We start from the raw sequence: 142199 nt of genomic DNA, 5'->3' as shown, positions 1-142199 counted from the left end.
TTCATACACTGTCAGAAGTATATTCCGCTACCTATTTAGTAGTGTCATGTGGCCATAAGGTTTTGAAACTGTATCACTGGTTTCATGAGCTTCTCAAAATCTCTTTTACCTCATTGGCTTATCGAGAAGATGGAAGTTATGTCACTGCAGCCTAAGAGATTCAATTAAATACTTAATTGGATTTTTTTAAAGCCACTTACACTTAGAACATGTAATAATTACTTCGGGATTTTGTTTTCCATGCAGCTTGCTGGAGAAGATGTTAGAATGGTCAGTCACTGATAACAGAGATTCAAAAGCTCTCCCTACACATGCTGAAAATGCCTTCAAGCTCTTGCTAATTGTACAAGATTTCCTGCAGGCAGAAGGACTAGTTAATTCAAATTTATGGACAGAAAAGGTACAGTAACTGCATAATGGAGTACTCTATATAGGCTGAAATAGTAATGAACAAGTTATCAGCTTGGATACTGTCATCCCTTCTAGGCATATGTTTTTAAACTATAGATATTACAGAGTAAGGGTTCATAGTGGAATGGATTAGATTGCCCCTTGATGAGTAAAAAAGTGTGAATACTTGCTACAGGGAATATAGTTAATTTTGCAACTTAAATAGGCCTATAAGTGGTACTCTTTATTTAAAATCCAGGTCTCTTCAGACTGGAGAAATACTTAGAAAATGTAGGAGCTAATGTAACAATGTCAGTTGTAGCCTAAGCAGATTTTGCACCATTTATCAGCGTGTATGACTCATCATGTGTGTCCTGAATAAAAGACCAGCCACAAATCTGCTCTCCATTGCAAGTTGAGAAATGGCACTTCTGGGCTTTGACCCATACTGGAGTTGCAACATGATTTTGTGCATATATATGCAAATAGCTCTGTTTTATATATCAGAATCATGAGGTATGAGGAAGAAAATGACTAGCAAACACAATAAGTAGTAAGGTAAAGAGGCTTTCTGTCATCTGGCTGTTTCTCCTGCCTTGACATATAAGTTGTAGACACACTTTATTTGCCTCAACATTTATGTGATTTCTGGCAGTGGTCTTGCTTCCTTCACTGTCTGATTTGTCATTGAATTTCCATTTTTCAAGGCTAAAGGGGGGAGGTATTATATGGAAACCATCATTATATCACAACAAATCCTTAAAAAATCAAGTTTTTTAAGGCTACTTTTTTTGAAACAAAAAAAAGTGTAATGTTAAGAATTGTTAACACAACAATTCCTAAACTGTTCTCCAAAATGCCTGCTTATAAGTAAGCATAGTTTAATGTTAAAGCTTTTAATTGTTTGTTTTTAAAAAGTCTCATCTTGATAAAAGCTGTGCCTTTGTTGTGATTTAGCTTTGTGAAATCTAATTAGAAATGAGATCTGAACTTTGGAGCAATGAGAGTTGTGCTTATTGCCAGCTCTGAATTGGAAATAACAGTACTTTCATAAATTATCTTCTGCTGTGCCTGAGGAGAATTTAAAGCACCATAATATTCTAAGCAGGACAACTTTCAGTCTGCCACAGAAGCATTTGTGTGATTCTGGGGCTTAACAAAAGAATGATTTCACGTTTGAGTAATTTATTAGGGAATGTATCAAGGTATGTTAGTTTTAAGCAAACATGTCTGGATGGTGAAATGTGCCACTTGCCTTGTGAATACCTACCTTTCACAAGGTTTGTATCACTTGTAGTATCAAAATACTAACAGAAAGGATTTCTTTTTATTTATTTTTTAGAAGACATTAATAGTTGTTATGAAGTTTCAAGCGTTTCACTAAATCAGATATTCATGAAAAAAGCCTTGTTTTCCTTCTAAGGGCACTGTGCATATTGCTATTGCTGGTAAATTATACTAGCATTACACTCAAGTAATTTAAAATACAAAGCAAAAGAATGAAATAAAATCCTATGCATACTGAACCCAGAAATTGCAAGGTGGTATGGTATCTGTGCTATTAATAGTGTCTTTTCAATTGTAATAATCCTGATGATGGAGTCTCTAGCTTTTCTAAGGAAGTGGCATTTACTGGAGTTAAATTATAGGAAAAACATAAGCATATGTACTATATGCTGGTTTTGGCTTTATTCAGGGGAGATACTTCAGTTAACGTACTGGGCTAGACAGATTTTTGTAGTCAGGAATTGTTTCAAATTACTGGTTTAACTGCAGTGTGCAGGGATAATTTTCTGGGTTTAGGTAAGTTAGAAGTGTAAACACAGCCTCTTCTTCAGCTCTTTGAAATTATTGTGTCCCATCTGGAGTAGCTGTTGTTAATTTTATTTCATGCATTTCTTCTGTTTTTACAATAGCTCTTGGAAGAACTAGTAACTCTCATGGATAGCCTGTCAGTCTGGTACTCTGTTGGCCTAGAAGCAATCAGGCTTTCACAGGTGCAAGTCCAGTTGCTCCTTGGATTCATTGCACAAGATAACTTACAGGTTTGTTGCAAATTCCTGCAAGTGGTACTGTGTTTTAAGTGCATGTTTGATGTAACTGTTGTGGTTTATGGAGGAACTGCTCATACCGTGAGCAGACTGATGGCAATCCTGCATCCTTCTATAGGGAAGGTGTTTTATTGGTTTCTACCATTCGCAAATTTACGCTACAGTCCTGTCAATGTGCACCTCTTGAGCATGAGAAAGATGTAGAGGGCAAGCTGTTTGAAGATGGCACTATGTAGGCACTAGTGGCAGTAAGATAGTGATTCTGATCATGACTTTTTGTTTCTACCATAAAATACATTTGGTAGCAGTTTCAGATTTACATACATTAAGTGCACATGAACTTGGACTGTTCTACCAAATCAACATTTGGAACAAAGTTAGCAGAGCTGTGCCTGGAATACGAGCCCTTCAGTAAAGCCAGGATTGTTAGTTTAGGTATGTGATTGACTTAATGCAGCTGTGTGACTTTGGGGTTGCAGCTTACTCAGGTTTGGTCATCAAGGGATGATCAGTGCCCATATTTGATGCATGTGTGCCTTCAGGCTACCTGGGATGCAGCCATAATATGTACATATTCCTGTGCTAAAAAGGTAGGTGCAATTATTGTTTTGAGGATTGCATTCATTTTTTTGTTGTTTGTCTGCGTAGGTCTGTGCTATGGCAGCAGCCAAACTAAACACCCTCCTTCAGACCAAAGTAATTGAGAGCCAGTCTGAAGCATGCTACCTCTTGGGGAAGCTGGAAGGCATCTTGAGTAGATCGATTGAAGAGAAGACAGAAACGTACTCATTTTTGATTCCCCTTGTTCGGACATTAGTATCCAAGATTTACGAACTTCTTTTCATGAACCTGCATCTCCCTTCATTGCCTCCTACTAATGGCAGCCCATCTTTCTTTGAGGACTTTCAAGAATACTGCAGCTCTGATGAGTGGCAAGTTTATATTGACAAATATGTAAGTAATAGATTCTTTTTCTATCATTTTCCCCCTCTTTTTAGCCATGAAAGCAGAGGAACTCATTCAGAAATCACCTTGTGCTTTTTGTTTTGTTTTGATGCAACCAGATTATTCCAAATATGAAGCAGTATGAAGAGAATTCATTCAGACATGATCACGAGCAGATGGCACTTTATTGGAAAGATTGTTATGAAGCATTTATGGTGAACATGCACAAGCGAGACCGGGAGAGAGGAGAAAGTAAGCTTAAATTTCAGGTAAGGTTTTGAGTGAGTGCAAGTTTCTCTTAGAAGAACTATCTCAGGAGTTGCCTTCTAAAAGATGGAGCAACTGAATTCCAGGATGATCCCATTCAAGTGATTGCAGGCAGGTTACTTGTTTTAAGATTTTATGGGCAGTGTGACTATATACACTTGTAGGATATGTGTTTTAATTCTGTTCTATTTAAGAGTCTTATCTATAAGCAGAGTTATTTCAGGACAATAGGCCTTTCTCATAGTACAGCAACCTAGAATTATGGTCAGCTATAAGCTGCATCTTCTTTTACTCTGATTTGTTCTGAATTATTAAAACCTCTTCTCCATTATGAGATGAGTCAGTGTGGTTGTGGTTTTTTGAGGATTTTTTGGGGGTTTTTTTGTTTGTTTGTTTTGTTTTGTTTTTTTAAATTAACCTTACTTCAATACAATGAAAACATTTAAAACAGTGAACAGTTCCTATTTAATGTGTGGAAAAACTGTTTATGAACTGACCTTTCTGTATAAGGTCCAGACTCAGTTTAAGCATTAGAATTAACTGGTAATTACAGCAAATATTGTAACTTAGTTACATTTCTCTTGTTTTCCCGTTATCGTCTTAGTAAGGATCCTTGTAGTAAGTCTTTTTTATTCAAGTAGCTAAAGGAGGAATACAATATGAGTCACATCCTAGAATACCAGAATTTAAAGAAAAATCCTACCTATTATAGGAGGATTTCCAATACTGACCACTTTTCTGATGATGAAAAATTGTTTTCATATGGATTCAGCATTAATAACGCTTTGGTGCCATTTCTTCCAGTACTAAGCTTTTTAAAATTTCTCTTGTAAGCATTACCTTAAATTTTCAGAAGTTTTTACTGCTAAACTTTTTTTGTTCCTTCTTAATTTATGAGAATTCTTGCAAGCCACAAAACTGTGTTTTCAAAGGTCAGAGTTATTTCAGTGCTAGATTTACTTCTAATGCTCTTTCAGGGGCATTTTGTGGAACCATTCATCAGAAAGGCTCGACAGGAAAATCTGCGGTACAACAGTATGCTAAAGCAACTTAGTAGTCAACACACAGCCACTCTGAGACAGTGGAGAGCAGCCCAGCTTTACTTGTTCTCTGAACGCGGTCCTTGGTCTGAAATGTAAGAGTGAAGTTCTTAAATCAAACTGTATACGATGCTTAAAAGGAAATTGCTCACATGACTAACAAACTGTTTCACGTGGTTACAACCTTGTCACATTGACTCTGATAATCATTCTTGAGGTGTGATGTTAATATTGAATGCATCTTTTGTAATGTTTTCTGCATTTAATTACCAAAATGCAAAGTTTGAAGTGAAATGCTGAGCTGGTTACCTGGATACTAGATTTTCTTGCCAAGTGACAAATAAAAATTAGTTGTCAATGAAATGATTGCAAAAACTTGAGAGATCCTGTGGATCGGTCGTTCTGTTGGAAAAGAAAGAATAGACTTTTTAATAAAGACTTTGAGTTTTTGTGCATGAGGCTAATTTCAATTTAAAAGAATACATTTTGCCTGTCTTAGCTTTTGGGGAAGTTCTGGATAAAGTGTGTGGGGTTTTTTATTTTTTTTTAGTCTTTTAATTGTCATTAACTGAAAGTGTAAACAATTTGATATATTTCAGTAGAAAAGAAATACTGTTTACAAAGTGCTTTAGGATGATCAGAGCTGCAATATGAAATATAAAATTAAAATGCAGTTTATTGCTTTTATGTTTTACAGTGTACAAGTAGATGACCAGTATTTTTCTAAATATGTACTCTTTTGTAATCAATTCATTCCTATAGGTCTTTACCTCCTTTGAACTGTTTTTATGAATATTCTTGTTTTCCTAGGAAACAGCATCCTATTCACTGGAAACTTTCAAATGTGGAAAATTTTTCACGTATGAGACTAAAACTAGTACAGAATTACAACTTCAACTCTCATCAGGATGCCAGTGACCTGAGAGATAATTTAGGTAAAGTTCTATTGTATTTGCTATTTCACTTGTGATTTTTCAGTCTTTACTGAAGACAGATACACACTTTACTTTTTGTGTTTAAGAATCAGTGTATGGTAGATGTGTAAATCTTGATTTTTCTTTATTTCCTCTGTAGTAAAATGTGTAACATAAGAGTGGTGCTTTGACCTGAAACAGCATCTTCCTACTGAGTAGAATTCATTTTCCCTTGTTCATTGAAATGTGTATTTTTGTTGGGGGGAAAAAAAAAAAAAAGGAAACGATTAGATCAGAGTAAGCAGGCAGTATTTGTGTAAAACCTTTTAGACCTTATGATTAAAATGTGTAGATATGAAGCGCTTTGTTTCAGAAGTGTGCTAAAGAGCTGAGTGAGTGGTGTAAACTGTTAAGTTAGGTGTATTGGATATCAAGACTCAAACCAAAAAAATAACACTCCTGTAAACCCAACTACGCAAAAAAAAAATGCAGTGTATTTGCATGAAATCTGGCGGAACACTGCAAAATATTTTATTGGTAATGTCCACATCAGAATTCAGTTTAAAATTTTCTAATGTGTTTATGTTTTCCCTTTATACTGTTACAATTTGACATACGTTTAGTTCAGGGAGTATTTTTAGTGTTCTGCTTGCCCCCAAAAGTATTTAAGAAGTCTGGTTGCTTCGTAGCTAAAACCAACATTCAACGGTGGAAGATGCACTCAGTAGTTTAGCTTTGCAGAAGTGTTGTAGCAAAACATTTTCTGAGCTGAAATATCTGTTTATGATAGGTGTGCACCAGACACAGCCCTCTAGTGAGTCTCTGCTTCTGGAGGTGGTGAAGCAGGTGAAAGTGAGTGACTTGGAAGATGATGTTCTTGAACTACCAGAAGAAGACACAGCAGCCAGTTCCAATTTGTAAGTAAAGCAGAACAGAACAGTAGAAATTTGTTTCTGTGCTAGGGATAAGGAGTGAGAAGCAACTTTGGGAGTTGATAAGCATACAAAGCTTTCCTCTTCCTTTGTCTGGCCTTAACAATCCAATCCAGGGCTTTGTAGTAGTTTTGAACAGCGGACAAGTTGCTGTTGGATTTATTATTGTCAACAATGAGACATAAAGAGCCCCAGGGAAAAGAAGGCAGAGCAGATGTTTGTGAGGATCCATTAGCGATTCACTGCTCGTGGGCTGAAGATGAAGCTACAGAATTGTTGAGGCTTTTCTACTATGTACATTGGCTATAATTCTCTATATTCCCTGTAAGGGCATAGACCAGACTGGAACTGGCTCTTGCCCATAAATGCCAGGGCCATTCCCTGTACCATCAGCTGCATAGCATGGATGTTTGCTTGGTTGGCATTAATCTGCTAGAGTCTCCCCTGTGTTTAAGAGCATTCCAGAGAGGCGGCTTGCTGTGCTTCCTTCATGTCACTTGTGTGAATTTAAAAAAAAAAAAAAAAAAGGGTGGGGGTGGGGCAGGGGGAGATAGCAAATGCTTCACTCCAGTAACTGGGCATGTGATATTGTGCATGCATCTATGTGTGTCTGTGCTGTTGAAGTCCAGTAGAGATGTGGCACTTCTTTGAGTGATACTGATGCGTTTCTTTGTACCTTAAAGGTTATTAAATGCTTGCTTGTGATGTGTCATATCTATAGACTTCTGAGCAACCATTACTTCAAATACTTCTGAAGATAACTTTAGTCACATGAACCAGGACTCAGCTCTGCTCTGGGCCAGATAATTTAAGCACCTAGCAATTAAATAAGAAAGGGAAATGCAGCCTCATCTTTTCATGCTTCAAGGGAGGAAAAGTCCCTTGTGCCTGAGACTGAAATATCAAGCCTGAAGAGCGATGTTATGAAATGATGTATGGTAGTCTAGTCTGAAACATCCAAGACTGCTGATGGAAGTAGCTTCGTATAATCATTTATGTTGTACTTTTAATGCCATTCAAATTTGATTCTTTTCTGAACTGTACTCTTACCAAGTACCTAAGCAGCTGTATAATGTACCCAACCCTGTAACACTTAGTGACATTTTTGTAGGGATGAGAAGGACGAGCAAAGTCAGAAAGAAAAGCTGATATTGTCTGAAGACTGTGAACTCATTACGGTAATTGATGTGATACCTGGCAGGCTGGAGATCACTACCCAGCACATCTATTTCTTTGATGGTAGCACTGAAAAAGAGGAAGGTGAGCATGATCAATGTCTCTTTTCTTTTCAGTGCAGTTCAGCATTCTGTTTTTAGTAGGCTGAGTTTGATTTTTTTGAGAATGAGTGTCAAACTAATTGTGAAGAGACAAGTTGGGGATCTGTACTTAAAATTAATATTGTACTTGATCAGCGGCTGGCTAATCCCTTCAGAATCAAGAATCTGCAACTGTACTTGCTGAGCTGTTAAATTGATTCACTATTCTTAGTATTTCTTAAAAGTTAACTTATTAAAAAAATTAATCGTTTGGTGACTAAAAAAATTCATTACCTCTAATTTGCTGCTTGAATGGCACCTCCCTGTTCTCCCTGACAAATGATGTTTCACTCATACATTGATTAAAAAGTAGTAATAAATAATGATTAAAAAGTAGCAGTGTGTAAACATTAATCATCTGTATTAATTTAGTGAACTTTAATAGAATATCTACAGTCAAGTATGAAAACAGTAAACTGAAATGTTTGACTAGTAATGGTAAAATTTTCAAAAAGAGTATATCAAGAAGTTGGCCTTTTGGGAATTCTAAACATAAGAGCTTCTATTTGAGCCTGTTTAAGAAAGGGTTTGGTTCATATTTTTTTGTCAACAGAATACATTTTTAATGTGTCTTTGATCAGAAAGCAAAAACAAATTCTACACTCCATCAGATATTTCCTGCTGCCTCTTTCTTTCAGCAGAACAGTAGATGAAGTTGATTATATTTTCCTAGCAAAATGATTAATCAAGCCACATATAAAATTTGCCTTTTCTAGGAATAAGTCTGGGGTGGTTGGAAATGATACTGCATTATGTCTGTATGAAAAGTTTTTGATGTATTCCAAGTCAATAATCAAAGTGCTCTTCCTAGGGGTAGGTTTTGATTTCAAATGTCACCTTTCTCAAATTCGAGAGATACATTTGCGTCGGTACAACCTGAGGAGGTCAGCTTTGGAGATCTTCCTTACAGATCAAACCAATTACTTCCTCAACTTCAATAAGGAGGTATGGGTTTCCCAAATGTTCTTGATTTATATAATTAGCACAAGTGTCAAGTTTAAGTTCACTGATCGTGTCTAATTTGAGTCTGGTGTCTTTCATAATACTGTAACGCTAGTAGCAAAAGGTTTGCTAGATATAGCCATTATGGGAAACTAGACTGCAGTCTGTGAAAACCTCAGGCTGGCATCTAAAAACTGATTAATTGTGAAAAGATGGATAAAAGAAGATTCTTCTTTTTCCTGTCTTTCTCTCTCTGTTATGATAACGAACAATTATTCAACTAAAATTACATCAGTAGTAATCTAAATATCTTGAAGCCCACACATCTTTTTAAATATTCTGAGCAAATTAATTTCAAAGCAAAGGAGACTTTCTATTTTACTACGACATTGGAAATCATTAATATTTCTGTATTCCATGGTTTAGTGAGCTTTTTCACCTGGATAAGGTAAGTGATCCTTTGTATGTGGGACTAAGATAAATATCAGAACTTATGGTGAGTTACATAGTACTAGGTCAGTTTATGAATAGCTCCTATAAAATGTTGGGGTTTTTTTTAAGTAAATAGATCTTTGCAATGGTTTTGTAGGAAAAACATTGGTGTAATTTTATTTGAACAGCAGCAGTATTTCCTAGAAGACTTCTGTGGGAGCAGTGATTTTCTGTGTAGCATCTACATACACACACACAAAAAAAACCCCACTTCATAACATATGTTGCCTTTGTATCTTGTAACTGAAGGATGTCACATCCGTCCATGTCCAAATGTTTTATGCAGCAAGAGATAGAAGTGTTTAGAAGTATAACTGTGTTCCATTTATTTCACATTCTAATTAAGTTGTTTACTTGTCAGCTTCAATCTTGAGAATAATTTTTTTATTAATGCTGTTTTCTAACAGGTACGAAACAAAGTATATAGTCGACTATTGTCACTGCGTTCTCCAAATATTTCTGGGACCAGATCTCCGCAGGAACTTTTTAAAGCTTCAGGTTTGATGCAGGTATGAGATTTCAGCATAAATAGTCTAGAGCATTCCTCTGGTTCTTGAAGGAGTCCTGGAAGGTCCTGGACTACTGATTTTACTTATTTTTCCTCAGCGTTTAGATGTCAACTGCCAACTGCTGTACACTCAGTCTGGTCCCTGAACTTTCACATGCATATTTTTAGAATTGCTGTGTTTTGTGTTCACAGTCAGTGGATAGAGCCAGGATCTGTTGATGTGATTATGACATGTGTTCCAACAAGAATGGAAAACATGTCGCAGCCTTGCTTCTGTTTTTAGTCCATGATCTTGAGTGCACGTTTTGGAACTTCCTTCACTACGTGTGCAAATAACTTTCCCTGCTACCTTTCCACGATGGGGCTTTCAACAAAACCCCTGTGAAGATTAAGCAGGAAATATGGTATTAAGGGAGTGAGTAATCTTGGTATAAAAGGAAAATGTCAAAATGTCTGTATTACCCTAAACATGGATACATTTTTTAAATGCAGTAAATACATATTTATCTTCCATCTCTTTATGTCACAATTATTGTTTTCTCTCAGGGGAAGAAGCTTTACAAATGACCTTGAAAATATTGGAAATACTTTGTTTTTACTTTGTTTCCCTAATGATAAAAGCTATCATGTTGTATATTTAAGTAGAGAAAATATCGTCCACAATGAAATGTCTCCATCACCCTACAGACAGATATTGAGCCCTTCTGAATACAGCTCTGTCTGTTCTTTGGTTTAAAATATAATAATGGAGCAAAGGCGCAAGGACAATGTTAGTTTACAAATTCCTGTACCATTTATAAATTTATGTATTTATAAATGAACAATTTATAAATAAGTTTTGACCTTAGAACTCTAATGGATTTCAAAGTTTTCTTCCCCTTTCTCTCAGTACCTGTTTATCTGCCTTCTTTCTGTTTCTTTCATTTCTGTTTTTCTTTTTTATTCTGATGCTGCTAGTTTTCTGTTCCTCTGTATTTAAAACAGTACTGGCATTAATCAGGGGCATGATTTCAATTAAATATAGGTATCACAGTCACTGAATCAAAGGGAAAATAAACTTCATTAGGAGGAATTAAATTTGGACTTTCATACCATTTTTACAGTCTTGTGCCAGTACTATCCTCTGGCAGATAAATGCTGACAAGACATGTAATTTACAGTAGTGGTATCTTTGGTATAGTGACTTGCATTGTATCTTTTTTTGTCCTTCAGAAATGGGTGAACAGAGAAATAACCAACTTTGACTACCTTATTCAGCTGAACACAATGGCAGGAAGAACTTATAATGACCTTGCTCAATACCCTGTGGTAATTAAAATGATTTTTAAATTTTTGCCAAAGGTATGTATTTTTTTCCTATTTTGAATGATGGATTTTTAATTTCAATTTTATTTTTGACTCTTTTTTTAGTTCCCCTGGATTTTACAAGATTATACTTCAGAAGAACTGGATCTGAATAATCCTGCAGTCTTTAGGGATCTGTCCAAACCCGTAGGGGTGGTAAATGAAAAGAACGCTAAGGCTGTGAAAGAGAAGTATGTGTTTGAACACTGTTATATTTCTATGTCTTTTTTGGGCCTCCAGGCTAATACATTTTAAAAACAAAGTGGTGACAGTGAAATTTTTAAAAGCTAGTTTTATAACATCACAGATACACTTGCAAAGGTTGTTGATTTGTTGTTCCTGCTGCATTCAGATTAGTTAGTTTATATGGCACTGAATGACAGAACTTACTGTTGTAAATTTTCAGTTGCTTCTCAGATGTGGAGATGAAAAACTGAAAGGCTGTAGAAACAATTTAATGGCCCAGCAGCTTGAAGAGACATACTGTGTCTCATGTCTGCTTCAAGATAAGGAATGTGAAATCATACTGATGAGTTGAGCTGCTTGTGCTGAGAGGTAGCATTGATCCTAAATCTGTGCTTCCTGCTCTTTTTTTCAAGCATAGATTATTATCTTTGAAATAAAATATAACTTGGTGACTTCTAGCAACTCCTCTGTAGGTAGGAATGACAAGTACTTACACCCACACATCAGTGTAGCAATCCTTCCTTTTTTGCTAGTGTGGGGAGTGAGTGTGCTATCATGCCAGATTGCACTTGTCAGGCTTCTTCCAAAACCAGCTTTCTTCTGAAAACTCGGAGCATGGAGAATTTTCTTTGAATGATTAAGCTCTCTCCCTGACTGTAATGGAACTGGTTCTCTAGCAGTATGTTTAACTATAATTTCTCTTACGAGCCTTGTGACACTGAGGAATATATCAGCCAGATGGTGGTATAGTACCGTAGAGTGAGTTTGCCAGTAGAAAAGGAAATGGGCCTGAATATTAAATAAATCTCTTTCCTGCATCCTGACACAGTCTCACACACACTCTTCTTTTTTAATTTTTTTTTTTTTAATCTTGCAGGAAACTGTCACAAGTCCCTTCAATAATAAATATTCAGCTTAGTGATGTGGGGATTTTTATCTGTTGTATAAAGTCATGCTAAATCAGGCCTGTCTTGCCCTTCATCCGGTTTCTGACAGGTGATAGTAAATACCTAGGGTGGAGTATAAGAACAGGTATGCGAAGCTTCATGCAGTGTGCGTTTCTTTCAGCAGTCTTTTGCTTAGGGACCTTCTAATTCAAAATTGGAATCCTCCTGTTTAATAGAACTCAATGTATTTTTCTCTTATAGATTGCTGTGATCGTTTCTTTTGAATCCTTGCCTCCAATAAGTATAATCCACATGTAAATCAGTTGTAGTGCTCAGTTGTATTTATAGAGATTTATTTTTTTTAGATACGAGAATTTCGAGGATCCCCTTGGGATAATTGACAAATTTCACTATGGGACACATTACTCAAATGCTGCTGGTGTCATGCATTACCTCATTCGGGTAGAACCTTTCACAACACTTCATATCCAACTGCAAAGTGGCAGGTATGCTGTGAGCAAAGAAGCAGCACCTTTATTTTTCTTCCTTATCATTTTACGGAGGGAATGATCAAAGTCTAACCTGAGTTTTCTGACCCACAGATTCGACTGTGCTGACAGGCAGTTCCACTCTATTCCTGCTACCTGGCAGACACTCATGGACAACCCCAATGATGTCAAGGAACTTATCCCAGAGTTCTTCTACTTCCCAGAGTTCCTGGAGAATCAAAATGGTAAACTGACTGCTCAAAATGTTCTCATAGAAAACTGTTCTTATAGTCTTCCCAAAACTGTTCTTGTATTCTTCAGAAAAGAATTGTTACAACCATTTGTGAATGCTGTGGAACACTTCTTATTTAACCTTTATAGCATGCTTGTAGAAATGATTTTAATCATCATGCTTGCTTCAAACTGTTTAATGAAGACACCAGTTGTGTTAAGCAGCAGCCTAAACGTTTGTAAAATTCAGACTGGGGGCTTAAGGATGGCTAAAAATAGTGTTGTTTACCTAATGTAAAGTACCAGAGATGCTAACTTGGATGTTTTGAAAAAGTTAGCAATAGTTAATACTGATTAAATAGTTAGCAAAAGTTAATACAGATTAATTAGTATTCTTTTTACTGGGTTCATTGTGTGATAAGAGTCTGGACATCTTCGGACATGTGACGGCTTTTATTTGTTCTAGGTAAGCAGCATATTTTCTGCTTGTACTGTTATCTTCCAATGCAGTGCTGTCACCTGATTTTAGAGCCATGTAAGGTTTCAGTACCCATCAGAAGAAAGGGAAAAAAAAAAAAAAAAGCTTTTTACACTCATATATAATGCAGATTGAAAAGACAGCATCTTGCATTCTGATATGAGACTCCTATCTATTTTTTAACTCACGTTTATTACATAGGGAATTCTTTCTCTACCTATTAGACAGTTTAAAAATGGATTTGTATGTTTGTCCTGCTGCTAATTTAGTCTGCTAGCTACAATCTACTAGACTTCCAAGTTACAAAAATTGGAAACAGCCAAGTCATGCTTTCAAAAGTTATTTAGTATTTAGAGTTATTCTAATGAAAACTAGTGGGATTTAAGACATCTTGAAAGCCTTGATTCTACAATCACTTAAACCTATAAGTAACTTCATTCTTATAAATTATCTCATTGAAATGTTTTGGACTTTTAATCCTGGTAAACAAAGCAAATGCAGATATGTTTACAGATAGGTATGTAAATGATTAATGCTGCTTTCAAGGTTGGGGCTTCAGCTTCAAAGTCATTTAGGTGCTTTGGACAACTGTTATCCTCTATCATTCACCATTTTAAACATTCAGAGCAGAACTTAGCTTCCTATGTCAGTGATAGGGTTACTGGAGATTTACATTAAGGATTTTTCAATATCCTTCCCTTGCACTGAGAAAAGAACGCTTTTTAATCTTTATTGAAGAATTAAAATATTTGAAATATTGTAGTAACTCTTAAAATTCTCTAAATTATTCACTAGGTTTTAACTTAGGTCAGCTTCAGATATCCAAAGAGGTGGTAAATGATGTTGTTCTCCCCAAATGGGCCCACTCCCCAGAAGACTTCATTTATAAACACAGGAAGGCTCTGGTAAGATGATGTTTATATATGTGAAGTAATGATAAAGAAAGTATGCCTACACATTGTCACTGTGGCTTAAGTGTAAAATACTGGGACTGCATTCGAACTAGAGTTGTGGTTGCATTTGACTTACAAGTACCATTAGAACTTTCAGTTAAAAGCACTATGCATGTCAATAAAGTGCTCAAAAGAAAAAAGGAAAGAGCCTGAAGATACTAATCATTTGCAAGTTTGCTGCCCCAGGAGATAAAATGCAGAATTAGGTGGGTTTAGGTGATAAGGCTTCCCTTGCTTCTTAGAGATTATTCTGGATGGTACTAAGGAACTAGCAGCTTACCTTCCCTTGCATAGTTGCATTTCAATAGTCTAGATGTACTGCTTTGCTGAATTAATTTACCCTCTTGCCTGGCAGTTACTGCACTTAACACACATGGATATTCTTGTGCTTCTGCCCTATGCATTGGTATATACCTAGTTTGTGGATACTCTTAGTTTAGGAATTAAATCTCTTTCACAGAAAATAGTAAATTCTTCAAGAGGGGACCAGCACTTTTATTATTCTTACAAGAGCATTTTTTCCTTCTAGGAATCTGAGTATGTTTCTGCTCATCTTCATGAATGGATAGATTTGATTTTTGGCTACAAGCAGAGGGGACCAGCTGCAGTGGAGGCGCTCAATGTGTTCTATTATTGTACTTATGAAGGTACAAAGCAGTATGCTCTCTTGTCATTGTCATCAGACTTGTGGGGTTTCAGTATTAGAAAACATTTGATTTGTGAGCACACCATACAGTAGCATATGGTAAGGGAACAGAATTATAGACGAAATATGGCAGTGTAACTTGTAATTTATCATCAAATAACCAGAGTATTTGATGGTTTGATCAGAATTTGTGAACCTGAAATGTTAATAAAGTTTTTTTAAAGGGCGGGCTGTTCCAGTTGCTTGTATTTTGTTTCTAAAAGTGCTTGGGGGGTTTTGTTAGTTTCTCATTTGCTTGCTTAAAAGCATTTGTGGGAAGAGGTTTCTTGTGGCTTAGGAGTCAAGGCAAGTTGCTTAAAAACAACAAATATTGAAGACAAATGTTAGTCTGCTAATTCCAAAGGTGAATTTTGGGTGGCTTTTGTGTGCAACTTATTGCATGCATGAAGTATATTACATTCATTTGATAAGACAAAAGCCTGCAATTCTTGCACTTACAGATATACTTAAAATTCCACATGCAGTGTGGAGTTTTCAGATTGAGTTTTATATGGAGGCATTGTTTGGGGGCTTTTCTGTGGTAAAGTGTGATAATGCTGCAATTAATTTAAGTTTTGCAACACTTGTTGACCATATTGGTTCTCAATAAGTTGTTTGGATTATGTTCTTTTTCCTTTTTTCTACGCTTCATCGTTCTGGTTGTGATGCAGGGGCTGTGGATTTGGATGCTTTAACAGATGAGAAAGAAAGGAAGGCTTTAGAAGGGATGATAAACAATTTTGGGCAAACTCCCTGTCAGCTGTTAAAGGTAATGCTCTGTGTTCCCTCTCAATCAGACCTTTGTGGTTAAATCCAACTGAGTTACAAAGGACTTATGAAAAAATGAAAAGATAATGGTTTGTAATTTCAGGAATTTTCAGTCTTTGCCTTTTTACCATTTGTAAAGGTCACACTGATGGAAATTTAGCATACCATTTTCAAAAGAAATTAATTTACTTTAAGAAGGGAAATTAGATGCTTAAGAGGCTGTTTTCACATTGATTGCCAATAAGATTCTGAGTATGTTATGTGACTTGAAGAAATTGATAAATTTGTCTAATTTGATACTCCTTCAAATATTGTCTCCTAGGAGCCCCATCCGCAAAGGCTGTCAGCAGAAGAGGTAGTGCAAAGACTAACTAAAAGTGATACCTCTACTCTGAATCTCTTCCAACACCTCACTGAACTGAAGTCGTTCTTCATAGAGGTAGATGTGTTACTTGAACTGTTTAAAGTCTAATCTGGAACTTCTGATGTACTTGAAACAAAAGGTTACAACCTAGATGAAAATAAACTTGCTTCCTATTTAAAGAAAATATTTCTTTATAATATTTCTGTATAAAATGAGCTCTGTCTTTTTAGTTAGCTTCATAGAGGTTGAATCACATAAATTTGTATCTGCTGGCCACTTGCGTGGGTGTTGTTTGAGTATTAAGTTAGCCACCACACCAAGAAAGCTAAGAACATCACTGGTGGCATCTGAGGACTCACTGAACTTGATAGCTAAACTCACTGATTCAAGACAGAGACGGGGTTTCATATCTGGTGTTTGTGACAAAACATACCTGCGTGAACTGAATATGTGTGTACCAGTGCCTTAGAGTACTGTACAGATCTGACATTGATTCCAGAGGCCTTGGGTTTACTCTTTACAGGTTCTAGATTTGTCCGTTAGCTCTTGGATATAATCAGACCAAAACCATGTCCTTTCTCTTAGGGAATCAGTGATGGTGTGCCCATTGTCAAAGCTGTTGTCCCCAGGAATCAGTCACGTTCCTTTATTTCTCAGGGAAGCCCAGAGATCTTGGTGAGTTACATGTGTCAATACTGTTCTTAGACCACAAACAGTCAAATAAGTGTATTTTTTTCGTACAGCTTGTAGAGTAGCACTTCTTAACTGTTCTTGTTCAAATGTGTTCCTTCAACCTATAATGAATGTCAGCTATAAGTTAAATATTTGTCTTCTGAAGAGAAGTCAGGCTGATCTGTTGAATGGCATTTAAGAGCTGATGAGGCATGAGTGTAAGTTGTAGTGAGGTGTATTGTAAGTTGCCCACTTGATCCACTTCCATGGTAGCAATTTCCTAATGCAATGCCGCCCAGCTTAAAAATGACAGGATTGTTATTAATGGCATCATTATGTTTATCATTACTTTCCAGCCTATATATTAAACTATACTGTATGTGGTGTATGCACACTCCAAAGGCCTGCACTGTTCCTAAAATTAACTTTTGCACTGACTTATACAGGTGCTGGTACTATGGTAGATGGCCAAATGATGGAAAGAGGAGACTGTTTTTGTATTTACATGTGTATGTATGGTCTGCATACTGGCCCCTGTGCAATAAAACCTATGTTTTGCAAGAAAGAATATTCTTTTCCAATATTCCTATTTTGTAGGTCAAACTTATTGTCCTGGCTTAATGTGGTATGTGCATATGTCATTTGGAATTTGGACACATCTAAAATTCTCATTGTGTTTTTTCTAAATATCTGATGAAAAAAACCTCGAATATTTAGATTCCTTTCATACTTTCTCAGAAATAGAACTATTAATGATAACTATTTCAAAGAAGAGAAGAAGCAGCTTAAACTAAATGACTGAATTGTAATTAAATGTGAGAGGGGTTGGATGGCTGAGTTTTTTGGATTTTATCTCCTCCCCACCCTGGCCCCCCCATTCAACTTCTCTGACCTATCTAGAACTTACACTATTCTAACTTGGTAATATGTACCACATGTGGATTAATTCATCTGAACTCGATTTTTTTTTTTTTAAATTTGTGGGGGGAGGGGTGTGTGTGCTTTTTTTCTTTGTGGTCAATTCTCAAGAAGTCTATGCTGGATTTTATGCAAGTGCCATTACCATCAAAGGCAAGCAGAAAATATGCCTCTGGTTGTCACCGATTTTTGTATCAAACTTTTCTAGGTAACGGCAAGTCTGAACTGCATTATTGGAACTCATGGTTGGCTACCTTATGATAAAAATATCTCCAACTATTTTACATTCATCAGAGATACGACAGTGACAAATCCCAAGTAAGCAAATGATGAGGAGAGGTGCAGATGAATGCATCTACAATAATAAAATACAGTAATTGTTCAACAGTCAGTGGATTGTACTGTTTTTCATTGGCTGAGTTTTCACCTAACAATGCATCTTCTGATGTTCAATATTACCTCTAGTCTGTAATACTGTTCTGGTAAAGAGTTATGTAAGTGGCATTTCAAGCTTCTTCATTCTTAGAGCTACTTCTCATTTTTTTTTCCTAATTATCAATCATAAAAACTCATCTTGGAATCTGAGATGGGCAGTCTTCATGCTTTGTCTGGAGAGGCTGAGGGGTGACCTTGTTGCTCTCTACAACTACCTGAAAGGAGGTTGTAGCGAGGTAGGGGTCGGTCTCTTCTCCCTAGTAATGAGTGACAGAACGAGAAGAAACGGCCTCAAGCTGCGCCAGGGGAGGTTTAGGTTGGATATTAGGAAAAACTTCTTCACCGAGAGGGTGGTCAAGCATTGGAACAGGCTGCCCAGGGAAGTGGTTGAGTCTCCATCCCTGGAGGTATTTAAAGAACGGATAGATACGGTGCTTGAAGGCATGGTATAGATGGACTTGGCAGTGATAGGTTAATGGCTGGACTCGATGATCTTAAGGGTCTTTTCCAACCTTGACAATTCTATGATTCTATGATTCTTTCTTACACTATAGTGCAGGTATATGTGGTAGGTTTGTTTCTTTGGTTTTTAGAAGATTCCTTTTTTTTCTTTAATGTTACAATACTTAGCAGGGACATGAGTTACCCATACGGAATCAAATCAGATAAAAGACTGAAAAGATATAAGGTGAAATCTTGCTGATGGCAGTGAGAGTTTTGCCATGGATATCGGGAGGACAGTATTTCACTTTTTTTTTTTTTTTTTTTTTTTTTTTAGATATAGCCTCTTCTATAGATGGAATTTTTTATTAATTTTTAAGGATATAGGAAGTGCAAAGTACATTGATTTGAACTAAGGTTCCTCTTAACTGCTCATCATTTGCCTACAGAACACAACGCAACATGAGTGGTCCTTTTGCACCGGGACTGGAGATCACCTCTAAGTTGTTTGCAGTATCCCATGATGCAAAACTGCTCTTTAGTGGAGGACACTGGGACAATAGCATCAGAGTGACATCTCTTACAAAAGGCAAGCTGATTGGACAGCACATCAGGCACATGGGTTAGTAACTCTTTATATTGTGAAATGAAAGGTTTTATGCATTGTACCTTGATGTTTGGTCTTTTGGGAAAGAATTATAGCCAGTGCGCTTGGGCAGACAAGCATAGCAGTATTAAAGGAATAGCAGCGTAAGAACAGAAGAATACCTGAACCATGATTATACGTAAATGCTTGAGCATGGCTTTTTAGTCATTGTAGTGATGGTTTAATGTAGTTTCAAAATCAGGCTTGACTGCTGTTTTTAGGTAGCAAAGCTGATTAAGTCAGGTTGGTACACCTGGCTGTACAATTACTTCATTCTTTAATACAGTCTCATCAGCCCTCATAACAGTGGAACATTTCATGCTGACTGCAAATCAGGATACATTGTTGACATATTGCATGCACATTGTCACTCTGTTGGAAATTAGTCTTAAATATCTATGTGATAACTGCCTGTTTTCTTTCCTTTGTCTAGATATTGTGACCTGCTTGGCAATAGACTACTGTGGAATTCATTTAATTTCAGGCTCCAGAGATACTACCTGTATGATATGGCAAATAGCTCAGCAGGTAGGTTATTTAGGCATACTCTGAGAAGCAGTTTCTGAATGCTTTTTTGTGCTTCTTTGTTTTGCTATGATGGTTTATTGATTTCCTTTCCTTCAGGTTTGCAGGGAAGATAGTCCACTAAAATTGATCAGCTTAGTAACTTTGTTATTCCCGTTGTCTTCTGTGTTTGAAATACTCACTATACACATTAGTTACTATATGGCTGAAGTACAGTATTTTAGAGGCACTCTTAAAGATCTCATAGGTTGTTTTCAGGATGGACAAATATCCTGCATTGTACAGATGGAAGAATGGAAGAAGAGAGACATTGCTTGAGACTACTGGAATTAGTCAGAACAATGCTTGTAGTTGAGGATTTTTACATTTCTAGGCTGCTGTTCACTCCAATAGTTGCATTTTAGCATTGCATTTCCTCTGTGGGAAGTATTGATGACTACACTAGGAGTTAGCAAAGACAGCACTAGTCTGTTACCTGGATTTACGCTGGCGTTTTAGAATTCTTTAATATTGATCTTGTGCTTTCACACAACGAAAGTTGTTGTGTGATGCATGTGTGTACTTACACTCAAAATGTGAGGCCATTTCAGTTGTTATGCATTTTAAATGTTCATTTTTGATTGCTGCGTTACAGATATACAAGTAGGATTAACTGTGGGGGGGAGCTGTCATGTTATGGACAGTACATCTGGTCAGGTTACCTTGTTCTTGCCATTGAACTAAAGTCAGCACATTAAACCAGTACAGCGGTGCATAACTGCATGTGTGTTTGTGGAAGCTGTCTTTATGGTGGGAGCATTTATAATTCTTTCAAGCAGTACTTTGTACCAGTGGTGCGTGGTTAAAAATGTGAGACCTCACTGCTCACAACAGTATTTTTTTTTCTTAAGTGAGGATAAATGTTGGGAATTCTTTAGTTTATTTGTCTTTTCAGTGTGAGTTAAATAAGTCATCCTCTGGAGATTATCTTTGTTTCTTTTTCTTAAGATTTTGAATGTATTTTTTATTTAATGTATGTATAAATGATGTTATATGTATTGTAAATTCTTCTTGTGAGAGTTTTATCTTGGTCTTTACAAAGTGGCAGCAATGGACTGCATACTGTCACTTCTGCTCCACTTGTCTGCACTGCATTGTCACCTTCTTTCCCAGCTCTGTGTTTTGACACTTGTTCTGCATTCCTGCATGGTTCAGGCTTTCAGGGCTTGCCTGGCAGTCAAATTTCTATCACAGAAATGAGAATAGAGTGTCCTCTGCAGAACTATTTACTGTACCTTCTTTCTAAGCACAGGTCTTGCCTTAGAACTGGTTTGAGAATAAGTCTGTGTATGCTGACAGTACACTCACTGGAACAAAAGTCCTAAATAATTTCGATACCCTGCAGTCATGTGGGGAAAATTACTATTTTTAATGAGCATTATTGCAAGATTTCCTTTGGATATCATACTACTTGTAGTCACTGAGAAGGATTATTTCCTTACTTTTCCGTAGAAAATGGAACAGAGTTGCTGCAATGTTAAGCAAAATAGCTTTCAGTTTCTTTAAGCTCGGCTGTGAAGATAGTGCTTAATTCCAGGGTAAACTGTAAGAACTGAACAAGCCCAGATACACAGGTGAAAAAAGTGGGTGGGTGAAGAACTCCTGTTAGGACTGCTCACTGTGGGCCTTGCACACCTGGACATCTGAAGGGATAGAAACAAGTCAGCTAAGTAACTCTGTCTTTCACATCCACATAGCTACTGTATGTTCATTCATTCTTGTGATTTCAGTAAATAGGGCTGCTGACATAAAAGGCAATAAATTGAAATTGGAGTGGGTGAGTTATGCCTTTGGTTTTGGCCTATGTCAAATATACATCTCACACAACTGATACTGAAGATACCAGAAACTTATTTTTTGTTTGTCCTTCAGCTGCAAGAGAATGTGTCATTGCACTTTTTGTTACTCTCAGGGAGGAGTGCCTGTAGGCCTAGCACCTAAGCCATTACAGATCCTTTATGGGCATACTGATGAAGTTTCGAGTGTTGGCATCAGCACTGAACTGGATATGGCAGTGTCAGGATCCAGGGTAAGCATCCTCATACTTTTCCCTTCTTTGCCTCTTCTTTACTCAAACCATAGAGCATGTTTGAAGTTGATTAAGAATAATACAAAAAATGTGACTAGTGATTTTTTTTTTCTTAGCCTTACACATCAAGAAGATGTGCTGTCTCCTTTGCTGCCTGCTTAAATCAGGCTGTCTCAAATTGCTCTGCACAGCATAAGCCTCAGCTACTATGTCGTGTTATTCTGCACAGATGAGCTTTAATGTGTGTGGACTTATTTGGAGATCTTAAGCTTCTCACAGAAACGATTCTGTGACAGTTTCTTCTCTGCTTCCTCAACCTTGAAGGTCCTGTGCAGCTTAGTCATGCTCTACCTTACTGTACTACACAGGCAGGCTTCTGAACTTTGACTCTACTGCACATAATGCCTGCCCATAAATGTGACCTATGAAATGGCTGATTTGCTGCCTATCCTTCCCCTCTTGCCCTGTTTGCATTTGTTTTTTCATATGCCTATAGTACATGGCCTTGAGGGGAAGGCTGCTTTGTGTAGAGTTCCTAGTGCTCAGGAGTCTTGATCTCCAGTTAAGGATTTAAGTGCTTTCAAAATATTCCCTCTGTATTTAAATACTCTTTCTGTGTGTTGCGGTAACTTACCTGCTGAGTAACAACTTACCTAAATTTGGTTGCTGCAGGATGGGACTGTTATTGTCCGCACTATTCGGAAAGGTCAGTACGTAAGGACTTTGCGACCACCTTGTGAGAGTTCTCTCCTGCTGACTGTTCCCAATCTGGCTGTGTCCTGGGAAGGCCATATAGTTATCCACACCAGCATAGAAGGAAAGACTACTCTTAAGGTACTTAGGTTCATGGAATACCTCTGTTTCTTTTGCTGAAGACTTTAATCATAAATGTACTTAACTTTATCCTTATTTCCCAAAGTAATGAGGCTTTTTGAGCATGCTGTGTCTGTTCCCTTATTTTTTTTATTTTGCTAGCCAATGTGAGTGAATTTTGATTAAAACATAAATCACAGACATGTGCTCCTGTAAGTTTCATGAAAATCTCCAAACCCCTGCAAGGAAGATGCCCAAGCATGTGCTAATGAATCTTCTTGGGAGAGCTGCTTTGAAATGGAAAACTAGGGCAAAAAAGTTCCACTGTGCACAGAAACAGAGGCTTATAAGGGGAGCAGTAAGTTCTGGGTGCAAGATGCCCAGTGTCTATGCTGATGTTTCATATTTTTTGATTGGAGAGATATAGCTATAAGGTTCACAGTGTAGCTTATTCTGTCTATTGAGTAGCTGTGTAGTTGCTTTAATGAGGGTAGAGCTGTTATGATTTCTATGAGCATGAGAAATTTCTTGGAAGACAAAGTTATTGGATGTAGGCATGCTAGTTGCATTGGGAAAATGGGGAGAGAAGAGACCAAGGTATTGTCAGGCTGGAAGAACTTAAGATGGTTGTGTTAGCTACGTCTTTAATCCATCAAGAATTGTTTGCCTTGTCTAGAAAATGCTTTCTAGATCTAGCTCTGTGGAAATACACCTATTTGCTTCTGCTTTTCAGTTTGGGGTAGTGGGGAAGGAGGGTTGGCAGCAGGACTGAAGATAAGAGTGTTCTCTTCCTTTCTTCTTCCTTGACAAAAACCCTTATAAAATAGGGACCTGTCTGTTAGATCCATAGTCGTTTCCAGAAAATTTGAAATTGATTAGAAGGATAGGTAAGACATTACCATGTTACATCAAGAGGTAATGAGGAATAACTTCAAAAATTTCCATAGAGGACGTGGTATACATACACATTGCATATAGGCTCGCTAGTTTTGTATCATTCAACAAGGAAACTGTTGTCAGCTATACTATCTGTGGGTTATTGCCCAAGTTAGCTCCTGTTAATGAGCTAAAGATACAAATAATACACTCTTAATCCAGTCAGTTCTCTGTAACAGGTTTATTTTTGGTCTATTCAGGATAAGAATGCATTACATCTCTATTCTGTCAATGGAAAATATCTGGGTTCTGAGACTCTGAAGGAGGAAGTGTCAGATATGTGTGTGACTGGCGAGTATATCGTGATGGGCAGCTTACAGGGATTTCTTTCCATACGGGATCTCTACAGGTAATGTATCACTATCAGTAGTTTATTATTGAGGTGCAAATATAAAGGCTTATTGAGAAATGCCTGTGTAACATGGACTTTGCTTGGTGCTGTAGGTGGTAGCTGTTGCTTTTTTCTGTGTTGCTGAAAAAACTCTTTTGGGGGGAACTAAGATAGAGAGAAAAGAAAAATGAGAGGTTGTACCAGGCCCCTTTCTTCCCAGGCATTTATCCCAATTATACACCTAGAACTGACAGAATTTAGGAAGAGCTGTGTCTGGCATCTACAAGCTGTGATTGTCCCCATGTCTGATTAGTCAGTGGAAGCTCAACAACTGCAGGATCAAGCCTCATGTAGTTCTGCACTGAGTTTTAAATGCCACTTACTGCCACACTCCGTAGAGCTCCATTGCTCCTCAGAATGGGAGTGATCTTTGTCACTTAGGCAGTTGTGGGACTAATGTTACTGTTTTTCAGTGAAAATGTCTTAATTTGCTGACTTACCCATCCATGCCTTTTCTTGTTATTGGAGGTCTATTCTGGGGTATGATTAGATCGTTCCTTAGGAGTTTACAATAATTGAAATTGCAGACTGGATCCTTGAGAAACTGTGTTTGTGCATCCTGTGGACAGCAATTTCAACTGCAGTGTGATTCTTTGTAGTATGCGCAAACAAATACATGATGTGCTTTCTCTGTGTGGTTTTTGTTCATTTCAGCTTGAGTCTGAGCATCTCCCCCTTAGCCATGCGACTGCCAATTCATTGCATTTCTGTCACCAAAGAGTATAGCCACATCCTTGTTGGCTTGGAGGACGGCAAGTTGATTATCGTTGGTGTTGGCAAGCCAGCAGAGGTAAAACCCGCCATCAAGAACTTTTTCTACCGAACAGTGGGAAGTTCACTTATTTCTGCTTTCCAGTTGAGCAAGAGGTCTCCTCTATGGCAGGGTAAATTTAAGAGCAAGTTTCAGTTTTCAGTGGGAAAGAAATAACTTTTGAGACTGCTCTACTGAAATTTCTCATTAAGAATCAAAGGTATATAGGGATCGCAGATGGGAAGCTCAGCTGGACTAACTTCTAGACTTTATCACTCACATCTGAATAAGCAAACTCATAGTAGCTAACCTTTTCTGAACGTGATAGTGTTGTCAGCCACTTCTTGATGAAATAATTTTCCAGAAGAAAAATGGAAATGAAAGAGAGCAAGCTACTTTCTTTATTTTTTATGGTTTCTGTCAGATATCTTTTAATATGCATTGACTGACATTGGGGAAAAAAATATTACTCCTTTCTGTTAAGAGTCTCTAATGGCAATGCACAAAGAATCACTTGTGTAGGTTCCCAGTATGCTCTGTGCTCCATATGGTGAATATAAACTTGTTGGTACTGCATATGCAATATCAAATACAGAGCATCCATCTGTCAAATAGCTATGCCCAATTTTTCTTGTGCAAAACATAGGTTTTGCTTTAAGTACTTCTTGTCATGACTTTCAAAGTACTTGAGTTAGCTTAAACCTGCTTCTCTTGATAACCCGATCTCCATTGTGCTGCAGTGTATTTATTTGAAAATGTGATTATCACTTTTGCATGACCTTTAGTACGTGCCAGAAAAGTGTGTCTTAATTTAATTTTAATTGTGAAAACAGAGCGACTTTATTTGCCAGTATTTTAAAATGTTTTAGCTAGGAGATACATAGTTTAATACTTGAAACAGGCTTTGCACAATGGTAGTCTGATTTTGCTTGCAGCAGATGGGGAGAGGAGGTTTCCACTGACTTCCAGTTGGACAGCTTTTTCCTACTGTAGAATTGACAAAGAACTGCTTATGATGTGGTTAAACATATGTTTGTAACAGCAGTTTTAAAGTCACTGACATTTCTAAGCTTCCTATCCCATAGAAAAGATCTTTTGTAGGCTGAAATTTATGCATCTCATTAGACTTGAAGGCTTTTAGTTTTCTTTTTTCCCAGTTCTTAATCACATCTATTTTTCTAACTATGGAGAAAGTGTTGTTTCAAAGTCTGCATTCCTTTTATGAATGTAGAGGCTTTCCAATGACTTGTTTTTTCAGGATTTTCTGTTTATAATTCAGATTATCTGCAAGCTTATTATCCACGTGAATAGGTTTTTTTAAAAAACACTAACATATAAGGAACAACATTATGTCCCAGATTTTCTAGTTTTCTATGATGGTGTCAATCAATATATTTGAAAAGTGTGTGTATGTGGGGTATTTATTTGTTGGTTGATTTATTTGTGGTTTGGAAGGAATATATTAATTACTAGAATTTCATCCTTACACAGAAGACAGTGTTGTAGTTCTGGCTTTCAGTGGTGATACTGATCCTTAGGGTAAAAGGAGAGCCCGACCCTCTTTATTGTGCATAAAGTGAAATGCTGCTTGGTATTAAGATTGGCCTTTAGTGTTTCTGCATTGACAGTATCCAGTATGAAGTGAAGTATCATAAATGATTTTGTATTTTTAACAATTACTTAGCTGTTTGGGATGTTGCAGAAGTCTGAGGGATTATCACCTGTTAATGATAATCCCTGTCAGCACTGTGCCTTTTCTAGAACACTGCTGCTGTGATGATACAGTTCTTAAGCATGCTTAATTTGTAGTACTAACTGCTGGGAACTGCTCTCAAACTTGTGCTATTAAGACATGCATCCTGTTATTAAACTGTAAGGGATTTCATAAAGTAATCAGCTGCCAGGCTGATCACTACTGGCCAATCATAAGCCTTGTACTTAAGGAGTAAAACAGTTTCTTACAAATGGTTGTCAGATTGCAGACCTACCAGATGCTGGATCTAATATGGCCTCTGGTTGCTTGTTATCTGTCTTTACTTATGGAATATTCAATATGAATTATTTCTGGTTTAAATTTTACTCTGAGCACTTCACCCAGGATCTTTGGAAGACTGTATAAATTTGACACCAGGAGACAAGCTTTCTCTTTCCTTCATACTGCCATTGCTGCCCTGCATTTTGGTTATCTCTTCCTTTTCACTTCTAGCAATTTCTGTTTGAAATCTCTAAAATAAAATGTCCTTTCTTCTAATTTGGTTCATTTTTGCTTGACATTCACCTCTTTTTTTTTTTTTTCCTTCCTATCAAAATAGCAATCTAAACACTGTTTCTAAGCTGTTTGAAGTAGGTTAAGTATTAAGTGTGCATTACTTGGCAATATCCCTCTAACTGTGCAAAATCAGAGAAGGCTGTGATTAGTGTTTGTCTGTTGACTTTTGTCAGTCCCAAGAATCATCCCTAAGTGTAACTTTTGGTTTGTTTTCAAATAATTTTTGTTGGTGTAATTTTGTTTATGAGGTACATTGTAGTGTCTGCATTTCACCAGAATCAGTGTCTGAATTCCTTTTTAATTTATCCACCTTATCCCTTCCCCCTCCTTTTGTTTCTCTGAATTACTTTTAAACAGATGCGCTCAGGTCAGCTTTCCCGAAAGCTGTGGGGATCAAGCAAACGGCTCAGCCAGATTTCATCAGGAGAGACTGAATATAACACTCAAGATTCCAAGTGATTGCTGCTTCTACCTTCTCTCATGGATTCCAGAAACATGTTTAATCTTTTGGTCACTTTAAATGTATATCTCAACTTTCAGGGGCTTGATTCTTAAGTCTGTTGAAGATGAGCCTATAGTAGAGGTATAGTAATAAGCATATGTACTCATGCAAGTTAGCTTGCTTGCATATTTTTCCTTAACTGTGTTGACTTGGTCACAGCAGAATCCCTCTCTAAATAGCTGCTAAAACTGTGTTTCAGAAAAAAAGGAAAGGAGGAAAAAAAAAAAAAAACACCACCCAAAAACCCCCAAACCTCCAAACCCAAGCTTGCTAATTGAATTTAAAATAAGTAGCATTTGATTTAAAGCTTAATAGGGCCAGATGCTCCTTGATCACAAAGAAGATATTTGGCTTTGCTTTGACAGCAGTGTAATTCCCCAGCAGTAAATTAAAATTCTGGCAGTTGCAGTGGTTGGATTCAAAATTGGGATAGCTGACAGTTATGACCTTTTCAATATGTTTTTTAGCCCAATGAACGATTTATTGCAATTTGTTCCTGTAAATGGCTATTGCTATCTTCTTTTGTGTAGTTCCAGTTTTAGGCTGTTCTGCAAGGAACATCTGTGTTGCACTACTTGATTATCAGAAATTGTTTAAAGTACAGACATGAATAACTTCAAAGGAGTTGAAGGTGGTGAAGGAGCTGAAGGAGGTAGGAAATACTTGCTGCTGAACATTATTTATATTGTTAAGTAGACTAAGGCACACACCAAGAAACCCCATAACATACTTAATATCTTGAAGAAATACAGAGTATCAGTATCTATATTGGTCAAAGATCAATCTGCTTCATTAGTAAGACAACTCCTACAAACAAAAGATAAATTTCCACTGCAAAATCATTTAAACAACGTTGCAGCACAGCTTAATTAAATAGTACCTGTTTTGTTTCTTGGCTTGGTGTTTACCAAACCAGTTGTTAGCCGTATTTTGTTGTTGTTGTTGTTGTAAAAACAAGCAGGGCAACACATAATGTATCCATTTTCAAGATGCATTTAAGACCTGGGAAAAGAAAATATCAGATCCTTACATGCGCTATGTCCCACAAAATACTTATGGATTGTATGCTATATTTTGGAGAAGCCATTACTGAATTTTTTTGGTTTAGTGATACATGATGATGATAGAAGGGGGTGTGTTTTCCTATCATTCTGACATTTTTGTAATGTTAATGATTTAAATGATAAACCTCATACTGTTGGAAAAGCCTGGTACTGAGGGAAAAATATGAATTTTTGGATCAGTGTGCGAAGGTATGTGTGCATGTGTATATATGTATTTGTGTATATATGTGTATATACATGTATGTATGTCTATTAAAAGGAGAAAATACCACGGGGTAAGTGGAATATAGGTATAAGGCAGAGCTATAAGTGATTGTTAGCTAGTATGTTCCCTTTTGGCTACCCCTTTCTTCCCTCTACCATCACTTTTCTTGTTATTTTTATTTATTTATGGAAATGAATGTGTGTTGTATCTCCTGTAAATGTTATCAGATATTCCCTGTGGCTGGGGAGCTGTTGAACTACCTGAGGAACTCCATAATGTATAATCTCATTTCATTAACTTTTAGCACAATATTTATTGACTTTGTAGAAATAGTAATGCCTCCTTACCCCACAAAAGGATGATCTTTACAAGTTCTGTTAGTCTCATTAAAACTGTTTTCTCCTCCTCGATTTCTTTACTGGTAAAAAAAATCCTCTTAATGATTGATTAGTGTGTTGTGTAAAGAAAGTTGCATTGCTTTTTCTTAACTTCTGTAAATTAAATAAAAATCAGACTAGTGAACAAGTGGGTCTATGCATAGTTGCAATATTCTAACTAATCACTGTGACAGACTGGATCATCTGGAAAGCTGGTAGAAAATAGGAATTGTTTCCCTGAGTCACTTGCCAAGAGAGCATTGAATTTCCAAAAGTAGAGCGGTGTGGTTTTTTTCAGACTCCATGTATGTAAAAAACCCACATCCTATATTTTCAAATAAGCTATAGAGAAGTGAAAAACACTATTTTTAATCAATTATCTATTCAGTAAGAATACTAAGGGTACTCTGGATGTATTAACTGTGTATTTGAGAATGTGAAATATGTTTGTCCATTGTGATTTCATGAAGAACGGATTTCAGGGGAGCTCTTTCGAGAGTAGATTAGATTTTCAGCTTAGAATGTGAGATTTTTCTGCGTTACGGGAAGCTGAAAAAAGAACTTATTTGGGACATTGAGTTGATGTTTTTATAAGTATGCATATATGTTCTGTTTAAAGGCATATATGAGGTTAAGTGTTTACTTGCAGGGGAAGGGGGCAGGAAATTATGATGTTTCGGGCTAGCAGAATCAAGTGGAAAAACTGAGGAGATAAGTCTTTTGTAATGTTTGGTGAGAGCATAGTTTTCTTTTGGTCACTTGCACAGAGGGGTTTGCATAAGGGTTTGAAAATGTCCTACTGTGGGTTAGGTATGTTTATACAACAGTTGAATTAATGCTTTTAGTAGTTTAATATTAAGGAATACTGAATACACTGTGTCAGTTTAAGTAAAATATAATGTAGTTGCAATAACTGGGGATGAAAGAGTATATGGTGAAGAGCTTTGGCATTTGAATACCATCATTTCAGTGCATCACAAGCATTAAGTGATCTTTACAAATATCAGGGACAGGTTTAAATGTGGACAGTTCTTGGGCTCTCAAACTTGTGGCTAGTTTGTGCCCTGCACAAAGCAGCAGCAGAAGGAGGAGGGGGACGGGTGAGCTCTGAGTTGCTTCGTGCTCTATGCAGAATGGCAACATCCATTGCCGTTTGATCTTTCATCTGGTCCTTGATGATGGGAGGTATACACCATCACGTGCTTAGTGTTCTTGCCAGAGGCCCTCTGGAAAGACCCCCATATGTTTGAAGGTCTGCACTTTGCCTTTATCTAAAACCAGCTTTAAATAAAAGATACAGGTGGTAAGTGTGAGCATTAGCTGGTATGTTGTTTCTTTTGGTTTTAACTTATTTGTATAAGTCTTTTTAAAAGCAGAAAATAATTTTTCTGATCAGCTGTTTAGGTTGGTTGAATTGCAGTCTGTTATGCAGTGCACTGTGAATTAGTGAACAACTGACTTTCATAATTCTTTGATTTCTTCAAGTCAGTAAAGCTTAGGTTCACATTTTGGTTTTCACATAGTATTGGTGAAATAAGAGTCTCCTTTGTTTTTGAACTAAGATTTATTTAAGTGTAAAAAGTAAAGCTGTGAGATGAGAGAATTCTGATTAAGAATTCAGAATAAAGTCTTAAGCGACAGTTGTTTATAACACTACATTTATCAAGATCTTCTTGGTAGTATCTTCTTACATTTAATTTTTGGAACAACCCTAATGATATTTATTGAAGTTTAAGATATGCTTACTGTTAAAGCTGAGTAAGTAAGTAGGAGTATAAATCTCTCTCTCTCTCTCTCTCTCTCTCTCTCTCTCTCTCTCTCTCTCTGAAACTGAAAACTGACTCTCTTTTCATACCTGTATATAAATGAGATCAAGTAGTTAGCAGTATTGCGTAACTTCTCCCTAGCATGGTTTTGAACTTGCATACCAAAGGATATTTTGAAGACATCTCTCCTTTATTTCAAGTAAAATGTTTGAATTTCTCTTTATCAATTTACTTATAATTCTTGATAGTATTTTTAGTTGTCTTTTTATCTATAGTGAAGAATCTCATCTAGTCTGTGCAGTTTTTTGTACTGTATGAGCATTCAGAAAGCGAAATGTGTGCTGTTCAAGTTAGCATCTGACTTAGGTGAATTATTCTATATCAATATAATTGCTATCTAATACCCGCTCATAGGACATCTAGAAACCACATCTTCTATCATCCATATACTTTACCAACACCAGGGCAAAATAATAATCCCAATCTTAAACTAACTGCATTTTTCCTGATGGTTAATACACATTGTGGAAATTAGGTTTTAGGAAGCCTGTTTGATTTAAAAAGAAAAAAAAATCAAAAAACAACAAAACAATAACACCCACACACAGATTACAATTGTTTTGCTAATCTGCAACATTGATATAAACAAGCTTTTTACCCCCCGGTATACCTTAGATCATGAATATTATCACAAAACAGGTTTATCAAAGCCTTTACAGGCTTTAAATAGCCTAGACAATTGGCTGCTTTCTAAGGATCCTCTTTAAAGTGTATTTCTGTGTCCTTTAAATGAAGTGCAAAGAACTAAGTTTCTGCACTGTAAAAATTCTGTATGGGACTGGTAATAGTCCTACATCAGTCTGCTTTAAGATAGTCCTGCGGGAACGATAAATTTATTTTTATTTGTAATGCACAATAATTAGGTACGTCTTTTGACTCTTGCCTTAGTCAATGGGAGCTGTATACCTCACTTCCCTAGACCGCGTCTCCCTCTTCCCTGTTTCCTCTGCAAATCTTTCCCAATCTCAATTAACAAAATCATTAGAAAATACATGTACAGCAACCAAATGCTTCACAAAGCTTTTGCTGTGTATGTGTATTTAGTTGAAAATGTGTATCTATATATGGATTATGGTATGGTAGGGAGCTTTAGAGCCAGGGAGGGGAGTAGAGGAGGTGTCAGCCTCCTTCCGCTCCTACATTGAGAGTCGGTGTACACTTGCTTTGTGTTGTCACCTGAAGGCACTCCTCTCTTCCACTGTTAAACACACCTTGCTAGCTAGGTTAGATGCTGAGGCTAGGTGCTGTGAATATTTAATTTTTTTTCCTTTCAAAGAATTAAAAAAACAAAACCCACACATATAAATGCATATCCTAATGTGAACCTAAGGCCTGATCTAATAAATACTGTTAGATGGAAGCACTACATAAGGTTATATTTAATTGGGTGGAAATTCAAGCATGTGCTTCAGTGCTTTCTAGAATGGGCTTTTCGAGCTTTTGGTTTAAAAGCTATGCCGGTTTCAGCTGTAAACATGACACTTGTTAGTAGTCTCCTTTTGGGAAGAGTGATAGTTTTTGTGCAGTCATATGCATGTGGGTTCATTGTATGCCAATGTTAGACTCAATTGTTTGGAAGATGTCTTTCCTTCCATCCCAAGGAGCCAAATTCCCCTTATTATTCTTAATTGCCCTTGTTAGCACATACTTTTAAAGGAAGCAAGGGTTTTCTGAAAAGCTACTGCAGTTAAAAAGAAGAAATTGGTAAAATACTGTTGTCCCCTTCTTCACTATTATAGTCATCAGGTGCCTGAATGCAGAAATGCCTCTGAGTGGCAGCACAGCATGCTTTGCACAGTTTGTGTTGAGTGCTATTCATCTTACTGCAGTCTTGAACACCCCATACGTGAGGAACTGCTTGTAGTATTTAATCAAAGGTACCCTTGTGTTTGTTTTTAATTCACCTTTTTGCTGTGCATCTGTAGAAGAAAACTGGTATGTCTTTCTTTTAGTTACCATTTACTCAAATGGCCCAGATAAAATAAGTGTTTCGCTGCTTTTCTTCAGGAGAGAGTTCCTCCAGTTGTGTGTTCTTTCTATTTTCGTCTACTGGACTCAGGAAATTTGGCAAGTATTTCCAGAGCTTAGGTCTGGGATTATACTCAGCACAGACACAATTTCATAACACGTCTTCTGTCCCAGAAGCATGATTGTCAGTATAGATTATGGTTTAAAGCTGCTAAGGTGTTTTGAGATTGAAATATAAAACATCCAACCATATACATCATAGATCTAACTGAACTTAGAGGCCACTTGTTTATTTAGCTTCCTATCTAGTCCGTATTTTCCTCTTGAGGGAACCATATTTTTTGCCTTGAAGTAACTTTTTAAAATAAACTTAGGCTTGCACCTGACAGTCCTGCTTTAGTCATACGTAGCTGTGAGCTGTTGCTTAAAGAAAGCCATGAGGGGGAAAAAAAAAATTCAAGGAAAACTTGCGATACCTGTTCTCATTCAACCCTTCGCTATGCAGGAGCAGCTCAGTACGAGATTAGAGAAATGCTGCTTGTAAGACTTACCTCCATTTGGTCAGTGTTTTGATGGAAGCCGTCATGCTACTCAGTTTGCTTGATGAATTTTTACTAAAGCTAATGAGGGAGTGGAAACAAAGGCCTTACAGCAACAGTTAACCATGTCTTCTAATAATTCTTACAGATTGTGCAATTATGTGATTATAAATGGATTTTTTAAATGCCAAAAAATGCCTTTTTTTAAGAGTTAAATGTTAGGTCTGAAGAGTGTTGGAAATACCTACTTTCAAAAATGAGCCTTCAGGCACTGTAATGAACTTGCTGTCAGTCTTCTGTGCAATATCTTTTTCCCTTCTGGGTGCTTTAAGAGTATACTGTATGTCTTCTTTTGATCAGTACGTTTTAAGAGTGTGTATATTGGCTAATGATGGATTTTTTTCTGTACAGCTTGGTGGAAGATGTTTTAAAATTTTGCACTTTTCTAGGATTTGCAAGTTTGTAACCTGACAATTTTTAATGTGCACACTTTTGTACATAATTAGCATTGTATATATTTAACATGAGACTGAAGCAAATAAAAGTAATTGAATGCATAACTTCTCCTTTTTATTATTAGCGCAAAAATGAAATTAATAGTGTGGGAGTACACTAAATGAACAATTCTTTCATTTAGCAGGTAAAGCTAGGCAGCAGGAACAGCTGATTCAGTGTTCAGTCTTAATTGTGTTAAAGTAACTTTTTTTTTTTTTGGTGGGGAAGGAATCAGAGTGGACACATGAATGTGCAGACCCTTTCAGACTAAGAATAGCTATGATTACTCAAGTATTGCAATAAAAATTGTCTTTTTGCTGGGAAGGAGAGATGTCTGAGACATGAATTAGGGTGGGGAAAAGAGCCCACTAATGCATATTTATCTTTATTTATAAAGATAAGGTTCTCCACCCACCCTGGGTCTAGAAGCATCTCTTTCCTTCCTCCTCATTGTCTTCCCATATAGCGACTTTTGCTGCAGAATATGCAAGGCTACAGATTCTGGAGATTACTGTCAATCAGGAGGAAACTGAAATCTGTTCCAGGCTCATGTTCAGTTGGTTTCTTACCCCTGTAAACAAGACAAACCATGCTGTGAGCTTTCACAGGAGCTAGGACTACTGTGCTTCCATCTGTTACTAGGGATAGAACAAGGCATCCTTATTCATAACAAGCAGAGCTCCCTTCCTTGCCTGCATCATGGGACATAGACATTACATTTCTTAGTAATGTTCGTATGACTAAAGACATGAGTTCCCTTGTTCTAGAGTTCAACACATTAGGACCAAACTGGCATTCCCCTGGCCTTCAGTAACAGAGCTGACTACTAGGGCGCTTTCTGTGAACGGTAACTATAGTTCGGAAACATAAGCATCACTGGGTGTAATGCCATAGAACTTACCCAGTAAGTTAGACATCCTTTAGAGTGCTGTCATACTGTCCGCTCCTTTGGAGCATAAAGCGATACTCATGTTTTCCCCAAAGAGAAATGGAAGCAAGGGATTAAGTAACTTCTGATGTGGGGGACAGGCAGCATGTGCCAGGAGTCTAACAGAAGTCTCTCTTCCTTTCTATCTGAAGGAGGTTATCCATTCAAATTCAAATGAAGCATTTACCTCAAAAACAGACGCGCTCCTGTCACTCCTTGCAAGGTAGCCTTGTCTCCTTCCACTAGCAGCATCGCACCTTCCCGCAAGCCCTAATGTAGGTGGAAACATTTAACAGTATTTTCAAGCTATCTGAAAGGCTAGAATGCTTGTCGCAATCAGGCCAGTCTTAGTGCAGCTCGCCATGACTACAAATTACTTTCTCGCTCACCTATTTCTAACAAAGACGCCAAGACAAAATTAGGTGAGTTACCTTGTTTTAGAAGCTGGTTTTCTTGTTTATTTTATTTTTCCCGTATTATAAAGAAGGAGAAACCATTAAGGAGAAAAGGAAAATGTGTTTTTTCCACAATTACTTCCACTACCACTACTCTTAGACCCAGTTTGGGCCAAGCAACAGCCAGCTGGGTTTGTTAGAGCACAAACTTTATACTCTGAGCTCAAGCACAGGGACAGGAAACCCAGAGGCCCCATTTCCTCAGACATACTGTAATTACGAACATACTACTAAATGAGCAAATTCAGAAACTTACAGAGATTAAAACAAAATGTAAAGTTAAGAATATCTGCAAAAAGATTAAGGGGAGGTATCTTACCATCTGCATGCACACCACCCCCAACATACAACGTATGACTGGTGGTCAGTAACTGGAAAGATCAGAGCTGCCCAAAATACAGTGTTAGGCAACAGGACTCCAAGCATCTAATAGGCAGAATGCATTTCATTTGTTCTAACCCATTTTCTGCAAGTGAGCAAAATCCAAGGTTGAAGCTCTTAGCAAGAATATAACTAGCCTTCCGTGCCACAGTTCTGTAAGTCTTGTCAGGCAGAGGAACCCACGCTGAAAGCTAGCAAGAATGCATTTAAAATGTTTACCATGCTACAGCCATGAGCTTCCTGACTGGGAACTGCTACTCACCAGAACTGGAGGGGTGTTTGGTTCTTCGTGATATTGACGAATTCTTTCCTCTCTTGTCTCCTGCAATAATGAGTGTAGATTTAGGTGCCCAGGTAGTAAGGTAGGACTTGGAGTTATCCAAGTAGCAGGACACTGAGCAATTTCATAATATTAAACAAAGCGGGCACTTCCCCGCAAGCAGAATGCTTTCATTAGACTAATGTATTGAAGGAAGTGGCAGGATTGACTTTAATAGATACCTATTCTACCCTTCATCACTAGCAGCAATTGCTGTAGGTTGATCAAACAGAACTCACAATCCCAACCCTGAAAAGCCTTAAAACTTATTTCCACTCAATTCATCCAGTTGTTTTTTTTTCTTTTTTTTTTTTTTTTTTAATGCCATCTCTATGTGCTCGCCCTCAGAACAAGAGCACTGAGGAAGGTGATGGAAGCAAATGCCTGAGATGCTACCCTCATGAAAGGGGGTAGTGAACCATGGATTTCCACTGATTAAATATATGCTTGTTTGTTTGTCCTCAAGTAGGTATTCTATGGAAGAATTTCCTTTCTCTGCCATGTTTCCTGAGGGTTTGCTGCTGAACTGAGCAACAGTAGTTAAAGAAATCAAACCAGAAGGATTTGTTGGTAAGGAAATACAGGAACACAGCAGGGACTTGGTACAGCACAGAGCTTCCAGCCTCCTCTTGGAGAAATAGCAAAAGTTATTTATAGGGAAAAGACTGCCTGCTTATCTAGTGACAAGCTGATTAAATGAATACCTACAACTTCATCTAAATTCTAGAAGCACACCCTGATCTTCCATCTCTTCAGTGTCCCCTAATTCTTAATACTTCCTCTAACCATGAAGAAATGTTGATTACAAGGAGGAAAGTATTTGGGCTGTTAAAAGATGCACCACGGAAACTCTTCCCTGAGGAATTAGCTCCTCCATACAGTGGAGATGTTAGTCTTTGTGCTTGATGGTTAAAGTGTTTTTCTTTCAGCTATACTAGTACGTGCTTGTGCAGTACTGGACATGACAGGGTGTGCTTTCTGCAGGGACACTAGTGCCTATGTATTTTCTTACACAAGTTTGCACGCAATCTCAAGATCTCCCTGTTCTGATGGATCCTTCGGACCTTTAGATATTTTAGCCTCTTAATGTATGTTTAAGTTAGGTCTTCTCAAGCAGCAGGCAAGGCAGACTATGGCAGGACTTTTCAGAAACACAATGCATTGCATTGCATCTTAACATTTCAAGTTTATCTTCCCTCCTGCCCCACCAATTCCATGCCAGGTACGAAGCAACAGTATTTCAGACATTGCACAGCTTCTGTTTGTGAAAAACACTTTGTTCCACCTCAGTAATACTGTTGCCAGCTCCTCTTCCCACTCAAAGAAAAGCTTTAGGAGGGAGTAAAATGTTACTGCCGCACTGGCATTTCCAACTGCTCTAGGGAGCAGCTGTTAGACATTCTATAGCTTTGTAAGGCCTTGCAAATGCACGCTATCATTACACCTCTGCACCCCAGTTACTGTGTTAGCTCTGGCATGCTTTACTTACGCCCATGTGAGTGCTTTTAACATCTGGGTCCAGGTAGTGGGGGTTAATATTAAAAGGAACTAAACCTAGGGCCTGCAGGGAAGGTGGATAAACAATTGGCATGTCATTGGTAGTATTGATGCTGACGGTAGCAACGTTAGTTCCTGCGCTGGATCCCATGTAAGGAATCCCATCCTGAAAGACAAAAGCAATGATCAGTATGCAGTATCACAACTAGGAACTGCATTTTGTAGCATCTTCTATCAATCTCAGACACTCGGCAATCAGATCAGACTTAGTCCTTCTAGCTCATCTCACTGCTAACTTTACAGGTGAAAAGCAGAAGAACAAGAATTCAGGTTTTGAGGTGGGCAATAGTTTGTATATGTCATGGTTGTCAGAGCACTAGCTGTTGAATGTCCTGTACTCACAACTCTGTGACCCCATCACAAGAGAGAACTGGTAAGGTTGTCAGTGCATATATTGGACTTCACTATTAAGAGAAGAGAGACTTCTCTACGTTGCAGTTACAGAAGATATCTGAACTAGCTTTTAACTAGCTTCTGAAGAGAGCAGACCATCTGAAGCCGAGTACAGTGTTGCCACAGCATCAGCTTACCAGTACCGTGACCAGCCAGTTCAGCTCTAGTTTAGGTATTACTGCTATGTACATAGTACTATATACTATGCTGTATATGGAAGTATTCCACACAATCATGCAAGTATATGGATAATGCTGAACAATTTGTAAAAATAAGCTATCTTGAGAGAACTAGTGCTAATATAACCAAATAGCTAGCTAGACTTCACTGGGACTCGAACATTTTCTGGCTTTTCTGCCCACAACAGGCACTGAATTTCTATATATTATGACAGCCTAGCTAACCTTTCTTCTTGGCAGCTGGCCTTCTCAAACATGCTGTGCTTGCATAAATCTGCCTGAAGTCGTTTGCAGTTCCACTTTGCTAGGGGAACACCTTGCTTCTGTTCTCCATGGATGGCGTATCTTTGCTGTGCCTTAGGAGATTCACCAGCCAGAACAGGGCTGCTGATCAGAAGGGCTCAGTGGCACTCGCAGCTCTCAGTTCCAGGTCAAGGAGGTACCCAAGGTAATTACATCATTTTCAGCATCAACAGGACATTGTCTAAAAGGCATGTATGGATCCAACTCTATTGTTGGTTTATTAGCAGACAGCCTGCAACTTGAACACATCTATAGCTATTAACGAGGTACGAAGTGGACATCTCAAGCTGAAAAACAGGGTTTATGGACATAGATTAAATCCTGCACTGCTCTTCATTGGTATTTTCAGTTGAGGGGCTTACTTCTAAGGTACTACACAGCATTGTACATCCCAAGGTCTTGCAGTCCCACATCTGGGAAACTGCCCTAGAAAGACAGATTGCTGACCTTAGTCTTTTCAGGCTTCAGTGACTAATGACAGCCTTATTTGGCCACAGATTTCAGTTCACCAGGTTGCATGAGATGGCTCAATATTTGAAGTATATTAAAAGAAAAGATGTAGAATCAACTTGGATTTGTCTGAACAAAAGCTTATGCGTGAGCTCCTGCCATTCTGACTTGGCCTGAGTCCTGTAGTTTTTACCTCAAGAACTCTTTTCCTGATCTCCTGTATCAGACAGTTGTCGTAGAGAGCTTTCAGGAGTCGGAATGTGTTCCCACCTCCTGCAGAAAGAGAGTCCAGGTTTTTTAACATGCTTTCACCACCAGTTTTAATTGAAGCCTTCACAAACTTGGCAGGCTCAATGATTTCTATGCTCTATTCAGGGTAGTATCCTGCTTTGAGCAGCAGAAAACCAGAAGCTCCAGAAGAAAGGTCATTGGGCCGGCCACAGGCTCATGCCCCGAGTGCTTCTTGTAACGCTGACTGTTTCACAGCAGACACTGTTCTAATACCCAGGAGCATGGTATTAGGACTATGCTCAGTTTGAGCACAGTAGTCCTGAATCTTCTTAGACTTGATATAGTGATGATACAGCTGTGATGATCATGTTTTTAACGCTGAAGTACTGTTCAAATTAATAATTTGAAACTTACTCGAGATGAAGTTCCATTAATAAATCTCTCCTACTTTCCTCCCCACCACTAAATTTAGGGTCTTACTGTTCCCAATTAAAGTACTGTTTTCTGTAGTTTCTAATAATTGCTAGGCCCAACTTTTTCATTGTTGTCTCTACAGTGCCAGCTCTGAGCAGGGCTAATCCAGTGCCCTATATAAACCCTCATCAGGGAGCACAAAGTAAAACTTACCGATAAATATTGCTTCAGATTTCCTTACAGCTTCCACTGGATCACAAGATTCATGAATGCTGTCCAGCCCATAACCTAAAATGAAAAAGTATTTACCTTTGCCACTTCAGTTTGGCGGAAGAACGTGGCATGTTCAATCCCTCCCTGCCCCCCTGGCCTCAAGCCAAATGTCTTGCCAGACAACCAGGGAAATTTCAGAGAACTCTACACCATAAAACAGAGTATACGTCCTACATTAGTGCAGGGCTTCTGCATCCAGCTGTACCAAAGGAAATATTTGCTTTATGGATATACGTGCTCGGTGTCTAAGAGTAGAGCATTTCACTCAGCAGGTGCAGGCTGAGGCACAAAGTCCTGCTGAGCATTACAAGCTAAGTAGAAAATAAGGAAAAAGCCATCAGTGTTCAGCTTGGCTGTGAGTCTGAGCAGTATGTGCCATCATTGGTCTAGCATTACTAGTGCAAATATCTGATTGGAGTATTTTTTTTGTAATGGTTAAAATGTCTGGCTTTGACAGATCTGCCTCGCCTGGGTTCACTGAGTACAGGAGGTGCCCGGAGAGCCAGAAGAACACGGACATTTGATAGCAGCAATCTTCCTGCAAGACAAGGAGCAAAGTGTGCTGCCCAGGGAAGTGAGTACTGATTATTACTAGAGCAACAGGTCCAAAGTTACCCTGAACAGTGATAGATATTAGGTTACTCTAGGCTGCTCTGGAAAGATCTTTGCTTGAAGCAAAGCTCAGTTGCTGTTCATCATGGAAATATCTGGCTGGTTGAAGTGCATTATAGTAACGGTCTTCACTTAACGCCAGTAGTTGCATGGCTTGAGCAGAGGTTTAAGATGTATGGGAAGAAATGTTCCCCCATGGGATTAAGGAGCATAAAAAGATGCCACTTAGTATTCAGGAACAAAAACTTCCTCCCTGAAGTGGTTAGAAGCGTTTGCAACAAGATTTCTTCCGGAGGCCTCTAAAGCACCTACTTCTAGGTAGAAGTTAGCAAACGGCTCCCTGCTGCTCTCACTCCCGTTGCTGACCGTAGCTTCCCAGCGCGCAGCAGAGCCAGCCAAACCCCTCTCCACCGCTGTCTGCAGCACTACCCCCTCGGACCCCCGCACAACAGACTTGCGGAGCTGCTGGCCCAGAGGCGCTCCCCGGCTCGTCCCCTCTGACAGCAGCGGCTGGCGAGTGCTGGCGAGTGCCGGCCCGGCGCGGCCGGCCCCCGCGGGCGGCTGCCCCGCGGCGGGGGCGGCGTGTCGGCGGCAGCTGCCCGAGGGGCTCGGCGCCCGGGGCGGGCCAGCCTTACCCAAGCTTTCAAACTTCTCCCTCGCGGTCCGGGCGTAGGCATCGCGGTCGTGCAGGGCGTAGGGAACGAACAGCACCCGCTTCACTTTCCTGGGAGAAGAGAGGGGAAGGAGCGCTTAGAGCGGCGGAGGCGGGGGACGGCCCGGGTCAGGCTCCCGCAGCCCCTGCGCGGCGCTTACTCCCCGAGGAAGCTCTTGATGTGCTGCTGGCAGTGGCCCAGGTACCCCCCTCCGTGCAGGGTGGAGTTGGAGACCAGCAGCAGGCGCCGCGGGCCCCCCATGCCGCCCCGGGCCGTGCCGCCGAGCGCTGCGCGGAGCCCGGCCCGCCCTGGCCCGGCCCGCCCCTTCCTGCCCCCCCGCCGGCGGCCCGCGGGGTGGGGCCGAGCCGCCGCCGCCGCTCCCGCCGCCCCGGCCCGGCCCGGCCATGCTGGACTTCGCCATCTTTGCCGTCACTTTCCTGCTCATCCTGGTGGGCGCCGTGCTCTACCTCTACCCGGTAATGCCGCCGCCGGCGGGGGGAGGGCGCACGGCACGGCCGGGCCCGGCACGGCCCCCGGTGCAGGCGGGCAGGGAGCGGGCGGCCGCGGGGCCGAGCCGCCACCGCGCCCCGGGCGGCCCCGGCCCCTTCCCACGTCCCCTGGGCTCGGGCGGGGCTTCGGGCCCGCCCTGGCCGTGCCCCACGCGGGCGCCCCGCGGCCCGGGTCCTGCCGGGGACGTGGCTGGCGGCTGCGGGAGCGCTTGCCGTGCAGGGCGTCCCTGGCCGGCCGGCCCTCCCTTTGGCACGCCTCATCTTTTGCATGCCCCGCTGAATCCCTCTGAGAGAGGCTTAATCTACTCACCTCGCCGTTTTGCACGTGTTGAGATTTCCAGGGCAAAACCTGGGTGTAAGATCCACCTTGCAAACCTGGCCCCTTAAACCTTTATGCAGGGATCTTTCATTTAACCAGATGAATAATCCTGTTTTAGCCAGTGGGACCGGGCACGCACTTACAGTTGACTGGCTTCATAAGCCTTAGCAGGTTTGAGGCCTGAAGATGTGGCTTATCCAGCTTTTGTTTAATGTTTGTAAGTAGTGCAGCAGTACTGATGTGGAAAATCCAGCTCTCCTGCCGGAAAGCTGTGGGGCTTGTATAAAATCTGAGTTCAAGGAGGTTGATGCATTTCCTTTTACTCTCTAGGCATCTAGGCAAGCGTCAGGTATCCCTGGGCTGGCTCCAACTGATGAAAAGTAAGTGCTTTCCATCCTCATATCAATCAAGTTCAGCCTTGCCAGTGGATGCTGTTCATGACCAAATATCTTCATTGTGTTCCTCAGGGATGGCAACCTGCCAGATATCATTGCCAGCAGCAGTTTGCATGAGTTCCTGGTGAACCTTCATGAGAAATATGGCCCGCTGGTCTCTTTCTGGTTTGGAAGGCGTCTTGTTGTCAGCCTTGGCTCAATTGATCTCCTAAAACAACATATTAACCCCAACCGGTTGTGTAAGTGCCCTTTGCCTTGTCTTTGAGTCCATTTGTTCCTTCTGGCCTTGCTGGGCATCTTATGTCAAAGGGAGCTGGGGTTTCATTCTAAACAGAAAGAAAATGAGACTTCATTTGCAGCTGATGTGGTGGTTCAGGTATGTCTTTGGTCCTGCTTATTGGATTTGAATATCAGTGACCAAGAGTTGCTGCTGTCCAATGACCATCAAGAAATTAGTATGCTTGTATCTTTTACCATCTACCTATAGGCAAATGTTTATGGAAAGCATCACGCTTGTTAGTTGCTTGAAACAGCAAGGCAAAGATCCTGTAGGAACTTGACATACATTTTAAAAGCAGCTTGAAATACAATTTAAGAGGGGGAAATTTGCTAAATTAAGTCTGAAAAGAACTGTGCTAGTTTGTGATAGCTTCCTGGTGTGGTTCAGTGTGGAGGTTTTTAAAGTATTATTTGAAGAAGTTTTTTAACTTTTGTTTTTCTTTGGCATGTAGAATTTTGTGCTGAAAACCTCTAGCGATCTTCCAGACTTGGAAGCGGTCAGTGGTGCCGGTAGCTGAATTGACCCTCTTAGTCCTGGGAGGATATTTTAATTTATGGTGTAAGTCTTCTAGGTGGATGTTTTGCTTCCTAAGGTGGTCACAGACAATAAGTTAACTCAGTTGATGCTTGGATTTAACCTCTTGTTTTTCCAGTTTTCATCTTAGAAGGTTGAATGAGGTGCTGGTTGCACACCTCTGACCTGATACTGTAGGCTGTCTTTAGGCACAGGCAGATACCTCAGTGTCACTTTATGCTGGGGTGGTGATGGGTAAGCTTCTTGTACAGTTGCATGACAGACTCAAAAAAATTGGTGATGATCTGGGAAAGGAGTGGGAGTAATGAAGATCAGCAAGACACAGTCGATAGCAATGGCACTCCAGAAGGTGGAAACCCACCCTGAAAGGTCTGAATGCACTCAAGTGTGTTTGGGGGAAATTGAGCAGACAGTCACTTTCTCAAAGCTCAGAGAAGTGGTGACAGGCCCCTCAGCAGGCAAGTTCTCAGAAATGTACTAAATTTGGGAGTAGCCAAATACTGGAGAAAAACAAATAGCGTGCCTGGACTTCAATGCAGGAAACATGACCCAGGTAGTTACAGACTAGTCTGGTGTCCTGCTGTGCCAAGGGCCAAACAATTTTTTAAGGGTGGCGATAAATAGGAAATGCACACCATACTTCTTTGATAATTAGACTTCTAGACAAGGAAAGTGATAGGAATGTGTTTCTGTCAGGGTTTCAGTTCAGCATTTGCTTGGACACTGCTTGGGTCATCACTGAAGCTGGAGATAATGGGATATGAGAGGTAAAAGAGGGAGCAAGGCTGGATTGTGTTGAGAAAGAGAAATGCTGGGCTGGGGAAGTGAAATACTCCCACTTACGTTAGCAGCCTGCCCGGGTGGCGTCACGTTGGGACCCCTTGTCAACACAGTGAGGGAAAGTGTTGGAGCAAGGAGATGGGTACCCCTGAGGGCTGGGGTAGCAGAAACAGAGAGAGGAGGAGCAAGAGCAGGCTCTATTAATTGCCTGCAGGATGACATGGCCATGGAAAAAAAGAAAAGGGTGCATTGAGTCATGTATTTTCTGTAGAGAGAGGAAAGCATCTAGGCTATTGCACAAGATGAACATGAGCCAGGCCTGGAATCCTGTGTACGGCTCTGACCTCTGTACTCAGGCATGATTTTGAATAAAGCAAGTGCAAAGAAAGGCTGCCAGTGCTTTCAGAGGAGTGGGGAGCCTGTCGTGCAGGAGGAGCCAGGGAAAGTGTGTTCAGCCCAGCAGAAGGAAGAGCTTATGAGGGGATCCTCGTAAAGGCAGCAGCAGCAGGCTTAAGAAGAAGGGTTCTCATGATCTGTACTGAACTCAGACCTGAAAATGCAGCGACGTTAGTTCTATCAGTGCTTTCCTTTTAGCACTGATGCTTGTCAGAACTGCTCAAACTTTATTAGAGGTGAGGAGTCTTACTGATTGTTTTTCCTGGAGCTTTGATGTATAGACAACACATAGTAGCTGAGTGGCTGTAGCAAAACAGTTCCTGTACCGTTTCCCGGTGAGTGGGAATAGGTGTTGTAGTAGCTCTCAGCCACCAACTGGCTCTGGGCAGCTTGCAGCTTTGTTGGAGACTTGGCCTTGCCTGGATCTCTTCTGTGCACACAGTGCTGTGGGGCAGGAGGCAGCCCACTGTGGCCTTGGTTATATCCAACTCCTGACTCTCCAGCCCCACCTGAAAACTCTTGCTATGTGACTCCTCCTCAGTCTGCTGGGGTACCTGAGACCAGAGCTGCTCTTCACAGGTGCCTGCTTGTTGGTTTCCAAGTTTGAGGTGTAGGGTTTGGCTCCAGGTAGCGTAGAAACGTTCCTCTTGTCTCATGTGTGTGTCACAGGTATGGCCAAACTTCTTGGAGAGATCAAAAGAGAGAGAGGAGTTGATAGTGGATCTCTCATGAGATCCTTGAAGTTGGACTAATTGCATTCATAGTTATTAACAGGTTCCCAATGCCAGGAGACTGTTTTTCCTCATGCTTAAAGCAGTGTTTGAAGTTGGTATGTTTTCATGGCCTCTTAAAGCTTGGTCAAGGTTAATTTGCAAGGAGAATTCAAAGGAAATAAAACTTCGCTGCTGGTACTGGTGATTCCCATGAGAGGCTCTGGGGAAGCAGTCCAATCCTGCAAAGGGTGTGGATGAGAAGAGGGTGGACTAGTTCAGGATTGCCAGGAGCAATGGGTTTAGAGACCCACTTGGAAAATTCCCATTAGTCAATGTTGCCTTTTGGGTTGGGACAATGCACCTGAAGCACATTGAATGCTGGAGATGGGGCCATGGGTCCTGGCCTGTTTGAGCAGGACCGCTTCATTGCTGTTCTGTGTGCATTGGTACTGTGCAGCTTCAGAGGTCCTTTCCATCTCTGATATTCAGTTCTACTTGGCATCTGTCTTGACTATCCAGAGTTAGATCTTTTCTCCGTATTTACTTACAATGGTGTCCAGGACAGCACTCTGAGGTTCTTGGGATGAGGGAGAAGATTTCCCTGTAAGTGGAAGGAACAGTTGAAGTTTTGATATGCTTCACTAAGAGGACTGAAAATGTAACCCGAGAGATGTTTTCAAGAGAAGGACAAAGGAAGAAGTCTGTGGAAGTTCTGGCAGGACAGAGCTCCATCTCCAAGGGGTGGTTTGTGCCTTGTGGAGTCACTAGTCTCCCATAGCTGTGGAGAAATAGCCATTTCCCAAATACAGTGAAGCAGGACCAGCCCTCAGCAAAGGGCAGCCTGGGCTCTGCAGTCCTGAGTTCACAACAGTGAATGTATCAGTGGCATGAGACTGCCAGTTTGCATTAGGGACAGGGGAGAAAAAAATGGAGCCTGTGGCTGATCCAGCAGTTTTCTTTTGTATGCACCAGGAGGGCTTTGCAGTTTCTGCAGGTGATGGTGCTAAGCATCCTCTGGCCTCTCCAAATGCCTCTGCTTGCCAGATTTGCTGTGTGGGCTTTACCACCAGCCATGTGTCTTTCTGGCTACCCCAGTACTGTGCCTGGCTCTGCCAGGGACAGTCAGCAGGGAATCGTGGCATGAATAGCAGCAGCTACTCCATGGCAAAGTACCTTGGAGGAGGAATTGTCAGCAGCAGCTAGAGCCACATAACAGCCTGCTCCACATGGAGAGCCGCAGGTACCATCTGCTGTGCCAAAAGACACATGCACATACTCCTTGTCATTCGAAGTGGGAAAGAGGGTGAGATGCAGAGCTTAAAAACATTGGAAGGGAAACGATGTGAGAGAAGAGCATTTAGGAAAGTTTACCATATTCATGCCTCTGGCCTCATTAGCTGCTTTTGTGTCATTAGGTAGTAAGTCCTCCGCAGGTGGGAATTGTCTATTCTTGTATGTTTGTCCAGTAGCATAATGAGGCCCTGATCTCTGCTGGGAATCCTAGATACATCCCCAGCTGGTAGAGTCATATGTGTCTAGCCCAGCCTTGATGTTTTCTGATGCCTCGGAGGTTTCACTCTCCATCTGGGAGAAATAACAGACTGTGATAAACAGTGAAAATATCCCTCTTGAAAACCCCCTGATTGCTGCTTCCAATTAGTTCCTTAAAGATTCTGCCAGTTCTGCAAGACCCACAGAAAAGTTTACAAAAAGGGAAAAGCATATGCTGTGCTTTATTGCACACTTTTGCATTGACACCTAATACACTTCAGCAAATTTATTAAGTAGAGGCCCCTGGTGGTGAAATTCAGAGTTAAAAATCTAACTGAAGTGAGTCACAGATATGGAAGATGGAGGATATGTGTTTTTGTCTAGTTTGTACACTGTTGCAAGCATCTGTGCAGAAGGAAGGTGGAAAGTAAGGTGATTAGAAGTAGAAAGCATTCTGTATCTTAGTGGGGTACTGTTTTCTGTAAGAGTTTCTCTGCTGGAGGCAGCCCTGACTGAGAGAGGTAGGTGTTAATTTGGGAAGAGCTCATCAGCAGGGAACTCGGTGCATGCAAGAGAAATAATGCAGGAGCACTAGGGTGTCAAATGAGGTTTGCTGGGGCTGTGAAGCAAGGTGAGGAGTGCAGAGAGCAATCTCTGTCTAAGTCTCTCATGCGAGCTGGTATGTCTTGGGTGCATAGCCATGGTCGGGGCAGGAGGGCACACCAGATGTCAAGGGGGACTGTGCTAGAGGGGCTGCAGATCAGGCTGGAGGAGAAGGGGAAGGAGCATGCCACGCTTACTGCTGTCACCAAGTCAGTGGCACAACCAGCTGGGAACTGGCAGGCTGGGAACAATCTTCCAAGGCGTTATTACTAGAGAGTCACTTGATAGAGCCAGCAGGCAGCCTCTGCAGGGGGAGCTGATCACAGGATGGTACCCTGCCATAGAGAAGAGACCTTACGAGGTCCCAGCCAACACTGAGCAAGAGAAGCTTGACACCCCAAAGAGACTGTTCCTGGGGGAAGGAGCCATGCCTTGCTCACTGCCCAGAAGTAGCAGCGCTCGATTAAAGAGATTGCTGTTTTCATCATCCCTGTGTGGTGTGACTGCCTGACTTTCAAATGGTGTTTCCTTTATTTGCTTTCAGTGGATCCCTTTGAGACAATGCTGAAGTCCCTCTTGAGGTATCAGTCCAGCCTGAATGGGGATACAGGAGAGAGCCACATGAGGAGGAAGCTGTATGAAAATGGTGTGACCAAGTCCTTGCAAAGTAACTTTGCTCTCATCCAGAAGGTGCGTAACTGCCTTTGTACAGCAGAGTAGCCCTGTGTGGCTCACAGGGGAAAGTTTAGTGAGAATGATCACTCAGATAAAGGAGCTACATTCAAATTAGTGCTGGAACTATAAGCATCTGAGACAGCAAACAGCCTCTGCCTGTTCAAGCACGGTGTGAATGTTTGGTTTCTCTTAGCTCCAGTGGGTTAGGGGGAAGGGCTGAGCTTGGTGCATTTTTATGCCAAGATACCAGATGCAGTTAAAGATACTGGAGCATCTGAATTCTAGATTTATTTCCCAGGACAGGAGGGAGGAGAAAGGAACCAACTATTGGGACCACAAACAGTTGAAGAACTGTTCTCTTGATTCAGTCTAGCAGCCAGAATATTATCTGTTTTCCCAGCTTGGAGCTACTAGTATTGAAGGTTTTAAGGTTTCTTTTGAGAGGAAGGGGAAGGAAGAGAGGAGGACAGGGCTGCCTTGTTGGGGGAAAACCTTGGGAAGAGGCAGAAGATTTGAGGCTAAAATGTTACTGTTCAAGTTAACAATGGAAATAAACCGTGGAAAGAGTGTAGCTTCATGCCATAGCCATGAAAGTGTGGTCTGCCTTAGGAACTGGGTGGGAATGTCTCCAGGGTATGTTTGGTAAATAGGCTGCTGATATTACTGCCAACTAATGGTTCCTTCCCTCTCAAGCTGTCAGAAGAGTTGCTAGCCAAATGGCTCTCCCTCCCTGAGGCACAACACGTGCCACTCTGCCAGCACATGCTGGGCTTTGCCATGAAGTCTGTCACGCAGACAGCTATGGGCAGCAGCTTTGAAGATGACCGGGAAGTCATCCGATTCCGCAGGCACCATGATGCAGTAAGTGTCACAAAGAGCCAGGAAATCACCTATTATATCTTTCCACACCAAGAGCACACAGCTTGTGTCTGTGTACAGTTTAGTACAAGCTACTGCTGAGACTTTAACATTAAGCTAACATTAAGCTTAAGAGCTTGAGGGCTCTGTCTCAATTGTCCCACGCTGAAACTATCAGAAAGATCCAACTGCTGATCCTGTTGTCATTAGTCTAAGGTGTTTCTAAAGGATCTGTGGGGATCGGGAACTCAGATCCAATGGCAGTGGAGAGGTTTTTGGTACCTAAGTCAGTTAAATTCTACTAGGAATGCCAGTGGAACTTCTCCTTTTCAAAGATCTTCTGAAGGCTCTGTCACATTGTGGAGAAAGGAAAATCTGAGGAGGTCCCAAGCTGTGTCCACACATGAGGACGTTAGATCTGCTGGTGATAGGGTGGGAAAGAAACAGTTCCATCTCCCATTCAAGATTCCCATGTCTTTTCCCCTACAGTTGTAATTATAGTTGTTTCACTTCAACTCAATTTCAGCTATCATAGATATAATATCTGGAATGGGACATGGTGTCCTAAAGAGGAGACCAGTTCCATATTCACAGGAAGTCTTGATTTTATTTGGTGTTTTTATTTTCCTGAACAGGGAAGAATAGAAGAGTCCCGGCAGTCTCAGCCTGTGGTGAGTGATGATGCTCTTCTCTCTGTCGTTCTTTCAGATCTGGTCGGAGATTGGGAAAGGTTTCTTGGATGGGTCCCTTGACAAAAACATGACTAGGAAGAAGCTCTACGAAGACGGTAGGTTCCTCCTAAAATCACAGTCTTCCTCCCGCTCTGATTAATACTTGGAGTTAGCTAGTGTATGGAAGCACTTAATTTTTCCAGCTGTCTTGGCTTTTCTGCAGAGTTAATCATCGTTCCATAAGCTACCAGATGTGTCCTCCTTACTCTTGCATAAGATCATTGTTTTGGAGTTGAGTGACAAGCCTGCTATTGTGCAAGAAGTTTGTAGGACTAGAACTCTAGTTTCAGGTCTAGTTCTAGGGTCTGTCCAGTGTGGAGGCTGATAGAAGATCCTGGGAAGTATCTTGTGCTTGCTCCCTTCCTGTTCTGTTCCCCAGTGTCCACTTTTGACCTCTCTTGGAGGCAGACAACTGTGCTAGGTGGAGACAGATGGAGCCACTTGGTTTGGCTTGTATGGTCATTCTTATGAGCACCATTTGGTGAATGTGCTGCCAGACAGTCACTCACAGGCTAGAAGACACAAGTACAGAGGTGCTGCTTTGATGGATACCTTCCATGTGATAGCCTCTGATGTGCTATTATAAGGCAACATTTTCAGGTCTGTTATGGCAGTGCTTTTATTTCTCATATATTTCACAGTAAGTTACTTTATTTTTCAGTTGTCCTGTCTTTTTTGTTGTTAGTAGTTAAAGCCTTTCGCTATTGATTGATAAGATGTTAAACAAAAGTAGCTTGCATCTAAAACTTAAGGATTTGCTTGTAAATCCTCCAAACCCAGTGTTTCCTTCTTTGTGTTGGCGGTTCTGTGGGTTTCAGAACCTGAGGACAACTGCTGCCCCATTAAAATGGGCTTGTCCCCTGGGCACTTGTTCAGGACTGTTCCTGAGTTGTAGTAGGGTGATGCATTAGGACACAATTTCACAAACTCCAGAGAGTGAGGCTTGGTGTTTAAGTGTTGCTGGCCTTCCTATGCGGAGAGGAGGGAGGAAGGGTAGTTCTAAGATGAAGGGGCTGAACTGGGCCTTGGTAAACCGAGTTTCAGATCCAACTGCTGCTCCGTGTTTCCTGGATAGTCTTGAGTAGGCCATTTAAATCAGACAGCCAATGGCATCTAGGTCCCTAACTCCCCCCGGTTCCCACAACAGCCACCAGGCACCCAGATATCTTCAGATGTGTGGACAATTTGTGCCAAAATCCTCCCACGTTTTCCCCACCTTCTTCTCTGTTTGTGCAGACTCTTTAGCACAGAGCCATCCTCTTGCACCATGCTTGTAGAACCCCTAGCAAAAGGGAGACCATCAGTGGCTGGAGGTGCTGTAACACTTTAGTAATTATAACTCTACAGGCCATGAAGCTAACGTTATCTGGCTCAAACGTTTTTTATGGGGGCTGATTAAACACGTTCTCTGATGGTTCAACACTAACTGTTATTTGACTTCCCCTTACGTGATTTCAGCTCACAGAGTACATGTCTCAGTTACACCTGTAAGGGTGGCTTTTTATAGGCAACCCGTCTTATTTGGTTCCTACATTTTCAACTAAATTGGAGATACCGCCTTCCAAATTGACAGTAACATGTAACAGAGGCTGCTTCTGTAAGTGAGCCCAGCAGGGACAGCTGGTCTGAAAATCTGCTTGGAGGAGATGGATTTGCTTCTCTGCAGCACTCAGGATGACCAGGTTTTAAAATAAACATTTATTTTTCCTTCCAAAGCTCTGATGGAGATGGAATCAACCTTAAGGAAAGTTACAAAGGAGCGCCGAGGCAAATCATTCAACAGGCATGTCTTTATAGACACCTTGCTGCAGGGGAACCTGAGTGACCAGCAGGTCTGTGCAGCTGTTTTGTCATTGTACAGTAATGGACTTTTGCTATTACAAGCTCATTACACTGTAGCCTTTGATTAATTTAAGTTTTTGCATCTTAGGTCAGATTCCTTACTAAAGCAGGGTTTCTCCATTCCTACAATGTTTAATTGCATTAGACTTTGGTAGCTTTCCTTGCCACTGCTTTGTTGCTATTTTTATAAACCTGAAGTATGCTAGTATTAAGCACGTCTCACGTGCCATTCCAGTGGAAGTTCTGTAGAGTTCAGTCTGTGTCTTCTAGATGTATTGCCTGCTCTCTGCACTAAAGGGATTTCATGCACTTGAATGGAGAATGTGCACTTCTTATCTTTACAGTCTTATGAACTTCATTCTCTGAAGTAGATTTTATTTCCTAGATTCTGGAAGATACAATGATTTTCTCCTTGGCAGGATGCATAATCACTGCTAACTGTAAGTACAGATTGTAGGTGACTTTCCATCCTTACACTCAGCTGTCTAAAACTGTGTGTGATGACATGAGACTTATTCTAGGCTAATAAAAAATTATATTCATCATTCTATTTCTCCTGAGCTACAGATGCATAAAGAAGCTAATTTTACAGCAGACTCTCGACACAGCCTCACAGCTAGTGAGTTGAAACTAAGCTGTGTTTGACAATCTTCCCAGTCTTTTGGTGAACCTTAGAATTTCTTCCCATTGCTTTTCACTTGCACTCTAACCCCAGCCAACTGATGCTAAATTTGATGAAAAAGCACCAAAAGATGTAAGCCACAAAGATCATGTTGTAAAATAGGTTCTAGCATGTGGGAAGAAAATTAGAGCAGAGTGCTGGAATCTCACTGGCTGCTTTGAATTTCTGGAGGATAGGTGTGTTCCATGTATGGAAGACTTTCAAAGGAGCTACTTTGGGATTGGTGCAAAACTTATGGAAAAAAACCCCAAACAAACAAAACAAAAACCAACAAATAAAAATACATACTGGAACTGTGTAAAATCTCTTATGATAGGGGGATGATTATCAGGCCCTGTGTCTCAGCCAGTGGGGCCAGGACTCCAGAGAAAACCTCCCAGGTGCAGCTGGGTGTTAAAGAACATGGAAAGTAAATTTGGCAACTATGATAATACTCTCCCCAGAGAATATCCTCTCCAAGTACTGAGGAAGACTGTAATTTTAAGGGGCTTGACTCCTCAGGGATTCCAGATAGTTCTCATGAATAGACAATTTGGAGTGGTAGAAACATTTCCTTGTAGCTTTAGGGAAACTGCATCCTACACACTTATTTCTTACACAAGGTTTCTTTTTCACTCTGCTATTGAAGATATCTCTTGAGTACCTCACAAAATAGATGTAGGGGAGACAAGTGCTGGCCATCCTGCTGCAGAGAGCTATACTGCTCTCTTCGCTCCCTGTCAGGAGCCCCAGACATTGGCTGTCTGGAACACTCACCTGAGATGTGCTGGGGAAGCCCCCTAAATAAGGGAATTTTCTGATGCTTTGGACAAACCAGCCTTTCATTTGCATGGTTGGTCTAATAACCCTGGTTCCCCAGGGTTTGCTGGGCTGTGTGATCCCTTCCCCAGAGCTGTGAGGCTGAATGGCTTAGCCTCCTGCACAGCTCCCTAAGCTCCTCATAGCATTGGAAAGAGAATTTTAGCTTGCAGGGCATGTTGTTACATAGGAGTTCAGCCTTTACTCCTGCCACTGAATACAGAATCAGTACAGCCTGCTGTGAACAGAGGTCACCCTTTTCTGGGTCAAAAAGTAATGTTGCAAGTACAGGAAGTAAGAAAACTGAATGCAGTTTGTAAAGGATTGAATTTTCTTGGTCCATTCTTGTCTTGATTTCTTCCCCAGTGTGTACCTGGGTAGTCTACTTCCTGACAACCTCAGAAGATGTTCAGCAGAACCTCTACAAGGAGATGGACCGCGTTCTGGGGAAGGGACCAATTACACATGAGAAAATTGAGCAGCTCAGGTGGGTCCCATGGAAGGAACTGCAGAGGAAGGTTATCTCATGTGGTGGCGACAGGGATTTCATGTGCTGGAGGCTGATGCCCAGCCTATACTGGGTCAGGAGAAGGCATCCAAAAGCTACTCCCTTCTTTTTTCTGGAAGTGATCAAACCACAGGATGACTTGCACCACAGAGAGAATCTGCTGTAGGGTTCCAGACATGGGGACCAAGCTGCTGTCTTCATGTTGTCTATAGGAAACCCTTTAGGTTCGTCAGCAGAGGAGAGCACAGAATCAGTGCCCTGGCTGCCAGGCCAAATTTGTTTGCTTACTGTCTTGTTTGGTTTCTGTCCTAGTTTTCCAAAAGTAGAGGTAATCAGTGATTTTCATGGTTGGATGAATGTTAGACATATTTAGAGAGAAAGCATGGAATAATCTTTTCAAAGGGCCACAGAAGTAGGATGATGACTGGTCAACAGCGTGCCTTTATTTTTCATGCATCTGGGTGTATTTTGTATTTGGACTGGTGTTAGAGGTTCAGTAAGGGAGTAGTGAGTATGTGGGTTTCTTGCTGCTTCTTGTATAGGTGAGAGGTCCAGGAAAAGGGCTGGTGTGTTTATGCTTTTTAGCAGAGTTAGTTTGGTTTAAAATCTGAAAAAAGTGTGGTGAGGAGAGATTTCGATAACCTTCCCTAAAAGCTGATAATGAGATTTCATGCTTCTTGCAAAGATGCTGAAACTCCTTGCCAGAAAAAGAAGTGCCTCAGTGTGGCTTGAGACGGCTCCGGGAGCAGAGTGTGACCCTAAATGCAGGAGGTGACTCAGCTCTCCTTGCTGCCACAAGGAGGTGGACAAGCTTCTCTCTGGGAGGGTTAAACTAACCAAGTCTTACTGGTTGCAGATACTGTCGGCAAGTCCTGTGTGAGACAGTGCGAACAGCAAAGCTTACTCCCATTGCTGCACAGCTGCAGGAGCTGGAGGGCAGAGTTGACCAACATACTATCCCCAAAGAGGTAGGGCAGTACTGGGAGCACCAGCCCACTCTCCTTTCCTGGAGGGGAATTTGCTGTTTCCTCTTCTTCCCGCGGAGGGGTGAGGCAGGAAGACCATTTCTTCTGACACTGTTGAACCTGAGCAGCTGCGCTGTCCTCTGAAAGTACAATTTAGCTCAAAGTTTGCCCTGCCGTTCCTCTGTGGGAGAGGCTCTGGGAATTCGTGTTCTCTTGCTGAGCAGATTTGCTTCCGGTTCTGGGTCCACCAGGGATGAATCATTTTTAAAGGGGCTTATGGGCTCAGTTCTGCATAAAAAAGCATGATTTCAGGCCTGATCATATCACCCATATTTCCCACACAAAATAGTACCTTCCATTGCAGAGAATAGAGTAGTCCATGCATACATGCCAGCAAGAGTAGAGGAACGGGATCAGACCCTCTCTAACCACCAACGGTTGCAGCATGGGCCTTAGAAGTTAAAATCCTAACATCTGGGCATGGATTATGGAAATCTGTAGATGAATATATAATATTATCTTTTTAATCCACCTAATAAATACGAGTAGTCTACAGAATAATCATCATCCAGCAGGACTGTCCAGAGGTGTCTTTAATTGTGCATTTCTTTCTGCTCTGACATACATCTCTTAATTTTCTTTGCAGACACTTGTGCTTTATGCGCTTGGTGTGATGCTGCAGGATAGTTCGTCATGGCCATCATCATACAAGTATGTAGAATCAAGACTTTTATTGCAACTAACTCCTTTCCTTTTTTTAGTTAATATCCTTTAGATCTTACAGCATAGCCTGTTTGGCTGCAGGGCGTGCCTTAAGCAGATTTTGGAGATGAAAGGGAGTCTGTAAGAAAATCAATTTATGAAGGTCTTGGTTTGTTTGTCTCCATGGGTGGGATTTTGGGGCAATTCAAATCATGATCCTCCCATGCTCCAGTCTGCATGTGTATATGTGTTTAATAATTTTTTTTTTTGCGCGCACACACACACACGCACATACATACACACAGCTTCCCTGGCAAATGCTGGTAAATTCTTTTTAAGGTTTTCTGTGAGAGAGAAACAGGGATTTGAATGGCTTTTGGGATCACTGCTTGTCATCATGAAACAATGATGCAAGGGAGGAAATGTCAGTCTAAAGTTTTGTTTTTTCAGGGGGAAGGACAATGCTACCTCATTACTTCTATCTGTGAAAACAAAATTGGATCCAGGCCAGTATTTTGGAGGTTAGAGAAAAAAATTGCTGTAGCTTCCTGTGGCCTCCAGGTGGCAAATATTAACACGTATCTGACTTACTTCACTTGGGCTGGGAAAAAAATGTAGGTCAGCTATTCTAGACAGAGAGAACCGACAGCTGAGATTTAGGAGAAAAGAACAGAGCCTTTAGAACAGCGCTTGTCCTCTCCTGCAAGTGTAGTTCTTACAAAAGGTTCAGGCATTGATGCACCGACCTACAAGCATCTTGGCAGGGGCTGCCCGCTAGGATAGGACACGCACTGTGTTTAGGAAGGGTTTGCTGAGGCCTCGTGGGAGGGACAGTGAGGACTCCTATGAACACTGTGTTTATTCCAAGGAGAAGGAGGTTGATGTTGAGGTTTAGTCTGAGGTAGATGTGTATTTCTCTGATGGAGATAGATCAGCTGTTTGTGATCCTTTCACCTACCTACTGTACAAAAACACTGTGCGTGGCTATAAACGCTGTACCCTCCCTATTTTTTTTTGCTAGGCAGCTGCATTTTCTTTCCTATTATAACATCTGCAATTTGCCTCTTCAGGGGGAATGTAAGTTTGATGCTGCTTTTGCTGAGGGTCAGCACCCACGTGCCTTTTCACCTTGGTAGAAGCAGAGCTTGGATGTTTAGGCAGGGAGCCAAAGGCTTGAAGTATCAGCAGAAATATTTAGCAGAAAGTGAAAGAGAACTGCCTTCCATCCATCAAAATTCCTGTTTGTTTGTTTTTTTATTTTTAAATTGAATGATATTTTATTAGTTTCCCTGTGGTTAGTTGATTATGGGAATCTTGTTTTAACTCATGCCAGCCCTGGATAATAGGGCTCACAGCCTCCACCATCCTAATGCTGGAAACCACTTTTCTCACTTGAATGAGTCACCAGCTTCCCTCCCCCAGCAGATACACATACATATACACACACCAGCTGCTTGAAGAGAAGGGTGAGGGGCAAGGAGAAAAGGGAAATATTTTTGGAAGTGAGAGAGGAAGGGACACGAGGAGAGAGAGAGAGGGAGATAAATCAGATTGTGTGTACCCTGGAGGGGAATAGAGGGCAGGTAGCAGCATCAGCTCAGCTGTGTACTCAAGCTAAATACCCACTGCTGAGAGGTCATGCATATTAGTTCCAGCCCCGTGTCACACTAACTCAGTTTATCAGCATTTTGACCAAGCTGGGACACAGCTGACCAGCTGGGGACATAGATGGAGTGGATGCACAATTGCCTTCTTATATCTGTGTGGAATTACCCAGCATGATTTAGAGAGAGCAAATTAGTGAGATTCTGTATTTTGTTGCCAGTTTCTCACCTGTGTGTGTGTGCACGTGTGTCCGGGGAAAGGATCACGTGCCTGCACAGAAAGCCTCAGCGTATTTTGTCTTTGGTAGGTTTGACCCAGAGAGATTCAGTGAGGAATCGGCCATGAAAAACCTCTCTTTGTTGGGTTTTTCAGGAAGCCAGGAGTGCCCGGAGTTGAGGTGAGCATAGGGAAGGAGGTCTTTGTGTGTCTCTGTGGCAGACAGGAGAGAAGGTGCTTTCAGCCTCTTCCTGATACTGCTGAGACAATCTGTCCAAGCTGGCAGTTGTCCTTTGGCAGATTTACATCATAGCAAGGTTTTTATTCTTTTTTCCTGCCTCTTCCCTCAGGTTTGCCTATATGGTGGCTACAGTTCTGCTGAGCGTCCTGGTAAGGAAACTGTATCTCCACCCAGTGAAAGGACAAGTCATGGAGACCAAATATGAGCTGGTAACCTCACCAAAGGAGGAAGCCTGGATAACGGTGTCTAAGAGAAGCTAAGAGCAAGCAAAACAAGGGGCTAAAAGTGCCAGCAGTGGAGTTCTGAGCAAGGGTCTTAGGGGAAATCATGCTGGCGCCGCATTGACTCAGCCAAGGAATTTTACATCCAGATTTTGTTACCTTCCACATTCTTAACCACATACCTCTCTTGGGTACTTTTTCTAACTCAACTAGTAGTCATATTAAAGTAGATTTAATCTGTATGCCTTTTTTACATTTGCTTTTGGATCTCTGGCCAAACCATTGTAAAGGAAGCAACAAAACCTTGCAGTGGTGTATGTATGAACTGTTGGGTGCCAGCTAGTAAAAGACCAGACCTCTGGTTAATCCAGCCCCTTTCCAACAGCAGCCAGAGCTGATAAGACTGCCTCTCTTATCCAGTGGAATGCTTCTTCATGGATCCTAGCTAGATAAGACCTTGGAGGCACAAGGACAAAGCCTTTCTCTCTATATAGGTATTTTTATTCAAAGTGTCTTTCCTTCCCTTGAGCTGTAGCTATAACTGTCAAGAAGAGCAGATATATCTTGTGAGAAGTATGTGTGAGTGTGTGTGAGAGAGAGAGAAAGAGAGAAATAAAAGTGGGGCGGGAATTGCGCCACAGGATCTCTTGCTGTGTAATCTTGCCATGCTGTGGGGTTGCAAGAGAAGGGATGACTGAGAAATGCTAGTAAACCAAGAGGAATAAAATTGGTTTGGCCCCTGAGAAAACAGAAGCATCAGTAATAATATAATGAAATGAAATAAAACCAGAGAACAAAGCCCTGAGAAAGGGATTCTGTATCCTGACAGGTCTGAGGGCAGTGTCTAATCTAATCAGCATCAGAAACTGACAGATGCTTGCAATTTGTTCAGCACTGGGTCAGCATGAGACTGGTCATGCAGATACTGGAAAGGGAGAGTGCTGATTTTATAGGGCTCTGGATTAATGTTGTACTTAATAACTTAAAAGCCTTTCAAAGAATCCTTTTCCTCCTCCAAAACAGGTGCCAGCCAAAGCACCATCACATGCCACGTGTTCACATGCTTTTCCATGCTTCTTTCTTTCTCTTTTGGCCATCACAGGCCAGCTCCTGAAAGATTTTTCAGAGCCCCACTGAATGGCTTGCAAGGCAGGAACCTCTTACCCATCGTCTCATTGGAGTAATTGCCATCTGACTTCCTTTTCAGGTTGTGTTTCTCCCTTACCCCCCTGCCTCCCTTACATAGGATGACCCTTTACCTGATCTTTATGAGTCTTTTCCCCCTAAACCTGACTTCTCTGTTCCTAGCACCCTTCCCACCCAAAAGCTGTGTGGTGGTAGGTGAGGTGTTGCTCAGGCTGCAGCTGCCCGAGCTGCTTTTGTACACAGCTACTGATGCACCACAGAGCAGGCCAGGAGTGTGGCTCCCGTTAGAGCTACTTTCTACCGCCTCTGGAGACAGGGCACACTTTACGTAGGGGCACATACCTGGTAGCTGCAATTCCCATTTCTACAGACGTTCCTTTCATTGGCACCTTCCAGGTCAGGAAATGTGCTGCTCTTATAAAAATGTTTTGGCTCTTGTATTGCCGCTGAGTGCCAGCCTGAATGCAGTCCTGTCAGCTCTTACGGGGTTAACATCTCATGCCAGCCTCTGTGGGCACCAGACAAAGAAAATTCTGCTCTTGGGTTTAATGTGTCAGCTCTGCTTTTGGTGGAGCTGTAGAGATTCAGATCCCCCTCAGTGCAGTTCGTGTTGGGGGAGAGGTGAGACAGAGATGCTGTTCTACTGTTTTTTGTCTGCTGGGCAGAAAAAGGAGGGTTGTGCAGTTCAGCTTGCTGCCTCTCTTGCATTGATTTTTATAATGAACTGCATGAAAGCTCTTGCTAATCTGACCTCCATTTAACTGAAGGTTGGTCATGTCCCCAGATGGCAATTCTTGTTAGGCTTTGCTTCACTGCTTATGCAGAAAGGCCTGTTTTTTTTGAAGGTTGCAGATGTTTCCTAAACCTTCTGGAGAAATCAGTGTAGCAAAGGATTTTACCTTAAAGCATCCCTGGTGTGCAGAGGAGGCAAAATGGAGGCTGTTATTGCCTTCTTGGGAAAAAATGGTAGGATAGCACTGTCCGTGCTAGGAACTGGACAAGGAATAGCTGGCTGTCATATAAATGAGTGGAGAAGATCTGCTTTCTTGCAGCCATGTTGTAGGAGTGAAGCTTTCAGACACCGGAAAAGCTTCCAAAGTGTAATTGTCTGGACTTCTGTTACAGCATTTCTCTGCCTTGCTGGAGCTGTACAGGCCAACTGCCTTGCAACAGCCCTTCCCCAGTTACAGGAATCAAAAATGGGAGTAATTCCATATAATTTGTTACAAATTTTCCATCAGCCTGCACAGGTATTGCATCCCGTAAGACTATGCTCTCAGTCCGGGCCAGTAACCAAGCCTGCTACAGGAGTCCGTGACTGATATGAGAAAAGAATGTGGCCCAAAGTGCTGGAGGAAGCCAATGATTAGTTTGTGTTTGCTCAAAACTGCTGTCAAAAAACCACCCTGATTCATCAGTTAAGGAAATGTGTTGAGCGTGGAGGGAAAGGAGGGGGGTAAGGCGCTCTCAAGCATTTGTTATGCACTGCTCGGAGTGACGCTGAGGTCACAGCCACATTGTTTGCTGAAGTCTGTAAGATTCCATTCGTCACTCTATGTGTGCTGGTCATTTCAAACAGCCTAAATATCAAGATTTAGTGCAGCCCTCATCAGCCTAGCTGTGGATCCTTTTCTTGCGCAGCAAACCCCCTTTTTTGTATGGGAATGTTCGTGGATCAGAGCTTTCTTGTGAAGTTTTAATCTATTTTGTTTGGAAGCTTGAAATACCAGTTTTGTCCCATTTCTCCCCTCACCCCTTGTCCAGCATGCACTGTCAGCTGGCTCTTGTTTGGCCTGGTTTCCTAAGAAAGACTTGTGTTCATACAGCGTGCCTACCTCCCCACTGATGTTTGGCCATCTTCCCCTTTCTCTTCTCACAAGAAGTAACTTCTGAGCCCTTGGGCCAAATCAGCTGCATTTGATAGGGATCAGGGTTTGAAATCTCAACACTGCTATGTTCCTACAAATTTTGTGAAGAAAAAAAAAAAAAGAAAAAAAAAAATAAGACTGGGCATAGGGAGTCTATGCTAGACATGTCACAAGATTGCAGCCAAAGCCAAAGCATTGTTAGATGCCAGCCTGGGGAAAAGCCTGAGTCAGCGCCTGCACTGTAGCAGATAGATGGCCAATCTCGGGAGTCCAGTCAATAGAGAACAGTTTTGTCAGACCTGCTCAGACCCACGCACTAAGGACATATCTAAGGCCCAGAGATCCCTTCTGGCTGTAGCATGGGGATGCGGGCAAGCATTGCAACCTGCGGGAAAAAATGCCTTAGTCTAGGAACAAAGCCAAGAGGGGGAGGTTGCTTCTATAATATAGGGAATTATTGCTTTTTATGCTTCATATTCCTGCTCTACACGAGAAAGCTGCTTCACAAATTCCACAGGATGGTTTTGAAAAACATACAGAAAAGCTGTCATTTCATTCCTTGGACTCTTACTGTAGAACAAGCTTCTACAGAGGGCTGCAAACTCATGGAAGGTAAGGGGCTAAATATATCTCTGTGCCTATGCAACCTGCTGCTCTCAGAAGCGGGCAGCCAGCACAGGTGCTGAGAGCAGTCAGGCCATCGCTAATTGAGTGTCATGGCTGTTTCTGCCTGACAAAGCCTTACACTTTTGCCCCTTGTACTGGTGGCAACTGGTGAGACAGTTGTCAACATAACTTTGAGCACAGCAGACAGCTTACTGAGCTAGCCTCTCACTACCTCCAAAATATCCATGAATGGGGTTGCCTCTAGATTTTAATTAACCTGGGCTGCATACAGAGCCATTATTGCAAATTAGTAATAGCCTTCTGTTCAGAGCAGTTCAAAGACTTGCTGGTAATGGCTGTGGCATGCAGCACAGAGTTGAGGGCTGTATGTTTTATTTTCCATCATTAAATGGAAAGGATGGTCTTGGCGACTTCTGTCCTACTCGATGCAAAAGTAAATGTTGGTTGTGGGGCAGAGTGGATGTTTGCTGGTTTAAAATAACTTGGGCAGCTCTCGTGCCAGATCCCCCATTAGCTGTGCAGTTATATGAACCCAGGGCTGCTGGCAGTCCAAACTGGGAAAACAATACATCTATTTCACCTGCATAGTTTGTTAGTGAACATTTTGGTACTGCTTAACTCGCAGGTGAGTAGCATTGCCTTCTCACTCTTTCTGTCTCGGGTACTGTGCACATGTTCTCGCTGACAGCAGGAGATATCTGTAGAGTCTCACCCCTCAATAGGGCTGTGTATAACCTTCCCAAGGTCTCTGTTAATGCTACCAAAGGGGCTCCCTGACATTGACGCTTGGATATAGATATATCCTGATCAGCAGAGTGAAGTCTACACTTTATTGGCTTCCTTTCTGTGCTCAGATCCTCTTGTAGCTTTGGGGCAAAAGGAGTGGGGTAGAGCAATACCTTCATGAAAGCACTTTGAGCATACAGGACTTCACTCACTTCCCTACCACTTTTATCAAGAGTGACAGGGAAGGGGAAAAAAGGCTTCTAATGAGAAGGAAAATCTTCAGCACTTGTGGGTTATGCCACCAGGAAGTGGAACTGGTGGTATTACCGTGGCAGCTCTTGCTGCTTCTTTCCACTTGTCCGAAGCAGGAATTGCTGGAAAATATTCCAGGCATCTTCCTCTGGAGCCTGAGAGTATGTACCCATCTTGGCATCTCTCTCTAGTTGAGCTCAGGACTGTTTTTTAGCAATCACTTTCCAACTAAACAAAAGGCCTGTTTGACATCTCTTAGGGTTCAATGCCAGGTTTTTGGCGGTAGCAGACGGGGAAGAGGAACTACCACATGCAGGAGAAAAAAAAGACGAAGAAAATGTTCCTCACATATGGAGGGTGGGGAAGGAGAGAAGATAAGGGTTTCCATGGCAACATTCCTTGAAGATAAGTATTTTTAAATCTGTGTGAATTTTAGCATTCAAAACACAGTTGTGTTTCCCACAAAAAGATTTGGGGGAGGGCTGGAATGGAAAGAATTTTTTCCCCTACTTTTCAGGTCATTCCTATTTCTTTTACAGCGGAGCCTGAAGCCAAGATAAATGAAGTACGTGCAATTGCTCTGATGTTAATGCTCCTGCAAAGAAAAGCCTTGCTTCCAGGAGGCAAAAAGCATCAGTCATAGCTCTGTATCTGCACCAACATCTCTGGCGCAAGCACTTGATCATCTCTTTAATGGGAAAAGTAGTTTAAATAGATCAATGCTAGGCCAGTAAAAAGTCACAAGGACAAATCTTGCAGGATTCCACATTAAAACCGGTGTAACTTGGAGCAAAATCTTAATTATAATTGCCATACAGATAAGTGATAGTAGTGGTGGTAAGGTAGCCAAGGCCTTTTGCCTTGGCCAAAGAGGAGAGGCTGCAGAACTGAAAGGGCAAAGGAACCAGGTAAAATGTGTCCCTGGTGAGTGTCTCTGTTACCTCAACGACAGTGAAACATCACTGCAGGTGGGCAAGCGATCCTCCAGTGACGCTATTAGGCAGGAAATGTTTGCTCTTTATATGGGGTATCAGTGCTGGGGCCACTTCTGAACCTCTCTGAAGCTTCTCTGCTCCAGTCTCTGCAGTGCTGAGCAACTCACGGGCACTGGCACGCTCTGCTCCCACCTCCCTGCTGGCATCCAGGCAGGTCAGCTCTGTCACAAGCCTGGCAGTGAGACATCCAATGCTGCACCTCCTTGGCTGCCAACTTTCTAGTCTCACCAAAAAAGGCTTTTTTTTTTTTTTTTTTTTAATCAGTCTCTTCCAACTCAGTAATGACTCAGACACTGCAGCAAGGGTAAAGCGATCATCTTCCCCTTCAGAGCTTTACGGCAGAGAGCCCTGGGTATCCTCTCTAAACGAGAGCTTGCTGGGCCCAGCCATCAGCTGGATTCAGTTCTTTAATTTAACTGATGGAATGAGGTGCTCCAGCAATGCTGTGTATCTGCTGGCTCAGGGGCTGTGTTTCAGCAATAGACTAAATGATTGCTACACGTACTTTCTGTTCAGGGGAGGCTGGGAGGGAATGAATAGTCATATATAAAAGAGAAGGTGCTATTCACCCATTAAGGCTCTTGCCCTGACCAAATTTCCCTAGGCCATGAATCCAGGAAAGGAGCAAAAATCTACTGGAACAGTAAGAGAAAAACAGTAAGTCATATTTGGCCATTTATCTTTTGCGGTGAGGGAGGGGAAGCAAATAAGGGTATCTGAAAAAGCAAAGTTCATATTGTCAAAGTGTGAAAATTGGCATTTGGTAGCATTGTTTCATATTGGCTGAGACCCTGATAGAGAATAAGCAAGGCTCAGATCTAGCTAAAGCAACTTTATTACCCTTGTCAACTTCCCTACATCTTCATTGATAAAGCCTACCGCCAGTGTGGAAAAAAGCTGCACTTTTATGTCACTGTTGAATCCTCTGTTGGAATTCACTGTTGTCAGATATATTATTTTTAATTCTGGGAATAATATTCATGCCCTGATGTCAGCACTAACATGAAAATGCATACTCTGGCTTTGTAGTTTCTTGGACTGAAAAGCAACTGACTTGCTCATGCAGGGCTTGTTAGCTGTGAGTTATTGATCATATATACCATGTTTATTCCTTCCCTTCCTTTAAGACCACTGGTGTTTTGTGCTGCACACTGATGCTCTGGCTCCAGGCATTTGCCTTACAGCTGAACCCTGGGAGATGCAGGAACTCTGCGATACCTGACAGAAACACAGCAACTTCAATCCCTGCTCAGCAGCCTTCAGTATCCAGTATGTCACAAGCTGACTCTTACTCCATCCTCGGGTGCTTGTAAGTCAGCCTGGTACAGTGACGGGGTTCGGGGCACCATGGACGTTAGACAGCAGTAACTAGATTGCTGCTGTGCAGGGGAGTGGAAGAACTGCTGCCTTGTTGCAACATGTATGAGTGTTCTCAGGCAGCTCTAAGCTTCCACAAATACGGTTTCCAGGCCAAAAAGCCCTGCCTTCTGGCAGCTTGGCTACCACCTGTCCCTGTCCTGCTTGGGGAAAAAGGAGGTTGCCCACTGTGTGGCAGATTAGTTTCTGAACATGCCCTGGCTCTGTGAGGTGGCTGTCCTGCTTTTGCAAGCTCTTCCAGGGGTCTGAATGGGGGAAAGGTGCCTTGGGAGGAGTGAGCCATGTGAGTTAATGGGAGCTGGCAGGGATGCCTGCACGAATACACCATTGCATATCATGGAAAACCAACTGGACCAATGGTTGCCGCCGCCCCACATTCATTGGTGAGCAAGATATCTGGGAACAGAGACCGTGTGTGAAGCACTTAGTACTTCCACTGTGCAGAATTTGTATTAAATTTGCCAGAGCCTGTGACTTGATTTGGCGGTATTGTTCTTGGAAAAGGAAGGAGCAAATTGATTGCTTGCTAACAGACTGCTCTAAATTAACCTCAAGCATGGGCCTGGGCCTGCAAACCTTTGTATGACTGTGACTATTATTTATGCCGTATGAGTACATTGAATACCACTGACTTTCATATATTGGCCTAGCACAGTTGCACTTAAATCTTAGTTGTGGCTTTCAGTCATTAGAAACCAAATTTTTGAAGCTGTTTAGATGTTTGGATTTTGAATATCGCATTAAGCACCTACTTGACTATTTAAATGCCTAGATGTCTTTGTAAGTCTAGTATTGCCATAATGCAAAGAAAAAGGAAATTATATAGAGGGTTTGCTGGATCAGGCCTCCGGTTTCATATCCCAGCAGTGATAACTAGGTAGGGCCTGTTGCTATATATACACCATAGTTCATAGTGAACCTCTTTTGTGCTTGAGGAAGCTTGATGGTGACTTTTACATAGTAAAGGTAAAAATACTGCAAACGTACATCCTGCATTAGCTTTTATGTATTTTATAGCTGTATTGTTCCAGTGTGGTAAACTGAGCTGAGCAATCACATTTTCTCAATTACCCTCAAGAACTGGAAATCCTTATCACCTCTCTGTTTCTTTCTCCCACTACTGCAGCACTGGTCTTGAAATTGTCACCACAGCTAAAAATCCTCATTCTGTAAATTAAACTGTGATTTAAAAAAATTTTACAGTGCAGCCTCCTCATAAAACTCCACCAAGTCTTTTGCTGATGTGACTCACTCAATTACTCATGTGGGCAGACGTTCAGATAATAAAAGTAGTTAATGGAAAGCTGTGAGAAATACTGCTGGTTCCTGAGGAGGCAGGGGAGGGGGAAGGCTACTGCGGGTATTTTATCCTAAGAGCTGCTGAATTCACTGAGCTCCCAGCCGTTTTTTTAAGATAAGGATTTCTCCATTCTGCTTTTTTCCTTTGTATAAAAACAGCTTGAAAAATCAGATTGGCAGTAGAGGAACAAAAGTACACCAGCTGTATATGTTTGCTCCTCTGCTCCTCTTCCTACATATTAGAGATGATAGCCAGTCTGTGCCCTGAAATAATCTCTTTATCCTAGCGATGTATATACTTAAACAACACTCAGCACTCTAATGAACTCTGGATTCCTAAATCAAGCAGTACAGCTAGCAAGTGGCTAAATGAGCCCTTTGGTTGGAGGTGTCACATATACTGACAAGGACCAGATTTTTCTGGAATAAATAATAGGCCCTTGAGATTTGGTGTGCAATAGGTCAGGTAATACAACTAGAAGGCAGATTTCAATGAGATTTCAGTGAGTGCACACTGGAGGAATATGACACTTTTTGAAGCTGGTGAGGCAGAAAGTCACTGAAGAGTAGCATGATACTACTTCAGTGTGAGAGCCCCTTTACGCAATGAAATTATACATGTATGATGGCTTCAAAGAGATTTAGAATTAAGCCAAAACTGGAACTAGTGGAAGTGGACAAACTGATTAAAGCTGAGGGCTTGCTGGCATTTGCAAAACAACCAGAAGAGTTAACTCTTTGTTGTGTGGCTCTGAGGCTGCTAGATTTTTGATGGATGTGCTACCGCAAATGGCTGTGCAAGCCCCTTCCAACAACAGCGATGGATGTGAAAAGGGAGAGGGCACAAGGATGTGCTCATTCCTCATGCAAGATGAGCTGGGAGGGAGACTACGGCTTGACTTGTAAAATAGAGCTTCTGGCACAGAGAAGCAATGCATGGGTGTTGAGGCTGTGGACCTGAGAGAGTAAGCTGTCAGATTATATTTAGTGAATACATGCTGCAGAAAAGCGCAGAGAGGGAAGGAGGGGAACTAATGTGTAGCTGGGCCCCATGGGTAGTGAGCACACAGAGCAGGGAATGAGGCTGTTTAGAGAGGATGAATTGCCTTGGTGTTCCTGATTCAAATAAATTTCTGTGTGAGGCCAGGGATCTGCACAGACTTGTATGATTACTTTGAACAGCCGAGCTCAGCTTTATTTATCCTTCAGTAATGGCTTAACCCCAGACTCCATTAGGTGAAGGGTGACCAACCTGGGGCCTTCCAGCCATTCACCTCTGGCCCCACGCCAGGGATGTCTCCCGCAGCAATCCCCTTCCCTAGCTGGGGAAGCAGTAGTCCGATAGGGGCTCTTGAAACCAATGTCACAAGCTGCTGTACACCCCAGCTGCACACCCAGCTCAGCCCCAACCGACTAGAAGCTTGTTAGCTAAGGCTGGCATCTGCAAAATAGGTTAAATACCCTGCCCCATTTGAATTCAGGGATGTGAACACCTTTCTCCATTGTGTTCCCTAGAAAGCTCAGTCCTGAAGAGACAAAGATGGAAAAAAAAAAATCCTTACACCTGTATGAGACAGATCAAACCTTGTGTGCTGACACACGGTAGTTGGTCATTTGGGTCCTGTCTTATATTCCAGGGTGCAGAGGCTGTGACTTTGACTAGTTTGCAGCAGGATGGGTACAGCTGAGGCTCTACCTCTTTCCTGCTAAAAGCTCAATTCAGAGATGTCTTTGCCTTTGAAATAAATGAGTCCTTTAAGCTCCCTCTCAGAGGAGACAGTGCAGGGAGGGCTGGCTGCCTTCTGCACATAAATATTCTGTCAAACCAGATTCAGGCTGAGGTGGGTGAAGCTGCTGCAACTGATGGGGAGCCATCAGTCTCCATCTCCTGTTAGGCAATACTGCAGCATTCAGATTTGCGCTGTTACCATACTGTCAAAAAGAGCTGTGGGTGAGAGAAAGGGCTGAAATGCTCCCATGTGTTAGCCAAGCGGAAGGACAGAGCAGCTAGGAGAAGGAGAGAGATGCAAACTTGATGATAGTGAATAAAAGCTGCGCAAAGATGAGCGGCCTTCACAGCCTTGTGAAAGGGGATTGCTTGACTAGATGCGTGATGGAAGGAGGAAAGATGACTTCACAGATGTGATTTATTATCCTTCCCATGCAAGGGAGTTAATGCTAATTCCCGGAACAACACACATTTGTTTGGTGGCTCATTAAGAATATGCAAGGCCATAAAAAACTTTTTAAAGTGGTTTATGTGGTAAAAGCATGATTACAAAGAGGACAGGATTAAAAAAGCTCCAGGGGGCAAGTTCCTGGAGTTATGTAAGTAGCTAAAAATCTGAACTTTAATTACGTACAGGAAGAAACAAAGACCTCAGAGAATGGTTCTAACCGTTGTAGCCGCAGAGCAAACTTGCAAATGTGAAAAAAGCATAAGTAGGCCAGTAACATCTGCTCCAGTCTGTAGTGAGCCGGAATCAATAGTTGAGAGAGGATGAATTTTCCCATGTGCTGTAGTAGAGCATTAACTCCACTATCTGCCCTTTAGGGTCTGTCTCCTCAGCAGCCATATCAGACCTTACCTGGGGGATGCCACAAGGGTCTGGACAGGGTGGGAAAGGACTGGCAGTTGGTCTGGGTTGGCGCCTTTGAGAAGGAACACTGGCAGGAAAGAAAAACAAATTAGAGCGGTTCTTTCCTCCCCCCCTCCCTGAGTGCTCTGTCGTTTGAACCCTCGGAGGGAAACTGATGAGCAACTATGCTTTGCGCTGGCTTCTCTTTGAGGCCATTTGTTGCCTGTTTTCTTTTAAAGTCTGAAATGTTAGAAAGAGATCATTATTTTTCTTATTTAGCTTGACCTCTTCCTCCCTTGAAGAGTTTCTCCCTTGTACTGGCTCTGTCCTCACGCAGTGCTGTGTTGAAATAAAGTTCAAGAGAAAACTTGAATTCCTAGAAAAAAGCTTGGTATTTAGAATGAGACATGTCCTAGAACAGACAGTCTGAAACTCTGCAACACGTCCTGTCCCTCTCTGGAGGTGTTGTGAGGTATCAGGTGTCAATCATGCACTGCCTCTGTCTGAGGTGGTTCTGCAACAGCAGTGTTAGGGCAAACGCTTCCATGAGGTGTGAACTACCCCGTGGGTCGCTTCTCCTACCCCTTGCGCAGCAAGCGCTTTACCCAGATGGAGTTTCTCATAAGCAGAGAGGTTATCTGTGGTTACAATCTTGATTGCCCAGCAAATTGCTGAATGCTCGAGGAAGCAGGAGGAGAATGTGCAGCTGCAGGGTATGTGGGTTTTTCATTCTGTTTTACAGTGAGGACTGGAGGTTGAGTGTTTAAGACGCCTCAGGATCCTGACACCATTTGTTCCAGCGTTGGACTTGTAGGAGCTGCATTCTGTGCCAAGAGGCCACCCCTGGCATTCTGGAATAGCCGTGGGAGTTAAATAAGCTGCTGTTTGCTTCAGGTGCTTTGGACTATGAGACCGGCAAAGACCTGCCATCCAGCCAGAGGCAGATCCAGACACTATGTCAAGCGAACAGGATGGCATGACTTTCTTTGTTGAGGGAGTGAAGGCTACTGTACTTCAGTTACGGACTATTTTCTTCAATCCTCCAGTTTTCCCTCTCTCCCCCCCCCCTTCAGTAAATGTTACCTGCTGGCTAAAGGGCATGGGCCTATGTATATGATCAGTACGCATGACTGTATGTTTCGTGTCAGAGTCCTTTGTCCTTTATCCAGCTGCAAATCTGCTCAGCTCCATGTGATGCACCAAGCAAAGGGATTTTCGGCTTTTGTTTCTACCGTTTACAAAATGTGAAAAAAAAAAAAAAAAGGGGGAAAAATCCTCATAAAACTAGAGTAGAGTTATTTTCACAAGTGAACTGAAAACTTGCAGCAGGATCTGTCAGAGATCTGACGTGGTCATCTGTCTAAATGGGATGTTTATTCACATACATGTGGTGATTGTGCTGTTCAGTTTTCCATATAGCAAAGAAAATGGAAGAGGCTTTTGATGATTGAGATTTCTTACTGTCGTGCCAAAAATAGGTGGCCTTTGAGTTATCCCATTATTACTTTTCTCTAATTAAGAATTGGTAATTCAAACTGTGGCATGTGGGACACGCACCCTAAGTGCCCACCTGCAAGATTGCACATGACCAAAGGATCTGCTTGTCTGTGCAAGTTTTTGTGAGCAGAGGACTCCCTTGGGTGATTGGCAGAGGCAAAAACCTAACGCATACGAGAGAACCTGGAAGAACCGTGGTCTCCCTGTGCTTTTGGATCTCCACCTCCAATTTGGCGTCTCCAGCTAGATGCTTGCTTTTCTATTTCCTGGTGACTGTTTGAACAGCATGTTTAGGTGGAAAATGTTTGCTTCCCAGTCTTGAAAATATTGATCTAAGGGAAAATCTTGCACAAAAGGATTAAAAAAAAGTTGGAAAAGTTAAAGTGTCTAATACTGTAATTAGGGCTGAGGGAGTATAAAAACTTAAAATCAGTTTAGCACATCACTTGACAGATGGGAAGGCATTTATGTAAATTTAGGGAAGTGGTAGTTGCATTCAGTTGGTCTAATTTAAACACTATTTCTAATTATTTTTTGTATGTGTACAGAGGATTATAGGATGGCCATTATTCTGACAGGAGGGCTCTTCATATTTAAATTTAAATCCACAAAAGAGTACCCTATTAAAATGTAAACATGCTGTGATAACAAGCACCTAATTATGCAGACAGGTTAGTCCAGCTACTCTGGTGAACAGCTGTGTGCACATATTTCAGATAATGCTTTTTCTTACACCCTAAAAATAGCCAGCAGGGCTACTGAGAGGTCAAGAGGTGCATGACCCACAGGTGGGAGCTCCCTGTAAGAAGGTTTGCTGATGCAGAGTGCAGATCTGAGAGCAGACGGGCTCTCGCAGGTTTCCACAGAAAGCAGGCCCTGACGGCACCCAAAAGCACAGAGAGAAGATGACACAATTAACAGTTCCCCCTCCCTACAGTCTGGTGCTGCTAATCCAAGTTAAAACTCCTAACAGCATCTTTGGAGAACCTTCCTCTTTACATCTTGACAGCTTTCTCCTTTTGCCAAGAGAAAGATCATGCAGGTTTACTGGGGAGCTGCCAAATGACAGCTTGACTTCACACCTGAAAAGCAAATGAATGAAGAGAGAAGGAAAGCCTCAGCCTGCCTCCAGCCTGGCACAAACGTCAAGAGTCCTGGGAGCATGGGCGTGAGCAACCCCTGGAGCTGCAGCAGCAGCAGATGTGACATGAGCAGAGTCCAAGCTGAAGCTACTGTGGAGGAGGGAGCGTGGAGCCCATTACCAAAGTGTGAAGGTGTTATTCATCAGCTGCAGGCCCTCGGGTGAGGTAGAAGCCTGGCCATGGCTCATTCTTAGAGGTGTGGGAGAAGGCTTGGAGCTCCACACTGTACAGCAGCCCCTTGTGAGTTAATTGGGTTGGCTTTTCTTCCCAGAGCCCTTGCAGCAAAGGCTCAGATCAGCTCTCTCAAAAGGCGCATTAACAATCAACAGGGGGGCTGACGACCAGGATTTATTCTTTAACTACAGCAAAATCAGTATTTTTGGACATATAACTCATGCTTCATAAACTTAGCGGGTAGAGGACACCAAGAGTGAGGTTGCATGACGCTCACTTCTTCAGTTCTTGTCGTTTTAGGGCAGGGAGCTGCAGGCGGCCCGACACTGCACCAGCACAGCCCTGTGCTGGAGCGTGGCTGCTAGGTGACAAGAGTACGGGTGCTCTTGAGCAGTCACCCCTCTTCTCAGCACACACATCGTGGTGGGGGGTCTCTAGCAGCGTGTTCTGTGATTCTTAAGCTTTTTGTGAGATTAAGACTACTAGAGCTGTAAAATATGAATTATCCTTGGCACTTTTAACTGCCTGTAGAAAAATTAAAATACCCAGTCAAGTAATTGAAGTTGTGAATTTTAGCCCACATTTAAAAATGGGAGAAAAATGCTTTGCACAGGAGGGTTTTTAAAGCAGTATAATGAACACTGTGCCTGACTCATCCTTCACATGGGAGAACTAAGCAAGCTAAGAGGAAATGTCTCGAGGCAGACATCCCTCCAGGCAGGGATTTCTATCTCATTTTTCTTCTAAGGGAAGAAACTTAAAAGGACTGGCCCAAAGACTACATGCTTGCTGCCTGACCCCACCAGGTGTCTGCAATCTGTTTGTAATTCTAGACATCACCTGGAGGCCAGGCATATCTAGCTGGATGCCTTTGCAACAGCTTTCAAGGCATGAGAACAACTGTTCTCATAGCACCAGGTTGGTGTACAAAGACCACAGCACTGGATCTACTGGATCTAGCTAGTGACTACCACAGAAGTGTCTGTAACGTGAAGGCTGGCAAAACATCAGGCTGCCGTATCAAAGTATGCAAGGGATGTCAGCTAACCCAGGGCTGCACTACAGAGGCAGCAGGAGCTCTGAGGAGCCTCATGGGAACATGAGGTGAGTAATCACAGCTGCAGTTCATTACAAAGAGACAAATGAGCTCCCCTAGAGAAAGCTGGGACACTTCTGCTGACAGAGCTGATCACTTTTTTTTTTTTTTTTTTTTGGTGGGAGAAAGGCTACTTTTAGGTTCAGGTGAAGGAATTCAGTGGGAAAGCCTTCCACATTCCTTTAAGGGTGGGCATTTTCATCACAACTGTAGAAATACCGAGTGACTTGCCTGGGACATAAAGGAAATCAGTGTTAAAGCCAGGAACTGACCAAACAGACCTCCTAACTCATGGCTTCAGCTATGAGGCCCTCCTTCCTCTGTTTCTGCTGACCCTTCATTATATGCTTTTCTCTGTAAAAACTGAAAAGCTGACTACTTGGCAGCCGACAGTTTACCCTTCCTCTCACCCCTGGACAAAAGGAGCTTTTCAGACAGAATCTGCACAAAAGAAACATATGGTTCTTCCTCTGCTGCTCAGAAGAGCTGAGCAGCATCTACGTTAAAAGTATGAGGGTCTGACCCCGGCTCACACTGTATTCAAAGACAAAGCTTCCAGTGATATCAATAGATGTGGCGTTTGACCTATGCTCTGGAAAGAGCGCTGCTAGCTAGCTGCCATTGAGTAAATTAATGCAAAATGATGAAAAAAAAAAAAGCCAAGACTTCCTAAAATGAAAACACACGTTATTATTTGGTGTTGGCCCTTCGGACTAACGCTGCGGCGCGGCGGCTGGTGCCGGGGGAAGCCCCCAGAGCTACAGCTCGGTGCGACGCTCGCCGCTGGCCTCCCCCGCCCCGGGGCAAGACTGCGGGGGCCGGGCCCCTACCTGCAAACGGCCATTAAAAAAATAAAACCCAAAATAACGCAGGAACCGCTCGTTCCAGCGGCTTTTCTTACGAGATGCTGGCGGTGAGGGAGGCGGGAGGGCGCCGGGCCCCCTCCCCTCTCGCTCCGGGGGTTCCGGCTCGCAGGCGAGGCCCTCGGCCGGACCGGAAGTGGGCGCGCGGGGGGCGCGGGGGGCGGGCGCATGCGCAGGAGGTGTTGCCCGGCCGCGCCCCGCCCCCGCCGCGGTGGGGGTCTGGCGCGCTCCCTGCCCGCGGCGCGAGGCCGGGCCCGGGCGGCGGGTAGCGCCGTGGGGTGGGGGGGGGCTTGCGGCGCGAGCGCGCGCGCGGAGGGGGCAGGGGGCGGAGGGGGGCGAGGAGGAGGAGGAGGAGGAGGACGGACGGACGGACGGACGGACGGACGGACGGACGGACGGGGTGAGAGGATGTGAAGATGGCGGAGCTGCAGATGCTGCTGGAGGAGGAGATCCCGGGGGGGCGCCGGGCCCTGTTCGACAGCTACACGAACCTCGAGCGGGTGGCCGAGTACTGCGAGACCAACTACATCCAGGTGCGGCGGGCGGGGCGGGGCGCGCGCAGCCTAACGGTCGCCGTCCTAGCCTAACGGTCGCTGTCCCCGCCTAATGGTCGCCGGCCCCGCGGCGGACCCGGCGGCGGCGGCGGGTGGGCATGGGGCAGCCCTGGCGGGGCAGGGTCGTGCCCTCCCCCGCCGTTTGCTGCGGGGCTGCCTCCGCTGCCCGGTCCCGGGGTCGGCGGGCGGGTGAGGGGAGCGGGGTCGTGCCACCCCCGTCCCCTTGGTGATGGGAGGGTGACAGCGGCTGCTGCAGCCCGGGGAGGAGGAAAGCTGGTTCACCTCCAGAATGAACTACCCCGGCGTGACGAGGCGTTTAAATATTTAATTGATTTCTAAATTAAATTCCTTCCACTTTGTGAGTGTGTTGAATATTTATTTCGGATTGTGTCGCTCCTTTTCGTTCCCTTCCCACCTTCTGCTCTCCTTTGCTGACAGCACTGAGATGATGTGATAAACCGAGGAGATATCTGACTCCTGTAAATATAGTATTTGTGCTTGTTAATTTGGAGTACAATGACATATGTTTTAATTGGGATATGCCTGTTGGTTTATATTTGCCTTCCCGAGCAGGTCTGCGGTATTCGACAGGATGGGCAGCTACCAAGTGGTAGGTGCAGGGCGAAAGCATGATGTAGTAGAGATGATACAGAATTAGGGAGAAAGAGACCAAGCACGAGTTGCTACTGCAGTGTGTGATTTTTGTGGTGACCACTCTGAAGTCAGGTTGGTGTTAGGACTCTGGGTTTTTCCTTTCTCTTTTTACTAGGAAGAGAAGCAAAATATAGGCAGTTTACTTTGATAGTGATAGGGCCAAATGAAAGAGTTCCCCCCAAAACAAATTAAAAAAAAGGAAAAAAAACCCCCACATTAGTTGTGGGTCATTCCTAAGAAGGGAAAGGAAAGTGTGTAGGAAAGAAAGGAGGGGGACGTGGGTTTGTGGTGTCAATGTTGAGAGAAGTACAAAGGGTCCCAGTTTTATTTTTGCTTTCAGTCCCCTAAGTGGAGAGTGCTTGTGTGTTTCCAGGGGGCAAATAGGGATGAGATCTGTGGTGAGATTATTCTGTCAGTGAAAATGGGAGAGAATATTTAACCAGTGACAGAGAATACTTAAAATGTCCCTGTAAAAAAGCTCTGACTGTTTCTTTTGGATTGTTGGATGACCAACTGTCCTTTAGAGAGACGACTTTGCATATTTTGGGTCATTTACAAAACATGAAAATTACAGTGCAATTATATAGATGTATTTTATTATGTAATAACTTTTCCTATGTTGAGTTACTGTGACTTACATTCTTTAAGAGAAATATATTGAAATATTTTCTTGCAGTCATAACCTGACATATTTAAATTTATGCTTTTTTGAAAACTGGGGAACTGATTTTTCTGGAATAGGGGAGAGGAGTCTTGAAAGGCAGAACTGGATAGGAAGAAGTGGATGTAGTTTGGTTTTTTTTGTTCTTTCTCTGACCTTTTTTTGGTGTTCTTCATATAAACCAAAGTTTATAAAATCTTTATTGAACAGCTCCACTTTTATTGTTTTAGTAAAAACTACAGAGGACTCCATGCTTTTTTGTACAAATAGAGAACGAAAAAAGGTGGTTATTGCCCCAGACAGCATACAGTCCGTAAGGACAGTCTAAGATGATAGGAGATGGATACAAGCAGATGGTGAGTGAAGGAAAAGAATGAGGCGCTCTTGGTCAGCCTGATGGATTCTGGCCACTACACAGCAATACCCCGACTGTTGGCAGTTTATCCAAGCATCGTGACAAGAGAGAGCTCTAAGGGGGAGGTGGGAATGAAAGAATGGAATTGTGTTGTGAGTGTTGACTGTGAGGTGCAGTATGGGTCACAGCATGAACATGTTTAAATTTTAAACAAGTGGGGAATGGAGGACATCAGCCAGGGGATACGCTCCAGCCTTTGGAATTGACTGAGAGACCATAGAGGGGGATTACTGTAGAGAAGACATCCAGCGTGAGGGGATTCTGGATTTAGTGATGCGAGTGTCCTAGTAATGAATCCGTCAGCAAACCCACCCCACCTTCACGGTGCCAGAGCTACATAAACTCCTGCACAGGATCTGTATACAAAGCTGATTTTTCCTTCTCTGCAAGAGTAGGAATAGGTAAATGGATAAAACTATTGTTTATTTGGATATTGGTGATTTTGCTTCTAATTATAATTATTATTCCAAAGCTGTTATGTCCAATTAAGTCCAAATTATATTAAAAAACAGTAGCCTTGGATTTTGTGGCAAAGATGGGCTTGTGATTGCTTGGAAGCATGTGGAAGAGTAATTGTCCAGAAAGTCACGTGGTGAAGATGGACTAATTCTGCTGTAATCCTTTAGTGTTTCATTGTTGACAGAAGATTTTGTCGTGGATATTCTTGAGATCTCCTGGAGGAGACTCAGAATATGACCGAGATCTGAACTTGGTCTGCAGGATGATAGGCAGTGCGGTGATGGGGGCACTGAAGGCATTACACTGGCCTGTATTTGTCAGTAGACAAGCTGCTCCCTTTTCTCTTTGTGCCAGTTGGTGCTTTGAGGTTTTCTTGTCGAGTACAAAAATTGTTGCAAAAGTCAGCGGAGGCGTAGGACAGTTTAATAGAGAATTTGATGTTCAGTGCTAAGGTGAATGTGTTTTTCCTCTTTCGTCCCGTTAGCAACATCATAGCAGCTTCAAAATAATCGAACATGTAATCTCTTACATGTGGAAATTGCTAGTTCATAGCAGTAGAGTTGTGGCGATTGCAACTCATTTGACTTCTGCTTATGAAATGAAAAATCCATTCTTTAAAATTTTGGCAGTGTTTATCCAAATTATGATTGATACTTGGTGAGCTCCATTACTTTAGCAACAGGGAATGTTACATAAATTGCTACCCTTCCCCTGAGTCTGTGATACAGTAGTATATCAGAGCACATCAGCTTAAAATTTGGTGGAAAATGATAGGAAATACAGCAAATAGATACGAAATGGACCTGCAGCAATGAAAGACGAAAGGCTACTGTTTGGGCAAAACCCGAGTGGTTTTCATTCATTGTTCTTCACCAGTGGTTGTCCTTTTTAAATTTTCCCACTGGGTAAGTCAGTCTCCCAGCCCTCCAGCCAATCAATTACCTAGTAAGGTGATGTACTTTTCAAGGGACACTACTCCATTAAATAGGAAAAGAAATTGATAGAAGAAAAACCTAAAGTATAATTTCAACTTGCATACTACAGCAATTAGTTTAATAAATTTTCTGTGATTATGATTCTACTTTAAATAATAATAATTCAGTTTTAAGCATAAATTGCTCACTTTGATCTGCTTATGTTACTACAGAAATCAAATAACTTTTCTTACCAAAAAAGTCTTATTCTTCTAATAACTTGGAGAAAGCATACTTCTACGTCATACCTCTTCTTCTTAAAGAGAAGGGGAATATATGCATTTTTATTTAGGAGGATGTTTTTGTGGTATCTGACTCAATGTCAATCACAGATTAAATTTTATACTGTCTGTTCAACGCTTTATGTGCTAGTGCTGTGTCCTCTGTTACCAAGTTCAGTCTCAGTCTAAACTGTGCAACAGAGTAAATCTATAAAATTTGGTTATCTGGTATACTTGATATTATAAAAACCCCATATTTGCAGTCTGCATTGATATACCTGTGTCTCTCATAAAAAGCAGAGAATAGTTATACTGGACAGTGTGCTATGTTTACAAAATTTTCATATTCCTGCATTATTTTTGATCAGGGGTATCCTAAAGAAAATTTCTAGCTATGACTGTGTAAGTAACAAAACCAAGCAATTATGCGATTTGCACATCTTGTTACTGGTATACTAACATAAATTTTAATACTATCTTGGCCTGTCCAGTTTCTTTGAGCTTGCCCTGTATAAGTCTATTCTGGAATAATCTTTTGTTTGTTTCTCGTGATCATCGCTCTTTTAAAAAATCAGCTTTTCATTTTGTGCAGTGCATGGAGCTTTCTAGAGTAACTGAATGCTTGTGTCTGTTAACTCTTTGTTGAAAGAGTCAGAAAAAATTACCAGATGGAGACATTTCAGCCAGTAAATATCTATCGGGAACAGATTTGGGGTGGGGGGGAAGTCCCACCACCAAAGTTAACGTGCAGAATTGAGTGAAAAGCCAAGCCTCTGTGCCCTGCTCAGCTTTCAGAAGGAGCATAGGATTTCTGTGTGCTGTGTTGCCCAGATTCTTCTAAAATGCTCTGTATTTCTTAGTTTTTCAAGATTATTATGCTTTACTTGTCAGCTCTAGAGACTGAAAAGGAAGAGTGAGCTTCTGATTCTCCTCTCTTGATAGTCTTCAGGTTACCATGACTGTATTGCATTTTATGTACAGAAACAGCCTTCTAGTGTTTGTGAGGGGAAGGATGGAAAGGGGATTTTTATCGCTGTTCTTAATATTCCATCCTTCTGGTTATTAGAAGTACCTGCTTTCAGCTCCTGCAGATAGCTTTATTTAAATAGACATAAAGGTGAAAAATACTTGTTTCTCAGTAATTTTGCTATAGTCTGTACATCGATGAGTTTCATAGTCATTTTCCACATACCTGTTAATTTCACTTAGACCTCCTAAGCAAAACCAAGTAGCTGTAGATTTGGAAGCATCTTCCAGTACGTTGAACAAGAGAATAAGGCATCTATTAGCATACTAGTTTTAAATTACAGAAATGGTGGTCCTTTACAAATACTAACTTAGTGCTTACAGCTTTAGTAATGTAATGTGAAATTTCTGCAGAGCTGCTTGTAATGACTGGTATCAGTATGTAACTTGTGTAAGTATATAGGGAGTTGCAGGTTTATAAACAAGTTCAAGAAAGATCTCTGTTCTCTTTACTGAAGATGAGATGTGTGTTACCTTAACAAAGGCAACTGAGTTAGATTTGTAAAATTTATCTAACCATCAGAAATGTGAGTATCAAAGGAAAGTTGTTTTCAACCTTTCTGTTCCTTAGACTTGTTTCTTTTATAATCCAGCTTTGGTGATTAAACTTAGCGTTGATGGAACACTTGTTCTGCAGGCATGAAAGTGGATATTGATTAGGGCCAGCGAATATTAGTCCAGAACTTCAGGAAGATGCTGACAAGTTGAAACTCTTTAAAAATACTAGGAAACTAGTAAAACAGTGATAACGGTTATATGGACAATATGCTATAATATCTTAGTCCTAAGTGCAATGAATGAATACATAGGTCTGTCTCCCTTAGCCTCCCTTGCATTATCAGGATATGTAAAACCAAAACTCTTCTGAAGTGACACCAAATGTTTTCAATATTTATGACAGAATTAGAAAAAAGTTCTTAAAGGATGTTGCTTATGTGTGTTTGATTCTAATTTTCTGAAATAAAATTCCATGGTAGTAGTTCAGTCACAATATATGCCCATCGGAATTGTGGCTATGTTAAATGGTTGCACAAATTGTTACTGCGTGTCTCTCTAATCAAGGTTTCCAGTGAGCTTGTTGTTAGTTTGGTAAGTTTAGTGAGCATAATCTAGGTATAGGACCATCTTGTCTGTTTCCTTTCAAGTGAGTCAGTGTAGCTGGTAAAGTTGGTGAAGTATTTATTACTCAACCAATCTACTTTTCCTTTGCATTAACGGTGCTGTGTTTTGCCAGGAAGGCTAATTTAATGCATTTAATAGTGTCACAAGTTCAACCTGGAGTTCAGGAAGAGTAGGATTGATTCTCTATTGAGTGGATGTGGAAATAGCATGCGCCATTTTATTAGTGGTAATGGGAGTTGCTGGTGGTAATACTGTATGTATAGGGGTGAAAATAAAATTTGTGAATTTGAAAGTTGCTAATATAAAGTAAGTGTTGTAACCCTAAATGTTAGTTACAAGTGGCATTCTAGTTGTTCCCTTCTGTAATTTATTTTCAGATTGTGGTTATTGAATAATATTGATCAAGAATTGTAATTCAGAGTAGCCAGCTTCTGCATCCTACAGTTAATAAGCTCTCTAAAATTTATTGTTTGTTGCTCATGTTTTACTTGCGTTTGCAGTCATTAATCTTTGTGGCTTAGTGCTGTAGGTTTTAAGGCAGGAAGTGGTGCACCACTGTGGTGCACCATGTAAGACAAGAGCTTCTCCAGTCAGTGCTTTAAGCAAGTGAAATCTTACTCTGTTATGTTCAGCAGAATATTTTATTGGAGAAGAAAACATTGATTTAAGTACCATGTTTTGCAGCAGATTTTCAGTAGTCTACGTGTAGAGTCTGCTGGCCCATTTTTCTTGGATTTTGTTTTCAAATATTATGTTTTCACACTTAATCGTGCACTTGAAATTAACCTCTTGCTTAGTAATCGAAGTTCTGTAAATTTTGTTGGATACCGATACCTGGAACTGTAGTCATTGGGCTACTCATACGTTATGAAGCAAAACTGCACGTCAGTAGAAATCACAGCACGCTGAATTTAGGTGCATTTCCTCTTTTCAGGGTTCTCACAGGTTAGGTTGGCAATTTTTTCTTGAAGTGAATGAATTAATCTGTTCTTACAGATGAGTTGTGCCTATTTCAGTGAGAAATCTTAATTTTCTGGTTCCTAGGTGCAACGAACAAGTTGTTCTGCCAAATTTATAGTGATATGCTCTGAACTATGGACTCTCTATATGCTATTCACTTTTCTTGTAGCTTATTTCCCAGTAGATGTCATTGTAATATCTATTCTTAATGGTCTTTCAGTTTGAAATATAAGTGCTTGTTTTATTATTATTGGCTTAGTGTCACTGTAGTGAAGTTGTTTTATGCTCAGTGAATTGCAGGGTAAGGAACAAATATTACTTGTTTGGGGTTTTGGTAGCCTGTATGTGTTGTTTATACACAGAACCAAAGCTAGTTTTGTGCTGAACTCATAAATTCAGTATTTTTTCTTAAAGTTAAAAACTCTTCTAGGTAAATGTGAATGTTTTTATTAGGGTATTTTGTAACTTTGTTGTGAATTTACTGCTTTAATACATATGAACTCTGTCAAAATTCTTGGTAATAACTTTTGTCTATTTTTGATCTGGTTGTTGTTTTGTCAAAGTTGATCAATACAATAGATCATATCAGGTTTTTGAAACTCTACTCTTAGAAGATCAGATCATGGCTATTAAATTGCTATTTCAGCTGATATTATTAACAGATTTTAGGAGATGCTTTTGTTTGAAGATGCTTATTTCAGCCTGCATGCCGTCATTATCAAAATGATTTTAATTCTTCTCAATTTTCAAACTGATATTTACACGAACAAATAGATAAGCTTCAGAAGAACTGTTTCCTATATTGTGAACTACTGTTCTTTTATGTTTTTATAAGTATCTGTCATATTATGAATTCTGTTGGAAATAAATGATAAAACAAGCTGATGATCCTGATTTTTGATGTTTTATGGGAAACGTTTTATGGGCAAGTTATTGGGGGGTTGATAAACATTGTTAGAAAGCAGATATTAATTTCTGTTATTTTTTGGTGAATCTTTTTGGTAAAGGATTAGGATAAACCTTGCAAGAATTTATGTGAGGTTTTGTTTTTTAGAGTTAATAGGTTTACTGGATTCAAGGAAGGAGAAGAAAGTGATTTAAATTTGGATTTTAGAGTTGAAGGAAATCTTTCTATCATAGCTACGTAGAATACAAATTAGGAATTTTTGCTTTGGAGTGGCTTGTCAGAGGAAGATTTGAAAAACATATTTGCTTGCTTGTCAGTGTTAAATATAGAGTTTCAGTGATGGGAATGAGGGTTTCAGAAGACTGCCCCAGTCTTTCCAGCAATGGAGGGCAGATAGCAATTTTCTCTTCGTCCAATGTATTACCAGCTGGATGGCTCTGGCAGTGGCTCTAAATTTTGTGTTGCGTGCAGGAATACTAAGAGGCATTCAGATTGAGATTTATGAAGGCCTGTCCTAACAGGCTTGTCCAGTGTTAAAGTGTTGAGATTGAATGAGCTGCCTTCTGGACCATCCTGAAAAAGACTGTTTTTTGTAGATTTGAAAACTTGCATTTAAAATTGCTAAGTGCATAAATTCTTCCTGTTACCCACCTGGAAACCTTTGGAATGTAAGGTGGCTAGAAATTAAAGCAGTGCCTGTCAAAAGCTGCAAATATTAGGTTTTGCTGCTGTTTAAGGGCAAGATTGCTGAGCTGATCTAACATCTTTCTGCTTCTAATTCTACCTATATACTTGTTATGGGTCTGGTCCTTATCTGATCGTTTGTGAGCCAGTTCAGTTAGCTAAACCAAGAGAAAACTAACTAGGACAAGAAAAGCATTGTCGTCTTTGCTCAGTGATGGTGGGAGTGTGAAGCGAGGGAGGAGGGGGGAATGAGGTAGGGAAGGAGTGGGACCATTCCTGATGAGGGCAGTGAGCTGTTAGATTAACTATTCTAAGGTACGAGAGAAGTTCTTCAAGATATCAGGCATCAAACTTGGTTATTTCAAGCTTTTGTGCAGCAGCAGTGTCACTCTTTGGGTCTGAAGGTTAGTAGTGAAAATGTCAGGTGTTGTTTCTGCCCCCCCAGTGGAAACTGTGAGTGGTAGGGACTGACACTTGTTAAACATGAAAGGGTCATGACAGGCAACCTTTGGTAATATGTGACTTTTGAAAGCAGAATTAGTGCTTGTCTTTCTGTATAGTCTGAACAATCAAAGTCTGGTTTTGGTACTGCTGTTCTTAGCAGACATGGGTATATAAACATACCTGGAATAGTACTTTTGAGTCTGATCTCTTTTCAAAGAGAAAATTTTAGTCTGTTTAACAAACAAAATATACAAAGCCATTTATTACTGAGTAGTGCAGTATGAATTCAAAGCAAACAAATTTGTCTTGATTTGCTTTAATAATAATGATTAAATAGTATGTGTTTACAGAATATACAGTGCAAATCCTCAAAATTATTTCAAAGAGTGTCTTTTTAAACTGTAAGTTCGAGAGGTGTTGGATATTGCAAAGTTTGTAATTCACTCTAATTTTTTAACTAGGTGGTAAGTTTGTAAGTAGGCATGAGAAGTGGAGCTTGTCTGCAGCTTTATAAGTGAGGCAGAATGTTTGCTGCAGAGTGCAGAAGTTTGTTGTCTAATGACTTTATTGGGTAAAAAACACAGGTCTGCTGCAACTTGTGTGGAATATAAATATGTTAAATATCCCATATTAAATGGCTATCTTGAATCAGTTAACATACATTTATCTGTCTGGAGAGTGTGTGTGTGGACACACAAAGTATTTAGCCAAAAGGAGGAAAAAACCTCTTATATAATAGAATACTAAAGATACCATGTCATTATGGAAAGTTTACAGTAATTTTCGCTATTTATAAATATATCTAAAAGGACAAACAATAAAAACAAAAGCCAACCTCTTATCCCCCACACTGCTAACAGCAAAATAGAAGGCTGAGGTAGATAACAGACATCAGAGAGACTGAAAAATGCCCGTATGTGGAGAACGTTGAAAAAGGGGCTGTTATTTTTGACAGAAACAATAAATTATAAGAATATGCAAATAAAGTTGTGAAGAGTATGAACTATGTACACTGTTTTTCCACTTTTCTTGGGTAAAGTACACGGATACAGCTGTTGGTAATCTCAGAAATTATCTTCAAAGATTTAGGCCTGTTTGTCTTCCTGTCTTCAGGGAAGTGATGCCCATGGAGTGACTCTCTCTCAGAAGCAAGAGAATGACTGAGTATGCAGAAGCTCCGAGGAGAAAACTCTGAATGAGAGAGTAGTGTGTAGTCAGCCTAAACTAGTGAGGATGTCGATTTTGTAGCCTTTTTTGTCAGGTTCTCAGTGCATTGTCACAAGAGCAGTCCTTTCTGAAAAGAAAAAAGAAATTCTTTCCGACTATATGTGCATCTGTATAACTCAATCAGTTTCAATAATAGAAGGTAAAAAGTTACCTGTAGACTCTGAATCTCTGTTATAGTTGTCTGGTGGTGATAATACTTAATTTAAAGTATCTCCAAATTGAGGACACTTCTGTAATCACTTGATGGGACGAGTTAATAGAACTATTGTAAATCATTACCATGTTGTGATGAACTGCTTAAACTTAAACTTCAGATTTTTTTAAATGTATGTGCAGTCTTTACATTTATTTTAGTCAATAATTTGATATATAACACAAATACAATAGGGCAAATCCAGTTTTGATGACTGGAGCGAGAGGGAGGGATAGAAGTCTAATTTTTGTTTTTCTCGTTTGTATACATAAGTCTATAATAATATACACCAAATGCAGAGATCCTTGAAAACAAGAATTTTTACTGTAATGACCCTGTTGTAAACATTTGTAGCATATTAAGACCCCTCATTTAAGTAGGGTTTATCAATTGTTTGTATTATGCAAGACAGGTTCTTATGAATTGTCTCACTTAATCAACAGATTGACAGTTAATGTTGACGTATAAATTATTTAACCTTTTATGCATATATAAAAGAAGAAATTTTTCATGAAATGAACAAGTGGGGAATACAGCACCAGTAATCAGCTTGTCGTCTGGAAAGGCTGTGCTTAAAAATGCTATAAAGAGAAGGGGATTTTGCCTTTGCTTATTTTCTTATGATAAACAAAGGTTAATATTTCCCTTGTATTTCACCTTCCATGAAATTTTCTTACCTTTTTTTTAGTTGTATCTTCTGTTAAGGATCCAGAGAAGAATGAGAGATTTCTTTGCCCCTGCCGAGGGTTCAAAGTATTGTATTTTACTAAATTTAGCTCCTTTTATAAACAGCATGCTCAACTTTTTAATATTCAGTGTATAATCTCAGCCAGATTTTCTGTGTGACATCTTAAAAATGAAAAACATACATAAGGAAATTCTTTCTTTTTAGTTTTAAATGAATTATGCAAAAAACCCCCAAAACCGAATCCTAAAACCGAGCATCATTTTCTTCCATTTTCTGTGCGACCCTTGAGGCTGCATAATGATAGTTTCAACAGTAGGAGTTTCTGTGGACCTGTCTTTTTCCATAAGCAGTGTGATGTGATCTACCGCAGAGTTATTATCGAGTACGACTTCAATTCCCCTTCTGATAAAGGGGTCCAAAAATGCTTTTTTTTTTTTTTTTTTTTTTTTCAGGGAGAGAAATTATAGTCTTCCTGTGATATTTTTTTGAACTGATTTGACCTTAGTTTTCAGGCCTCTTGGCATTACCCCATGGAAAATGCTATGTTCAATGAAACTCCCAGGGCTGCTCTGAAAGGCCAGAATTCTGAAAATGACGTTTGTTGTTTAGGTTCTGTTGGAGATGGAGGTGTTAAGCCGTGGAGATTGAAATGCAAGGATTATTCAGGGTTGTTTTTTTTTGTTTTGTGTGTATGTATGTATATTTGTTTATCAAACTGCATTCTTTTTTTTCTTTTTGGGGGGGGCGAAACAAATAGATGCCATTCTCTTCATTACATGCCTCTGCACAAACCAAATCACAACTTGAGCAGTCCGCTGCTTCTACTTAATTCTTTTGGTTTTAAGTAACACAGCTCTTATGTGATGCTTTTCATCTCTAGATCTCATACTTTACAAATCAGGGCAAATACTGCTTTTGTTTACAAACAGGGTGGAAGTAGCTTTTTTTTTTTTCAAGGACATTTTGGTCTGGATTTCATATGCACTTAAGGCTGTGTTTGAACACAGTCAAGAATTGTTTGCGTAAGTTTCTTCTGCCAAATGTAGGGGGGAAAGAGGGTGGTATTTCCTGTGTTTTAGGGACAAGCTGTTCAGTAAGATGACTGGAAGATGGTGAGTGTTACAAAAAAGCCAACTGCCTGTGTCTAGGAAGGTGGAGCATTAGAGGTTATGCAGTTGGCGGGGCATTCTGCAAAATGAAGGAGAGAATTGCTTGTCTAAAAAGCAGCTTGAAAATTCCTGCTTTCTCTGTGCCTCACTGCCTTAAAGCCTCTCTCTCATGTTGTGAAACTCTCTGTTCCTTTCCAAGATAGTTTTATTTATTGTCTAGCTAGATAGGTAGAGAGGCGATGTTATTTAAACATGTCTTGTCAAATGAAAAGGTCATTTGTGCAGCACTTCAATTCATTAGGCTATAGAGAAAAGCCTTTTTTTTCTGATAGTAGTAGAACTTGCTTAATATACAGTTGTAGCAATCTGTTAGGACAACTTGAAATCGAATGAATTCACATAAAAAAAAAAAGAAAGAATGCGAGGCAAGAGAACCTTTTGTGACATGGATAAGGCATTCAGCATTTGAAATGTTCTTATTTTGTTGTTACATCTCTCTAATGTTTCTATTCTTGTGACCATGAAGAGCTCAGAATTGTCAGAACAAGAACGTTGTTGAAACTGGGTGAATAAGCTAGGTTTGAGACTCTCATTCTGTGTCATACTTATGGTGAATGTAAACACAAAGGTGGGGATTCTTCATATCCTGTGATGCAGCACAGAACTGCTGTGAGAGGAATCTTCTGTTCTTTCAGAAGTGTCACTTCCTATTTTTATCCTATAATCTTCTGTTTCTGTAACTTCAGTGTAACACTGTTATGCTACCTAAGCATAATGACGTTACGATATAGTGCTTACAGGTATGCTTGTAAGTTGCAGGCATGCTGTTGGTGTGGTTTGAGTAGGCTGGCTTCAAGTCCACATGTAATACTTGCATCCTTAGTGATGTATTTTACGGCTGAGAGCTCTTGCCATTGTGAGAGTTACCAGAATGTGTAAAACTATCTAGTATTCCTGCTGTAGTTGGATACAATGAAATTTGGCCTGTATGAGGAACAGCGTAATAATTCTTAACTGCGGGATTAAAGTTACTCTTTTACTAATTTAGATTGTATAGCAGGAAGGAATTGTTTTCCCTATTTGAGGCAACCATAGTCTGTATATGACTTTTCTTTGAAAATTGTGTGTAAAAATTGACTTTTAAGACTACTGCATCTAAAAGAGTTCATTAGTATAAATTTTTTTAGGTGAGGAGGATAATGGATTGATTTACTTCATGAATGTTCTGAGTTTAAGTTCTATTGGGCTACTCTGGATGTGGCTGTTGCAGGGGAAAAATAGCAGTACATTTTCAGCTTCTGCCAAGATGTCTGTGACAGATGGTGTCTTGTCTGTCCAACATGAATTCTTCCCTCTCTATAAATATTGATTGGAGAAAAAAAAATGGTGTTCCACAGCTTTAAAAAAATGTGTCCTGGTTGATACAGGAGCGACTAAGGAATATTTATACAGATCTTGGGCAGAACAGCACCAGTACGTGCAGAAATCGGTATCTGAACAAATCTAAAAGGGGCTGATGGAAATCTGGCTCACATTAGACAAACAGAGAAAAGAAAAAATGTGTGCGTGTTTTGAGAAAGTAATATTAAAATAGTCCCTGCAAGTGCTTTTGTGGTAAAAAATGTTCTTTAGTGGAAGCTGAGGTCTGGAACATGATTAATACATGTGCAGAGATGGATAGCTGCTAAGTTTTGGGCATTGCAGATGCTCTATACTACTTTCAGAGGCCTGGTCTGATTCATTCATCTGTTCTCTTCTGAAGCACCCTTTCAGCTTTTGTGATAACCAACTTTTTCAGGACAGACTTGGTAGAACTTGTGCCATTGTATGTGCTGCTTATCTTTCATTTTGTAATTGCTGTCAAGTTTACACAGATCTGTCTTGTGTTGGATCCCAAATAACTTGACTGTCTGATTCTTTGCAAGGTGTCCTGATAGAACTATGTCCTTGGCTGCTGCCTCTACAAGGTCCTGCACAGAGATTTGCTTCTGGATGTTGACTGGGATATTGCTGAAGTTGTGTATTTCAAAGAGTCTTAGCATGTAATTTTGTGTGGCGTTCACGTGAGTTATAGTTAAGTGCTGTCTTCAACTGACATTTGAACGTTAGAACAAAGGAACTTTAAACTTTTTAGAAACAGAAACTCTTGTTTGGTATTGCTGTCATTCTCATGGGGTTAGTCGTGGTCATTTAAGTTTATTAACCTCCTATGCTCTTGATTCAAAGAAGGTATTTGGTACATAATCTACTTTCTTTGGGTGAATGAGTAAAAACAACCATGTAGAATTCATAACACTTCTGCTGAAGTGTCCAGTTCTATTGTTTTGCCTATCAGGTAATGCCAATACTTTGCTCTAAGACAGCAGTCTTAAACATTCACTGTATGAAATCCTTGATCTTTAGCAGATGGACAACTCTCTACATTGCTAGAGAGAAATTCTGCAATGGCTCTGTGACCTGCAATACAATCATAGTGTTTTCCAGTCTGGGGAATGTAAGAATTATTGTATGTGGAGAAAAACTTTGCCCAAGTTGGATTTGTTTATCGAGCATATTGTTTTTTTATACCTCAGTGTGACACTTGTTAATTCTTAAAATAAGTAATTGGCTAATTTGCAAAAAGAAGTAGTATTTAAATTGTGTGGAGATGACTGCATTGCAGTTGCAGTGTAGTTAACATGGGAGATCAAATGCACATCCTTTTATGCATGTAAAATGTCCTTATATTGCTTTAAAAAATTGAGTTACCGCTGGCATAGAACAGTCTCTTTCTGGGCAAGAAGCACTGCAATTAGTGTGAAAGTAGGTCATGTTAGGAAAACGTGTGTGTAAAATACAGATCTCACTGGAAATAATTACAGAAAACTTGATGCTGTGGTGGTAAGTTATATGCTGCAGGTTGAATATAGCAACTTTGCTTACTGTTCTTAAGCTACATAGCAATTGACAGAAGGTTTGTTTCTAATTTTGAAGTAAATGGACCAAAACTACTGGTTAAACTGGGAAAAAGAGAATAACGACTAATTACAGTGCCTGCAGAAAAGGTTTTTTTCTGCTTACTTTCTGAGATTCTTAAATTGTAGCAGCATAGCAAAGTTTGAGTCTAGTTAAAATGAAAAGCCTCCTGCAACGGTCTGGTTTTTTATATGTTGACAGCTCTATTACAAACATGAACAAAATTGATAAACTTCTGAAAAACCCTTGTTTCTAGCAGTCTACCCTTGGGAATTAGGCTAGGACTCCTCTCTTGAGGACGTGACTTTTATATTTATTAAATGTTCACTAGTTACTCAAGAAGTGCACAAGAGAGATCTAGGGTTTGGAGATCAGTCTCTGCATAAGAGGCCAGAATCCCATTCTCACTCGGCCAATATTGTGTTTTGTCCAGTGCTATGGTAACGGGAGCAAAAGGTTGTAAAAACATTCTTTGCCAGAAAAGTGAGCAGATACAGCTCTCAGGGCACATAGGGAACAAATCTATTGAATAAGAAGGCGCTGGTTTTGCTTAGCAGTTTTCAGAGTGAACTTTTACTAACTTTCTTTCACTTTTTTTTGTTGATCATGATTGTTTAGTTAGACTTCATCCTTGATTCGGCTATGGGTGGGTGTCATCGAGTGTTACCACCACCTTCAGCAGATGGGTAGTAGAACAGAGGTCAGCTTTCAGCAGGCTGAACATGGGTATCAAGAACAAATCGACCTGTTGTCTGCTTGCTTCTGCTCTCTTTCTGGCAAGATCTTCCAGTGAGGGCAAGGCAAAAGGCCTGTGAGTTGTGTGGACTGTTGTGGTTTTTTCAGGGTCAGGCAAGAGTATATTTGTGTCTGGTCATGTAATGGGGGTGCAAATGTGCATTTTGGGTGATAGGAGTCTGGCATATGTGATGATGCAGCGTTGAAGGAGCCAGAGACTTTGGCCTTTAGATGGTTCTACAATAGGCAAGGAAGGCTGTCCTGTTTGTTTGTTTGTTTGTTTAAAAGCAAAAAAAAAAGTGGGAGAGATGGGGGAACCTTTCATGGAGAAACACAGGGAAGCTCCTTCTGATTTTTTAGTTCTGTGGTTTAGAGCTGATCAACTGCCACTGCAGCTCTCCCAGGCTCTGCTAATTTGAGCATAAATCTCTAGGTTTTGGAGTTCTAGTGTGCTGTCAATGGTTCTGTTGCCTCCGAGAGGAGTATTGTATGTTGCAACTGTTGTGTGAAGGTTTCTTATTTTGATCTCTACTTATATGAAATAAAAGGATTTTTTTTGTTGTTCTGTCAGATTGTGGGCATGTATCTGAAGACAGTTTGTTCCTTTCAGTATGTCTGAATTGGCAGCAGCTTTAAAAAGGGCCAAGTAAGAATAATTTCAAATTTAGAGTTAACTGATCACTGTGAAGGGATTTGTGTGATCCAAGTGTGGTTATTTCCTAGAAATGGAGAGTGATTATGCAAATTCCTGCCCCCAGTTAGTTTAAGCCCTCTCCTCTGGCTACCTTCTTTGAAATGGCATACTCCTGACTCGGTAGCCATGCCACTTTATTTCTCTTAAAGCTTTTTTTTAGCCATAGTTATCAAAGTAGCTGATTTAAAATGTAATAACTTCTAGAATGATAAAATTTTGGTGCGTGCTCATGTGAGGCAGTAGGGACAGTGAATGGCAATTGAAAGGCTTGTGTTAGTTGGCTTGACAATGGGGGAAGAGTTATGAGGATAACAGGATCGTATTTGTTGTGGACAGACAGCAAAGGCTTTCCAGCAGCTTGTGTTCCTTGGATTACCTTACTCCTCCTTACAGTGCCTAGCAAAGTGGGACTCTGCAGCACAGCTCAATGGCAGCCTGATGTAGCTGTGATAGCTGATGCGGGTGTCATCTCCACATTTGCCTGCCTCTCTTTTGGGAGCTATTGGCTGAATAGGGTGTATATCTTCCCCCTTATATGCTGCAGTTACACTCTGGCAATTACAAGCTGTCCTGCCATCTGACTAATTACATTAGTACATTAGGCTATAAACTGTGATGGTGGATGACATGGCTGCACGTCCTACTTAGCTTTTCTTGCTATGAGATTGTAACGTCTGGCAGTGGACACTTGGAAGCAGAACCTGCTTCTACTGCCACAGATAACTCTGCCTGTGATTCTAAATTAAAGCCATTAGTTGGCCTCAGTCATTGCTATGTAATGAATTGAATTTATAGTGGAACGAAGAAACTGGCAAAGCTGGGAAATAACTCAGATGTTACATAAACCCCTGTGACTGGATAATGTTTTGGGAAGCTGAAATAGACATCCTTTCTAGGCAATGGTAGATTTTGTCAGATTTCTTGAGAGAGAGAGAGAGAGAGAGAAAATCTGTTCATCTGATATTGCTAAGGAGGAAACAATTGGTGAAAATAACATTTTTTTTTTTTGTACAGCAGAATGTAATTACTATGGGATTGTAGTTTACCTTCTGAAGGCCGCTTTGCATCTGAAAAGTAACTTTTGCAAATGCTACAATGACTTGTTTTATTTTTATCAAGTAGCTGTAAAATCAAATTTGAGTTGAATTGAATTAATCAATGATTTTTACTTGTACACTCAGTGAAAACTCCGCACGCTAAAGCACCTGTGGTGAATGAGGAATTGTAGAACAGCAGATAGATGAGATAGTAGAGTTAAGCCTGCAGATCTTTGCTGTTCTGAGGTTCTTCGTTCAGCAGATTTGTATTGGCATAGTCTCTTATGGCCACAAATATGTTGATTTTGTACTGGTATTAAAGCCAAAATTGGCCTTGTATTTGGAACTCTAATAATAATTATGTTGTTGTATGAACTAGAAAATGATGCACTTCCCTCAGCTGTGTTACTGCAGAAGAGCTAGCAGAGTAAGGTGAAGCCTGCATTGATTAACAGAATGAGCAGTGAGTCTTAAATGCACGTGGGGAATAGGTTTCTCTCACTGCTGCTTGCTTCTCAAGTGAGAGCTACATCTGATGCTGTAAATCAGTGATGAATAACTATTAATATAACTACGTTAACTACATTTCAGATGCAAATACATTTGGATGCTATCATGCTGTTCAGTTTCTTCCAATCTATCATTTTAAACTATATTATTTATGTGTTGAACAAACTTTATTACAACCTTGTCTAGTAGGTTTATATGAATGCAGCATGCCCTGGTTTTTTTTTTTTTTTTGCATAAACAAGACTTTGGCTCTACTTTCAAAGAATAGGAACTTGCTAGTTTTGGAGAGCAGGACATTTGCATGTGAAAAACAGCATCCTGGCTTGTATCAGGAATAGTGTGGCCAGCAGGACTAGGGAAGTGATTGGCCCCTTGTACTCAGTACTGGTGAGGCTGCACCTTGACTACTGTGTTCAGTTTTGGGCCCCTCCCTACAAGAAGGACATTGAGGTACTGGAGCGTGGCCAAAGAAGGGCAACGAGGCTGGTTGCCTCTGGAGCACAAGTCTTCTGAGGAGCAGCTGGGGGAATTGGGGTTGTTTAGTTTGGAGAAGAGGAGGCTGAGGGGAGACCTTATAGCTCTCGACAACTACCCGAAAGGAGGTTGTAGCGAGGTGGGGGGTTGGTCTCTTCTCCCAAGTAACAAGCGATAGGACAAGAGGAAATGGCCTCAAGTTGTACCAGGGGAGGTTTAGGTTGGATATTAGGAAAAACTTCTTCACCAAAAGGATAGTCAGGCACTGGAACAGACTGCCCAGGGAAGTGGCTAAGTCCCCATCCCTGGATGTATTTAAAAGACGGGTAGATGTGGTGCTTAGGGACATGGTTTAGTGGTGGACTTGGCAGTGTTAGGCTAACAGTTGGACTTGATGATCTTAAAGGTCTTTTCCAACCTAAACGATTCTATGATTCTGTGAAAACTGGTCATCTGTGATTGTGAATGTATGGAAATAAATACTAAGTGTGATCCTGGTGACGGTTAAGGGAAACACATGACAGATTTGTTGCAATGATGCTGACAGCATCAAAACAGTGGTGCAAGTATATAGGAGGTATGTATATTTCATGCATATTTTTTTGAAAGTTAGCTTTCCTAGCTGTTAATCAAACCTACATTTTGAGGCTCAGCACAGAAATGAACATATCAAATGAATCAACTGCAATGAAAACAAGACTTCAACTTAATGCAAATGACCTGATATTGACTGCAGTGGATTACTGATGCTGAGTTTCAGCTGGCTTAAAAATTAGGAAGTCACACTTATGATCAAGAAATTCTAGTGACATTTAGTGCATCATTATAGTTTTTTAGTAATCTGAAAAACAGAACAACCTGATGTCAAAGACTTTACAAAAGCATGAATACTGAGAGTATACTCCTGAGCTAGCATGCTTGTTATTAGTGTGCAGATAAATTAACCTAAATTATCATCATAATTTAATTATAAAAATGGAAATAACCTTATTTATATTTATAGTCATATCAGTGGAATATGATGAATGCAATTAACCTTGCATTTGGAAATGGCTTTTCTTTTTTAAATATTGCATTTATTGCTTGCTCTTTGAATGTTGTTTGAATTATAAAATCTAATGATAGGTTTTAAGCATTCTTAATTCTAAAACTGGTATCTTCTGTAATGATTACATTTGGCCTAAATGCCAAAGTTCCTTATACAGCTTTCTTGATTGCTGTGCTTAGATTACTGTGTGATCTCAGCTCAGAAGGTGATGTGTTTGATTAGATTTAGAATATACAGAATTCACAATACTATGAGAGTACTCCTAATCCCATTTCTTTTGAGTTTTATTCAGAAGAGTTTACTTCAGTAACGTCATATTTAAAGGTGTTTAAATTTTAAAAGCACTTCATGTGAAATGCTTTCATTTAGGTGTTGAGGAGAGACTTTGGATACAATTGTGAAGAAATGTACTTTTCTGTTTGACAGATGTTTGTAAGGTGGGATGGTTTAGGTACCTGACTGTAACCTCTGTCTGTGCCTGGATGGTCCACCTACAACTCCAATTTCATTGTAGTACCAATTCTTGCATTGTGTGTTGTCAGTTCTGAGAGTAGTTCACTAATAAAAAAAGGAGACTAACATGCTCCGTTCTTCACAGATGGGACAAAAAGTTGTCCAGCAGGTTACTTTAGTTAACTGTCCAGATAATGTCATGTTAAAACTATTGTGAAGTAAAATATTCTGTCTCCAAAGTCTATAGCTACCATTTCTACTAAGCTGTATGCCAAATTATCACTCCCATTAATCTTGTTGCCTTCCCTGTTGCGTGGTCTCAGTGTATCTTGCTGCTTGTGTATTCTTTTGGATACAGAATGATAGAAAGTTGACAGGGAACTTATCAGTGGATTTGTGGAAGGGTATGTATGAAGAAATGTTTCCCATTTGTATCTGAAATGTTGTTTGCTTATGTTTCTTAACGTTTGATTAATTCATAATGTTTAGGGTGTAGAGTACATGTAAATGGGCATGCTGACTACCAGCTCTCCTTAAGTTTAAAATAAATGTGTATACATTTGAGGAGAGTCATGAGGCGATCAAGCTAGCCCTCCCACTTCCTAAAATAATGATAACAGCAATAATTACATGAATAAGTAATTATGTAGAGAAAAATGTTTATACATAGAGTTGAATTTGGAGATTATAGTATTACAATTGACAGAGAACAAAAAAATCTACCCCCAACTCCAAGTACTTTGGAGCTCTGGTTATACTGAAGAACAGGTAGACTGGGTTTCCCCCCCATGTTCAATGTACTGATAGAATATATGGATCCTCCTGCACACCCAATAGGGAAATTTTGAGGTTTTCTGATAGTTCTATGGCATTTATTTTTTCAGGAGCTCTGGGAGATCTCATTTCCTTCTGTTCTAACATGTCAGTGATTGCTTCTGCTTTTTCATGCTTGTTTCACCTGCATGTTATAGATCAACTACTTAACGAATTGTATGGTATATGTTTTTCATGCTGGGAATGAGTGGTTCTGGTAGTGAAGGAGTAAGGGATATTCTTTAGCAAGTAAGTATTTAATGAGGTAGTTTGTTAAAACAGAAAGCTATTGTATTTTTCACTGGCAGTTATGTAACTTTTTGGCATGATTTTGGCATAATTATTGGATAATGATGCTCAGTTTTCTTCGCAATCGTTTTTTCTAGCTTACGAAAAGACCTCAGAAAGCACTTGGATGGGCTAAGCAAATACCATCTGTGCAGTTGAATAAATGTGTGTAAAATATTTAATTATGTATGAGGCTTTCAGTAACTTCAAGGAATTCAGCAACAAATAAAATGGAAAGGATGATATAAGAGTTCAATCTTCTATTTTTCACAGAAAAACTGAAGCGTGCTTTGTGAGTATCACAGTTGGGCACATTTCGTACCGAATAACACAAGTTTATTGAACTCTGTGGCATGCAGCTTTTGTTCTTGAGGCTTCTTGAAGCTGATGCAACCCCAACAGAAACCTGAGGGGTTTTGCTTGCTGGTCTTAGACAAATGCTTGCTTGGGTTTATATTAACAGTAATCAAAGGAAACAACTGTTATATTGATTAAATGAACCTAATCTTCTGCCTCATTCTTAAAATTTCACTGTTACTTTTTTGTCACATATATTAAATATGAATTTTGTTTCACTAAACAGTACTGTTTTAACCAATAGCAAGATATGTATATGTTGGGGAACTGATTATTAGATTCTGGACACACTTTTCGGTGTAGTTAGTCCGATGTCAAACTGTGTAACTTCAGCTTCCACTTTGACATCTAAATATTACTATGTAAATGCATAAATTCATTTGGCCAAATTATTTTGGCATTTTGCATACCTTACTGCCTGTCTTACTCTCTCGTCTGCCCCACACTCTCCATTCAGTATAATTTTTTCTTCTTTGTAATTTGCTTTTATATTGCTTGTATAAATACAAAAGTTTGTATTTTCCTAGGCAGGAGAAGAAACACTGAGAGGTTTAATTCCTAAAGTAAAAGGATATCTTACATACTCAGGAGTCCAGGCCATTTCTTATGCAAATTTGGTAATGTAGTTGTGCTATGTAAATGGAACTTTCAGAGTGGCTAGAAAAAGTGATGCCTAGGCTCTGCATCCTGACATGAAAAGTAGTCATCTTTGCACTTAGTGCAAGTTGAATTCCACATCCTTTCTCATGCTAGCAATTTGGGTTATACAATCTAATATAAAAATGAGAAATATTTTCAGGTGAACATTTATATCATCTTTCCTGAGCTGTGTTAGACTTAGTGTCCATCTTTCTTTGGCATGTGGAAGTGGAAACTGTTAGTATTTCTCTAGTGTCTGAAAGCGAGCGCATACTATTGCACTGTGTATGTAATACATGCCTTTTCTGACTGAATTTGAAGTCTGTACATTCATAGCTGACTTGAATGACTTTGATCTGCTGTTATCTAAAAGCCCAGCGTTGTATAGAGTAGTCACTGTAGTCTATGTTGTAGCTCTCAGACTGGATCCATCCTGTCTATAGGTTTTTGTTTGTTTGTTTCCTGGACAAGGCAAAAAACCTGTTTTAGTAGTGGGTGCTTCCTACAAGTGGAAAACATTCTCCAGGGGAGAGCTGGGCAGAGCAATGGCTGCTGCTGTGTCTAGGTGCATGGGGTACCATTTCCTGCTGCAGCAGAGGTAGTAGCCTCTCCCAGTGGTAGCTGACACCATCCTCGCCCCATACGTGGTGGGCAGGAGCATCAGAGGAGCAATCTGTGGTGAGTTAAAATAGTGCTCTTGCTTACTGCTCAAGAGCAGGAGAACAGGATGCAGCTTTGTGACTCAGTGTGGACCACCTGATGTGTGCATTGTGTGGAGAAAAATGATAAACAGAATAGATGCTAAGCTGCTGTGTGTAAATTGGATAATGTGGGCACAGAAGACATCAATGATCCAAACATTTTATCTTTTTAAGGCTGTGAAGATGATCCAGCTGTGATGCTCAAGTATCTTCTTAAAATTGTTTGAAAAGTCGAAGATGAAAGTTTCAGAGGTGGAGACACAGCAGCATTCTTAACACAGTTAATGGAAAAATATTAAGTGAAACAAATGTAGCACTGTGCACAGGTGTTGTGAAAAAAAAAAACAACTGGTACTGGAGGGCTGGCAAAACTGCAATGATGTCTACTTTCCTCTACTTGTTTCTTTTCTCTAGCAAGAAGAGCAACTCTGGGTAGTTCTTCCCTCATTATTCTTGATTGTGTGCTTCCTTGTGTTTCTGTGGCTATGCAGTGGTCTGCATGAGGGAGAACTCATAATTTGGTTTATGGATCAAATAACTTTCATTTGGGACTTGCCTCCTGCTCTAATTCACTACAGCAAAGGGATTGTGCAGTTTGTGTTGGGAAGCTCTACTTCCACAGGTGAAACTAGATGAAACTTCCACTGATGAAACTAGAACCTGAGGCTCCATGATATGATTAGTTGCTCAAACCATAATTCAGCAAACATGATTTGCGCTTCCTTTGTGGCATCTACTTAGTTTTGCTAGTGGAAGTGTTTGCAAGTTTGCATGGCAGGGAAGATAATGGAATTGATTGGAGTTTAAAATAACCATTTGTTTCTTAGGTTATCTGTAAACTAGATTAGGTACTCAATCCACCATGCAGCCCTACAGATACAGTACTGTCACAACTGAATGGATGTGTTAGGACTAGGAATGAGAGGCTGACGATGTTGGCAGTGTTGTAGAAAACTTATTTGTCAAACAATGGCTTTGATTTCTTAAATTTAATATCCATTTTAAAAAAGTACAGATCAAGCCAATCAAACAGTTGGAAGCATTGCTTCCTTAAGAGTGATGTATGTATAGATGTTATGATGTCAGTTTTTTTCATAGGCATGCAGAAATTCATGTGCGTGAGAGCTAGATTAAAGGTATTTAAAAACTTTAAAATGGAGAGATATTCAATGGTCTGTTTCATGGCATTTAATTTAGGCCAGGGCACTGAAAACATACTTGCTACCAGTTCTTGATCATGCTGACTGCAACGTTTCTGAGAACTGAAGGGCTTCAAGGACTCTGGTTAATATCCTTAAATATTCATGGTAATGAGTCTTTATTTTGTTATAACAAACATAGCAGAATATGTTTCTCTTGTTTTCAATATTCTACATAGAAACAGTATTCTATAGGTTACTGAAACTACTGTAGAGAGGCTATCAGTTTGATTAGGGCCAAGGTAGTATTTTTATCTTTCTCTAGAGAATTTTGATCGGTGTGGCTATTGAAATAACTTTTTGTCTGCCTTACAGTCAGGTATGAAGCATATTGGCTGGTATTTTGGTTTTCTGAAGATCAGAGTATCAGATCTTAGTCTGATGAGGGTTATGTTTGAATTTGGTTTACTGTTAACTTGAAATCATGACCTTACTTGCAGAAATCCCTTTAGTTACATAGTTACATACTCAGATGGTTATCAGTGTACCATTTAGTTGTCTAAATCTGTTGCTAGGTTTGAGCATGGCAGCAGTTGTAAGCAATATAATTTTATGTGCATTGGGAGTATGCATGGGGAGCTTGTTACATAGGAGCATATGATAAGATACCATCTCTGGAAATCTACTTTCCAAATTTAAAGTTAGATTTTGTGCTAAACACAACTTAACCATTTCAAGTTAAATTTTAACTGACATTTATTATTACATCTCCACAGGGGAGCTTTAGATTTGCTAGAAGTATTCCAGACTGTTTTTCCTAGTTGTTGTGTGAGACCCAAGTTTTCATCTCTTGAAAGTTTTTAGGGTAAACTTGATTGTTTTAAAATGCTGTCATTAATTAATTTTTTTTGTTTTTGTTGTGAAATGGCTTGGCAATAGTCGGTTCAAATAGTCATTTTAATTTGACAATTCAACACATTCTGCATCTTTCAGTACACAGGGAGAAAGTTCAAACTTTAATTTTGCTGTGCCAAGCATGACTGGAGTTTGCTTCAGGGAACTTTGGGCTCTGTATAAAGGCCTGCAGAGCAAATCATAGTTGTTCAGGTTATCAGCCAAATACACAAACTAGACCTCTCAATCAAAAGAGTTTTTGTGCTGATAACGGTTCCAAATGTGTTTGTAGGATTGTTGTTTTATGAAATTTTTAACGTGTTTGAACACTGAGAAGCCGGTTCCTTGTTGGTTTGAACTGGTGTGAATGGGGATGACTTGAATTCAGCTGTTAGGCTACGTAAGTGGAAGGACTAGCTCTGAACACTTATTCATATTTGTACTTCTTTAAGCAGTGAAACCGTAGCAGAGGCTCATAATTTCTAAAATGGTAGATTGTTTTCCTTTTGTTCAAACACTTCAGCTATTAATGAAAAAATACTGTTTGCTGGCTTCCACTTAGCTATTCTGGATGTACAGTGTGCTAATGTAAATCAGCAGTTTCAGCTTCTATAAATAGACTTTGTCAGCAGCTGCAGGGCAAAACTGACAAGCTTCTGGTCATTTTTATTATTGCCATTCAGAAATTGCTTGAATAGCTGTGAAAGTGTCCAGTGGTATCTATGCCTTCTGTAGTGACATTTGCAGACTGAGCTTAGGTTATCAGTAGGGAGGAGGCAAGACAGAGTGAATTTATAAGCCAACAGTGTGAGAGCAGAGGTAGAGAGCTCTGTATTCCTTCATTTGGGAGTCCTTAAGCTGAGTTTGGAGCTCTTTTATATAAAAAGACATGCTATCCAGCTGGCTAAAAGTCATGAGTTCTTTAACAGGGTCTGGGGATAGCATTTATCTAACTTCTTTATAGCTGGATATAAGGCAGCCTTTACAAGCGTTCTCTATTGGGGAACATCATCATACTGTGCCTTGAGAAGCTGTCTCCTAAAATTTTCGGTTCCTTCTGCTGCTGGGTCTGGTTTTGTCTGCTGCATGGGAAAGAGCGAGCCAGGCAAGAATGCTTACCTTCTACAGCGTTTCTCCCCTCCTGCACCATTGTGGGAGCTCTTGTATGGCTGAAGAGCAGCCGCTGCTGTTCAGAAGCAGACTAGGAAGTGGTACCAGTGTGGCTTGCAAGAAGAAGGAATGCTAACAGGCCAACCAAGTTACCGTTGTTGTTTGTGGACACAGGAGAGGTTGCCAGGAAAGAAAGTGTTGAATATCTTTCATGTGCGCATTTAATTGAAGTCCCATGTCTGTGTTTACATGGGTGTGGTTTGTTTTTTTTTTTTTTTCTTGAAAGCTAGTGGAGTCTTACTACAAGGTTTTAGGAAGTATTTTGGGCTGTAAGAATTATTTTCCTGAAATAGATATATGCTTACTTTCAATGTTTCCCAAAGTACATATACTAAAATGGATGGTAGATTCAGCTTGTGCTGAAAGACATGGAATGACTTTATATTCTCCCTCTAATAAAAGCACGTCTTGAATCTTGATACCCAACCTCTGTGAATAATATATAAAGGAAAGGAAATTATGAAATATAGTACTATAACAGCAGGTGGGAGTAGAGAACATTTGTCAACTGTTGCTTTAGAAACAGCACCATCAGCCTGTGAGGTGGCTAAAGATCACCTAAAAGTGAAATTCAGTGTATTCCAAAGCCTTGGAAACTGGAAAGTTTCTTAGCGTCTTAATTGTATGTTTTACCAGTGCTTTAATCTGTATTCTTTGTACTGAATTAGATCTTAGTGATGTTAACTATTATTCAAGAAGAAACACAGAACCCTGACAACTAGACTCTTAGCTTATTATTTTTAATGTTTGAAATGTATGTATGTTTTTAAACTTCTAATGGATGTCTTCTGGCTTGATAGCTTAAATATTTTTAGGTGCTCTGCTACTAGAAAAATGGATCATACTAATTCATCATAGAAGAAAATACTGACAATGTGAAAAAGCACAAAACGTTTAAAAAGAAAACATGGACTTGTTCTTTTTAAAAATGATTCCTCTCACATTTTATTCAGCTACCATTTTAAGGGAGTAATTATAGTTCATTCACTGTGAACGACCATTTGTGGCGTTAATGAGGTCTAAATAATTGGGAGAGATGAGGAATATGGTATTTGCCAGATCCTTGCAGGCTGTTACGAGATCTAATTGAAGTACAAAGTTTAGAAGAACTAAATGGTTCTAAATAGTACAAACTTTAGAAGAACTAAAGAATAAGTATCTCAGAGTGCTTTTAAAGTTTATTGCTAAAATGCAGTATAAAAAGTTGCACTTTAAGTATTTCAAGAAAAGATGAGCGTGTTCTATGCTAGCTTAATTCCTTAATTCTTAATTTTGTGGAATGAATGGAAAGGAGGAAAAATGGTAACTTTGATGTAAAATTAGTTTGACTGGTGTAATTCTTTGTCCTTTAAAGACCTGCAAAAGGAGTTCATTCAAGAATCTTTGTGTGAGAGACTTTACTAAATAAACCTTTTATTTCTGCTTTTAGTCAGCAGATAAGCAGCGAGCCCTGGAAGAAACCAAAGCCTACACAACCCAGTCATTAGCAAGCGTAGCCTATCTGATCAACACTTTGGCCAACAATGTTCTCCAAATGCTGGATATCCAGGCATCCCAGCTTCGACGCATGGAATCTTCAATCAACCATATTTCACAAGTGAGACTTTTTTACTGATTTTTTTTTTTCTTTTCTCTTTGTTCTTGAAATTACACAGCGAGTAAAACTCTCACCTGACATTTTGTGACTGAGAAGAATAGTTGCATTTAAAACAGAAGGATGCATTTCTTCTCATATTAATTCTGGGAATGGGTCTCATTATGTGATTATGTGTCTGTGTTAGTGTGAGCATTTTACATAGGATACGAGATTAAATGTATTCTTGGCCAGTTTATTGTTTGGAGAGGGGTCCATTCTGCATAAGTGAAAAGCACAGAAAAATCACTAATGGAAAAATCAGAATATTATGTTAAGGGACAGATTAAGCTTTCCAGCTCCTATTTGGTGACTTACTGTACCTGGTATTTATTGGCTACAGCACTTAAAATTAAAAGAAAGAAATATGAAATGGATGGTGGAAAACAGTACTTGTCATCTTTTTACTTTTCCTGTTGCTGTAATACTGGTATCTAATGACAAAAGCGTAGATGACAAAAATAGTTTGCTCCTGGCTTTTCTTAATAAAATGCACTTTGCAATGACATGAACAGAAGGCAAAATTAATGTTTCAAGTTTGTGTATGGCTGCAGAACTCCTGCCATTGTTTGCAGTTTTTCTGAGCATCAATAAACTAAGCTACTGTTATCAGGAACCCATGTCCCATCACCACACTGATGAAAGAATTTTGACTGCCAGAATGGGCTGAGGGTGGATGATAGATTAATTGGAGGTTTACATGCCAATGATGGATTAAAAGAGAAATTAAGAGCGATGATACAGCACTTTCTGATTTTCTGTTACGGGAGAGATGGTTGGCATCCTTACGGAATATTTTGTGTCTTATTTGACCAATACATTTTGGCTGCTTGGCTGCTTGATCTCCATGTGATAATGTCATAAATTAAATAAAGAATATTGTGGTATTTAGAAAGGCCTTTGAAAGTAGGAGCTGTGTAAGGTAGGAAATAAGCAGATTGAGCTGATCTGTTAACTTGCTGGAGCTGAAAGGATTGCTGAGCTAGCAGAGGTTTGAAGCAGCAAAAGAAGTGAATAGTTTTCTGCTAGCTTAATGGGCTGAATCACTGAGGGGTCAGGTGAATTCCAGAGCAGGTGCAAAGGAAGGGGTGGGGAGGACTTTCCCTTCTTGTAGTAGTACGCTATTAGATTGCCTCGGTTATCTCATGCAACTGCATCCTCAAAAATAAGCTGAAAAGTTTGATTTTTTTTCTGCTACATGCTTCTTGTTAATCCATGGACAAGTCAATTCATTTTTTCCCCAGGAAATGTCAGAAATTACTCTGTATGTGTGTGCGCGCGTGCGTGTGTATGTGCTATATATATGCGCTATATATATATATGCTGTGTATGTGTGTGTATGCCTCTGTGCATGTATATAGGGGTGTGTGTGTATGTATGTGCTTCTTGACAGGCTAGTGCCAGCTGACAAGTATTTCAACTATTTGAGAGCCTGATGCAAAAGACAGTATACGAATAAAAATATTCAGAGTTCACTGGATTGTGCATTTTGGAGATGTGGAAAGTTCATTTTGTCACACAGTTTCTGTAAAGTAGTTTTTGGAGAAAGGCCCATAGCATTTTAAATTTTTTCCTTCTGAGAAGCAGATTGAGATGCTAGGTTAGATTGTCTTTGGCATTTATACAAAATGGCTAGTTATTTAAAATGGAGCACTAAATTACCAATGCCCAACACCTAATGAAGATGTATCTGCCAAAATTCATAGGCTGCACTTGAACAACCAAATAAAAGTTGGGTTTTTTTTAAATATAGCTGTAAAATTGAGGGGGTTTTTGTTGGTTTTGGGGGGGGGGTTTGTTGGTTGGTTGGTTGGGGTTTTTTTGGTTTTGTTTTTTTTTTGGAGTCTGCATCGCCCATATGTAGGATGCTCCCCAAATCTTCATGGAAGAAATGATATCAGAGGAGGAGACAGTACTCGACTTTCGGATATTACATACACGAAGTGTGTTGATCCAATGAACTTTATTAAGTTGAATTCAGTATGTTCGGAAATGGCTTCATCCCATGATGCCAGTGTTGTAGATGGTTATATTATCTGTCTAAATTTCAGTGGTTGTTTTTCTCTTAAAAATAAATTTATTTTCTCACAGTTTCTGTGTAATAAATAATTTCTTTTCAGGAAATTTGATTATACTTCTCCTGGAACAAGCCTAACCTGCAGAAGACTTCCTTGGTCTTTTTTATGTTGGATGTAAAGTTTAGTTGACTGTTTACTAGTACCACTTAAAAAGCCTCATGATATAATACCTCATTGCCAAATTATGATTTCAGTCAGTCTGACTTGAAATAGTGTCGGTAACGTAGAATAGAAAACAGGGCGGTAATTACCATCTGCTTGCAGTGCATTATTGCATTAATGCTTTGGTCAGTAGGTATGGATATTTAAGTTTAGAAAACACTAATGCAAATTATGATATCTGGATGTATAATCCTGCTTTTAATTCTGATTTGGAATTCCACATATTCTCCAAAGAAGGGAAGAAAATCATGTGGTTCTTAGTAAGAAAACTTTTTCAAAAGTGCTTGTTTTGTTCAAGTGTAGCTCCAACTGGAAGAGACGTGATTAACTCTAGAAGATTAAATATTCTAGTTCTCTGTTCATTGATAGAATGCCAATTTATATAACTTTCTATGTTTCCTTCTAAATGCCAACTTAATCAAAGAGCTGAAAAGGAAGCTGATAACCATTTGTGTTTTTTCAGATTATATATAGGTCCTGAATAAGGAAATTGTTACTATTGAAACTATTTTTATGCAAGTGATTAAATCCTATTGGTTTAAAATTTAGGATTACTTTGATTTGGTCTGAAAGCTGATGAATCTATTCTTATTTGCCTTCTTGTCCAGAACGAGATGATATGCAGCGTTTCATATTTGGCTGAAAATTTAAATCCTAAACACAGATCATCTGTATAAATATTTATACATGTTAAAAAAATTGTGTTAAAGTTTTCAAGTTAGCAGACACTGTGAAATGTTGCTAACGTCCAAGTTCTTTAAATTAATCTGGCAGATTTTCAGGTTTTAATATTTGTATGATGAGAAATTTTTTTTTCAGGTTTAGTTATAGAATACTCCTAGTTAGCAAAGTCATCTTTAAAACTCTTCTCTGATGCTAATTATATAACAAGCATGTTATCACAATGATGAGTGATAGTGATGAGTTATCTCCAATGGCACTGCATGATCTGCTTCATCCTCTTCTTACGGAATCTGACTCCCATGATATCGGCCGTGAGAACAGATATTGAATAGACTGCAGACTTGAACTTCTCTATAGTCAGCATGTGTTGCTTAGCTGAACTGTAGCAACATGTGTGAGCTGGTTGGTCTCTGCAGGTTCACTGGGACCTTCCATTGATAAGCCAGTAAAGGCTTGTAGCCATTTTCAGTTGTCTTATTCTTGCAATTTACAAGAATAGCCAAATGCTTTCAAAAATGGTAATGAAAATCTAATTTTCCACAGTATATATTACCTGTTTATGGAGCAAGTAGCTTTTCAGCATTTTTGTATCATTATGACCCCTTTCTTTGTGTATAAATTACATACAAGTTGAGTTGAGGCAGTTAATGTCACATAACATGTCAAAATTAGACAGTTACTCATTTTAAAGTAATAACCTAGTTTTCAAGGTAATTTGCAATTGGTTTGTTTAAATGCTATCAAATTAAATTAAAATAAAAGCCCAGCAACACTATAGTTAAGCAACACTTTCTTCTAAGATTTTTTTAAACTAAATTTTAAAAGCCCAGACTAATAGACTGATGATAGGTTTAAATTAGAATGTTTTAAGAAGAGGAAGAAATCAAGGCTTATGGAGACTTTTATTTATGAAATTTCATTACAGTTTAGACTTTCAAAGTGCTGTCATGGTTTAACCCCAGCCAGCAACTAAGCACCGCACAGCTGCTCACTCACTCCCCCCCCAGCAGGTTGAGGGGAGAAAATCAGAAGAGTAAAAGTGAGAAAACTTGTGGATTGAGATAAAAAACAGTTTAATAATCGAAATAAAATAATAATACTGATAATAAATTGTAATGAAGAGGAAAATAACAAAGAGAGAGAAATAAAACCCAAGGAAGAGAAGTGATGCAAATGAAAACAATTGCTCACCACCAACTGACCGATGCCCAGCCAGTCCCCGAGCAGCAGCCCCCCCGCCAACCTCCCCCTGGCTTTATATTGCTAAGAATGACATCATATGGTATGGAATATCCCTTTGGTCAGCTGGGGTCAGCTGTCCCAGCTGGGTCCCCTTCCAGCTTCTTGTGCACCCCCAGCCTCCTCGCTGGTGGGGTGGTGCGAGAAGCAGAAAAGGCCTTGACTCTGTATAAGCGCTGCTCAGCAGTGACTAAAACATCCCTGTGTTATCAACACTGTTTCCAGCACAAATCCAAAACATAACCCCATACTAGCTACTATGAAGGAAATTAACTCTATCCGAGCCAAAACCAGCACAAGAAATTTCACTTACAGGTAGAACAGAATATTTCTCAAAACTCTGAGTTCAGTGACTTTTAAGTGAAGTGGTAAATAGTGTTAACTTTAGAGTCCTAGAAATGGTTTAATGTTTTGTCTATTTTAATATTTACAGATCTTGAGACTGTTTTTAGTGTATTCAATATGGAAACGTGATGTTTCAAAATGGCCAGCAAATTCCTAATAGAAAAAAATGCAGTGGTTTATACTTCCCCCCCCCCCCTTAAGCTATCACTTGTCTTAATTGCAGGCATCTTGGAAAGCATACGAAAAGATGATAGTAATGAGCCTAACCTCTAACCAACTGTCATTTAAAAGCTTTTGCCAAAGGTAATGGAGCTATGGGGGAAAAAGTGTGTCATAATGCTGTCAAGAGTCTGAAATTTCTTGTTAGAAAACAGTGTTTTAAGTTATAGAAGGGCACAGTGTATCCCATCTGCTTTCCCTGACAGACTTTCCAAGCCAGGTGTTTTGTTAGTCTAGCTCTAACCCCAAGAATTTCTCAATGAATGTTTCTAAACTGCTGAATAAGCATTCTGCTAGCATTCTCCTGTCTCCCTTAAGGGATTGATGCTAGTACTGGAGGCAATAATTACCTGTGTGTTGAGGATAAATGTTTTAATTTTCTTCAGTAGCAGGTTAATCTTTGTTCCTTTCTGTACTAATCAAATACCTCAATGTTGCTTTCTGCTGTTTTATAGGTGTCTTAAGGTCTTATGACTCCAGTAGTCTACTAAGCAAGAAAATGAAATTTTTTATAAACCTGCCAGCAAAATGCTTTTCAATACAATTTTAGGAGTATGTACCAGAATTACATGCCATTTTTATACTCAAGTCACTCCATAGCTATTCAAGGTAAAGGAGACGTTCTGAATTGTCATGCAAGAGAATTCCCATTAGATGAGCTTCAGGTTTTAATTAGGTTTTATACATTTCATTGTTTGTTACTGTAGTTATGCCTCACTGATCACCTTAAGGATCCTTAAGGAAACGGGTTGTACTCACAACTCCTATGACTAATTAAAGAACCACACTTTTCATTCATGGAAACAAGTTTCCACAGTGCCAAGATACCATCGCTACGATAACCTATGTATTAAATATCTGTACTCGTATTTATAGATAATTGCGTAAGCACATACTAAAAGAACATCTTTAAAGTTGCAGAGGTCAAGCACTTGAAATGGAGAGAAAGGGAGAAATCGTCTTGCCAACACTGCACTAATTACTTTACTTTCTGATTTGTAGATCAAAATTAAGGCTCTGAGAGTGTAGTGTCCAAGGCATAAACTAGTTTTGAGTGCCCAGATTCAGACCCGTAAGATTTTGATGTTTCAGTACATTTGAAACATCATATGGCATTTGAGGTGCAGCTGCTATTGCAACTGAGGTTGTTTAACATTCTAGCAAATGGTATCAGAGGCCTGTGAGACAAAGAACATACAAGTCAATGTAATGTTTTTGCACTTCTCTAGTGACGTGTCTAGATCACAGATGAAGTCTGATATAATCGTTGAGATTGAATTCTTCAGTGGTATTAAACACGAGACTGTCCTCCAAGTTGTTGCAATAACATACCGTTTGCTTAACCCCTCAATAGATGAGGTGAGGATTCTGTAGATGATCTCTTTGGCATGACTGCTACTTGTTCCAAAACTTCTCCTTCCACTATGCTGCAAAAGCAAAGGTCTGGCACGGATAAGGGGTAAAAACCTGCAATGGAAGATAAAATATTGAATCGTACCCTGATGCAGAATGGTACACTTTTGGTACTCTGGCCTGGAACATGTTTATGTGTTCTGTTTGCACTGGTGCTTGTACAATCAATAATATCATAAGAGCTGTGAAGATCTGATCTGCACTATTGTATTGGAGGGTGGTATATAGACCTGGTCATCACAGGGAGCTTCGAGAAGGACTTTGGCAAAATTGGTTGGAGACTGGTTTGGCTGTTAAGTAGTCGTGGAAATATCTGTGTTTCTGTTAAGCTTCTATGAACCATGGATTTCTGCAGAGTTTATATATTGGCCAAATCTTGGTGGGTTTTTGTGAGGGTGATGTAAGATGTGTCCCAGATAGTTTAACTACCCCTATTAAATTTCAAATCATGCTCAATGAACTTGAGCTTTCCAAAGAGAGGGTTGCCGACATATTTTGACCTTCAATAATCTATTTTTCTGTGGCTTTGTTTTAAGAACTAGCTCTTCAGCTTTAGTAGAAACCTTACAGTTCTAGGCAGGTGGTACTAGAGGTGGCAGAAATGTACATGACAAAGCTGTCTTCAGTGCTTAATTTTAGCAAAGTTGCAAGATTTTGAAAATATGCTGCTGGGAAGTACTGGGTAATCTTGATAGGTAATAATTGAAGTTTCCATATAATGCCCCTGTTATTTGTGGAAATTCTTCTCTGGAAAGAATGTAAAGAAACAACTTCTTGGAAGTGGTTGGTTGTTGGGTTTTTTATTTATTTTTTATAGTTTTAAAGGTTGTGATGATTACACAAGGTAATACAGGGTCCATTTTGCTTGTTTTCCTATCAGTAACACAAACAAAAGGGTAAAACAGTGTAACCAACCCCACTGCCGCAATCCCTGCCCACAGAAAAATAAAATTAAAATACGTTATGAAGATGATTCTCATTTGTACCTGTTCCTTAGTTACTACAGAGCCTGTCTCCTAACTGTGAGAAGTCTTTCTGGTACCATTCATAATCACTGAAGTGGTAACAAGAAATCCTATGAATGTTTAGAAATCCTAATGGTAGTGATTCTGGCTGTTTTCTTACTCTTTTTTTAACCCTGGAGCTAAAAATGTTTGTTCACAACTCTGGCAAATTTCCATATAAGGCAAGCTGTTTTGTGAGCAAGGAGTTATTTTTGTTTTAAATGATGCAAGCGACTCCATGATTTAAGAGATTTTATTTTCCTGGAAGGGATAGATAGACTTTTTGGTAACTTTTTCCTAGTCTTGTTGCCTAACAAGATTCAAATATGTGTTTTTAGGCAATGAATTTTCAGCAGGCCTTTGTCTTACGCTAGAGATTCTCCTGTGGTACTCATTGTAATACGTGGAGGAAAGGATTTTCGGTGTTGGCCTTAGGCATTCTAAGTGAAGGTACTAGGCTTAACCGCTGGCTTCATTGTGGATAAATTAGTACTGAGCACCTTCTACAATCTAATCATTGCTTTGTGATGAGTGATTTGTAATGACTGAAATACCTTGTCGATTTGTCTGAGTTAAATTTTATTCTATCATATGACTACCAGTCCTAGTTCAGCAAACTGTTCTGCAGTGTAAGAAAACCTGCTTATGGTTTGTTTTTGAGGTCATAAAAATTAACGTTTGGGAAGGTATCCTTGCACTTCATCTAGTTGGAGACTATTTCAAAGACAAGCTTAGAGAAAAATTGTAAATTTAAAAAGGATGACTGAAAGAATTGTATAAAGCAGTGTCAGTAAATTAATGGGAACTACTAAGAATGGAAAGGAGAAGGAATTTGGCTGAACTGTAAAGAATGAGGGTACCAGAAAACCCAAAGAACCTGTGGCTATTAGTGTGGGTTTAGAGGTGGCAAGTTTAACAGTAAATTGAACAAAGATCATGTAATCAGGTATATGTAGTGATATGTTTAGCACAGTGTACAGAGATCTTAGAAACGTTGGAACTGATTTTATTTTTTTTTTTATACTGACTCTGTATTCAAATGCATACCACTGTTAGTAAATACACTGCGTCTTTTGTAGACGGTGGACATTCACAAAGAGAAAGTTGCTAGAAGAGAAATTGGTATCTTGACTACAAACAAAAACACCTCAAGAACTCACAAAATCATTGCACCAGCTAACTTGGAGCGACCAGTTCGCTACATCAGGAAACCTATTGATTATACAATTCTAGATGATATTGGACATGGAGTGAAGGTAGGTGATATTGTTAAAACAGCCAAACTGCAAATACGTTGTCTTTGTGTATTTTCAAAATAACCTGATGCTTTTCATGGTAATATACCAGTTTCTCCTTGCCTAGCCAGTGTGTCTCTAAACAGAGGAGTCCTGTCCACTTTGCAGTTGCCCCTTCCTGTTCCTTTGCCCCAGTGTTTCTAAACCTTGCAATCCCACCGAATCTTATTTCTGAGCATATTCGGGACTATGGGTCTCACCTTTTAAAATGCTGCTGAATACCTCCTTGTGTGATGCTGCTGTTATTGTTTGGATCAGTTGCCAGGGATATACCTGGGGACTGAAAGGCTAATGACTGTCACTTTTCTGCCTGAATTAGCACCACAAAGTATGATCCAGCTGTAATTGCCACTGGTTTACTTTGAAACTCGCCCAAAGAAAGGGTTTGCATAAGAAGTATTATGTGCTCCCTTTTCTTCTTTCTGTCAGTCAGTTATACCCATCTCCTGTGATGTGCTTTGTTAAAGTGAGCTCTCTACAACTTTTGTGCCATATGGGGTTTCAGAATGGGAATATTGCTGCCAAGTTTGAAGCCAGCTGGTTCTCCCTTTTAAGACTAGAAAAAAAGGAGGAATTTCAGGGCAGAGATCAGACTGAGACACAACTGGTGGCTGTTGTATGCAAGTGTTAGATCAGTGTACACAACAGCAGTAATATCGTGTGTGAGATTAGACATGCATTTTTTAAAAGGACATCCTGAATGTAAACACAGTCTCAGCAGGTGTGAGCTCATTGTTAACTTGTGCTGCCAGGAAAACAGATACGGAAATGAGAACACTGACAGTGTTAAAGTTCCAGGAGAAAAAAGGTAAATAACACAAAGCGGTGTCATTTTTACATGACAAACTAACAAATCTGTAAACCTGCTAAGTAGCAGTAAGGTAAGATGCTTCTTCCAGTCAAAGTACACCAGAATTTCTTTTGCTTGACACCTAACTGCATTAGGTTGTCTATGTTGTTCAGTTGGAACTGTCTGGATAGTCATTTAAATGACAATAGGTTGTTTAACCAAACTCTTAAAAATTCAAATTCTGAACAGTGCTATTTAAATCTTTCCCAAGCGATTTTACTCAAGGTTGTCTCAACATTCTGTTCGTTAACAGAAAGCCTTTTTTCCCCATTTCCTACCAAAAGAGTCAACCTCACTCTGTAACCCTAAACAGATGTAAAAAAGACAAGTGACTCTTTAAGCTTGATTTGGAAAAGCCCAGCATTAATAGCTACAGTTTTGACCAGGGAATTATTATCAGTCTTGTGTTAAAATCTACTGCCAATTCTTACAAATTTTGAATTTATGCAGGTCAGCAGAACTCCTTCTGGATATGGATGGAGCATATTAACCTGTAGGATTACTGTTGCTAATATTTTAATGATCACTTTTGTTTTAATGAGATTATTTTAGAACTCATTAAAGAATAGATTTTAATTGCTCTGCACTGAAAGCGCTGGCTCTAAACCATTATAATTGGTATCCCACTTACCTCAGTGTAGCAGAATCATGCTCACTCTGATGCAATGAATTACGTTCTTCTGAAAGAACATAGTTCATCAAATGGATGATGACTCAAATGCATATTTGCATCCATTTGTTATGCTTGTGATATGCTTGAAACATCTTAAAAATGATATTTACAATGTACTATATTTATGTAGAAAATAAAAAAGTATTGCGTACTTGTGAAACTATAAGCAGAGAACTTGACATCGTGCTATCCTTAACATTAAGATCCATAGAGCTGTTCCAATCCGGTTAAACCTGTGTTCAGCACAGAAGAAAGAACCACTCTCTTGCTAATGGGGAGAAAGTGGCCAGTTGTGCTTATGAACCTGTTGTTTTTGTTCTGCTTGAGTAACTGCAGATTAGTTTACTAGATCTCTGGCTGGAGAGCAAAGAGCAAAAAAAGAAAAAGGGTAGGAGCTTTAAATTTGCCTATCTATAGCTCTCTATTGCTTGAGCTGTGTCATTTTTCCCTTCAAATGAGTATTCAGAAGGAGTAATTGGATAAATAGCATTAAAGTTCCAGTTAGCATCGTGTGCTGCAGTCTGCATTCTTTGTCCTCTTTCTGCTTTTTCTGCTATAGGGCTTCCCCTCTAGTACTTGGACCAGAATTGTGCATTGTCAGGACAATCAAAGAGCTAATGCAGCAAGCATTCATTGCAACCCCTGACAAAGATGGCAGACTGGACAGAGAATTATACAGTAGAAAAAGGGAGCATCCTTGGCCAAGAAATCCAGTATGCCATATTGAGGGAAGTAGTATAGGCACTTGAGGACCTATTCCTTCCATTCAGAAATTCAAAGCATCAGTGGATACCATCTTCAGGAACAGGTGCTCTACAATATGGTTTCTTAATCGGTGAGAGAGAATTTAAGTGCCACTATGTATTTCCAGCAGTCCCTCCTCATCTTCCCTCCCTGAGGCTACAATGCTGCAAAAATCTGAAGAACCTTTTGTATTAGAGACTTGCTTTCAATTTTTTCAAATGTTTCCTGAGTTACAAAGTCTTCCAATCTGTTCTTCCCTCCAAAGACTTCTTTCGTCAAGAGAATGAAAAAAAAAAAAAAGTTTGATCCATTCAAAGTGGTGTGTGTTAAGGCACTGTAATTATTAGGCAGTGCTGCTGAGGAAAAGCTCTCAGCTCACGGATCCTCTAATGTAACTGGCCACCCTGTCTGGCCAGGACAGGGGGACCTGGTTTTCCAGTGTAGCTGTGTGAAGCAGAGACCGTTTTGGTTAATAGATCCATGGAACAGTAAACTCAAAGACAGGAGATTTTCTAGTAAATCAGATTACGTTTCTTTTTTAATACATCGGGGTCTATTTATGATCTAAATGGATGAAACAGAGCAATCACTCTGGATGCTCCACTGTTGAGATTCTGTATATTTAATGTTTGGTGTTACAAAAAGTGTAAGAAATGTAATGATACATTTAGATTAGCTGAACTGAAAACAGATCAAACGATACTCAAATGGAAGGATGAGTATTTTTTAAAAAATTATTATGAGGAAAGAAGATACATGGTATTGTGCCCATAAGTTGTAGGACTTAATGTCATAAAGCTAGCACTTAATCTCTAAAATAAGATTTTGCTGTTGGTTAACGTCTTAATATAAAGTTTAGAAAATATTGATATGTGGTGCAGTATCCACATAGAGTGCTGTATCTCTTATAAGGCATAATGATTTGCTCTTGATCTTTGTTCAAGAGATATCTCATGGCATCAGGTTAAGAGTTAACTAACAGCATTGTCTAGGAAAGAACATATATTAGCTTAATATTCTAGAGGCTTCTGTTTCAGCTAGTTGTAAATACGCTATGTAACAATTTAAATGAGCTCAGGGTATTGATAGGGCTATTCTTTGGGAGCTCAAATAAATTCATCTCTGAAGTTAATCCATCTAGATCTCATGATCCATTCTGAAAGAAGTTCACTTTTTGTTAGCATTGTATGAACTTGAGTAAACAGTGTACAAGCATTTGAGCGTTAATTTTAAGGTGTTAATCTAAAGGCTTTATGGTCAATGTATTAAGAGTTTCAGCTTGAAAATCTTTTGTTCATGACACATTCTGCTTTAACCACTCTTTCTATGATCTACTGATACATTATTTTGTTAATGCTGAATGCTTAACTTTTTTCTTTCTTTTTCCTTTCTCTTCATATCCTGAAGTTCCAACTAACCTTTCAATGCTTTTTTTTCCTTGCCTCTTTTATTTGCTCCATTTATGCATTAAGTGGTTGCTTAGATTTAAGGTAAGAAACCCCAGGGCTGGATTTCCATTCTTATTCTTCTGAGACTATTACACACGGGGAGATGATTAACATGAATGTTACTGATTGTTTAAAACAATGCCTGTTCTCCCTCCTGTGTATCAGACCTTTTGTTGAATGATTTCATTGCAGATAAGCATTTTGTGATATAAATTGATGTATTTATGGAAGGAAGCTACCACAGTTCGTTTTAAAAGCTTTGTGGCAAAATATTGACTGCCTTCAGCCTATCTACCAGATCATTTGCAAGGGAGGAATGTTGTGCTAACCTTGTGTAGACAAAAAGATACAGTGAATAGATAGCATCTGAATATGAGCCTCCCCCTGTGTAATATTCTTTTTATCCTATATACGGTGTACGTTATTATTTGATTGGGATTAATGTTTCAGCGTGAGATTGCTCAGATAATGGGCTCCAAAGGTGTGTAACAAATTCAAATCTGTGTATTTTTTTTTTTTAAAGTTGCAGTATCCTTAATTTTTTCAGAAACTGCTAGCACTGTTTAAATACTGAGAGGCACTCATATATGGAAATTTTGGCAAATTTGATAGCTGTGTAAAATATTTAATAACCCTTAAACAACAAGCTAAGTGATTTATTTAGTTGAACATTAAATGAATAGTGCATCAAAGAACTCAGACTGAAGCATGTCAAATTCTCAAGGGTCTTAAAGAGGTTTAAATGTTAGTAGCCTTAGTGGCTGCAGAAGTAGCAATAAAAAGCATCAAATCAATTAGACAAGCAGTTAAATGAAGTTACATGATACTATGTTGGAGTTCATAGCACATTAATTAATAGATAGGTTATAGCCTTTATTGAGTATTGTGATATCCTCCTCCTCCTGAAGTGCAGCTGGTTTGGGGAAAGAGGGAATGAAAGGTTTTTAAGCAGGTGCCACAGTTTTAAAGAGGGAACTGTATTTTAGAACATAGAATATTAATATGTAGTGTGAGTATATTAATTAAATGAAGTTCCAAAGTGATGTGAAATATTTTTCATGACTATTTTCCATGACTGGAAAAAGCTAAAAGAAAATCCTGCACATTCCTGAAAAGATTGCCTGTAAAACCAGGTATTACTGTAGATATCCCAACGATGTCCCTATGGAATTGACCAGATGGTACTTTTAGTAAGGTATTGAAGTGTATGTAGCACATCTGATCACAATGGAAAATGTTTAATAGATGAGAGATTTCTCAAATGTAATTTGAAATTTATGTTTACATACCTCTTTGAGGTACAGTATTTCAAGTCACATAGTGTTAAAATGCTTTTTATTGGAGAATTGCAAAATATATCTCCTCCCTGGCCCTTTCTGACTGTCCACGCAAAATGGATACTTCTAATGCTGAATATGCCTTATTCTGGGTGCAGTTCATCTTGGATGATGGTTTTTCCCAATGATCTTGAAAAAACAATTTGCAAACTCAGTTTTTGTTGCTCTCTGCAGTTGCAGTTATAAAAAAGTAAGGACTGTCCTAACAAAAATTTAAAAGTTGTATAATTACAGATTATGTGTGAACTGCCATATCTGTGCATCATCTGCAGTAGTGATAAGAGTCTCTTCAGCTTTTCAGGGAAAATATTTTTTTTCTATTTATAGGTTTGAAATGAAAATAACATTTTTTTTTATATAACGACAGGTAAAATATTTCTTTATTTTTACTAGAGTGAACCTGATCAGAAATTTGATTTGGGAAATCACAATATGTCAATCAACTTCTCATTGCCAAAACATGAGGGTTTTAAAAAAAAAAAAAAAAAAAAAAAAAAGGCAAAAAGCAGCACAGGACCTCTCAGTGGACATAAGTTATTCTTTAAGTCTCACTATAGTCATTGTGCATCAGCCTGAAAGAAGAAAACTAAAAAGCAGCTACTAACCCTAGTTTTGTGTGAATAATAATTTTACTTCACTTACGAGAGACTGGATATGAAGTGTTTAGCCTGCATTTATTTTTCATGGCTGCAAGGAAACCTTAGTCTTAGCTAACAGTTACAGTATTAAACTGACTGACTGTAGCAGGGCTAACTATGCTTGTGTCTAGGTAGCTTAAATTTTAAACAGATTTTGAAGAAAATTCCAATTACAAGTCGGAGGAGTATCTGTAGCATCTCCTGTCAGCAAATCAATTGAAAATGACATTGTTTAAGACTTTTTGTATTTACCAGACTTGGTTCTTCAGTTACTTTACATAGGTGGATGTGGTAAAAACAAGTAAACTCACTTGCTGAAGCTTCTACTTGTGGTCATTTGCCAAGACAGGGTTGAAATTTAGACATTTAACTTCCATATCAACTGGTTAATCAACTGAAAAACATATGGTTTAATTAGACATGCAGAGTAAGTATTCGAGTGGCTGAGCACAGCCTGGAAAGGAATTTACTTTGAGGTAGCAGATGATGGGCCAAAAATCTGTTCATCCTCTCTGTAGCGTTAACAAGATAGAAGCAAGGTGTGGGAAGGTAGTTTTCATTCAGCCTTAGGTTGTTTTTTGCTGGAGTCAGGTATAAAATTGCTCAAGAAGGTTGGGTAGCTGCTTGAAGTTTCTGAATATAATCCATGGAACATCACTGATGGGACATGTTTTCTTACTAGATTTTGGGCAAAAGATGATTCTTTTGATGTCCTATAAGCTCTAGAAAATCTGATGTGACCATGAAGCACCGCTTAAAAATTTCTGGGCTGAGTCCAACTTTGGCTTTAGATAGTAGCCCCTCCTGAGGTTTGATTGCATGGAATATCTGGTATTCAGGATTTCTGAAAAAAAAACCCACTTTGTTTTGGTAATTGAACTGACAATGAGATGTTCTTCAGAAGAGTAAAAATGTGGATTGAAATCTTTGTTGCAGGTAAGTGCCTTACAGCCGTGTAAATATATAGTGCATTTGTGCAAATAGTTTTTGCACATCTGATGACCAGCTCTTATGTCTGACCAACAATGTATTTCTGTACTTCTTGTTCAGTGAATTTTTTTGCTCATGAAAACATTCCCAATAATTGAATGAACTGCAGGATTTCTCAGTTTTAACCAGTTTATTTCACTACAAATTTCTTATACAGTGGAGTGCTAAAGAAGCTCAATCTGTTAAATGTTTATAAAAATGTAACTATGAAGGAAACTCGGTCATATGTAGGACCATAAGAAGATGATATAATCAAATAAGTCTTAATTATTAAAAAAAATTAAACTTAAAATTATAATTTTTCTAAGGGTTCTAGTAAGTCCCGTATCGTGTCTTGAAGTCATTAGACTTTCTAAAACTGACACTGTAGCTCAATATTGAAAATATTGGATGAAGTACTGTTGTATGCTTTTTAAACAGAGTGGTCTGTAGTGGACCATTTCTTTACAGTTCATTTTGTGGCTGTTGCTGGGGAGTTGGATCTCAGAGCATTCTCCAGGATGTGTTACTTACCAAGCACCTGCTTATTTTAAGTTGTATGTGCAGTTTCTTCCTCAGCAAAACTTCCACTTCCAGCTCCAGTGCTGACAGAGATACAGCTTTGGTAGAAGACAGTTTCTTCTGTAGTGCAGGTGCTTGCTAATTCACGTATAAAAAGCTGCTGCAAGGTATCCAGTAAAAAAAAAAAAAAAAAGCTTATCCAAGCTCTCCCTAGAATTATTTGATGTTCTTCCATGTAATTTCAGTTGGTAATATTTTCTACTCTTTTGCTTCTGTGAGAAGACACAAAAAAAGAATTGGAAAAAACCCTGCGCGCATTCTGTGTAGACCCTGCGCATTACTTGTCTGCTCACATGGTTGCCTTCCTGCTTTTAGAACACTCAGCTGTTTTGGTTTGGTTTGGTTTTTTTTTTTTTTTCCTGAGCTTTGTGCCCAAATCATTACTGCCTCTCTTAATTTTTTTCTTTTTTTAGCACAGTGGTTAGCTGTTTTGGCAGTTGTGAGCAAAGGCAGAGATACTCCTTTGTTTTTCTGGTTGCAGGCTCTGTTTTGCCACACAGATTCCTAAAAGAATTTGCAAGCTCTTAACTACAAACCAACCACAGATCTGTGGGGTCCTGCAGTCAAACAAACCACCGACAGATGCATTCCTCTGCTTTCACCCTCTAATTAAACCAGTTGCATCTGGATAGTTCCAGCTGTGCAGAGGTAGCGGAAATGTTGTCAGAAACAGTGCAACTTCTGGCAAATTCCAACTTACTCCAGAAAACGGATTTTTGAAACTTAACAGCAGATGCAAATATGACCTTGAGTTCTAGTGGTTGCTTCAGATTTTAGAAGTTTGTAAGAGGGATGTGTGTGGATGAGGATTTGTGTATGGAAACTATCTTTATAACCATATGCGCAAAATGGAAAGTGCAATAAAGTTTTGCAAGAGGTGGGGCATTAATGGCTTTCCTTTTTTTTTTAATTTTGTTTTTTTCATAGTAGAAGTTATCATTGAAGGGAACAGTTGTAAATGTTACAATGTTTGTATCTCAACTAAAGTTGCAAGTTGTATAGTTTTAAATTGTCTTCTTTCTTTTTTTTTTCTTTCTTCAAGGCAGTCTGTAATCTTTTTTAGTGTCTTGCATGATATTATTTCCACAGATCTGTCCATTTTGATCAGGACTGTTGGAAGAATTTTATATTCTTCATTTCTCTTCTGTGATTATTTGGCCATAAGTCAAAGGGGAAGTTACTCAGATAGGGTTGTTTAACTTATGGTAGCTAATCTTAAAGCCATCCATCCTGTCAGATTTGAAGACAACCCTGTAAACTTCAATTACTTGCTCTTTCAACATTTCGATTTCAATGTTGAAAAGTCATTTCAAAGAGCCTGAAACAAAGCTTACTGTCAGTGCATTTCCCCATCTTTCAGTTTACTTGTTCTTAAGAATGGCTTCTTTGTGACTAAAGTTTCTTAGCTAAAAAAGGATCACTTTTTCTTTGGCCACATTTTCTAAAGCTTTCTTCCCATCCTATGTCAAGGATATGTTTATTGGCAGTGTTAATGAAAGTGGCTAGCAGTCACTGGAGTTCTGCGTTAGTCAGGCAAGTATTACTTCCACATCTTACTGTATACCGTGTGATGTCACTGCATCCTCCGCCTCTGCTGTCCTTTCTTTTCACGTAACTCTAGCTCAGTGGAAGCCTAAAACTTCATTTTTGTTCCTGCAATGAGTGTATACGAATAATAAGATTCTTTATGGTTAAATATATGGAATTTTATGTTAACTGTACAGTGACAGTTAGTGGTTACATCATCTGGTCAGAAACAATAGTGTAGCCAGTTAAAACACCTGAATGGACTATTCAGGGGCACACAGATTGGTCCAAGTTTGCTGTCATCTGAAGACATCCAGAACCGCTGCCCCGCTAGGCTTAATGGGCTGTTTGAAATATAGCAAGTGACAATGCACCGAGTGTTTAATTAAGGGGGGGGGGGGGGCTGTTTGGTTTTTTTGACAACTCAAATAGTGAGTAAAACAGGCATCGTTAATGAAAGAGGAAATACAGGAGGTGCTGCAACTTTAAAAAAAAAAATTCAGATTTTGTGCTATTTCGTAATGTTCCGTGTATAGAATAAAATATACTTCATTTTACACTTTCCCTCTTCCCTTCAAGTAGTTGTAGTTCAGTGCTTACTTCATCCCTCACTTAAATTAGCTTTAGATTTCTTGTTGCTTAGAGTTGGCTTAAAGGACTTCATAATGCTGTGCAAAATAATTTTGTCTTAAATTGACATTACAAAGTACTCTTGCACAACTAAATCCAAACATCTGTTTTTGAATCTGAAAAAAAAAACACCTTCCAACACTTGGTTTTCTTTTCCTCCCAGCAGATTGAAAATGTGGTAGCACTGGGATTATTTAGAGCCAGGGAATCAAGTTTCAGTGGATTAAAATACTGAGTATATTACACTTCACACTGTTCTCAATATTTATCAATTCACAAATCTAAACATTGCCAGGGTTTTAAGCGAGTTGTTAGACTCAAATTTTAAAGGAGTAATTTGCCTTTAATGATGTTTGCAAATACTCCTAATGCCTTGATCACTGTGCCTTTTTATATGGGAGGTGTGGGCAATAGGCAAGACTTATGTTTTGGAAATAAGAAGCACTGTGAAGTAGAGCATGACAGGAACAACAGAAAAAAGGGATGTAAGCATACTTATTTAGGTTTGTTGAATATCTCTGGGTCTAAGGAATAGTTTGAGCATTCACAAACCCAAACTGTTTAACAGACTTGTAAGAAGACCATGTGCCGATTGCTGTAAGGGTGCATGCATTGAGAGAATTATGCTTGGCTGGCAGTATACAGATAAGCAAAATGCCTACATTGGTAACAATAGTTTATGATTCCTAGATTGATCAATCGGTCAAGAATGCAGATGAGTTTTTTAAAGAAGTTAGAGTAAATTCTTTTATATAAAAGTTACTTCATGATTATTTTAACCTGAAAGAGCGGGAGGGGACAACTGTAATTACATCACATCACATCACTGCTAAATATTTTTCTCCCCATCCATTTATTTATCGATTCTTAGATATTAAATTGCTACAGATTTGGTGGGGGGAAAAAGTGCATCTTTGTATTTTTCTCCATATAGCTTTCTCTCTATGTTTACATACACATAAATAATATTTACAATAAATATTATCTTAAAAAATTTTGATGTCATACTGTGAAAACATTAAAACATTAATGGATCATATTTGGAGATTACTTTGACTTCTCCACATTTGTATGAATTACATTGTGGCCTATTAGATAAACCTTAGTATTTTTAGAGTATTAAAAAATATTTTTGCAAATTTACCATTCAGTAGTGCAACCCGAAACAACTGCCTTTATCTCAAAAGATGACTGGGAGGTTTAACCAAGTTAGATACAGTGTCTGTATTGTCAGTGATTTAATGTTTATGTGATAGCCTAAAGGCAAATTCACTTTTTGTATATACAATTTTTAAAAACCCTGTGTAATAAAGAGTCCTTTGAGCGCAACTCTTGACTTCTAGCAGAGTGGAAATTGCATATAAAATGCATGGCCTCTCAATTTTTTTGTTTGTTTAATCCTTCCCCTACTTAGAGTTAATTGCTAAAGGCATCTCAGTGTTTCTCCCCCTAGAAGCTGAGCTTTAGTGAAGGCCATTTTTCTCCCCGTTCTTTCATGCAGGTCAGCACACAGAATATGAAGATGGGTGGGCTGCCTCGTACAACACCACCCACCCAGAAGCCACCAAGTCCACCAATGTCGGGAAAAGGAACTATTGGGTAAGTGCAGTTACCAAATGTGTAAATGGCTTTGGTGAACAGAAGGGAAAAAAGGGAAGATACTTTCTTTTTCTGTAGTGGGGGCTTTTTTTTTTTTTTTCTTCCCCTGTTTTAACCATTCACAAAGGTCAAGAGGTGTTATATCCGCATCCCCTTCTACTGATCATGTCTTACATATCAGTTAGCACATTTCTGCCAGAAGATGGTAGGTATCATCAGCCTTTCCCAACAGGAACCTTTTTATCATTGCAGAACACTTACTACATGCTTTAGAGTAAAAAGCCATCAACTGTGTGGCTTTGACAGGTGGTGCTAAACAACAGGAAAATTAGTATGTGGCACTGTTCATTAATTATTTATGCTGTGTGTGATAAAAGTACTTTCCTATTAAGTCTATGAACTTGACTTTGACCTTAGGAAAATGTGTTATAACTGAGATGAATGCTGTTTGTTGGTTTGTGATTGTGTGTATACATACAGACCGTGGTGCTTTATTTTAAAACAAGATATGGATTACTTTAAAAACAAGAATGGGATATGCAACACAGAGGTTATGAATAGGAAAAGCATCTGGAGATTGAAGTACATGAAGAACATCCTTAATTGTTTTTTCTTATCCTACGAAATAGATAACTGCAAACTTATAGAAAAACATTACTGATTAGTATGTAGCTATCTTTTAAAGAATGAAAAATTTTTGGTTTTGTCTCTATTGTCTTGATTTGCTTCTGAAATATGCTTGTCCTTGTGTAGGCGTCACTCTCCCTATCGTACGTTGGAGCCAGTACGTCCTCCGGTGGTACCAAATGACTATGTGCCTAGCCCAACACGCAATATGGCTCCCTCACAACAGAGCCCTGTTAGAACAGCTTCTGTGAATCAGAGGAATCGCACATACAGGTATCCAATGTAGTTCTGTACAAAGTTTGGTTAGTATTGTATAAGCGTATGGACAAAAAATGCTACAATGAATATCAAATCCATCTGCACCTCTACAGTGAATTCTTGATATGGACTGCGAACGTCATTTGGCATGACGAGAATGCACTCTAATAAAACCAGAACAGGGATCACGTTAAGATTGTTCACTTAATCCCCTAGTCACCTTAATTTTAGTGCTATCACTTAGTTATAGTACTTAATGAATTACTAAAATTGTGAAGCATTTCAGGTAGGTACATCATGATATTATTATACGAAATGCTTACAAAACTGGGAGAAGACTTTGTACACAACTTGACTTCTACATGTTGAAGGACTGCATAGTATGCTTATAGTTCACATTTTTGTTTGAGCAGTCTTTGATATTTATAGATTGAGTAGCTGAAAAGGAGCATTGTATTTTGAGGATACTGATAACTTCAAACAGAATAACTGATAACTTCAAACAGAATAAAGCTGAACTGTATTACCAAAGGTTTGGCAGAAGGCTAGCTTTTTCTCTAGGATAATAAGTGTTTCATAATGTGACAGGTCTAAATACTTCCCTTGAAATCTTTACTTTTTAAACATCATAAGTACTTGAGGATGGCTAAACAGATGGACTTAAAAATATAAGAAAATCTGATTTTTACTATTTACAATTTCCAGATTTCAGTAGTCTCATATGAAAGCATATAAATCAGAGTTTAAACAGTCTATGCGTGTTGTAAGTTATAGGAAAAAGGTCTGCATTTGCTCAGTAGGGGTTTAACAATATTGGAATGATGTGCTTTGGAACAAGGTTCTGGAAGTGTTTCATTTTTGGGCATGTTCACTAAGACTAACTGAAAAACCTGTTTTGTGGTCAAAATGAAGAGTTTTAGAAAAACTAAGCTTTCTATAGGTTTATATCATCCTTGTTTCTTTTCTCTTGTTCCCTGTTACTTCTCTGAATTAATAAGGTGCTATATAAGGGATCTTATGTTTCAGCATGCACAGCAGCATATTCATACCCTGGGTTATTTTGGTTTACAGCAGCAGTGGGAGTAGTGGAGGAAGCCACCCAAGTAGTCGGAGCAGCAGTCGAGAGAACAGTGGAAGTGGAAGTGTGGGTGTTCCTATTGCTGTTCCCACACCATCTCCTCCCAGTGTCTATCCAGGTAAATGGAAACTTGCGGTTCCTCTTTCTGACTCAGCATTAACCTTTAGCATTTGCAAGCCTCCTAAACACAGTGCTGAGTAAACCCCAAGAGAAGTCTCCAAGTTCATTATCCAGAAACATGCAAGCCTTGAAAATTGCTTGCTATTGATAGTATGAATTTGAATCAAGTAGTGTCTTTTCTGGGAGTGTCTGATGTGCTCTAATGCTTCTTTTATATATTAATTTGTTTATCAGAATTTTTTGCCTGGCTGCCTGCATGTGACTAGGTATAACACAATGCCTTTTTCAGTGGGCTGGGGGAAACTTCTCCCTTGTCCTTTTAGGCAAATAAATGTTTTTTCATTGGCTGTTAAGGCAGATATATAGAAGCATGTTTTTAGAAAGTTAGATGAAATGAGAGGCAGGCACAGGATAAGTCTTTAGTACATTAATGCAAGCCTAACTGAGTTGTCACAAAAAGAAACTTGTTCAATTTAATCGCCCCAGTCTTTCCAGAAATAGGAAGTGATATTAGTACTCCTTTTTCCTTTGCTCAGCCCTTTCAGTGAAGAAGAGTGTACAGTTGGCTTGCAGTGTGATCTGAAGTGCATGATGCTTCTGAACCAAAGAACTGGAAATCTTTGGCTTTCCTCTTGTGTATATTTTCTAATTCGTACAAAAGCTAAAGGCAGCCATGCGACAGTTGGAAGCTTAAATAACAAGGTGTTAAGACATCTTTCAAAAGTAATGGCTTTCAGTGAAAAGTTCTGGGTTCCCTTCAGACATGGAAAGAAGTGGATTTTCTTGACCCTCATTTAATGTCCACATAGGAATGAACCTTTCTTTAACAGCTCTGTTTTTCTCTCATCTCCTCACGCATTCTAAAATACTGTGCAGCTAATAAATAGCTAACACTGAATAGTCAAAGGCTTTCTCTAATCCTTGCTAACATATCTCCTTATTAACTCCACCTCTTCCTCCTCTCTTCACTTAGCCCCTGCTGGCTCGGCTGGCACTTCTCCCCTTCCTGCTACCTCTGCTCCTGCCCCCACTCCTCCTGCTCCTGCCCCTTCCTCCGCTGCCCCAGATGCTGCTGCTGCTGCTGCAGGAGCTCAGCCCCTTGCTGATGGCTTCACCTCTCCAACTCCCCCTGCTGTTTCTTCCACACCCTCTACAGGTGAGTGTCTGCTCCAGCCGGTGGGCAGATGAACCCAGATGTGATCACGATCCAAGGCTTTTCAAAGTTACTTAAGAAGCAGTGATTTTTCTAAATTTTTTTTTTAAATATAGCTAGAAAATATTTGCTAATACCCAACTATAAGGTAATGATTATAGCAGACAATTCAAGGTGTGCTAGTTTTATAAACAGCAATCATTTAATTTTATCATTTTATTATTTTTACATTTATATAATTATTTATTACATTATCATTTTATTGCTGTTTGGATACTGAGGATCTCATGGAATAATTATGTTTGGGGGCAACCAGCACTGATAGTCCTGGGTCTGATTATTCTCTTTCAGTAATGGAATAAAAAATGTGCATCTAGCAAAGTATAATTTATATGACTTGTCTCTTCAATGCTTTCAAATGACAAGTCTCCTTTCAATAAACTGATAAAAAGGGCATCGTTTTGTGTTCAATGCCAGGTAAAATACAAGTTTTTATTATGCAGAATAGTACTAACGGATTTTGGTTTAATAGGTGGTACTTAGGGTGTATATTGCAACTTGCTTTTCTTAATGCTTATGAAATCACCCTACGTTTTTTGGTTTTTTCCTATACTGAAGTTGCAGCATATAATACTTACTAACCGTATCAGCTTTTGATGAGGAGTTACACCTGCATTGTAAAGATCTCCTTTAGACAGCCAAATTCATATATAGCTACCTACGTGCTTCATTACTTTTCATTATAGTGGAGGCTGATCACAATGGTATGAATTGGTCTGTGTGTTTATTAGTGTTGGTCTCTTAGTAAGAATTTCACCAGGTGCCAGAAGTGTTCTTGAAATCGTATTTAGTGTAAGGTGCTGTGGTTCATACAGAATTAGAAAATACTTACACTGGAATCCATGACTATGACTAGAAGCTTCTGAACTGTGATGAATTTTGGTATCAGAAGATGATCCTGATGTCTAAACTACTTTCATGTTTAGAAGATGAGCTGTGTCATATGGGGCCTCAGTCAGTTTTACATTTTTGATGCACTGTCAGTATCCCAGTTCTTAAGCCATATTGCTTCTGTGTTTTTGACAAGTCAAAATCAAGCAGAGATTAATATTTTAATGGCTATAAAATCATACTCACAATTCCATAAGAGAAATTTCAGGTTACTTACTATTTTTAAGATCTTTTTTTTCCCTGTGGTATTAGTGAGGTTGCTTGCATGGCTTCTCTGAAATAAAGTATTTGAAGAGACTGGATAGTTTACTGTTTATGAAGTTGTAGTTTTTGGTAATTAAGGATCTCTTATCTGTTTCCTCTCTCCTCCCTTCTCTCCAATCACCACCAATTTCTACCAGTGCATCAAGTAACAGGGATACAGACATATTGGAAAGACATGTTAGGAAAAATGTGAAAAAGCCTATATACTAGGTGGATTGCTTCTTACCTGTTCTTCTTCCTCAGCTGTAAAAAGTGCATTTTTTGAGATGTACCTACCTGTACAAAGCAGGAGGAATGTGAATCTCTAGTTCATGCATTTGCTCTTAGAAGCAAGTAACACAGCAAGCAACTTGCATTTTATTTACTGACCTGGTGTGAAGTTTTGCAAAGCAATCAAAACATAGTGGAGAACAATGCAGGTTTTTAAAAAAGTGCACATTCGTTTGTTCTGTTTCCCTGTTTACTTCCCTGCATGCATGTCTCCTCAACCACAGTGACCATCCCTTCTTCCCTGGTTTTCTTGAAAACTCTGAAATTTACCTCTAGTACAAATGCTGGAGGCAGAATAGTTAGGGAGGGTAATAACCTATATATGGGTATAACAAATCCAGTTTGCTGTTATATACAGTATATAAGCCAGAGAACTTTCTGTGAGCACAGAAGATAGCTTAATGGTCTTGCTTCATTTATTGCTTGCTTAGATTCAGGATCAATTACTTTGATACGGGAAGTGATTAAAATGGAGAGCAAGTTTTTAAGGAGTAGTTTCAATTGACAGCTCCCTGAAAGAGGGTCTTTGAGCATGATTTCATTTATTCCATCCTTCAAGCAGTTGCTAACATTCTCTTCTCCCCAGATGATTTTCTGCATATTTCCTATACAGCACTAAGATAGTTAGTATTGTGTTTTTCAGTTGTGCAAGTTAACAGCTTTGAATTTTGGGAATGGCACACAGTTAGTTTGTATGTGTATGTTGCTTAATTGCTGGACTGTGAAGTGTTATTTTTTTTACAGGTTTATAAGTAACTATATTTGCAAGAAGTTATTATAATACATTATATAAAATGGATAACTGGGAATTATTTTCTTTCATTTTGAAACTTTGTAGCTTAGACACCTTTCTATTTTCAAACTGGCCTTTGTGAGCAGTGCTGGGTACAGGGAGTTGGGAGAGTTGTTTTTTGTGTTGCTGTTGAGACATCCAGTGTCCTTCCAGTCTGGCAGCTGAACTGGCTGACTGCTCCCAGGATGCAGACTGTCTTGAAAAAAACAAAAACCTTTCTAAGCCTTTGAACCTTGAATGCAGATACAAAAAGGCAGGCATTGTTCTTCTCTTTGCTAATACATTTCTCTTTCTAACCTAGGTCACCCAGTTCAGTTCTACAGCATGAATAGGCCTGCATCTCGACACACCCCCCCAACAATAGGGGGATCTTTGCCATATCGGCGTCCTCCTTCGATCACATCACAGCCAAGCCTTCAGAACCAGATGAACGGAGGACCGTTTTATAACCAGAACCCAGGTAAGAAAGTTTTTCTGCTCTGTTGAATTCAACCCAGTGGTGAATGGGGTGGCCTTCAGATCTCTGAAATCTTATGTTCTGTCTCCATTGCAGATCTTGCAGTTAGTCTCAGGTAACTTCCAGTATGTTGCTGCTAGCCATGCCAAAGCTGCGGTCCAAGTACAGAGCATTCAGCTTCCATTATGGCAAGCAGCTTAAAACAATACTGGCTTTGTTGCCAAATAAATTACTTTTGATCTCACAGTCCCTATTAGACAAGCTTTAGTCCTTTACTACACCATGTGTCATGTATCTGCTTTGGTGTGTGATGGGTATTTGCTTTTGCACCAGAACACTGATTCTTCATTAATCAGTCTTTATCTTGTATGGTTTTTCCTTCTGATTAATGGACAGTTCAAGAAATTGCACTTGTTATACAAGGGTAAGCATTAGACACCTTAGAGACAACAGTGGTGTTTGGTGTGGGATGCAAGGGAGCTGTGTCATCTGCTAAGTCCACAGGTGATGTTATTTTGATGGGCGACCTGTCTTAAAAAGCAGGATGAGATATTAACAAGGAGTGGCGTGTCCTGCATGTCAGGCAGAACGCAGTAGCTTTTCATCGAAGGAGTCCTTTTCCCTGTGCTTCTGATGTGAGGTGAAGGTTTTGCTACCAGAGTAGGGGAGACTTTCTTTTTTGACAAAGCTACAGAAAGATGCAGGAGGTATACTGGAGGTTCCTTGTTAGGAAATGCCCTATTACCAGCAATGCTGAGTGTTGACTTGCAAGCACTACAGTGCATTTGTGTTTTGTTGTTGTGGTGGTGGTGGGTTTTGGGTTTGGTTTTGGTTTTGTTTTGTTTTTTTTTAAATTGAGCACTGAACTTGGAATTAGATCAAATGCTGCAATCTGCATTTAAGGGATTTGATCAGGTTCAAATATTACTGCTTGTGAGCTACTCTGCAAAGAGATGTGTGTGCTTAACTTGAGAAGGAAATGGACGGTCCTGCTGGGGCCAGGAGGGAGGAGAAGGTTATATGACTAAATTGCAGCCCAGTTGCCTGAAATATGAGGTATTTGTTAAGCACGTTATGTGCATATTGAAGGCTGAAGCAGAACAGGCGAGAAGGGGAGGGTAACAGCAATAAAAGAAACCCTTCAGGATTACGTTTGCAGTAAAGAGGATTTTAAGTATATCCAGAGAGTTTCTGACAACTGCTGTGTATTTCTGCTTTAGCAAAGGCATAATTTTCTGCAAGGTACCATTGCATTGTTAATAGGTTATCACAGAAGATGCCAAATAGACTTTAAATAAATTACATAACCACAGTTCAGTCTCTGTACCCCAAAAGAAGATAATGATTATGGCGATTAGTCACTTGAGCTGTAAATCACAAATGAAATACTTCAATTATACTGGCATACTTGATACAATATAAATAAGCAGTTGTAGTAAGACACTTTTATATACCTAGCAGAATACAGAAATTTATATTATACTAAATAGCTTTGCAGTTACACTAAATCAAGTTTTTTTGGCCTGTACCTTGAAAAGAGAGGATGCCCAAGCATGCATAATTGATGAAGACCCTAAGAACAGAGGGACTCTTGTGTCTGTAAGGGGCAGGGTTAGTAGTGACAGGACAGGGGCCACAAATGCTTCTCCGCATTCCTGAAGAGAGGGAGAAAACGCAAACTACAGAGGTGAAAAAGAGACCTTACGACAGGCAGAGGAGCATGCCAACTATGGCTTGTTCTTCTTCGCAGGCTGTTTGGCAATAAAGCAGTACTGTTTTTTCCACTTCCATTTTTTAGTATGTTGGCATAGTCATTTTTGTTTATTCACTTCTTGGGAGGATGAAAGATAGTTGCCTTGCCCTGTTCTTTTGAATGCCACTTCTAAGATAATATAATTTCTCTACTTCATGGTGAGGCCTTTTTAACAGCTGAAAAGAAAATATTAAGAAATGCAGACCCTAAATGATCTCAGCATACGTCTGTCCCAAAGGCACTCTTGCCAGCCATGCCACCTAACAAGCGTTTTGACTTTGCAGCCTTAGATATCAGTATCTAAGCAGTATAGAGCTCAGCACAGGCTAAAAACCCTGTGGGAGAAACTGAGCAAGTACTGAGATGGTGGTCTGCACTACACACTATTTGTATAGCTGAATTCTTATCAGGCTGAAGCTATCTAGTGGAAGGTGCTCTTGAGTATTTCTGAATTAATTTACGGCAACTGTGTAGATGAACTCTTAATCTACCAATGGTCTATACGGAAGGAAGCTGGGAGGGAATGTTTAAGCTGGTGTTTATCTCATCTTTTGAGACAGCAGAGGTACAGTAAAGTTCTTCTGATGCACTTTATAAACAAAGTCATTATTAATAAAATATTTATTGTATTGGCTCCTAAAGGTCAAAACTAGCTTAGCCTCATTATATATCGTACAGAGCCAATATAACGTGATAGTCCCTGCACTGTGCATAGACTGAAGCACAAACCAAATGGTTAAGATAAACACAGAATGATGTCAGCTAGCGTTGGCATCACCATTTTGATTAAACTACACAAGCCAAACTAAACTAAGGGATTTTTTTTTTTTTTTATTTGCTTGGAGTGCTGGTCTAGAGTGATTTATTTTTCTACGAGGAAAGCCTCATTATTTCTTTCAAAGAAATATATATAGCACGTGAACAAAGTACACTGAAGGGACTTAGGAAACTGAAGCTAGTCTCATGTGATGGGTATGAGTTGTATGAATCCATATGATGTTGAATAGAGGAAACGTTTTGAAACTGAACATTTTTATAGCATATATTAATTAAAAAGGCAGGGACTTCATAGTTGCACAAGAATGCTGAATTCATGAATATTACTGCATTTCAGTAGGACTTCAAATTCAAGTTCCCTTTTCCTGCTTTGAAAAAATGCAAGACCAAATATTTTTGTAGCTACTGTGGTTACACTTGAAGGAATAAATACTCTCAGAGGTCAAAGGAGCTGTAATTAGAAATGTACTTTGTTTTTTGTCATGAAATACCAATTAAATGTTGAGAGAATAGAGCTTGCTCTATATGGAGGTACAAGGATATTTTTGCAACAAAAAGGATGGTTGCTCTGTTGGTTTTTTTTGTTTGGGGTGTGTGGTTGTGAAAGGAATGTGCATGTGAGTGACAGAAGAAATTCAAAGAACTTCAGATAATAGTTACTGAAATAAGCAAACAGAAGAAAATTTGAGACATGAATTTTAAATGCCCTGGAGTCCTTTTCATTTGCTATGATGATATGAATTAATTCTGAAAAATACTACATCATACCTGGCAGTTTTCTTACCGGCTCTGGAATTAGTTTGAAATTTATTTAGTTCTGTTCTGCAAGCTAAATAAATGTACTGGTACATGAAGTATAGACCTTTTTCCCTCGTTCTTTTGGACATGACTAAACGTTTTTGTATGTGACTACTAACAAAATTATTTAGTTGTGCTTTTCTTGAGGTGTGGTTTCTGAAAAATGATCTTGTAACTTGCTTGAAGAATATTACTGCATTACTCTTGCAAGGTGATACTAAAACTAGATAAAACTAGTCAACTATTTTTTTTACTTAACTAGATAACTGAAACTTTCATTCCTGGCTTAAACCACAGTTCAGTGTTACAACATTTGCAACTGGCTGATAGTATATTCTTTAAATGTGAATTCACACCTGTCATACAAAGACAGCTCTTCTGGTACCCGTAAAAGGGCTCTTCAGAGTTCAGTGCAGTGGTCTGCGAAATCAGGTGGGAAGGAAACGAGGCAGCACATCTGGAATAGGCCCTGTTGTTTGGCAGCAGCATAGTGCGCTTTGTTCTACCAGTAAGGTCAGAAGTCCTGTGTCGTCCAAGTACGCTCGGTTCTCAAAGGCGTCTTTTTCTGTTTCGCCTGAAAAAACTGCCTCATTTGATGGGGTTTTTTTGCCTACGTTTTGCAGAAAACTAGTTATATCCATTGTCATTACTAAGGATTTGTGGATGCTGTTACAGAAGTCACCTCTATAATTATAAATTTGATCTGAAAGGTGGAGGATTATAGGGAGAGAATATGTTATTCATATGTTTGTTAGTGGGGTCTGTTCATAAAGTGCTATATTGTTGTAGTAATAACAATATAGCACTTTAGGTGCTATATAATATAGCAATATAATGTTGTAGTAATAAACTTCAGATATTAATAAACTTCAGGTCAGATCAGAAAAATACTTCAGTATGGATTCTTAATCTTATGAAAAAGAGCTGGGTTGGAAATTTTAAAAATAGAGAAATCTCCTTGATGTAAAGATTAGGAATATGCTTAAACCGCCTGAGACGTTTTTCTTTGAATGGCAGCCTTTTTATCTCAGCTTTTCGGCAGACTGCTACACTGTCTGAGTGGTGATGATGTCTACTTTCCTGTTTGCTGCTTTTTTGTGTTTCTAACTGAATGCCTCTCTCTTTTTAATTTCTGTGGCAGCATCCCTTGCTCCTCCTCCCCCCTCCATCCTACAGGTAACTCCACAGTTACCGCTAATGGGATTTGTGGCCAGAGTTCAAGAAAACAGTAAGTTTGCTGCTTCCTTGTGCTATGATTTATTACTGGATGTGGCTTTTGTTTTGAGTGGATGAAAGATTTGTCTGTATATAGCCAGAATTCTGCCGTCTCTACTGCCTCTGCAAGTTTGTCTTCAATTGTGAAGGGAGGGGAAAGGAAATAATTTTATTGGAGGAACCTGATTCTTCCTTCTCTGAATTTTATTGTCTCTAGTGTATTTCTACAAGTTCTAACTGTTGGTCCCAGTGCAACTAACTGGGATAGGGAGTATTACTTCAACCTGCTACCATGGTTCTAGAGACATTTTCATGGTTATACTATTGCTTATTTTTAGTTTCAGATACTCCTCCCCCGCCACCGCCTGTGGATGAGCCAGTGTTGGATGAATCTCCACCTCCACCCCCACCTCCAGAGGATTATGAGGAGGAGGAAGCAGCTGTGGTGGAGTACAGCGATCCATATGCTGAGGAGGACCCTCCTTGGGCACCAAGGACCTACTTAGAAAAAGGTAGGTTTAGAGCTAGTAGAGATGGTAGGGTCATGTTTGTAACAACGTTTTGTATAAGCTCCTGCCATCCCGCTTTGGACGTGGAGTCTGCCTAGACTCCTTTGTAGCCAGTATTTGGTATTGTGGTAGAGGTGCTCCTCCAAATGGCAACTTAAAGAACAAAATTTAAGCTACTCTTCTGCGTCTGACTCTTTCACTCCTTTCTCCCCAAAGGAAAGATAATGATTAGATGGCTAATTACATATTTTTTAAGTCCTCTGTAATCTACTTAAGACTCAGCTTTCACTAGTCTGCTTAATCCTAATAATCAAACTCGTATGAGGTCAAAAATGAACGCATCAGTGCTACAGTTGCACTTGAACTTTGAACATATGGGTGCTTCTGGAGAGGTGCTGCAATGTGTGTTTGGGGCTCTGGAAGCTGCAGTGCTGCATCAGTGTGGGGCTGTGCTGAGCTAAAAAGGGCTGGGTCTGTGTAGCACTGACTAACTGTGGCATTGCTGCGTGGCTGCATCTAGATGTCTTCCAGTTCTGAAGCAGGTGTGTGGAAGCACGCTGGAGTAAAACTACAGGTAAAATAAACTGAGTAGGTAAATGGCTTAGGGGCACTTGAGTATGAAAAGATCTACTGCCTGGTGTTCTCCTGTGAAACAGGGTCACATACCTCTTAGTAAAGGGTGATATAAAATCTAATGTTGCAAAGCAACCAGGCATCTCAGCTGAGTGACTGTTAGACACATTTAGTCTGCATCAGGGGAAAAAATTCAAGAACGCCAAAAAGATACACCCAGTGCAGGACGTGGCGGCCGGGGGAGAAGATGGAAGAGGCTCTTTCTGCCAACTCCAGCCCAAAGAAAATATTACTATTCCTGAGGAATATGTGGGAGTTTTTTTGTTATTCCCGCACCCTCCCTCTAGCTGGTATAAGTGTTTAGTGCAAGGAGTACCCAGGCTTTGCTGACAAGCTGAGACCATTTGTCAGACAAAGTGGCTGATCTGCAGGGTGTTTACGTGACTGACTTTATCTATTGACTCCCCATACCCCTGATTGACAGCAAGTGTCACGATTATTCTGTTGAGGCATGCAGGCTCTTTGTTTGATTAAAAGTTGCTTCAGCTTATTCTTGTCAGGGAAGCTTATTTCCATGAGGAAGGACAGGGAAAAAAGGGATCTCGTATACAAAGTACTCTTCTTGCTGTGCGGTTTGGAGGGTATTTCTGGTTATTGATATTAGTTACCTGGCTTCACAAAAATCAGGTTTTAGAGTGGGGTGGGGTTCCTGATGTTGCATTTCTTTCCTTGGGGGAGGATGGCAAATTTCTTCAGGTTGGGACCACTACAGATCGTTTCAGCAAATACTGGATGTGCTACGTTACTTAATGAACTCCTCCATATCAGGCAGTTCTGAGAATGCACAGTATCTGCTCAGTTTCGGTTTGGCTGATGTATTTTGTGCTGGATGAAGATTGCAGGCATGTTACTTTTTGATAGGGAAGAGAGTCTCAAGATTTTTCTCTGTATTTTTCCAGGCATAAGACACTCTCTAGCCTCATTCTACATTCGTATCACCATCTTTGTTATGTTTCTGTTATTCCTGCCACCTGGCCCTCAGCAAATCCTCAGTGGCATTTCAGCTAGGAGCATAAGAGAAAAAAAGAGGATGCTGATGTGCATTGCCTGTTTATAGTGTCTCATACTAATGCAAACGGTGGGTGGGGGGGTGTGTGTGTGTGTGGAAGAGAAGCCACGAAATCATGTGGCATGTGGCCTGGGAAAACAACTGTCTATTTGAAGAAATAATGACATTTGAATTATAGCATATTGTTCTGATCTGCTTTTCTGTGTGACTTCCATGAGCTTGTGAACTAAAATAATTTATATAGGTGCATATATGCACAGATCTGTTCCATCTCAGCAGGCATTCCAGGCACTTCTACTTTGATATTTACAGGGAAAATCACGTGGGATAGCAAAACTGTAATGGGAGTCTTTAAAGGCTGGAGAAAGTCAGGTTTTTAGTCAGAATGTTTTTCCTACAGAAAAGCAAAAGTATAGGAGACCAGACATTCTCTGGTATTGATGTAGGGTCCCATGCAAAACCATAATTTTTATGTGTATTTTGAAAACTAGATGACTAAAACATCTAAGAGGTTGGTCTGTTCTTAGAAACACTCATAAAAGTAACAAAAAAATTAAAGTGCTTACAATGTATAAAGAACTGTTAAATAGTAGTTTTAGGATACCAGAAAAAATGAGATACATAGGTGTGGATTCTGTTGTAGTTGTATGAATAGCTCTACTTACATTCAGCTCATGTCTTGAGATTTGACTGCTTTGCTGGAGTTGGGAGAGAAAGGCTTGGCTGTGATTTTTTTTTTTTTTTTTTTTTTTTTTTTTTTTTGTAGCAAACAAGCTTTGAAGTTAATGAAAAGCCCCATGCTAAAAGAGGACTTTCATACTCAAAGAATGTTTATACTTAACCTGCTGTGAACTAATAATGCTCTATCTTCTGCAAAATAATTATTCCTATGGCAACTCCTTAAGTTCCCATAAATAGTATTCTGTGCCACATGATTCAAAGCAGACAAAACTGACGGAAGGAGGTGTCAAATACAAAGGGTTGCTATATATTGAGATGGGATTCAGTATGATCCTGTTCTGTAAAGGGGTCATGCAGTGCAGGAGATACATTTAACATTAAAACATGCTCTAACCTACAGCTGAGGAATGAAGTGAACAGCGTTTTGAGCAGATGGAGAAACTCTTAGGCAGGATACAGTTACTGGGGATGCTCAACTTGAGGGCGCTACCACATGGCTGTAATAGCAACAGCCAACCAGCAATGTCCAGGAAGGCGCACTGGAGTTTTCCATTGAGCTGTGTGTCTGGGTGCATGGCATAAAAAGGTAAGAAAATGTCCCAGCTTTGCAAATCAGACGAACAGAAATGCGTATCTAGGAGGAAAAATTGCCCTCGTACCACATAGAGAAAGTGCGTGGTCACAGCTATCGGATTTCAGTCAGATAATCGGTCTGGCCTGCATTTGTGGTCAGTTTGATATAACGGAGTTCAGCCAAAGTCTGTGTAATTGTTGAAGAACCAAAGGTCACTGATGGGAAGAATATCAACCTAAATGAGTGATTCTGGTTTTCATATCTGCATTGAAATGTGTTCAGATAGAAACTAAAAGAAGTCCTGGCTCAGTCTCGCAGGGAAGGATGCCACCTCCTGAGTCAGTATTGCTGCTTCCTGTCTCATCTGGAGCCTTTTTTGCAATACTGGCTTGGGCTCCTGGTAACTCATGGTATGTGAGAAGCTCACAGCTTGAACTGGTGGGACTACAGACAGAAGGATTAAACAGTCTTTTAGAGAGAGGAACATTGCCAGTACAAAAGTAGCATGCAGGAGGAAGCAATGGTGATGTAAAAACAAAACCAGGCTTCAGGTAATTTTGTAAGAGGCTTAACAAGAAGCGAATTTTCATCACAAACTTAGGGAAGAGTTTCCTACTTGTGATCATGAAATAATCCATTCAGTGTCAGAAGGGACTAGAGTACACTCAAAAATGAGAAAGAAAGAAATTGGAAGTTACTGTGATCCTTGGATTGTTATTATCAAGAGAATGAAGAACGGCAGCTTAGTGAATCTAGGAAGAAATGTTTTAAAATGAACTAGAAGGCAGTTAAAAAGGAATTTTGAAGGACTTCAATTGAATGTATCACATGTTCATATAGTGACTTCCGTTTTTCAAGCTAAAAATTTACTCGTTTTTCCATATGTGTTTTGTTTCCTTAGAATGATGTGCCTAAAACTAGTTAGAATGAGTTACGTAACAACTGTGTTGGTATAAGTGTAGAGCCAGCAACATGTGTTTTTTAAATATGCTCTGGTCAAATGATACAAATCTCCTGTTTGGGAGATTTATTTAAAAAAAAATTCTCTCTACATACTCTGATTCCCCACTGGGATTGATTTGTATATTTTACTTTATAATTTCTTCAGGATCCAGGTTTCCCTAGTAAATATTTGTATTGATTCTTTTGCTCCCTCAAAAGGAAATGACCTCTGTTCTTTTGGAAAGAATGATGAGTTTAATAGGACTCTTGGACACTGTGCTCATGAACACATGCTGTTAATATTTTTTTTCTCCTTGCTTTGTTTCGGAGTATCTTCCCTTCTGTCCCCAGTACAAGATTTTAGGATCCCTGTCCAACATCCATTTTGTTTCCAATGGCAGCACTGCATGTTTCATTGCCAAGTGCTCAAAGCAGTGACTGATGCTGTTTGTTAAAGTATTCAGAGTCCGGCATAGCTAATTTTCCGTATGGAACACATAACGATAGGACTGAGAACGGAAAAACATACTGACTTGATGTCTGTCTTCTGCCATTTCAGGGCAATGCTCTCTCTTAATATTTGCCAGTGCTTTGTCCAATTTCTTTGACTTTCCTAACAGCTTTTGTGCCTTCAGTAAAATATTCTGCAGCTGTAAGAAAAACGTACTGATACAGTAGGCATACATTTTGTTTCGGAGAACCACCTTACTTCTTCCTAGCTTCTAACTGGGATTCACCCATCTTGGCGCCATATTACTCTCAGAGTGACTTTAGCTACTGGGACTGCACATACGCATTTTACAGATGTAAATGTGGAGGTAGCTAAGGTAGATGGAAGTCTCGGGCATTAGCCTTGGCTCATTCTTACTGTGATCTGAAGAGAGCTCTTACTACTCTCCCTCTTCCACGTTTTCCTGCTGACTGTTAGTTGTGCAGAGACCTGGTTTTGCACATATATCTAATATATGAATCTTGGAGTTGGTCTGAGTTGTCATAGCCATGGGGAGTTACATCCACCTCCTTGTATCATTCCACAACAAAAGTTTATCATATATTTGTAAACTTTTCCTCTAGTGGGTCTGGAAGTAGTAAGAACAGATGAGTTAAAGTAGTCCTGGCTCATATGCTTCAAAGTATGAACTCTTATAGAAGGGGTTGGAAGAAACTGCCCCTCTCAGCAGGGCATTCTGCACCCGTAGAGGTGAGGCAGTGCAGCTCTCTGAGATTGCCTTGAATGTGGAGAACTTTGTTCGAGGTAGGCTGATTTTCCTCCTCCTCCCTGGATCTCTCCTAACAGTCATGCTCTGTTCTTTCCTAGTGGTGGCGATCTATGACTACACGAAGGACAAAGAAGATGAGCTCTCGTTTCAAGAAGGTGCCATCATTTATGTCATCAAGAAAAATGATGATGGCTGGTATGAGGGTGTCATGAATGGAGTGACGGGGCTCTTCCCAGGGAACTATGTGGAGTCGATCATGCATTACTCGGAGTGAAGACTAGAGGACAGAACACTGCATCTCCTGCTGCAGGAGCTGTCAGGGCTTCCCAGATCTCCACCAGCCTCTGGGGCCCCATCCACTATAACTGAATGAAGGATAATTGTAACAACCACTCTTTTTTTTTTTTTTTTATTTTATTTTATTTTATTTTTTTTTCTTCCCCCCCCTCTCCTCTCCCCTCATTATAAAACAATAGTGATTTGAGTTGTTTGAACAAATGGCTCTTCCGGCTGCCAGCAGAGGCCATCCTGAGCCATATGACGTTGAATTAAGCTGACCCATTCAGATGTAACAAACTCATTGAGTAGCTGATACTTCACTTGAATTCTGACTTCTCCTGACAGGCTTTGGGATCTGTCTCAGGAATCCTGTGTGCCCTTGTGGTACTACCCTTGGCAGCAGTGCCTGGCGCTGGGGATGTCCTGGATGCTTGCGGTGAAGGGTTACTGGCCAGTCGACATCCCTCCTGTTTCTACACTATGCTCCTGTGCAGCTGGAAGAACAGTCGTGTGCTAGCAAACACTGGGATTTCTACACAGAGCCGTTCCTGTAACTGACTTCCAGATAGCTGGATACATCTTTAGCATAAACGCTTCTGCAGCTGCTCTGCACATGTAGGCTGACACAGGGGCACACAGAGCTGGCTTTCATTCACTCACCTTTCATTTAGACAATTAAGATGGCTGCAGCCCAGAGGACCCTCACCCCCATTTCCTCATCTTTTGAATGCCACAGATTTGTTTTGTGTTCCGCACTGATGTAAATGTGCTCCTCTCCGCAGTGAGCTACTCGCCATGGGTGCTGCCGGTTTAAACAGAACTCACAGATGCCGTTGACGGTGAAGGCAAAACAAAGTTTACAGGTCCTCCTGGGGTCTGAGGATAAACTCTAGGGGCTGTGATCTAAGGTTCAAGTCTACTCACGCCTGCTTGCACTAGAGAAACTTACCCCCAACTTTAGTCTTATGCACAATATAATCTTAAAAATTCAATCAGGTATTGTAAATTGGCTATTTTGTACTTGATGACTAGATTTGCATACGTACTGTGAGAGCCCTGTGCAGAGGCAGGACAAACGGCAATTGTCGTCTTCATGTCTGTTGCCAAAATCTCTTCGGTGGAAGTAAAAAGGGCTGTTGTGTGTACTGGTTTCCCATGGAAATCCAAGCAGTAACTAGTAGTAGTCCTAGCTCTTCCCCCAGCCCTCTCCATTGTTTATTATAAAGAAATAGATATTTTGAGCTGTACTGGTGGATCTGGGGTGGAGTAATATCAAGTGAAGGCTCTGTAGCCCCTTGTGTTGATAGTTTGCTTTTTAACCTAGTCTCAGTTAAACATGCTGCTCAGTGATTCTGCCTAGGAGATAAGTGTAAAGTGATGGCTGTACTAGTCTGCCCTTAGGAAGGACTAAATGTTGTCTTTGGGTAAATGTCATGCATTAACAGAGTGAACTGATTAAACCTCCTGTTGCAGTCCTGTCAGCCTGCAAATTGAGCTGACCCCTGTATTGCGAGAGCCTCCTGGGCCAGGGCATCTTCCTGGCAATTTCTGACTCTTGCCTGGCCAATTCCAGCTGGTACCAACCGTAGCTTGTCAAAGGTGAGACAGTGCTGCAGCTGTCTTCTGAGGCCTGTGTGTCAAATAGAGCAGTGCACAAGAGAGCACTACCGGGGCTGTGCTTGTGATGGTATTGGCGACGATGCAGGTAACTGACCCGATCCTCTTGCTTGGCAATAGTGCAGTATCAGGATGGAGGTGCAGGTTTGGTGCAAACCTGGGCAGGGAGGTGCCGTAGCTGCTCAAGGGGGAAGAAAGAGGAAAGAAACAGGTGGGATGTGGATGAATTTGATCATCTGCTGTGAGCTTGCGGAACAGTGCATTAACTCCTGTGACAGTGCGTAAGGAATTAGTTTGGTTGAAGCGTACAGGAGGTACAACTTTGAAGAAAGGGGTGTGAAGATAGAAGTTACTTTCTTCCCTGCTGAATCCACAGCCGTGTAGCCAAGAAAGACATTTGTCTTCTTTCTGGAAGCTGACAGCATTATTGTTTGGGATGAGTGTTGGCCAGAACAGATAGATACCCTTCTACCTTCCTCTGTGAAAACTTTTGTCTTGCAGCAAGACTAACAAACAGAAGCAGCCATGTTCAGCTCCCTCAGCTCGTCGTTTCTCTGGGAGTAAGCCTAGAACCATGGGTTGTGCAGTCACTGGGACGACTGTTTCTAGTGTCACAGGGCACGTCTACGCTTTTTGCACAGGGAGGTGGTGCTTGCAGCCCTGCTAGCAGCCCGAGTGATTGAACAGCAGTATTGTGCAAGCCTTTGGTGCTCACAGGGTGGCTGTGTTTTCCGGCTCTTTCCCAGGACTATCAGAGCTTTCCTGGTTTCTCTTGCCCTGGGTATGTTTGTGGTGAAGACTGAGCACACAGCGCTCAGATGCACTACGTTATGGCAGCTTAGTGAGTTACTAAATGAGAGCTGAACCTCTCTCCCTGTGCATCCATGCTCCAGCCGGGAGGTCACACATAAGTGAAATGTGTCTTTAACTCTGTGTAAGAGCATGGGCTTGAACACTTCTGACAGCTGGGTGGGGATAACGTGTTCTTCCACTGTGTGTTGTACACACGTGTCTCATCTTCATTCAGCCGGTTGGCCATCTTGCAAGTTTTCTGTGTTGCGAGAGCAGAGCAGTGTGAACGCTGGGAAGTGCTGAATGCTCGTCAAAGCTCAGCACACAAGATGAGGCTGCAAAACCTTCAAAGTGGAATGTGTGAAGCTCCTTAAAGGACTGGCTTTGGTCTGATGGGCCAGGGGTTAGTCTGGTCCCTGCTGATAGCGTGTGGAATTGTTTATCCTGCAAGAGCTCCTGTGGATGGAATTTTTTGGGTCACCTCCTGCTGGTTTTATGCTTTATTATGCAGTACTAATGTAAAGAAACTTGTTGAGTTTTATGCATATTTTTTTATTTTGTACAGATTTTAATTCTGTGGCTTGTTTAGGGATGATGTGGTGTAATGGTCATAGACCAGGCCAAGGTAAACAGGCTTTGTATATTAATGTTACATAGATTGCATGCTAGTGAAGTCAGTGAGGGTTGTGTTTCCAGTTTTGTCCCTATTACTTCTCCTTCTCCAAAACCTTCACCCCTCTCCTTTTTTTAATTTACATGTTTACTGGGGGGGGGGGGGGGGGGGAGAGAGAGAGAGAGAGAGAGAGAGACACCTCAGTATTTCAAATAGGTACACAACATCTCTTCACTGAGTTCTGCTGCCACAGCTGAGGGTGTTCAGCATCACAGGCTGTTGAATCAGCAGTGTGTATGCATGAAAGAGAGGTGGGGGAAGGAGACGCTCCAAAGAAAGAAAGAGTGCTGTATGGCCAAAATGAGTATGTTTCTCCCTTTGTGAGAGCTGCCTTAGCCCAGCCAGCTGTTTTCATTGTGTACAGAAATCAGTCAGCATCCTCTAGCGGCGTATTTTGCTTTGGTTTGCTGTATCAGACATTTCTTCCTTGCTCTTGGCCCCAGGGACAAAGCTATTAACTACAGCTGCCTCTCTGCCATGTGCCTGTGTGAGAGGAGGTCCGACAGAGCCTGTGCCCATCTAATGAAGCAGGTTTTTTTTTTTTTTTTTTGGTGCCTTCATGCCAGCCTAAGAGAGATAGATGGCTGAGGTTGCATGTGTCTCACTCATTTCCCCTCTCCCTTCTTTCTCTTTTTCTTCTCCCCCCACCCCCCCCATGATAGATTCATGTTCTTTGTTTCTCTCCCTGGCTGTTGCAGCAGAGGGCTGAGAGGGACAGGAGAGGCAAGCAGCAGATTTTGCGCTTGAGCATCCTGATGGCGTGCCCATGCCCACTGGCTGGAGCAATGCCTGAAGACTTGCTGGCCTGACTGGTGAGACACAGGCAGACACTGATGCACTGAAGAGCCATTGCTCTCACTGGAGGCCAAGAGGTGGGCATGGACCTAGGGCTAGATGGCAGAGCTTGGTGCGCGTTACCAAGAGGCTGACCATGTTCCTGGGACTCAGCTTGTCCTTGTGGTTAGGGATAATAGGAACAAGTTGAGTTGGGTGTTCCTCAGAGTGGCTGGAAAGTGCTGCTGGTTTGAACCACAGCTCCCCAGTGGTCTGTGGCTGGCTGGCTTACCAGTGGGTGCCAGGAAGGCTTAGACCCAGCTAGTTCTTGCTACAGCAGTTTGTTCTCCTTTCACAGTTCCTGGGCATTTTCTTTCTTTGCTGCTGAGGGCTCTTGGTGACAGCCAAAGTTGACCGTGGCAGTGATGCAGGTTCTGAAAAGTGGCACTTACTTTTATCTAGGGTGTTTCAGTTGATCATGAAAAGAAAGCGAGGCAGCAGCAGGACTGGTGCTCCTTTTCTGGCAGAGGGTAGGCTGCCCGCCTGGTGTGTATGTGCGTATCGTTGACTAGAGGTGGAGGAGGGTTGTGCACTGATTCAAACTGTCGTGCTTCTGTGGTGTCTCCCACCTGTGCCTGATGGTGACTTAATGCTCTGCTCTTCCCAGCAACTTCCACCACTTCCTAGCAAGCGCTGCAGATGTGCGCCTCTGCTGGAAATGGGCTCTCTTTTTAAGTTTGGTATGTCTCTGGGCTTCAGGCATAAATCAAAAGCAAAACTTCCACATTTTCCTTTCTGGAAAGGATGGCACTTCACGTGGGTTAGTAAACTGGGAGTATTTACAGGGCTTCTCCTCCCAGAGGTGGGACAGGACATCTTGTGAAACAGGTGGTGTCTGTATTCTCTGCAGGGAACTTTTTGGAAGCTGCTAGAGGATGCTGTTGGAAAGACCGTGGTGCTGTGGCTCCTACTGGGAGTGGCACTTGCATTGAGAGCATGGAGTCACTGATTGAGCACTGCAGCATTTCAGGACGCATTACAGACGCCATGCAGAGACTTCAGTTCTATGCTGCCAACAGCGGCAGTGAGAAACGTACAGCACTGTTGCATTCACTAAAGCGAGTATTTACAACCCTAATCTCTAGCGAAGCTAGTGGTGTAAACTGAGCACTCGTAGGTAGACGATGGGCTATAGCTTATGGAGCACCACTCTAAAGGATTTACCGTGCTTACAGGTGTCTTCACCTTCCCCACCTTTTGGCATCTCTCAGTATTAGGCACCGCCACATTTTGTGGATAAAATGGTATTACACAGAGGTCAGAATAGTGCAAGAAGGGAACAGTTTGGGGCTCGTGGCTCCCCCCTCCCAGTAGCTACAGTCAGTGTGTAGTAACAGCCCCATTGATCTACTTTTGATTTTGAAACTGCAAGAACAGTGGGACCCCCACCCCGTGTCCAAGGGAAGGTTGCTGAAAGCTTGATGCGGCCAAGGTTTGCCAACTGCTGTTACAAAGAATACTTCACAGACCATGGTGTTCTGCTGCTTTCATTCAAAAAAAATTCACCCATGTGTTTTGTGCAATCTCCTGCCCATGCAGGAAGATTTTTTTCTTTGGTACTCTAAACATAATAATTTTATTAGCACCTTTGCTTATTACAAGACATATTAGAAAACAGTAAAGTCAGCAGCAGCCTGTTGTCCAGAGGTAAGCCTACACCCAGCATCCTGCTGAACACTGACGTGGTGACTGTGCTGAAACCTGTGCAGTACATTTGTTCCTGTTTCTCTTAAAACCTCAGAAGGATCCTACCACTATTGACTAATGAGGAAG

General features: G+C 40.3%; 4 protein-coding genes across 11 annotated transcripts in view; 3 read left to right on the top strand and 1 right to left on the bottom strand.

Annotated features, from left to right (window-relative positions):
• NBEAL1 (neurobeachin like 1) overlaps positions 1 to 30998 on the top strand; it is an 86825-nt gene extending 55827 nt beyond the window's left edge. Inside the window, exons 27-53 of the mRNA XM_082311455.1 lie at positions 247 to 400; positions 2307 to 2435; positions 3090 to 3395; positions 3506 to 3655; positions 4631 to 4788; positions 5504 to 5628; positions 6398 to 6524; positions 7651 to 7799; positions 8667 to 8800; positions 9697 to 9798; positions 11010 to 11105; positions 11208 to 11332; positions 12580 to 12720; positions 12817 to 12947; positions 14207 to 14316; positions 14894 to 15011; positions 15721 to 15818; positions 16140 to 16256; positions 16767 to 16856; positions 17980 to 18089; positions 19097 to 19269; positions 19727 to 19821; positions 21770 to 21886; positions 22559 to 22720; positions 23836 to 23984; positions 24681 to 24816; positions 27404 to 30998. Of these exons, the coding sequence (XP_082167581.1) occupies positions 247 to 400; positions 2307 to 2435; positions 3090 to 3395; positions 3506 to 3655; positions 4631 to 4788; positions 5504 to 5628; positions 6398 to 6524; positions 7651 to 7799; positions 8667 to 8800; positions 9697 to 9798; positions 11010 to 11105; positions 11208 to 11332; positions 12580 to 12720; positions 12817 to 12947; positions 14207 to 14316; positions 14894 to 15011; positions 15721 to 15818; positions 16140 to 16256; positions 16767 to 16856; positions 17980 to 18089; positions 19097 to 19269; positions 19727 to 19821; positions 21770 to 21886; positions 22559 to 22720; positions 23836 to 23984; positions 24681 to 24816; positions 27404 to 27505 (3604 nt within the window). The 3' untranslated portion in view covers positions 27506 to 30998. The remainder of the gene's footprint in view (positions 1 to 246; positions 401 to 2306; positions 2436 to 3089; positions 3396 to 3505; positions 3656 to 4630; positions 4789 to 5503; positions 5629 to 6397; positions 6525 to 7650; positions 7800 to 8666; positions 8801 to 9696; positions 9799 to 11009; positions 11106 to 11207; positions 11333 to 12579; positions 12721 to 12816; positions 12948 to 14206; positions 14317 to 14893; positions 15012 to 15720; positions 15819 to 16139; positions 16257 to 16766; positions 16857 to 17979; positions 18090 to 19096; positions 19270 to 19726; positions 19822 to 21769; positions 21887 to 22558; positions 22721 to 23835; positions 23985 to 24680; positions 24817 to 27403) is intronic.
• Positions 30999 to 31131: 133 nt separating this feature from the next.
• Positions 31132 to 41454, bottom strand: LOC309591087 (alpha-aspartyl dipeptidase-like). Its single transcript, XM_082312876.1, has 8 exons — positions 41331 to 41454; positions 41153 to 41241; positions 39846 to 39920; positions 39181 to 39260; positions 37595 to 37768; positions 36049 to 36108; positions 35138 to 35220; positions 31132 to 34593 (listed from the first exon to the last, which is right to left on the bottom strand). The coding sequence occupies exons 1-8, from the start codon at positions 41429 to 41431 to the stop codon at positions 34515 to 34517; spliced, it is 741 nt and encodes a 246-aa protein (XP_082169002.1). The 5' UTR covers positions 41432 to 41454; the 3' UTR covers positions 31132 to 34514.
• Positions 40397 to 58022, top strand: CYP20A1 (cytochrome P450 family 20 subfamily A member 1). 4 transcript variants are annotated; one of them, XM_082312875.1, is made up of 13 exons: positions 40397 to 40479; positions 42329 to 42378; positions 42466 to 42632; positions 47735 to 47880; positions 48559 to 48726; positions 49432 to 49510; positions 51171 to 51286; positions 51682 to 51736; positions 53143 to 53263; positions 54141 to 54252; positions 54896 to 54960; positions 56864 to 56953; positions 57123 to 58022. In XM_082312875.1, exons 4-13 carry the CDS (start codon positions 47752 to 47754, stop codon positions 57271 to 57273), a joined length of 1086 nt encoding a protein of 361 aa, XP_082169001.1. In that variant the 5' UTR covers positions 40397 to 40479; positions 42329 to 42378; positions 42466 to 42632; positions 47735 to 47751; the 3' UTR covers positions 57274 to 58022. The 4 variants fall into 4 exon arrangements, with proteins under 4 accessions (XP_082169001.1, XP_082168998.1, XP_082169000.1 ...); XM_082312872.1 differs by lacking the exon at positions 40397 to 40479 and adding an exon at positions 41541 to 41646; XM_082312874.1 differs by lacking the exons at positions 40397 to 40479; positions 48559 to 48726 and adding an exon at positions 41541 to 41646.
• A 15240-nt stretch (positions 58023 to 73262) lies between these two features.
• On the top strand, positions 73263 to 141500 carry ABI2 (abl interactor 2). 5 transcript variants are annotated; one of them, XM_082313079.1, is made up of 10 exons: positions 73263 to 73408; positions 100510 to 100677; positions 108937 to 109113; positions 120052 to 120149; positions 120903 to 121049; positions 122109 to 122230; positions 125965 to 126123; positions 130590 to 130676; positions 131002 to 131175; positions 136330 to 141500. In XM_082313079.1, exons 1-10 carry the CDS (start codon positions 73292 to 73294, stop codon positions 136503 to 136505), a joined length of 1425 nt encoding a protein of 474 aa, XP_082169205.1. In that variant the 5' UTR covers positions 73263 to 73291; the 3' UTR covers positions 136506 to 141500. The 5 variants fall into 5 exon arrangements, with proteins under 5 accessions (XP_082169205.1, XP_082169204.1, XP_082169208.1 ...); XM_082313078.1 differs by having other exon boundaries at positions 122106 to 122230; XM_082313082.1 differs by lacking the exon at positions 136330 to 141500 and adding an exon at positions 133581 to 133641 and having other exon boundaries at positions 122106 to 122230.
• The last annotated feature ends 699 nt before the right edge of the window (positions 141501 to 142199 follow it).

This window comes from Platalea leucorodia, assembly GCF_965183815.1.
Source record: "Platalea leucorodia genome assembly, chromosome: 5".
NCBI lineage: Eukaryota > Metazoa > Chordata > Aves > Pelecaniformes > Threskiornithidae > Platalea > Platalea leucorodia.
The sequence above is the reverse complement of the archived record's forward strand: the minus strand, read 5'-3'. Positions and strand labels throughout refer to the sequence as shown.

Coding starts and splice junctions, on each gene's coding strand:
- ABI2 (XM_082313078.1), top strand. CDS start 73,292: ATGGCGGAGCTGCAGATGCTGCTGGAGGAGGAGATCCCGGGGGGGCGC. Junction 73,409..100,509: donor GCGAGACCAACTACATCCAG/GTGCGGCGGGCG, acceptor TTCTGCTTTTAG/TCAGCAGATAAGCAGCGAGC. Junction 126,124..130,589: donor GTTTTATAACCAGAACCCAG/GTAAGAAAGTTT, acceptor TTTCTGTGGCAG/CATCCCTTGCTCCTCCTCCC.
- CYP20A1 (XM_082312872.1), top strand. CDS start 41,575: ATGCTGGACTTCGCCATCTTTGCCGTCACTTTCCTGCTCATCCTGGTG. Junction 47,881..48,558: donor ACTTTGCTCTCATCCAGAAG/GTGCGTAACTGC, acceptor TTCCCTCTCAAG/CTGTCAGAAGAGTTGCTAGC. Junction 54,253..54,895: donor AACATACTATCCCCAAAGAG/GTAGGGCAGTAC, acceptor TTTTCTTTGCAG/ACACTTGTGCTTTATGCGCT.
- LOC309591087 (XM_082312876.1), bottom strand. CDS start 41,431: ATGGGGGGCCCGCGGCGCCTGCTGCTGGTCTCCAACTCCACCCTGCAC. Junction 37,769..39,180: donor TCAGGAAAAGAGTTCTTGAG/GTAAAAACTACA, acceptor TTTGTCTTTCAG/GATGGGATTCCTTACATGGG. Junction 36,109..37,594: donor TTAAAAGCACTCACATGGGC/GTAAGTAAAGCA, acceptor TCATTATTGCAG/GAGACAAGAGAGGAAAGAAT.